Genomic DNA, 140391 nt, shown 5'->3' on the forward strand with positions numbered 1-140391 from the left:
CGCTGTGCCAGTGCGTACTGCTCCTCGTACGCCCTCACCATTTCCGGAACGTCCTCCAGCAAGACGTTCCGCGGCTCCCATGTATCTTGATGGGGAGGAAATCCTCTCCAACGAATACGAAAACGAGCCCCTTGAGGGTTCGTTTTTGGGATACTATGGTCAACAATCCGCTCAACAATCCAGCGGGTTGAGCCGCGGGCGTCACGGATCGGCGGTGGGGGGGTGGGAACACGCCTGGGTATGATCAGCCCCGGGCTGATCAGTATGCGCCTCTCCACGACCGGGTGACCACCGTGGAGCGTCTGTAGGCGCTGAGTTCGCCGCCCTGTAGCAGGAGCTGGCGAACCAGAAGGACTAAGTCGCGGCGGTCTCGCAGACCGCCTCGAATATCCAGGTCGAGCTGGGGACCCAGATGAAGGGGTTGCTCCAGCGCGTCCGCGCACTGGAGGAGAGGCTGCTCGTCGGCGAGGCCAAGGCTTCGCTTCTGCCTCGGCTCCTGCCGAGGCTTCGGGTCAGCCGAGCTAGATGGCTCGCGCTGCAGGTATGGCTTCAGCCGTCCGACGTAAAGGTCGTATGGAGGCGCATGCTAGATGGTATGTCTAGCGTGTATGCGTTGCCGTGCCGTGCCAACACAGTGAACGGCCCGATGAAGCGCGGAGCAAGCTTGCTTGCTCCGAAGTCTGAAACTGCATGTTTAGGCAGGTTTTGCGTAGCTAACAAAAGCAATGAACTAACCTTGAATTCATTTGTGTTGCCTCTGCCCACATTGTCTGCGTTCGCTTCTGTTGGTCAACAGAAGCTGCTATTGCGTTTTGGACAAACCGAATTACGGCTTGTCTTTTGGTGATGAAATTATTGCATCCGAGCTGAAGTCATTCAGCTCGTTCTCCGCTAGAGGCCCGGCCTCTGCGTGGTTTCTTGCGGTGTCTGCGCCCTGCGCAGACCCGTGGTCGTTGTCCTTGTTAGAGGAGTTCGCGCCCTGCGCAGACTCATGTGGTGTGTCCATTGTTGCAGCTGACACTGTGCAAGTGTCAGCGGTTTTCTGCGGCTGCTGTATTGCAGTCGTAGATCCTCCCCCACTTAAAGTGGGAGCCATCACTCCGAGTAAACTCGGTAGACGTGGATGCCGCATGGCATTCACGTAGAACGGTGTATGCCCGGTCGAGGCATGCACTGAGTTATTGATGGCAAACTCTGCCATCGATAAGCACTCGCTCCAGTATTGGAACGGGTGAGCGTAGCTCTTCAACATATCGACGAGCACGCGATTCACGCGCTCGGTTTGACCGTCCGTCTGCGGATGATCCGCAGCCGACATTGAAAGCTGTCTCCCAAGAAGTGTAAACACTTCTTGCCACAGGTGCGCTGTGAAGCGCGGGTCTCGGTCCGACACAATGTCGGTCGGCATACCATGGCGTTTGAACACCATGTCGACGAACAGACGGGCCGTCTGCTTCGCGGTCACCTCTGCCGGCACCGCAGCAAGATGTACCATCTTGCTGAAGCGGTCGACGAAGACCACAACGCCGGTGTTCCCTCCGCTATCCGGGGGAAGACCAAAGATGAAGTCCAAAGACATGGACTTCCAACACTCCGACGGAGTCGGTAGTGATTGTAACGGAGCCTGCGCGAATGGCGCAGGCTTTACGCGTTGGCATACCTCGCAAGCGCGGATGTACTTGCGCACCCACTTATACTGGTGATACCAGTAGAAGTCGCGCGCGAGAAGGACGTATATCTTCTCACGTCCGAGATGTCCCGCACTCGGGGCATCATGGTATTCGTACATGATCCTGAGTCGCAGGTCATGGTCATTCGGTACAACAACGCGATTCGCGTTGTCGTCGACTGCATTGTAAAGAAGCAGTCCGTCGTGCACCCGATATCGGTGTGCACGCGCACGAAGGTGTTTGGGCAACTTCTGACGAGCCTTGTCAGAAGGTGTTGTGCCATAGGCCAACAAGAGTTTCGCGTCCGCGTCGTGCGCGTACGCGGCCTTCACATCATCCATCAGGGACGATGTGGGTTTGCTTGATCGCATGACGTCAATGGCATTGACGTCAGCAGCTTCGGCATAGTCCGGCCGACGTGATAACGCGTCGGCCACTACATTCAATCTCCCGGTTTTGTATTCGACCCGGAAGTTATACTCCGCAAATAATGAGAGCCATCTCGCCATTCTTTGTGATATGTGTGGAGACTTCACTGCAGTGCGCAGTGATGCATGGTCGGTGTAGACCACAAACGGTCTACTTCCAAGCAAGGAAATACACTCGGAACTTTGCGAGTACATATTTCATGGCAAGGAGTTCCTTGCCACGTACCGGATAATTACGCTCAGCTGGCTTCAGCTGGCGCGATTGGTAGTAGACGACACGATCACGGCCCTCGTGATCGTGCTGCATCAATGCGCATCCGATCGCGAAGTCGGATGCGTCACATACGACGTGAAATGGACGATCTTGGTCAGCTACTGCCAACATCGGTGCCTCAGTCAAGCCCCGCTTGACTGCATCGAATGCCTTTTGGCAATCGGTTGTCCAATTCCACAAAGCTTCTTTCTTAAGAAGCTGTGACAGCGGGCGGATCTTGCCCGCATAATCCTCCACGTACTTGTGCAAGGACGTGGCCAAGCCAAGGAACTTCCTCAGTTCCTTGACACTTGATGGCGTTGGCCATTCATTAATCACTCTGACCTTTTCCGGGTCAGGGCTAACACCGTTTTCCCCTACGAGACACCCGAGGACGGGTATCTCGCTCGCCCCGAAGATACACTTCTTCAGGTTCGCGTAGAGCTTATGCTTTCGCACAAGCTCAAGTAGCTTCCGGAGATGCACCCTGTGCATCTCTATGTCGGTCTTCCCGTCCACAGCTCGGTTGTGGATGAAAATATCATCGAAGTAGCTCGGCGCGAAGTCGCGCACCGAGCGCAACAAGTGCGTCACGCACCTGTTGAAAGTCGCAGGGGCGTTCTTAAGCCCCTGTGGCATTACTAGCCATTCCCAGAGCATGCCGCTTGGCGTGCTCACTGCCGTGAGAGGGATATCGCTCTCACGCATTAGGATCTGATAGAATCCGTCTCGCAAGTCGAGAGCACTGTAAACGATGCTCCCGGCCATCGAATCGATGATTACATCCTTTCGCGGTATCGGCGTCTGCGCCGGTACCGTCACATCGTTCAGCTTGTTATACGCATGAACGATGCGCCATCCGCCCGGTGGCTTCTTGACACAGAACGTCGGAGCACTGTGCGGGGACTTTGATTCCCGCACTTGTCCTGCTTTGCGACGACTTTCAAAGAAGTCGTCGATCGCTTTTACTTTGCTCTCGCGGCAGTGGCCACTGCCGCGTGACACAGTACTTCGTGCCCGGCACGAGATCAATCTCGTGCTGAATGCCCTTATCCTGCGGAAGCTCCGCAGGAATCTCTTCCGGGAGTACGTCTTTGTACTCCCTCAACAATTCGTAATAGGGACTCGACCTTAACGAGTCCTAGCCTTGTTCCACGAAGCGCTCTCGCTTCGTCTTCGCACTGAGAGTGTCTTCACTCTCAGTGGTACTTCCCATGAAGAGCTGCCTCAGCTCTTCGCTCTTGCTCTCCGTTCTTTCGCTGTTCGAAAGAACACAGACCTGCTCGATGCGTCCATCGTGCAAGTCGCGCGTGAAGCGCTTCCAGCTCATGGCTGGAAGCGAAGTCAACTCCGACGCCGTCGTCGGAGGACTAGCGAGTTCCATCTTACGATACTGGAGTCCAGTATCGGTGCGCGTCAAGACGCTTAGCGTCTCGACATCCGGCGTCACCGCCTCAGTCTGCCCAGCAGACTGCTCTTGATGCGTCTTGGTCCCGGACCGAGACTTGCGCAGCGTTCTCCGCTTGCGCCGTCTTCTTGTTGTGCGGAGCCCGGCTCCGCACAGTTGTTCTTCTGGTCCAGGCCCGGCCGTGGACAGTTGTTCGCCGGCGGACCCTGTCCGCGGGCGCGCGGTATCAAGCCCGGCTTGACCGCATGTTCCTTCGTGCAGCTCGGCTGCACGGAAATGTGTTCCTTCGCCCGCAGACAGGGTCTGCCGGCGCGCGATATCAAGCCCGGCTTGATCGCATGGCGCTTCGTCGTGCAGCCCGGCTCCACGACAGCATGCAAATTGCGTCAGTGCGGTACGTTTGCAACCGTCCGCACTGTTTGCAGCGTCAACTCCCGGAGTTGACACGCCTTCGTCACCTCGACACCATACATTGGCGGAGCCCCTCATGACCGAGGGTGCGTTGGCTCCCGGAGCCGACGCGTCGTCGACCTGACCTTTTCGGGTCAGGGACTGTCCGTTGTACGCTTGAACGTGGGTATTGGTACACGGAACCAGCATATCTTTTGCTTCCGACGTCGGCAGCATTGCCGACGTGGGTCTCACTTGTGCGCGCCCTCGCGCACTCCTTGGGCACTCCGGGACAGCGGCATTAAGTGCTGTCTCGACTGGTGAGTCGCGCGCACCTGCTGGTACGTGCGCTGCGGTAACAGGGCCATCGCTCTCTGTTCCGCTGTCGCGGCCGAAGCGCACGAGCGTGCGCTTCTTCCAGTCTATCACCGGATCATGATGTGCAAGCCACGGCATGCCCATTACCACGTCGAACTTATCGTCCAGGTCCAGGACGGTAAAGTGTCCGACCAACACTCGTTGTTTGTACGAGAAGCGCATGTTCACGACGCGCTTCTCGGTCTTCACGATGGCACCTGTTGCCAGTCGTACCTCCAGAAGACTTCGAGGTACATCTACCTCCTCGAAGTCAAGTCTCGGCAGGCTTCGTAGTCGAACAAAGTTGTTCGACGCGCCTGAATCTACCAAGGCTCGAAGAGAGTCACTCGCTCTCTTCGAGTAAACTTTCAAGATGACTAGGTTCGGCCTGTCATCTTGTTTCTGCAGCGAGAGCTGGTCTCACTGGGGCTGCAGTCTCAGTGTCGCGTGCCCGATGTCGGCACGCGCGACTGCATTACCAGTAGGGCGCCCCGCGCCTACTGGATGTTCGCGTTTTTTGTTGGTCCGCGGCGATGCCTAGCATCGCCACGACGGCCACCTCCAGGGGGCATGGGAGCTGTGCACTCCCGTGCAAAGTGACCGATCCTTCCGCAACGGAAGCATCGCACGTTACCTCCCTGCTGCTGGTAACCAGCAGTTGTTGCGTTCGAGAGGTCCATTGGTTCTGCACCTCCCGTCCTCGCTACCGGGCGCGGTAGCGGTCTCGGCGCATTTGCATGGAGTTTAGCCTGCCGCAGGCTAAACGCTTCTTGCATGGCAAGGGTGATTGCAGCTTCGAGAGTACTCGGGTACTCTCGGAAGAGATAGGTCTTCACGGGCCCATCTCTAAGTCCCTTCATGAACGTGACGACCTTAGTCGCCTCGTCAATTGGATTGGTCACGATATTTGAGACCAAGTATCGTGCGCGTTGTGCGTAAGCATGGACGTCATGCTTACCCTGCTGAAGGTCGAGGAACTCCGCCCTCGACCGGAACTCGTTTTGCGGGGGCTCAAACGCTTGTCTGAGCTCCTCTTTGAATACTTCGTACGTGCTGAAGCACGTAGAATCGGAGAGTCGGCGTCCATACGCCCAACTCCTTGCGCGTCCGCCAAGGCAGGACATGGCGAACGCGACCTTCGACAGCGGGTCGACGATGCGTCGAGCCGCTATGGCTGTGTCGAGCTCGACAAGCCATCGGAGGAGAGGCTCGCCCTCTCTTCCCACGTAATTGCTTACGCTCAATTTCAATGATTGAGCACGCGGTGTCGTCCCTGACGACGCCGTTACTGAGGAAGCAGCATCACGCTGCTCCTTCATGATGAACCCCAGAGCAACACCATGTTGCTCCGTCGGCGATAGCGTACGCAGCATCGTAGCTATCGCCGCTTCTCCAATGAGTGTTGACAGTCGTTGGAGGGCTTCCCACTCTGGGTCAGGCAGGTGGGGCAGACAGCGCGGAGGATTCCAAGTGACTTAGATTAGGTAAAATGAGAACTGTATTTGTTTGTAAATTGATCTTCCTCCTAAATCTGCTAAAATTGTTTATCATCTATGAAAGGGGTTGACAGCGGCTGGCTGTCAGAGCCCCGCTAATATGCATGTCTCTGATTGGTAGAAAGATGCTGATTTCTACCAATAGGATCTTTGGGTAGGTGTGGACCACTCATTGTGGTGGCCCACTTCAATGTATTCATTGGTGTGTCTTACACCAAGGTGAGGAAGTATCTAAAACTTTTAACAGATATTCTATCTGTTAAATTCACAAGTGACTTGCAGCCACTTGTGCGTGTAACCCCGTTACAGTTCGAGGCCTGTATGTGGTGCACCGAGGTCCTTCCTGCGCGGGCTCTGATTGGCTATATCACTGCTGTATGCCACAGCAAGTAGAAGGTGATAACAAAGGTTAGAGCATTCACACTGGCCGGGTCAAAACACCGACCGAAAGTCATATTTAACCATCAAATAGCTTTTGGATAATATTTCGCACTACTAAAACCAAACCAAATTTCATCAACGGCCATCTTCCAGCGATCCTTCTGTCAAATATTTCAAGAGTATAGCTGGGGGATGGTTTCTTCTCGAGCGACGCTTCAGGTAGCGGGGCAGCTTTGAAATGGCACAGGAAAAAACCCGTCGGGGGGAAAAGCTATCAAGACCTGGAGAACCTGGAGCTGGCTCAAGCGTATGTTCACGTGTCCACGGATGCATCAGTTGGAATTACTCAGTCGGCAGAAACCTTCTGGACGCGCATCAAAGGCACGATGGAGAGCTCAAAGCGCATTGCCAATGCGATCGCAGAGGAAGCCTGAAGCTACGAGCTTGGACGAGCCTTCAAGCGCGGTTCGGCGTGATGCAGCGGTCTATCGGGAAGTACATCAGCTGCGTGACCTTAGTCGAATCTCTGCGAGAGTCAGGGTCAACTGAAAGAGACACGATGAAGAAGACGCTGTCCATGTATCAGGAGCGCCACAACAAAGCTTTCACCTTCTTCGAACCCTACGACGTGCTGGCGAAGTACCCCAAGTTTCAAGCCTCGATTAAACATAGGAAGAAAAGCCCCCCACTCCCCCCCAACAAGAATCGGGCGGTGACAGAGAGTACTCTGGAAACACGTCCATCCGATTCCATCCCGGCAGCACCAGCACAATAGACACAACTGAAGAAAAGCGGCCACCAAAAAGTGCCAAAGCCGCCAAACGTGCTAAGTTGGAGCTATCCATGGAACACCGCGCCGTTGTGGCTCAAGAAACGTTTTCAAGATCAATGACATTGAAAGTTGAGGTCCTGAAGGAGCGGTTTCGCGTCAACCAAGCGCAGCAGCGCTTGACGGAAGAGGAGACGCTTCACCGAATGCTGAACGACCTTTTCAAAGTCGAACCCACCGGCCCAACACATGCCGCCTACATTGAAAAGCGCCAACAGAGTTTATTGCGCCGCCTGGATGCGCTTGTGAACGAATCTTCTCAGGGGAAGGCGGCAACGCCTCAGCGTGTTATGCAGAGTGAACTGAATGAAAAAGCAGCACCAGCCTCGAATCGCTGTGATGCGACTGACTCACAGTCCACGGTGCCAACTCTCGATATGTGGTTTTATCCATCATTGGAACCTTTACCATTTACCAGCTGTCATGTCGGTGGTGCTGGGTCCCATCACGAGCCTTACGCTTGCAGGGACGCAAGACTCATCGGTAACTCCCATCACAAGCCTTTCGCTTTCAGGGACGCAAGACTCATCGATAACACCGAGCTTTCCTCCCCTAGCGCAATCATCACCAGAAAGCGTCTCGATTCCTGATGTGCAAAATGGCGAAGATGCCGTCTACTTGTGATGCAGATACCACACCAAACTATCAAGCGCAAGTAAAGCAATTCCAAGTTGTGGACATTTGTTCGTAGTATGCATACTTTGAGATTAACAGTTTATTCCTCTTCCCTCCAAACTCTCCAAATGTGTTCCATTACGTCGTGCTGCAGCTTGAAGTATTGCTCCTCATTTTCAATTGAATGAATCGTTGTCCCAAACTCACTAATTGATCGTGGACGAAGTCCACTTGGCCGTGAGACGCGTAGCTTGTACAAGTGTTTATTTGTTTTGTCCTTGAACAAATATGTAACGGGGTAACACACACAAGTGACAACAGTCACTTGTACATGACAACGGTCACAAGTGATAACTGTCACTTGTGCATGACAATTGCCACTTATGGTTTAACAGATAAATATCTGTTAAAAGTTTTAGATACTTCTTAACATTGGTGTAAGTTACACCAATGGATACAATGAAGAGGGCCACCACAATGAGTGGTCCACACCTACCCAAAGATCCTATTGGTAGAAAGCAGCATCTTTCTACCAATCAGAGACGTGCATATTAGCGGGGCTCAGACAGCCAGCCGCTGTCAACCCCTTTCATAGATGATAAACAATTTTAGCAGATTTAGGAGGAAGATTAATTTACAAACAAATACAGTTCTCATTTACCTTAACCTAGCTACTTGGTTTCTTTATTTGATTTAAATTATATTTCTGGAGTCAAGTATAATTAATTCAAAGCGTTAATCAACTTAACGCTTCCTCATACACGTTGCGCAACGTGTAAGCTAAAGTAGTGAGCCAAAGTAGACCCACTACACCTGGTAACACTTTGTAGTCCGTCCAACGACCAACTACGTGACGTTCGTACAGGGTGTACGAACGCGGAGCCGAGAACCACATGAGCACGGAGGTGCCCATGGAGAGCCCCAATACGCCAACAACGCACATTCCACGTGCGGACTGCCCCCACCTGTCGGATCCAGAGTGGGAGGCCCTCCAACGACTGTCAACAGTCATTGGAGAAGCGGCGATAGCTACGATGTTGCGTACGCTATCGCCGACGGAGCAACATGGTGTTGCTCTGGGGTTCATCATGAAGGAGCAGCGTGATGCTGCTTCCTCAGTAACGGCGTCGTCAGGGACGACACCGCGTGCTCAATCATTAAAATTGAGCGTAAGCAATTACGTGGGAAGAGAGGGCGAGCCTCTCCTCCGATGGCTTGTCGAACTCGACACAGCCATAGCGGCTCGACGCATCGTCGACCCGCTGTCGAAGGTCGCATTCGCCATGTCCTGCCTTGGCGGACGCGCAAGGAGTTGGGCGTATGGACGCTGACTCTACGATCCTACGTGCTTCAGCACGCACGAAGTATTCAACGAGGAGCTCAGACAAGCGTTTGAGCCCCCGCAAGGTTAGACTCGTTGCATTCAGAAAATTCAGGTCGGAGCCATGCTTGTAGAGAGTCATCCATGCGGACTCGTACGGTGCATCGAGGCACCTAGTAGTCAGGTAGTGGCGCGCGCGCATGGCGATGCGCCATTCCTCCTCCAGCATCAGCTGGTGGACGTCGCGTCGAGCGTCGCACACGCGCTCGTTGTGCGTCCTAAACGCCTCACACAGGAGCAGGAGCATGCTGTCGTCGTCCTCGAACATCGCGCTCGCAGGAAGCTCGCAGGAGGGATCTCGAAGGGAAATGGCGACCTTCAAGCCAAACTTCAAGCAGAACTGGATAGATTTGGCTGTACAAGTGTCCCGTTCGAACTGTCCTATGTAGTGCAAACTGAATCGATATCTTTCTAATATGAGACCGTTTGAATCGACCAGAGATTGGTCATTAAGATATTTGTGGTGGACAGAATTTGGGCTATGTTGACATACTTGGTGATATGTCCTGTCATATCTGCTGCATCTATGTTGGGTGATTTCCCTATTTTTGGTAGGCGTCCACTTGCGCGAAACGAACCAGACGACGATACGACAGGCCTTTGACTTGCCGAATACAGTACTGAAGGCAACTGAGCGCTCGCCGACATCCTCCTCCTCGCAGTGACGAGGGATAACCTGGCCCCAGGCTAGTGTCGTGTGCATTGCCAAACTGATAGGAAGAATAGGAAGAACAGAATCGGACGCAGTTTATCGCTCCGAGCTGGCCGACGGACTGCGCGACAAGCCAAGCTACCCCAAACCGCTCGGTTCAACGCCGGAGCAGGCGTCTAGCATAAAAACAAACAACTGCCTGCACCTGCAAGCTGTATGATCCGCGCAAGCCGATGGCAGCGGCGTGGTCAGGGTATCACCTTCCAGCGGAACCATATGCGCGTCAGAGAGCAGCCCGCTCACGTGGCCGTAAGATGGACACTCGGAGAGTGATCTAAACCAGGTACCATCGCCTCGGGTTTACGCGCCGAGGTCTTCTAGCCAGTGCTTCTGACTCGGAAGTTCCGACGGGACCACAGTCTCCGTCCTCACACGAAGAGCTTCGAACCAGGTGATCACACGCGTGTCGAGGGGATCACCTGTAGCGGTATTGCTCCAGTCTCTATTTCGACTGACCGCAAGCAGACAGCCCCCCCCCCCCCCCCCCCCAAGATAAGACCTCTGCTTCAAGCGCACACATGGACCGCATTTCCAGCATCTTCGCGCGCTTTGAGCCAGGCCGCTCGTCGCGCACCTTGACTTCCGACGTGATCGGCCACGTTCTTCCGCGCGCCTCGGTAGGCGGTGGCGGTGTGTTCAACGAAGGAAGACCCAGCGTCTACAGTCCTTACTCGATGGCCCAGCAACACAATGCGGCCATCACGAAGCCGGCAGGTGCTACATGTACTCCCACATCGACAGAAATCGCAAATCCGGCCTCGGTGGACCTACAGCAGACGCCTCTCAACTACCTGATTGAGGCTTCACTCGCGCGAAGGACGGACAAGATGACTGTGCGTGACAGCGACGACCTTCAAAACCTCGTCAAGCCCCCCCTTCCATGATCTTACGTCTCGGCCTCCAACCCAACAAAAAACAGCTTCAGGCATCAGTCTGTCCGATTGATTCTGCAGCGCCAACTCAGCCGACCCCCAAGCAGACGATCAGGGCGCTGCCTTCGGTCAAAACAATTCAAGCCATGGACCCAGCCAATCCCAAGCCCAAGCGTAAGCGCATTCGCCTCAAAACGGCGCGTCGGCGCGAACAATGCCGCACGAACCAAGCTCGCTACCGGAAGAAGCAGATTGAGCACGCGAAAGACCTCGAGTCCATCGTGATGCAGCTCCGGTAGGAGATCCCAATACTGGAGACGCAGCACAGCCGGTTCGTTTCCAACGCCAAGTCGAGCGCGTGGTACGTGGTGATGGGGTACTTTCACATCTTCCGCAAAGGAGCTCGACCTTCCGACCAAACTGCCTCGGGGCCTGAAGCGTGGCTTCACAAATCTGAGTCCCAGCAACAGCTTGCGTTCCTGCAATCATCAATGTCGGACGACGTCATGCTAGGAGAGCAACGGGGTGTAGACGCACTCCTCGAGCAGTGGAAACGGTACACGACCAACTTTGACGACCTGCAGTTCCAGGTGCAGCACATGGCGCGGGTCTCCAACGACTTCGTCGTGACCACGGCCTCGCTCAACGTGACCATCTCAGAATCGACGCTGCAGCGCGTGTTCCCGCATCTACTATCGCGGGAAGGCTGCAAAACTCAACAGGACAAGACAGCGATCCTGAGATCGAAGTTGCTGGGCCAGCGGCTCTTTCTTCCGTGTCAGCTCTCCTTCGAGTGGGACGAGAAAAACAAGCGCGTGGTGCGGCTGGACACGACTGTGGACTTCTTGCCACCGCTGCTTCAGGTCGCGGGCACAGTAGCAGACACAGCGTTTGTGCTAGAGCACGCTCGGATAAACCAGGACGGCTCCATCGGCAACCTCGAAGTGGAGTAAACGGTGTGCAGCTACCTCGACCGCGCGGAGGGAGCATCTGCATCGGCTGTCGCTGCAACGTCGCTCAAGGTTGTCGCAGTAGGTCACCCGAGTGAAGACTGGGGCGACTTCGTCACGTTCGCTCCGCGGGAGCAGCAGCGCAAGCAACTCGAAGGAAGAAGCACCTCACCAACAAAGCGTGTGCCACCACCGCCACTACGTGTGCCCGATCACGACAACCACCCGGATAGTGACGACGACTCCGACAGCAACAACTGCGAGCCGATGCTTGGAGATGATGTCGATCGTGGACGCTCGGGGCCTGGTTGGGGGTTAAATCGCCGTCTATGGTGATTAGAAACAATACTCCCACGCACGTTGCGTCGAGTGCGCTGGTCCGCCACCCATTCCCAAGCACGAGGAGCGGGAGAGCAAAGGTTTCGCCGCCACACTGCTAGACCGTCTCCTCTCACTCGGGAGTTTCTCGCAACGTCCAAGCATGCCAAATTCAGCTCTTGTTCCAGTGCCAACGCGAAACTACGATTCGTACGACGTCACATTTGATCACGGCTCGATCTTGAGACGGACGAAGAAGAACTTCCTGCTTGTCGGGACCGAGACGACCGAGAACGGCGACGAGGAGGAAATCACGGCGCTGCGCTTCGGCAAAGTGTCCAAGACGCGCTTCACGCTGGTCTACGCGGCACCGCTCGCCCCCATCCAGGCGCTCGCCGTCGCCTGCTCCGCCTTCCCGAACAAGAGAGCTGTCACGTAGACACACAGTCGTTAGGTAGTCAGGCAGCTTTTCCCCGCTCGAAAACACGTCCCCCTTGCATCGATCGATCAGCCCGAGCCTGTTCTGTTGATGAATAGCTGAGTCTCTATCTACTGCACGTCGGCTACCCCAGTCACATGTGTGGCGGCAGGTCCATGCCCGTGAGCAGCAGGTTGCCCGGGTCGTCGATGAAGCTGCGCACTTCCGCCGCCGGAACGAAGGCCACGTGGCCCGCCAGCGCCGTCCGCATCTCCCAGGCCGCGTGGGCCTCTCTGTCGTGCCGCGGGGCTCGTCGTCCCCCTGCTCAATGGTCGGCACGATGCCCTCCACGACGCCCACGCATTGCTCGTCCGCTCCGATCACCGCGCCGCCGCACATGCCCTCCTCCAGCAGCTCGCGGCTCCAGGCGAACTCCTGGCCGCCGGCGCTGCGGCCCACGAAGCGGCCGTCCACGGCCTTGGGCAGCTGCAGCCCCTCGTCCAGCTGCCGGTGGCCCGAGAAGAGCAGCGCGTCTCCGCGCTGCGCCGGCGCCTGCTGCAGCGTCAGCGCCTGCAGCCCCAGCTCCGTCTCCGCGCGCTGCCAGGCGCCCGCGTCCGCCAGCGTGAGCAGCGCCAGGTCGCGGCTCTCGTGCGTGTGCACGCGCGCGGCCAGCGGCAGCTCCAGCAGCAGCTCGGGCCGCGCGCCGCCCACCGCCAGCAGCTGCAGCGAGTGGCGCACGAAGTCCTCGCGCACGAACTGCAGCCAGTCCCACGTAGCCGCGAAGTACCGCGGGAAGAGCCAGGGACACGCCACGTGTTGGCACGTCACCACGGCCGGCGAGGCGCCCTCGGGGCCGCCGCGCAGCACGACGGCCGAGCCGCTGCGTAGAGGGGGGGGTTAGGCAGAGGTTTAGTGGGCTTGTAGGGCGAGTTACGCGGTGGGAACTGGTGCGCGCGCTACGCGAGACGAAGGACTTTAAGGCGGCGTACCTGCTGAGGTAGTCCAGCGTCGCCATGCCCTCGTGTGGCAGGCAGAAGCGCGTCGTCAGCGACAGCACGGCGCGCCGACCGCCGAACGCCATGGCGGATAATAATGGGGATTGTTTGTGAAATGGGAATTTGGACGCAATTGTGTAAGGGAATTAAAATGGGTACATGTTGAAGATGAAGTTGCCTCTAGTCTACATTACGTTATCGTCGGGCGAAATACGCGCGCGACTGAATACGAAGGCCACATCTTCGAGGCTGCCCAGTACCTTCAGCATCGGAGTCAGCATGTCTGCCGAGCGCGTGAGCCTGCAGACTCGAGCGCTCTGTTCGTCCCACCCGAACTGCACCGAGCCGCGCATCACGATGGGTTGGCCCAGCAGCTTCGACACGATGCTGTCGCTGAGCGAGCAGTTGCTGTGGAGGAGGTGTCGGAACGCGTGGAACAACGTGCTTTCTGTGATGATCATGCTCGTCTTTGTGGTGGCAATAACGGAGTTGTCGGGGCCTCGTTGAAGACGTTCGAGCTCGATGTGCAGGTCGGTGTGATAAAGCGTAAGTATACAGCCTCCAGTGCTCCATGATCGCATCGATGCCGTGTACGTTGCCGTCTGTTACGTCTGAAGTCATGGTTGCTCGTAGAAAGTCGAGCTGCATGCCGGGGCCAGAAGGACTACAAGTTCCGTTGTGAGTGGTGGCGTGGCCGTGCTTAAAGCGGCTGAAGTTGTAACGGGGTTACACGTACAAGTGGCTGCAAGCCACTTGTGATTTTAACAGATAGGATATCTGTTAAAAGTTTTAGATACTTCCTCACCATGGTGTAAGTCACACCAATGGATACAATGAAGTGGGCCACAACAATGAGTGGTCCACACCTACCCAAAGATCCTATTGGTAGAAAGCAGCATCTTTCTACCAATCAGAGACATGCATATTAGCGGGGCTCTGACAGCCAGCCGCTGTCAACCCCTTTTATAGATGATAAACAGTTTTTAGCAGATTTAGGAGGAAGATCAATTTAAAAGCAATACAGTTCTCATTTTACCTAATCTAAGTCACTTGGAGTCTTATCTGATTTGAATTATACTTGTGGAGTCAAATATAATTAACCTAAGTAATTACTAAGTACTTACGCTTCCTCATACACGTAGCGCAACGTGTAAGCTAAAGTAGTGAGTCAAGTTAGACCTACTACACCTGGTAGCACTTGTTGGTCCGTCCAACGACCGACTGCTTGCCGTTCGTACGAGCTGTACGAACGCGGAGCCGAGAACCACGTGAGCACGGAGGTGCCCATGGAGAGCTCCAACACGCCTGCAACGCATGTTGCGCGCGCGGACTGCCCCCACCTGTCTGACACAGAGTGGTAAGCCCTCCAACGACTATCAACAGTCATTGGAGAAGCGGCGATAGCTACGATGCTGCGTACGCTAACGCCGACGGAACAACACGGTGTTGCTCTGGGATTCATCATGAAGGAGCAGCGTGACGCTGCTACCTCAGTAACGGCGTCGTCAGGGACGACACCGCGTGCTCAATCATTAAAATTGAGCGTAAGCAATTACGTGGGAAGAGAGGGCGAGCCTCTCCTCCGATGGCTTGTCGAGCTCGACACAGCCATAGCGGCTCGACGCATCGTCGACCCGCTGTCGAAGGTCGCGTTCGCCATGTCCTGCCTTGGCGGACGCGCAAGGAGTTGGGCGTATGGACGCCGACTCTCCGATTCTACGTGCTTCAGCACGTACGAGGTATTCAAAGAGGAGCTCAGACAAGCGTTTGAGCCCCCGCAAAACGAGTTCCGGTCGAGGGCGGAGTTCCTCGACCTTCAGCAGGGTAAGCATGACGTCCATGCTTACGCACAACGCGCACGATACTTGGTCTCAAATATCGTGACCAATCCAATTGACGAGGCGACTAAGGTCGTCACGTTCATGAAGGGACTTAGAGATGGGCCCGTGAAGACCTATCTCTTCCGAGAGTACCCGAGTACTCTCGAAGCTGCAATCACCCTTGCCATGCAAGAAGCGTTTAGCCTGCGGCAGGCTAAACTCCATGCAAATGCGCCGAGACCGCTACCGCGCCCGGTAGCGAGGACGGGAGGTCCGGAACCAAAGGACCTCTCGAATGCAACAACTGCTGGTTACCAGCAGCAGGGAGGTAACGTGCGATGCTTCCGTTGCGGAAGGATCGGTCACTTTGCACGGGAGTGTACAGCTCCCATGCCCCCTGGAGGTGGCCGTCGTGGCGATGCTAGGCATCGCCGCGGACCAACAAAAAACGCGAACATCCAGTAGGCGCGGGGCGCCCTACTGGTAATGCAGTCGCGCGTGCCGACATCGGGCACGCGACACTGAGGACTGCAGCCCCCAGTGAGACCAGCTCTCACTGCAAGAAACAAGATGACAGGCCAAACCTAGTCATCCTGAAGGTTTACTCGAAGAGAGCGAGTGACTCTCTTCGAGCTTTGGTAGACTCAGGCGCGTCGAACAACTTTGTTCGACTACGAAGCCTGTCGAGACTTGACTTCGAGGAAGTAAATGTACCTCGAAGTCTTCTGGAGGTACGACCGGCAACAGGTGCCATCGTGAAGACCGAGAAGCGCGTCGTGAACGTGCGCTTCTCGTACAAACAACGAGTGTTTGTCGAACGCTTTATCGTCCTGGACCTGGACGATAAGTTCGACGTAGTAATGGGCATGCCGTGGCTTGCACGGCATGATCCGGTGATAGACTGGAAGAAGCGCACGCTCGTGCGCTTCGGCCGCGACAGCGGAACAGAGAGCGATGGCCCTGTTACCGCAGCGCACGCACCAGCAGGTGCGCGCGGCTCACCAGTCGAGACAGCGCTTAATGCTGCTGTCCCGGAGTGCCCAAGGAGTGCGCGAGGGCGCGCACAAGTGAGACCCACGTCGGTAATGCTGCCGACGTCGGAAGAAAAAGATGTGTTGGTTCCGGGAACCAACACCCACGTTCAAGCGTACAAGGGACAGTCCCTGACCCGAAGAGGTCAGGTCGACAACGACGCGTCGGCTCCGGGAGCCAACGCACCCTCGGTCATGAGGGGTTCCCCCAATAAATGGCGTCGAGATGACAAAGGCGTGTCAACTCCGGGAGTTGACGCTACAAACAGCGCGGACGGTTGCAAACGTACCGCACTGACGCAATTTGCATGCTGTCGTGCAGCCGGGCTGTACGACGAAGCGCCATGCGATCAAGCCGGGCTTGATATCGCGCGCCCGCAGACAGGGCCCGCCGGCGAACAACTGTCCACGGCCGGGCCTGGACCAGAAGAACAACTGTGCGGAGCCGGGCTCCGCACAACAAGAAGACGGCGCAGGCGGAGAACGCTGCGCAAGTCTCGGTCCGGGACCAAGACGCATCAAGAGCAGTCTGCTGGGCAGACTGAGGCGGTGACGCCGGATGTCGAGACGCTAAGCGTCTTGACGCGCACCGATACTCGACTCCAGTATCGTAAGATGGAACTCGCTAGTCCTCCGACGACGGCGTCGGAGTTGACTTCGCTTCCAGCCATGAGCTGGAAGCGCTTCACGCGCGACTTGCACGATGGACGCATCGAGCAGGTCTGTGTTCTTTCGAACAGCGAAAGAACGGAGAGCAAGAGCGAAGAGCTGAGGCAGCTCTTCATGGGAAGTACCACTGAGAGTGAAGACACTCTCAGTGCGAAGACGAAGCGAGAGCGCTTCGTGGAACAAGGCTAGGACTCGTTAAGGTCGAGTCCCTATTACGAATTGTTGAGGGAGTACAAAGACGTACTCCCGGAAGAGATTCCTGCGGAGCTTCCGCAGGATAAGGACATTCAGCACGAGGTTGATCTCGTGCCGGGCACGAAGTACTGTGTCACGCGGCAGTGGCCACTGCCGCGAGAGCAAGTAAAAGCGATCGACGACTTCTTTGAAAGTCGTCGCAAAGCAGGACAAGTGCGGGAATCAAAGTCCCCGCACAGTGCTCCGACGTTCTGTGTCAAGAAGCCACCGGGCGGATGGCGCATCGTTCATGCGTATAACAAGCTGAACGATGTGACGGTACCGGCGCAGACGCCGATACCGCGAAAGGATGTAATCATCGATTCGATGGCCGGGAGCATCGTTTACAGTGCTCTCGACTTGCGAGACGGATTCTATCAGATCCTAATGCGTGAGAGCGATATCCCTCTCACGGCAGTGAGCACGCCAAGCGGCATGCTCTGGGAATGGCTAGTAATGCCACAGGGGCTTAAGAACGCCCCTGCGACTTTCAACAGGTGCGTGACGCACTTGTTGCGCTCGGTGCGCGACTTCGCGCCGAGCTACTTCGATGATATTTTCATCCACAACCGAGCTGTGGACGGAAGACCGACATAGAGATGCACAGGGTGCATCTCCGGAAGCTACTTGAGCTTGTGCGAAAGCATAAGCTCTACGCGAACCTGAAGAAGTGTATCTTCGGGGCGAGCGAGATACCCGTCCTCGGGTGTCTCGTAGGGGAAAACGGTGTTAGCCCTGACCCGGAAAAGGTCAGAGTGATTAATGAATGGCCAACGCCATCAAGTGTCAAGGAACTGAGGAAGTTCCTTGGCCACGTACTTGCACAAGTACGTGGAGGATTATGCGGGCAAGATCCGCCCGCTGTCACAACTTCTTAAGAAAGAAGCTTTGTGGAATTGGACAACCGATTGCCAAAAGGCATTCGATGCAGTCAAGCGGGGCTTGACTGAGGCACCGATGTTGGCAGTAGCTGACCAAGATCGTCCATTTCACGTCGTATGTGACGCATCCGACTTCGCGATCGGATGCGCATTGATGCAGCACGATCACGAGGGCCGTGATCGTGTCGTCTACTAATCGCGCCAGCTGAAGCCAGCTGAGCGTAATTATCCGGTACGTGGCAAGGAACTCCTTGCCATGAAATATGTACTCGCAAAGTTCCGAGTGTATTTCCTTGCTTGGAAGTAGACCGTTTGTGGTCTACACCGACCATGCATCACTGCGCACTGCAGTGAAGTCTCCACACATATCACAAAGAATGGCGAGATGGCTCTCATTATTTGCGGAGTATAACTTCCGGGTCGAATACAAAACCGGGAGATTGAATGTAGTGGCCGACGCGTTATCACGTCGGCCGGACTATGCCGAAGCTGCTGACGTCAATGCCATTGACGTCATGCGATCAAGCAAACCCACATCGTCCCTGATGGATGATGTGAAGGCCGCGTACGCGCACGACGCGGACGCGAAACTCTTGTTGGCCTATGGCTCAACACCTTCTGACAAGGCTCGTCAGAAGTTGCCCAAACACCTTCGTGCGCGTGCACACCGATATCGGGTGCACGACGGACTGCTTCTTTACAATGCAGTCGACGACAACGCGAATCGCGTTGTTGTACCGAATGACCATGACCTGCGACTCAGGATCATGTGCGAATACCATGATGCCCCGAGTGCGGGACATCTCGGACGTGAGAAGATATACGTCCTTCTCGCGCGCGACTTCTACTGGTATCACCAGTATAAGTGGGTGCGCAAGTACATCCGCGCTTGCGAGGTATGCCAACGCGTAAAGCCTGCGCCATTCGCGCAGGCTCCGTTACAATCACTACCGACTCCGTCGGAGTGTTGGAAGTCCATGTCTTTGGACTTCATCTTTGGTCTTCCCCCGGATAGCGGAGGGAACACCGGTGTTGTGGTCTTCGTCGACCGCTTCAGCAAGATGGTACATCTTGCTGCGGTGCCGGCAGAGGTGACCGCGAAGCAGAAGGCCCGTCTGTTCGTCGACATGGTGTTCAAACGCCATGGCATGCCGACCGACATCGTGTCGGACAGAGACCCGCGCTTCACAGCGCACCTGTGGCAAGAAGTGTTTACACTTCTTGGGAGACAGCTTTCAATGTCGGCTGCGGATCATCCGCAGACGGACGGTCAAACCGAGCGCGTGAATCGCGTGCTCGTCGATATGTTGAAGAGCTACGCTCACTCGTTCCAATACTGGAGCGAGTGCTTATCGATGGCAGAGTTTGCCATCAATAACTCAGTGCATGCCTCGACAGGGCATACACCGTTCTACGTGAATGCCATGCGGCATCCACGTCTACCGAGTTTACTCGGAGTGATGGCCCCCACTTTAAGTGGGGGGGGATCTACGACTGCAATACAGCAGCCGCAGAAAACCGCTGACACTTGCACAGTGTCAGCTGCAACAATGGACACACCATGAGTGCTGCGCAGGGCGCAGACTCCTCCACCAACAAGGACAACGACCACGGGTCTGCGCAGGGCGCAGACACCGCAAAGAACCACGCAGAGGCCGGGCCTCTAGCGGAGAACGAGCTGAATGACTTCAGCTCGGATGCAATTAATTTCATCACCAAAAGACAAGCCGTAATTCGGTTTGTCCAAAACGCAATAGCAGCTTCTGTTGACCAACAGAAGCGAACGCAGACAATGTGGGCAGAGGCAACACAAATGAATTCAAGGTTAGTTCATTGGTTTTGTTAGCTACACAAAACCTGCCTAAACATGCAGTTTCAGACTTCGGAGCAAGCAAGCTTGCTCCGCGCTTCATCGGGCCGTTCACTGTGTTGGCACGGCACGGCAACGCATACACGCTAGACATACCATCTAGCATGCGCCTCCATACGACCTTTTACGTCGGACGGCTGAAGCCATACCTGCAGCGCGAGCCATCTAGCTCGGCTGACCCGAAGCCTCGGCAGGAGCCGAGGCAGAAGCGGAAGCCTTGGCCTCGGCGACGAGCAGCCTCTCCTCCAGCGCGTCCGCGCGCTGGAGCAACCCCTTCATATGGGTCCCCAGCTCGACCTGGATATTCGAGGCGGTCTTCGAGACCGCCGCGACTTGGGCCTTCTGGTTCGCCAGCTCCTGTTTCAGGGCGGCGAACTCAGCGCCCTGCAGACGCTCCACGGCGGTCACCCGGTCGTGGAGAGGCGCATACTGATCAGCCCGGGGCTGATCATACCCGGGGCGTGTTCCCACCCCCTCCACCGCCGATCCGTGACGCCCGCGGCTCAACCCGCTGGATTGTTGAGCGGATTGTTGACCATAGTATCCCAAAACGAACCCTCAAGGGGCTCGTTTTCGTATTCGTTGGAGAGGATTTCCTCCCCATCGAGATACATAGAGCCGCGGAACGTCTTGCTGGAGGACGTTCCGGAAATGGTGAGGGCGTACGAGGAGCAGTACGCACTGGCACAGCGGAAGTAGAGCGAGCGCTGCGATCATCGCCAGCGCCCGAACCCTCACGTGCTAAGAACTTAGCACGGAGCTCTTGAGACTCTCGGGCACACGGAACGACGTGTACCCGTTCAGGTCGCGGTGGCTCAAGCGGACCGCGCCTGCAAATCACTTCGTGCACTGAAAGCCCTCGGGCACAGCGCACGGCACATTCGCCTCCTCCGCAGCAACGTGGAGTTGCTCCAACTTTCCACGCTTCGAGTACGTCTCGAAGCGATCACGCGCTTGCTTAATCCGATCACGGTAAGCACTCGGCCTCTTGTTGAAGTTTTCAACAAAGGCGTTCCAACTTTGACAAAGTGCCTGCCACTCGGGCGCTTTGCTGCGAGAAGATGTCTTCTTGCTTTGAAACCATCGGAGCTCATGAAAGCGTCCGATGTAATAATCGCGCCTTTGATGCGTTTCCGCATCAAAGTGCAGCTCGGCAGCCACGGCGTCATCTTTGATGGCGCTGCATACGTACAGCGGCACCTCATTCGGAGGTACCGAGTTCCCATACCGGTCCGTGATCTCGGACGCGGACGGCATCCACGGATCGCGCGCTGCAGGCGCAGCGCGAGGAGAGCCTTGAGCTTTGAAATCACGCGCTGCAGCAGCAACGCGCGGAGTACTGAGAGCCCCAGCGGAAGCGAGTGGGGTATCGCTCTCGGTTCGCGAACGCTTCGAGCTCGAAGCGTCCGATTCGTCCCCTTCACGCGGGCGAATGTTCTTGGCGTGAGGGTCGAGCGATTCGCTCGACACTGAGTCTTTGCGCTTTGAGGGCGAGTCCTCCTCGCCCTCCATATCTTCATCGTCGTCGTCGAAGTCGACGACGTCGCCGTACTTCGCCCTCTGGCGTTCGAAGCAGTCGTCGATGGAGAGATGACTCCCCACCGACTTCGAGGTCTTCTCTTGAGGCGCGCTCATCGTTGAATGAGCGCGGATTTCTTCTCCAAACGCGGAGAATTGACGAATGGTCAATTCCGAAGATTGACGTGCGGAGACCCCGCACGTCTAACCTTAAGGGGGGGGATGGTGTAACGGGGTTACACGCACAAGTGGCTGCAAGTCACTTGTGAATTTAACAGATAGAATATCTGTTAAAAGTTTTAGATACTTCCTCACCTTGGTGTAAGACACACCAATGGATACATTGAAGTGGGCCACCACAATGAGTGGTCCACACCTACCCAAAGATCCTATTGGTAGAAAGCAGCATCTTTCTACCAATCAGAGACATGCATATTAGCGGGGCTCTGACAGCCAGCCGCTGCCGACTCCTTTTATAGATGATAAACAGTTTTTAGCAGATTTAGGAGGAAGATCAATTTACAAACAATACAGTTCTCATTTTACCTAATCTAAGTCACTTGGAGTCTTATCTGATTTGAATTATATTCGTGTATTCAAATATAACCTAAGTAGTTACTAGGTACTTACGCTTCCTCATACACGTTGCGCAACGTGTAAGCAAAAGTAGTGAGTCAAGTTAGACCCACTACAGAAGTACTCCACTGTCACGCCCCAGACGCTTGATCGTCTTGGGGTACGCCACGCTATTGAGATTCGTCGATGTGTCTGCAGCGTCGTCACTTGAGCGCGCAGGTTGACGATGTCGTCCTGGACTTCCAACTCGTACTCGCTTCCTCTGACGGTATCGCACCTGATTCTTGCGGCATTTCTCTCTGCGTTGCTCAAGCTTGGACATGGCACTATCTTGGGTGACATTCGCCTCAAGAGAAGACCTCGAAGTCGGTGGGGAGTCATCTCTCCATCGACGACTGCTTCGAACGCCAGAGGGCGAAGTACGGCGACGTCGTCGACTTCGACGACGACGATGAAGATATGGAGGGCGAGGAGGACTCGCCCTCAAAGCGCAAAGACTCAGTGTCGAGCGAATCGCTCGACCCTCACGCCAAGAACATTCGCCCGCGTGAAGGGGACGAATCGGACGCTTCGAGCTCGAAGCGTTCGCGAACCGAGAGCGATACCCCACTCGCTTCCGCTGGGGCTCTCAGTACTCCGCGCGTTGCTGCTGCAGCGCGTGATTTCAAAGCTCAAGGCTCTCCTCGCGCTGCGCCTGCAGCGCGCGACCCGTGGATGCCGTCCGCGTCCGAGATCGCGGACCGGTATGGGAACTCGGTACCTCCGAATGAGGTGCCGCTGTACGTATGCAGCGCCATCAAAGATGACGCTGTGGCTGCCGAGCTGCACTTTGATGCGGAAACGCATCAAAGGCGCGATTATTACATCGGACTCTTTCATGAGCTCCGATGGTTTCAAAGCAAGAAGACATCTTCTCGCAGCAAAGCGCCCGAGTGGCAGGCACTTTGTCAAAGTTGGAATGCTTTTGTTGAGAATTTCAACAAGAGGCCGAGTGCTTACCGTGATCGGATTAAGCAAGCGCGTGATCGCTTCGAGACGTACTCGAAGCAATGGCTTCAGAATCTAAAAATCGCTTTTTTGGCCATTTCTAAGGTCTCCGCATTGATAGGTCGTTTTCCTAATAAATAAATCTGCCCCCGAGTTTAATGAGCCCTGGTTCTTAAACCGAAGAGTCGAAATGACCAAAATGTCAAATTCTGGTAATGACCCTATATCAAAATGTTCTTATAAACAGGTTTTTATTCGATTTTTGGCCTCCAGTAAAGAGATTCCTAAATCCTTAACCCATTTCTAAAACTAATGCACCCATCTCGTAAAAACCTAAATAGGAGTGTAAATGAGAGTCCCATGATTGTGGGGGGGGCTTCGCCCCAATAATTCATTTCGGGATTTTGTAATGTTGCAACAGGTATTTATCTAACGAAATGATAAAAATAGATATAAATATAATTGTCCGCTGCGGCCAAGCCAAAGATACAGAGTGGATAGAGAGGCCGCTGTCGTAGCGCTGGACTCGCATGCCTATCGAGATGCTGAGGCGCTGTGGTGCACGAGATGGAGCGCCAGCGGTGAGCACGACAGCGAGCGGCGGAGTGGATGCCCCGTGGCACTCATTTGACGCTTGGCGGCGTCGCAGGGACTAATCCAGCCAGCCTGTCACTACTTCACTGCGCGTGCTGCGGATCGGCCTACCACTTACATGTAGTATATTACTTTTCGCACGCTCATCGCAAAATCCAGAGCTGTTCCGGGCGACGCACGGCTTTAGTATTTAGTATAGTATTGTATTGTATTGTATTGTATTGTATTGTATTGTATTGTATTGTATTGTATTGTATTGTATTGTATAGTGAAACTCAATAATACGCATATGTAGGGTGGTCGTGGAAGCTACTAGAAGAAGCTTCCAACCACTCGAACTGCGGGGACGGCACCTCACTTTTCGTTTAGGCCGTCCTTCCCAAAGCCGCTTCCCAATTTCGATATAGAATGGCAAGTTCCGCCGTGTTGGGGTATCGAAATCCAGACGTGAAGCACAAGTGTTTGATCAATACTCAATTCGGACGCGTGCCAATATATGTATCGATAGTGACGATGAAAGGAGTTGGTTAATGCCTGTGCGCTCGCGTGGTCCGCGTTGGTGCCATGAGAATGAATGTCGTTGCGCGTCACACGGAGTATAATTGCGGTATATATTCTCCAAAGCATCAATAGCATTTGGTGATGCTGCATCGACTCATATATTTGCGGGCTTTAGGAATAGAAGTATTGCAACTTAAATTCACACGAAAAGGTTTACGCTTCGTGAACCACAAAGTTCTCTACATTGCCGTCAACGCTGGGCATGAGAAAAAGCAGTGGTCAGCGGTATCAAATGCCGAACATGTTTCACGAATACAGTGTTGCATAGGTAGATTTAGCGATCGCAAACCGGTCTCGACGATCGAGGATTCGAAAAGCATCATGAAACTTTCACTCAAGTCGTAGAAAATCTATGAACTCTTACGGTTTGTGGACAACTTTCGCGATGAACGAACGACTGGGTGCGTTGGTGGTCACAGCGCGCGTGCCCCTGTTCCCTTCACGTGGAGCCAATAATAGTATCGTTCACGAATTGTCTTCGCCACATCGTCACTCCTACCCGCGTCCGTCATCATTTTTTCAGCTTTAGCAGGGGAGTACTCGCTTTTCCACGTTTTGAACATCTTGAATAGTTCATCGTCGCGCTCTCCTTGCGCAAACGCTTTGTATAGCATATCTTCCTTAACCTTGGCCAAGGCTTCGACAGCTTTTTTCTCGCTAATGGCCTTCGCCTTCGCCGCGGCCGCTGCTTTATTTGCGAGAGTTCCGGGGATAAACTTTTCCAATTTCTTCAACCACGGGAAGTTGAAACCTCGTTCTTCAATAGCGTCATTGTCCTTCGCTTGGAGGACCCTGAGGTATCTTCCGCTGCTGGTCTTGAAAGATGACTCCGTTAGTGGAAGTCGGACTTGTTCGGACTCTGTTTCCGTAGGTTGAGCGTTAACATGAACGAGAACGACAACGGCAAATAGTAGGAAGTTGCAGACTTGCATGCTTATCCACGTGCGCTTTTGCTGAGCCGAAGAATGGACTGGGGGAGAGTGCTCAGGTGGAACTTTCGTCGGAAATTGAGGAATGAGCATGTGGCGGCTCGGTAAAGGGTACGTTACAGTACTGTATTGGCCCTGTCTATTATATGTATAGAGCCGTTCTTGCCTCGATCCACATTCCCATCCCAAAAGTGAGCACACTTGGGATCATAATGCCAGGGGATGAAAGAAAACCGTACGAATGTATGCCGATACTTTCCACCGCTCAGTACATACATTAAAATGTGCTGCGGTTTGCGCCCGCGGTATGGATGCGGCCACGACTCCATAACTTCCGGGACCTGCTTCGCGGGCACCTGAGCGGATTATCTGCGTCGACGCTCCTTACCATAGTATTGTATACAGTTTTTTTTGTCCGGGGTTGTTGGGGCGATTCGAGTGCAGGTGCAAACCACTATATAAACATATATAATGTAGTGACTATTATAATATAGTAATCACCAGGCCTCTCAAAATTAGGCAGAAATACCTACCTACCTAATTTGACCTCGATTAGGCATTTTGGGAAAAGTTTGAATAGGTAGTTCTTAACCCTTTCACTACCAGAGATTTCTTACGGGTCTCCTTGGACCTATGGCTCCAGCAAATCAATTCAACGCACAGGGGAAAAAACGACCAATCAAAAACACCAATTTTTACACGTGGCGACGGTGGTTTACTTCACGGTACTCCCAATCAAAAGTTTGAGAGGTCGAGCTACATGCCGTCGCGCCCTGGTCAGTGTCGCTACAACGGCAATGGTCTATGGAAGTAGGAGCCGTTTGGGGTGGACATCACGGCGAGCCCACTGAGGATGCTGACCTCCGAGCGGTGGCGTCGGAGCCCGCGCGCTCTCGACTCAGCGTCATTCCGTTATAGCATTATCCCAAGTATGCGTGCTTAGCCGAGCACCCCATGTAGTAGCAGTTTCCAATCTACATCCGCCAACCGCTCGCACTCCTGCACATGCAATCCTGCGTAACATTCACACTGGCTTGCTATAACGCTATCACTGTAAGCTTATCTAGTTTGGTTAGGATTCTGTAGCGTTGCCTGATGTATGAATTTGAATATTAGCTCGTATACATTCGAACCTGCTCCGCACCCTTCCAGGCCAGGGTCCATGTCGGTCTCCCAGTCTCACGTGTCGTCGTCGGCTACATTGAACAACGCATCGAAGTTCTTTTGTCCACGAAGGGGAGGCGGGGCTGCTAGCTAGACGAGAAAACAATTATGGCAGGTCACACGAACTGTTTGTGGCTCGTGCGGTAATGCATTTTACAGGTCCATGGAGACCTGTTAGGTTGTACAGTGCTTTGCCGTCGTCTCGTAGCTTTTAGTTTTGGCCAATCGCATCTTGCGATTAGACCTCTTATGGGTCCCTATGGACCTATAAATCACTCCAGCTGGCTGGTAGTCAAAGGGTTAAGTAGTTCGATACAAATGGCTCAAAATCCAAATTAGGCATGCAGGTGGTATACTTTATTCAAGTGAATTATAATTCGATACAAATGGCTCATAATCCGAGTTAGGCATGCAGGTGGTATACTTTATTCAAGTAAATTAGCTACGTGGACTCCTAGCGACGCGTTCAGCTAGATCGACCAAAAAGAAGTACTGCAGCGACTGGGGTTGGCCTTCCATTGCATAGTTGGTTAGAGCTTTGACTTCCTTCAAGACGCTGAACTCACTCTCAACTGAGTGAGTGCCGGCGATATCGCCGCCACTCCAGCGAGGAATGCGAACAGTAACGTGTAATTGCCCTCGCAGTCCACATCTGCAACATGTGTGTGAGAATGTTGTCACGCCTGAAAGATGAGAACGACTTGATATTTGTGGTCTTGGGGGGCGGTTTCTTCTCAGTCAGCCTCTTAGCGCTCTTAAGCAGGTGCAATTTCGCGGCCAAACGCTTGACAGAATGTGCACCATGCCTCGGTAATTTCACCATCAACAACACTTGTACTCAAAGGCTGAAGACCAAGCTCAGTCTCGTATTTGGGGATCCATTTTTGTCGCTGCTGCGGAGGGGTGATTTTAGTTTGCACAAGGGCAGCGTTGACACAGCGGTTTGCACTAGTGACTTTAGGCAGTGGTGCGGTCTGTTGGTCTCCACGAGCACCCTTCTTAGACCCTCGCCTTGACCCTTTTGTCTTCCCCATTCGTGCTAGGAGGTGGAGAGCGCCGAAAGGTGGAATGCACAGGCAGCGACGCAAATAGACTGCGAGCTAGGGTGGTTTCAGGCATGTCCGCACTTAGGTATTTTGAAAAAATAGGATTAGGCATTTTGCACTTTCCCTTCACACACTACCTAATTTTGAGAGGCCTGGTAATCACTACAGTAAGATTAGGTTTGGGATTAGCTGTCTGGCTTTCTTAGCAATGACAGGTAATAATATATTACTCCAAGCTGCTACATCTGTATGATTAACGCACGTTCTGTATTTTGACCCCACCGTCTGTGAAATGGCCATCTTCTTCTGTGATTTAGACCCTCTCTCTACATGTATTGTAACCAGTAAAAGGTTAATTGTGACAGCTGTCGTGTGAGAAACATACTGTTCGGTTTAATCTTCTGTAAAAATGACGCGCTGTCTGCGATTCTCCGTTTTCCGTCTGTGATTTTATCGTTTTCTCGCGAGCAGCGCTCCCGCTTAGCTCGTGGGATCGTTGGATTACTCGTAATTAACAGATGTAGATCGGTATCACCGTAATACGAGACAATCTACTTACCGGTACCGACTATTATTAACCTTTGTTATCACATACGATACTAGTCCACTTTAGTGTACCAACATAGACCAGATATTTGATGTCCTGTCTATCGGAACCGTACGATTGAATTCAGGGAGGAATCAAATACAAAGTCTACAGTATTGGATGTTAGGCGCTGCTACAGCCCGGAACATATCGTCAAAATCATCGTCAGGCTGAAAGCACCTACCGCCTTACCGGTATCTAGACATCCTGCACTGAACACTTCGTCCAATTTAGCCGCTGGCGGCTCAGGACAGAAGGGTTGATAGTCTTCTCATATCACTGTAGGCAACAAAATGGTCGAAGACCTTTGTGACGCGGGGAAGGATGAAAAAGTGTGCGTCTTCGCCTTACGACGGCGTCCATTTGGACGTCGGCGCTTAGCCGCCGCGCAGCGTGTGAGCCATCCGATGGTAAAAATGAGCTCCGAAACATACAGTTCGTGTAGTGGGTCTAACTTGACTCACTACTTTTGCTTACACGTTGCGCAACGTGTATGAGGAAGCGTAAGTACCTAGTAACTACTTAGGTTAATTATATTTGAATACACGAATATAATTCAAATCAGATAAAACTCCAAGTGACTTAGATTAGGTAAAATGAGAACTGTATTGTTTGTAAATTGATCTTCCTCCTAAATCTGCTAAAAAACTGTTTATCATCTATGAAAGGGGTTGACAGCGGCTGGCTGTCAGAGCCCCGCTAATATGCATGTCTCTGATTGGTAGAAAGATGTTGCTTTCTACCAATAGGATCTTTGGGTAGGTGTGGACCACTCATTGTGGTGGCCCACTTCAATGTATCCATTGGTGTGTCTTACACCAAGGTGAGGAAGTATCTAAAACTTTTAACAGATATTCTATCTGTTAAATTCACAAGTGACTTGCAGTCACTTGTGCGTGTAATCCCGTTACACCATCCCCCCCTTAAGGTTAGACGCGCGGGGTCTCCGCACGTCAATCTTCGGAATTGACCATTCGTCAATTCTCCGCGTTTGGAGAAGAAATCCGCGCTCATTCAACGATGAGCGCGCCTCAAGAGAAGAAGACTTCGAAGTCGGTGGGGAGTCATCTCTCCATCGACGACTGCTTCGAACGCCAGAGGGCGAAGTACGGCGACGTCGTCGACTTCGACGACGACGATGAAGATATGGAGGGCGAGGAGGACTCGCCCTCAAAGCGCAAAGACTCAGTGTCGAGCGAATCGCTCGACCCTCACGCCAAGAACATTCGCCCGGGTGAAGGGGACGAATCGGACGCTTCGAGCTCGAAGCGTTCGCGAACCGAGAGCGATACCCCACTCGCTTCCGCTGGGGCTCTCAGTACTCCGCGCGTTGCTGCTGCAGCGCGTGATTTCAAAGCTCAAGGCTCTCCTCGCGCTGCGCCTGCAGCGCGCGATCCGTGGATGCCGTCCGCGTCCGAGACCACGGACCGGTATGGGAACTCGGTACCTCCGAATGAGGTGCCGCTGTACGTATGCAGCGCCATCAAAGATGACGCCGTGGCTGCCGAGCTGCACTTTGATGCGGAAACGCATCAAAGGCGCGATTATTACATCGGACGCTTTCATGAGCTCCGATGGTTTCAAAGCAAGAAGACATCTTCTCGCAGCAAAGCGCCCGAGTGGCAGGCACTTTGTCAAAGTTGGAACGCCTTTGTTGAAAACTTCAACAAGAGGCCGAGTGCTTACCGTGATCGGATTAAGCAAGCGCGTGATCGCTTCGAGACGTACTCGAAGCGTGGAAAGTTGGAGCAACTCCACGTTGCTGCGGAGGAGGCGAATGTGCCGTGCGCTGTGCCCGAGGGCTTTCAGTGCACGAAGTGCTTGCAGGCGCGGTCCGCTTGAGCGACCGCGACCTGAACGGGTACACGTCGTTCCGTGTGCCCGAGAGTCTCAAAGAGCTCCGTGCTAAATTCTTAGCACGTGAGGGTTCGGGCGCTGGCGATGATCGCAGCGCTCGCTCTACTTCCGCTGTGCCAGTGCGTACTGCTCCTCGTACGCCCTCACCATTTCCGGAACGTCCTCCAGCAAGACGTTCCGCGGCTCCCATGTATCTTGATGGGGAGGAAATCCTCTCCAACGAATACGAAAACGAGCCCCTTGAGGGTTCGTTTTTGGGATACTATGGTCAACAATCCGCTCAACAATCCAGCGGGTTGAGCCGCGGGCGTCACGGATCGGCGGTGGAGGGGGTGGGAACACGCCCCGGGTATGATCAGCCCCGGGCTGATCAGTATGCGCCTCTCCACGACCGGGTGACCACCGTGGAGCGTCTGCAGGGCGCTGAGTTCGCCGCCCTGTAGCAGGAGCTGGCGAACCAGAAGGACCAAGTCGCGGCGGTCTCGCAGACCGCCTCGAATATCCAGGTCGAGCTGGGGACCCAGATGAAGGGGTTGCTCCAGCGCGTCCGCGCACTGGAGGAGAGGCTGCTCGTCGGCGAGGCCAAGGCTTCCGCTTCTGCCTCGGCTCCTGCCGAGGCTTCGGGTCAGCCGAGCTAGATGGCTCGCGCTGCAGGTATGGCTTCAGCCGTCCGACGTAAAAGGTCGTATGGAGGCGCATGCTAGATGGTATGTCTAGCGTGTATGCGTTGCCGTGCCGTGCCAACACAGTGAACGGCCCGATGAAGCGCGGAGCAAGCTTGCTTGCTCCGAAGTCTGAAACTGCATGTTTAGGCAGGTTTTGCGTAGCTAACAAAAGCAATGAACTAACCTTGAATTCATTTGTGTTGCCTCTGCCCACATTGTCTGCGTTCGCTTCTGTTGGTCAACAGAAGCTGCTATTGCGTCTTGGACAAACCGAATTACGGCTTGTCTTTTGGTGATGAAATTGATTGCATCCGAGCTGAAGTCATTCAGCTCGTTCTCCGCTAGAGGCCCGGCCTCTGCGTGGTTCTTTGCGGTGTCTGCGCCCTGCGCAGACCCGTGGTCGTTGTCCTTGTTGGTGGAGGAGTCTGCGCCCTGCGCAGACTCATGTGGTGTGTCCATTGTTGCAGCTGACACTGTGCAAGTGTCAGCGGTTTTCTGCGGCTGCTGTATTGCAGTCGTAGATCCTCCCCCACTTAAAGTGGGAGCCATCACTCCGAGTAAACTCGGTAGACGTGGATGCCGCATGGCATTCACGTAGAACGGTGTATGCCCGGTCGAGGCATGCACTGAGTTATTGATGGCAAACTCTGCCATCGATAAGCACTCGCTCCAGTATTGGAACGGGTGAGCGTAGCTCTTCAACATATCGACGAGCACGCGATTCACGCGCTCGGTTTGACCGTCCGTCTGCGGATGATCCGCAGCCGACATTGAAAGCTGTCTCCCAAGAAGTGTAAACACTTCTTGCCACAGGTGCGCTGTGAAGCGCGGGTCTCGGTCCGACACAATGTCGGTCGGCATACCATGGCGTTTGAACACCATGTCGACGAACAGACGGGCCGTCTGCTTCGCGGTCACCTCTGCCGGCACCGCAGCAAGATGTACCATCTTGCTGAAGCGGTCGACGAAGACCACAACGCCGGTGTTCCCTCCGCTATCCGGGGGAAGACCAAAGATGAAGTCCAAAGACATGGACTTCCAACACTCCGACGGAGTCGGTAGTGATTGTAACGGAGCCTGCGCGAATGGCGCAGGCTTTACGCGTTGGCATACCTCGCAAGCGCGGATGTACTTGCGCACCCACTTATACTGGTGATACCAGTAGAAGTCGCGCGCGAGAAGGACGTATATCTTCTCACGTCCGAGATGTCCCGCACTCGGGGCATCATGGTATTCGTACATGATCCTGAGTCGCAGGTCATGGTCATTCGGTACAACAACGCGATTCGCGTTGTCGTCGACTGCATTGTAAAGAAGCAGTCCGTCGTGCACCCGATATCGGTGTGCACGCGCACGAAGGTGTTTGGGCAACTTCTGACGAGCCTTGTCAGAAGGTGTTGTGCCATAGGCCAACAAGAGTTTCGCGTCCGCGTCGTGCGCGTACGCGGCCTTCACATCATCCATCAGGGACGATGTGGGTTTGCTTGATCGCATGACGTCAATGGCATTGACGTCAGCAGCTTCGGCATAGTCCGGCCGACGTGATAACGCGTCGGCCACTACATTCAATCTCCCGGTTTTGTATTCGACCCGGAAGTTATACTCCGCAAATAATGAGAGCCATCTCGCCATTCTTTGTGATATGTGTGGAGACTTCACTGCAGTGCGCAGTGATGCATGGTCGGTGTAGACCACAAACGGTCTACTTCCAAGCAAGGAAATACACTCGGAACTTTGCGAGTACATATTTCATGGCAAGGAGTTCCTTGCCACGTACCGGATAATTACGCTCAGCTGGCTTCAGCTGGCGCGATTGGTAGTAGACGACACGATCACGGCCCTCGTGATCGTGCTGCATCAATGCGCATCCGATCGCGAAGTCGGATGCGTCACATACGACGTGAAATGGACGATCTTGGTCAGCTACTGCCAACATCGGTGCCTCAGTCAAGCCCCGCTTGACTGCATCGAATGCCTTTTGGCAATCGGTTGTCCAATTCCACAAAGCTTCTTTCTTAAGAAGCTGTGACAGCGGGCGGATCTTGCCCGCATAATCCTCCACGTACTTGTGCAAGGACGTGGCCAAGCCAAGGAACTTCCTCAGTTCCTTGACACTTGATGGCGTTGGCCATTCATTAATCACTCTGACCTTTTCCGGGTCAGGGCTAACACCGTTTTCCCCTACGAGACACCCGAGGACGGGTATCTCGCTCGCCCCGAAGATACACTTCTTCAGGTTCGCGTAGAGCTTATGCTTTCGCACAAGCTCAAGTAGCTTCCGGAGATGCACCCTGTGCATCTCTATGTCGGTCTTCCCGTCCACAGCTCGGTTGTGGATGAAAATATCATCGAAGTAGCTCGGCGCGAAGTCGCGCACCGAGCGCAACAAGTGCGTCACGCACCTGTTGAAAGTCGCAGGGGCGTTCTTAAGCCCCTGTGGCATTACTAGCCATTCCCAGAGCATGCCGCTTGGCGTGCTCACTGCCGTGAGAGGGATATCGCTCTCACGCATTAGGATCTGATAGAATCCGTCTCGCAAGTCGAGAGCACTGTAAACGATGCTCCCGGCCATCGAATCGATGATTACATCCTTTCGCGGTATCGGCGTCTGCGCCGGTACCGTCACATCGTTCAGCTTGTTATACGCATGAACGATGCGCCATCCGCCCGGTGGCTTCTTGACACAGAACGTCGGAGCACTGTGCGGGGACTTTGATTCCCGCACTTGTCCTGCTTTGCGACGACTTTCAAAGAAGTCGTCGATCGCTTTTACTTGCTCTCGCGGCAGTGGCCACTGCCGCGTGACACAGTACTTCGTGCCCGGCACGAGATCAATCTCGTGCTGAATGCCCTTATCCTGCGGAAGCTCCGCAGGAATCTCTTCCGGGAGTACGTCTTTGTACTCCCTCAACAATTCGTAATAGGGACTCGACCTTAACGAGTCCTAGCCTTGTTCCACGAAGCGCTCTCGCTTCGTCTTCGCACTGAGAGTGTCTTCACTCTCAGTGGTACTTCCCATGAAGAGCTGCCTCAGCTCTTCGCTCTTGCTCTCCGTTCTTTCGCTGTTCGAAAGAACACAGACCTGCTCGATGCGTCCATCGTGCAAGTCGCGCGTGAAGCGCTTCCAGCTCATGGCTGGAAGCGAAGTCAACTCCGACGCCGTCGTCGGAGGACTAGCGAGTTCCATCTTACGATACTGGAGTCCAGTATCGGTGCGCGTCAAGACGCTTAGCGTCTCGACATCCGGCGTCACCGCCTCAGTCTGCCCAGCAGACTGCTCTTGATGCGTCTTGGTCCCGGACCGAGACTTGCGCAGCGTTCTCCGCTTGCGCCGTCTTCTTGTTGTGCGGAGCCCGGCTCCGCACAGTTGTTCTTCTGGTCCAGGCCCGGCCGTGGACAGTTGTTCGCCGGCGGACCCTGTCCGCGGGCGCGCGGTATCAAGCCCGGCTTGACCGCATGTTCCTTCGTGCAGCTCGGCTGCACGGAAATGTGTGTTCCTTCGCCCGCAGACAGGGTCTGCCGGCGCGCGATATCAAGCCCGGCTTGATCGCATGGCGCTTCGTCGTGCAGCCCGGCTGCACGACAGCATGCAAATTGCGTCAGTGCGGTACGTTTGCAACCGTCCGCACTGTTTGCAGCGTCAACTCCCGGAGTTGACACGCCTTCGTCACCTCGACACCATACATTGGCGGAGCCCCTCATGACCGAGGGTGCGTTGGCTCCCGGAGCCGACGCGTCGTCGACCTGACCTTTTCGGGTCAGGGACTGTCCGTTGTACGCTTGAACGTGGGTATTGGTACACGGAACCAGCATATCTTTTTGCTTCCGACGTCGGCAGCATTGCCGACGTGGGTCTCACTTGTGCGCGCCCTCGCGCACTCCTTGGGCACTCCGGGACAGCGGCATTAAGTGCTGTCTCGACTGGTGAGTCGCGCGCACCTGCTGGTACGTGCGCTGCGGTAACAGGGCCATCGCTCTCTGTTCCGCTGTCGCGGCCGAAGCGCACGAGCGTGCGCTTCTTCCAGTCTATCACCGGATCATGATGTGCAAGCCACGGCATGCCCATTACCACGTCGAACTTATCGTCCAGGTCCAGGACGGTAAAGTGTCCGACCAACACTCGTTGTTTGTACGAGAAGCGCATGTTCACGACGCGCTTCTCGGTCTTCACGATGGCACCTGTTGCCAGTCGTACCTCCAGAAGACTTCGAGGTACATCTACCTCCTCGAAGTCAAGTCTCGGCAGGCTTCGTAGTCGAACAAAGTTGTTCGACGCGCCTGAATCTACCAAGGCTCGAAGAGAGTCACTCGCTCTCTTCGAGTAAACTTTCAAGATGACTAGGTTCGGCCTGTCATCTTGTTTCTTGCAGCGAGAGCTGGTCTCACTGGGGGCTGCAGTCCTCAGTGTCGCGTGCCCGATGTCGGCACGCGCGACTGCATTACCAGTAGGGCGCCCCGCGCCTACTGGATGTTCGCGTTTTTTGTTGGTCCGCGGCGATGCCTAGCATCGCCACGACGGCCACCTCCAGGGGGCATGGGAGCTGTGCACTCCCGTGCAAAGTGACCGATCCTTCCGCAACGGAAGCATCGCACGTTACCTCCCTGCTGCTGGTAACCAGCAGTTGTTGCGTTCGAGAGGTCCATTGGTTCTGCACCTCCCGTCCTCGCTACCGGGCGCGGTAGCGGTCTCGGCGCATTTGCATGGAGTTTAGCCTGCCGCAGGCTAAACGCTTCTTGCATGGCAAGGGTGATTGCAGCTTCGAGAGTACTCGGGTACTCTCGGAAGAGATAGGTCTTCACGGGCCCATCTCTAAGTCCCTTCATGAACGTGACGACCTTAGTCGCCTCGTCAATTGGATTGGTCACGATATTTGAGACCAAGTATCGTGCGCGTTGTGCGTAAGCATGGACGTCATGCTTACCCTGCTGAAGGTCGAGGAACTCCGCCCTCGACCGGAACTCGTTTTGCGGGGGCTCAAACGCTTGTCTGAGCTCCTCTTTGAATACTTCGTACGTGCTGAAGCACGTAGAATCGGAGAGTCGGCGTCCATACGCCCAACTCCTTGCGCGTCCGCCAAGGCAGGACATGGCGAACGCGACCTTCGACAGCGGGTCGACGATGCGTCGAGCCGCTATGGCTGTGTCGAGCTCGACAAGCCATCGGAGGAGAGGCTCGCCCTCTCTTCCCACGTAATTGCTTACGCTCAATTTCAATGATTGAGCACGCGGTGTCGTCCCTGACGACGCCGTTACTGAGGAAGCAGCATCACGCTGCTCCTTCATGATGAACCCCAGAGCAACACCATGTTGCTCCGTCGGCGATAGCGTACGCAGCATCGTAGCTATCGCCGCTTCTCCAATGAGTGTTGACAGTCGTTGGAGGGCTTCCCACTCTGGGTCAGGCAGGTGGGGGCAGACAGCGCGGAGGATTCCAAGTGACTTAGATTAGGTAAAATGAGAACTGTATTTGTTTGTAAATTGATCTTCCTCCTAAATCTGCTAAAATTGTTTATCATCTATGAAAGGGGTTGACAGCGGCTGGCTGTCAGAGCCCCGCTAATATGCATGTCTCTGATTGGTAGAAAGATGCTGATTTCTACCAATAGGATCTTTGGGTAGGTGTGGACCACTCATTGTGGTGGCCCACTTCAATGTATTCATTGGTGTGTCTTACACCAAGGTGAGGAAGTATCTAAAACTTTTAACAGATATTCTATCTGTTAAATTCACAAGTGACTTGCAGCCACTTGTGCGTGTAACCCCGTTACAGTTCGAGGCCTGTATGTGGTGCACCGAGGTCCTTCCTGCGCGGGCTCTGATTGGCTATATCACTGCTGTATGCCACAGCAAGTAGAAGGTGATAACAAAGGTTAGAGCATTCACACTGGCCGGGTCAAAACACCGACCGAAAGTCATATTTAACCATCAAATAGCTTTTGGATAATATTTCGCACTACTAAAACCAAACCAAATTTCATCAACGGCCATCTTCCAGCGATCCTTCTGTCAAATATTTCAAGAGTATAGCTGGGGGATGGTTTCTTCTCGAGCGACGCTTCAGGTAGCGGGGCAGCTTTGAAATGGCACAGGAAAAAAACCCGTCGGGGGGAAAAGCTATCAAGACCTGGAGAACCTGGAGCTGGCTCAAGCGTATGTTCACGTGTCCACGGATGCATCAGTTGGAATTACTCAGTCGGCAGAAACCTTCTGGACGCGCATCAAAGGCACGATGGAGAGCTCAAAGCGCATTGCCAATGCGATCGCAGAGGAAGCCTGAAGCTACGAGCTTGGACGAGCCTTCAAGCGCGGTTCGGCGTGATGCAGCGGTCTATCGGGAAGTACATCAGCTGCGTGACCTTAGTCGAATCTCTGCGAGAGTCAGGGTCAACTGAAAGAGACACGATGAAGAAGACGCTGTCCATGTATCAGGAGCGCCACAACAAAGCTTTCACCTTCTTCGAACCCTACGACGTGCTGGCGAAGTACCCCAAGTTTCAAGCCTCGATTAAACATAGGAAGAAAAGCCCCCCACTCCCCCCCAACAAGAATCGGGCGGTGACAGAGAGTACTCTGGAAACACGTCCATCCGATTCCATCCCGGCAGCACCAGCACAATAGACACAACTGAAGAAAAGCGGCCACCAAAAAGTGCCAAAGCCGCCAAACGTGCTAAGTTGGAGCTATCCATGGAACACCGCGCCGTTGTGGCTCAAGAAACGTTTTCAAGATCAATGACATTGAAAGTTGAGGTCCTGAAGGAGCGGTTTCGCGTCAACCAAGCGCAGCAGCGCTTGACGGAAGAGGAGACGCTTCACCGAATGCTGAACGACCTTTTCAAAGTCGAACCCACCGGCCCAACACATGCCGCCTACATTGAAAAGCGCCAACAGAGTTTATTGCGCCGCCTGGATGCGCTTGTGAACGAATCTTCTCAGGGGAAGGCGGCAACGCCTCAGCGTGTTATGCAGAGTGAACTGAATGAAAAAGCAGCACCAGCCTCGAATCGCTGTGATGCGACTGACTCACAGTCCACGGTGCCAACTCTCGATATGTGGTTTTATCCATCATTGGAACCTTTACCATTTACCAGCTGTCATGTCGGTGGTGCTGGGTCCCATCACGAGCCTTACGCTTGCAGGGACGCAAGACTCATCGGTAACTCCCATCACAAGCCTTTCGCTTTCAGGGACGCAAGACTCATCGATAACACCGAGCTTTCCTCCCCTAGCGCAATCATCACCAGAAAGCGTCTCGATTCCTGATGTGCAAAATGGCGAAGATGCCGTCTACTTGTGATGCAGATACCACACCAAACTATCAAGCGCAAGTAAAGCAATTCCAAGTTGTGGACATTTGTTCGTAGTATGCATACTTTGAGATTAACAGTTTATTCCTCTTCCCTCCAAACTCTCCAAATGTGTTCCATTACGTCGTGCTGCAGCTTGAAGTATTGCTCCTCATTTTCAATTGAATGAATCGTTGTCCCAAACTCACTAATTGATCGTGGACGAAGTCCACTTGGCCGTGAGACGCGTAGCTTGTACAAGTGTTTATTTGTTTTGTCCTTGAACAAATATGTAACGGGGTAACACACACAAGTGACAACAGTCACTTGTACATGACAACGGTCACAAGTGATAACTGTCACTTGTGCATGACAATTGCCACTTATGGTTTAACAGATAAATATCTGTTAAAAGTTTTAGATACTTCTTAACATTGGTGTAAGTTACACCAATGGATACAATGAAGAGGGCCACCACAATGAGTGGTCCACACCTACCCAAAGATCCTATTGGTAGAAAGCAGCATCTTTCTACCAATCAGAGACGTGCATATTAGCGGGGCTCAGACAGCCAGCCGCTGTCAACCCCTTTCATAGATGATAAACAATTTTAGCAGATTTAGGAGGAAGATTAATTTACAAACAAATACAGTTCTCATTTACCTTAACCTAGCTACTTGGTTTCTTTATTTGATTTAAATTATATTTCTGGAGTCAAGTATAATTAATTCAAAGCGTTAATCAACTTAACGCTTCCTCATACACGTTGCGCAACGTGTAAGCTAAAGTAGTGAGCCAAAGTAGACCCACTACACCTGGTAACACTTTGTAGTCCGTCCAACGACCAACTACGTGACGTTCGTACAGGGTGTACGAACGCGGAGCCGAGAACCACATGAGCACGGAGGTGCCCATGGAGAGCCCCAATACGCCAACAACGCACATTCCACGTGCGGACTGCCCCCACCTGTCGGATCCAGAGTGGGAGGCCCTCCAACGACTGTCAACAGTCATTGGAGAAGCGGCGATAGCTACGATGTTGCGTACGCTATCGCCGACGGAGCAACATGGTGTTGCTCTGGGGTTCATCATGAAGGAGCAGCGTGATGCTGCTTCCTCAGTAACGGCGTCGTCAGGGACGACACCGCGTGCTCAATCATTAAAATTGAGCGTAAGCAATTACGTGGGAAGAGAGGGCGAGCCTCTCCTCCGATGGCTTGTCGAGCTCGACACAGCCATAGCGGCTCGACGCATCGTCGACCCGCTGTCGAAGGTCGCGTTCGCCATGTCCTGCCTTGGCGGACGCGCAAGGAGTTGGGCGTATGGACGCCGACTCTCCGATTCTACGTGCTTCAGCACGTACGAAGTATTCAAAGAGGAGCTCAGACAAGCGTTTGAGCCCCCGCAAAACGAGTTCCGGTCGAGGGCGGAGTTCCTCGACCTTCAGCAGGGTAAGCATGACGTCCATGCTTACGCACAACGCGCACGATACTTGGTCTCAAATATCGTGACCAATCCAATTGACGAGGCGACTAAGGTCGTCACGTTCATGAAGGGACTTAGAGATGGGCCCGTGAAGACCTATCTCTTCCGAGAGTACCCGAGTACTCTCGAAGCTGCAATCACCCTTGCCATGCGAGAAGCGTTTAGCCTGCGGCAGGCTAAACTCCATGCAAATGCGCCGAGACCGCTACCGCGCCCGGTAGCGAGGACGGGAGGTCCAGAACCAATGGACCTCTCGAACGCAACAACTGCTGGTTACCAGCAGCAGGGAGGTAACGTGCGATGCTTCCGTTGCGGAAGGATCGGTCACTTTGCACGGGAGTGCACAGCTCCCATGCCCCCTGGAGGTGGCCGTCGTGGCGATGCTAGGCATCGCCGCGGACCAACAAAAAACGCGAACATCCAGTAGGCGCGGGGCGCCCTACTGGTACTGCAGTCGCGCGTGCCGACATCGGGCACGCGACACTGAGGACTGCAGCCCCCAGTGAGACCAGCTCTCGCTGCAAGAGACAAGATGACAGGCCGAACCTAGTCATCTTGAAAGTTTACTCGAAGAGAGCGAGTGACTCTCTTCGAGCCTTGGTAGATTCAGGCGCGTCGAACAACTTTGTTCGACTACGAAGCCTGCCGAGACTTGACTTCGAGGAGGTAGATGTACCTCGAAGTCTTCTCGAGGTACGACTGGCAACAGGTGCCATCGTGAAGACTGAGAAGCGCGTCGTGAACATGCGCTTCTCGTACAAACAGCGAGTGTTGGTCGGACACTTTACCGTCCTGGACCTGGACGATAAGTTCGACGTGGTAATGGGCATGCCGTGGCTTGCACATCATGATCCGGTGATAGACTGGAAGAAGCGCACGCTCGTGCGCTTCGGCCGCGACAGCGGAACAGAGAGCGATGGCCCTGTTACCGCAGCGCACGTACCAGCAGGTGCGCGCGACTCACCAGTCGAGACAGCACTTAATGCCGCTGTCCCGGAGTGCCCAAGGAGTGCGCGAGGGCGCGCACAAGTGAGACCCACGTCGGCAATGCTGCCGACGTCGGAAGCAAAAGATATGCTGGTTCCGTGTACCAATACCCACGTTCAAGCGTACAACGGACAGTCCCTGACCCGAAAGGTCAGGTCGACGACGCGTCGGCTCCGGGAGCCAACGCACCCTCGGTCATGAGGGGCTCCGCCAATGTATGGTGTCGAGGTGACGAAGGCGTGTCAACTCCGGGAGTTGACGCTGCAAACAGTGCGGACGGTTGCAAACGTACCGCACTGACGCAATTTGCATGCTGTCGTGCAGCCGGGCTGCACGACGAAGCGCCATGCGATCAAGCCGGGCTTGATATCGCGCGCCGGCAGACCCTGTCTGCGGGCGAAGGAACACATTTCCGTGCAGCCGAGCTGCACGAAGGAACATGCGGTCAAGCCGGGCTTGATACCGCGCGCCCGCGGACAGGGTCCGCCGGCGAACAACTGTCCACGGCCGGGCCTGGACCAGAAGAACAACTGTGCGGAGCCGGGCTCCGCACAACAAGAAGACGGCGCAAGCGGAGAACGCTGCGCAAGTCTCGGTCCGGGACCAAGACGCATCAAGAGCAGTCTGCTGGGCAGACTGAGGCGGTGACGCCGGATGTCGAGACGCTAAGCGTCTTGACGCGCACCGATACTGGACTCCAGTATCGTAAGATGGAACTCGCTAGTCCTCCGACGACGGCGTCGGAGTTGACTTCGCTTCCAGCCATGAGCTGGAAGCGCTTCACGCGCGACTTGCACGATGGACGCATCGAGCAGGTCTGTGTTCTTTCGAACAGCGAAAGAACGGAGAGCAAGAGCGAAGAGCTGAGGCAGCTCTTCATGGGAAGTACCACTGAGAGTGAAGACACTCTCAGTGCGAAGACGAAGCGAGAGCGCTTCGTGGAACAAGGCTAGGACTCGTTAAGGTCGAGTCCCTATTACGAATTGTTGAGGGAGTACAAAGACGTACTCCCGGAAGAGATTCCTGCGGAGCTTCCGCAGGATAAGGGCATTCAGCACGAGATTGATCTCGTGCCGGGCACGAAGTACTGTGTCACGCGGCAGTGGCCACTGCCGCGAGAGCAAGTAAAAGCGATCGACGACTTCTTTGAAAGTCGTCGCAAAGCAGGACAAGTGCGGGAATCAAAGTCCCCGCACAGTGCTCCGACGTTCTGTGTCAAGAAGCCACCGGGCGGATGGCGCATCGTTCATGCTTACAACAAGCTGAACGATGCGACGGTACCGGCGCAGACGCCGATACCGCGAAAAGATGTAATCATCGATTCGATGGCCGGGAGCATCGTTTACAGTGCTCTCGACTTGCGAGACGGATTCTATCAGATCCTAATGCGTGAGAGCGATATCCCTCTCACGGCAGTGAGCACGCCAAGCGGCATGCTCTGGGAATGGCTAGTAATGCCACAGGGGCTTAAGAACGCCCCTGCGACTTTCAACAGGTGCGTGACGCACTTGTTGCGCTCGGTGCGCGACTTCGCGCCGAGCTACTTCGATGATATTTTCATCCACAACCGAGCTGTGGACGGGAAGACCGACATAGAGATGCACAGGGTGCATCTCCGGAAGCTACTTGAGCTTGTGCGAAAGCATAAGCTCTACGCGAACCTGAAGAAGTGTATCTTCGGGGCGAGCGAGATACCCGTCCTCGGGTGTCTCGTAGGGGGAAAACGGTGTTAGCCCTGACCCGGAAAAGGTCAGAGTGATTAATGAATGGCCAACGTCATCAAGTGTCAAGGAACTGAGGAAGTTCCTTGGCTTGGCTTGGCCACGTCCTTGCACAAGTACATGGAGGATTATGCGGGCAAGATCCGCCCGCTGTCACAGCTTCTTAAGAAAGAAGCTTTGTGGAATTGGACAACCGATTGCCAAAAGGCATTCGATGCAGTCAAGCGGGGCTTGACTGAGGCACCGATGTTGGCAGTAGCTGACCAAGATCGTCCATTTCACGTCGTATGTGACGCATCCGACTTCGCGATCGGATGCGCATTGATGCAGCACGATCACGAGGGCCGTGATCGTGTCGTCTACTACCAATCGCGCCAGCTGAAGCCAGCTGAGCGTAATTATCCGGTACGTGGCAAGGAACTCCTTGCCATGAAATATGTACTCGCAAAGTTCCGAGTGTATTTCCTTGCTTGGAAGTAGACCGTTTGTGGTCTACACCGACCATGCATCACTGCGCACTGCAGTGAAGTCTCCACACATATCACAAAGAATGGCGAGATGGCTCTCATTCTTTGCGGAGTATAACTTCCGGGTCGAATACAAACCCGGAAGATTGAATGTAGTGGCCGACGCGTTATCACGTCGGCCGGACTATGCCGAAGCTGCTGACGTCAATGCCATTGACGCCATGCGATCAAGCAAACCCACATCGTCCCTGTTGGATGATGTGAAGGCCGCGTACGCGCACGACGCGGACGCGAAACGCTTGTTGGCCTATGGCACAGCGCCTTCTGACAAGGCTCGTCAGAAGTTGCCCCAACACCTTCGTGCGCGTGCACACCGTTATCGAGTGCACGACGGACTGCTTCTTTACAATGCAGTCGACGACAACGCGGACCGCGTTGTCGTGCCGAATGACCATGACCTGCGACTCAGGATCATGTACGAATATCATGATGCCCCGTCTGCGGGACATCTCGGATGTGAGAAGACATACGTCCTTCTCGCGCGCGACTTCTACTGGCACCACCAGTATAAGTGGTGCACAAGTACATCCGTGCTTGCGAGGTATGCCAACGCGTAAAGCCTGCGCCATTCGCGCAGGCTCCATTGCAATCACTACCGACTCCGTCGGAGTGTTGGAAGTCCATGTCTTTGGACTTCATCTTTGGTCTTCCCCCGGACAGCGGAGGGAACACCGGTGTTGTGGTCTTTGTAGACCGTTTCAGCAAGATGGTACATCTTGCTGCGGTGCCGGCAGAGGTGACCGCGAAGCAGACGGCCCGTCTGTTCGTCGACATGGTGTTCAAACGCCATGGCATGCCGACCGACATCGTGTCGGACAGAGACCCGCGCTTCACAGCGCACCTGTGGCAAGAAGTGTTTACACTTCTTGGGAGACAGCTTTCAATGTCGGCTGCGGATCATCCGCAGACGGACGGTCAAACCGAGCGCGTGAATCGCGTGCTCGTCGATATGTTGAAGAGCTACGCTCACTCGTTCCAATACTGGAGCGAGTGCTTATCGATGGCAGAGTTTGCCATCAATAACTCAGTGCATGCCTCGACCGGGCATACACCGTTCTACGTGAATGCCATGCGGCATCCACGTCTACCGAGTTTACTCGGAGTGGTGGCTCCCACTTTATGTGGGGGAGGATCTACGACAGCAACACAGCAGCCGCAGAAAACCGCTGACACTTGCACAGTGTCAGCTGCAACAATGGACACACCACATGAGTCTGCGCAGGGCGCAGACTCCTCCACCAACAAGGACAACGACCACGGGTCTGCGCAGGGCGCAGACACCGCAAAGAACCACGCAGAGGCCGGGCCTCTAGCGGAGAGAGAGCTGAATGACTTCAGCTCGGATGCAATTAATTTCATCACCAAAAGACAAGCCGTAATTCGGTTTGTCCAAGACGCAATAGCAGCTTCTGTTGATCAACAGAAGCTGAACGCAGACAATGTGGGCAGAGGCAACACAAATGAATTCAAGGTTAGTTCATTGCTTTTGTTAGCTACGCAAAACCTGCCTAAACATGCAGTTTCAGACTTCGGAGCAAGCAAGCTTGCTCCGCGCTTCATCGGGCCGTTCACTGTGTTGGCACGGCACGGCAACGCATACACGCTAGACATACCATCTAGCATGCGCCTCCATACGATCTTTTACGTCGGACGGCTGAAGCCATACCTGCAGCGCGAGCCATCTAGCTCGGCTGACCCGAAGCCTCGGCAGGAGCCGAGGCAGAAGCGGAAGCCTTGGCCTCGCCGACGAGCAGCCTCTCCTCCAGTGCGCGGACGCGCTGGAGCAACCCCTTCATCTGGGTCCCCAGCTCGACCTGGATGTTCGAGGCGGTCTGCGAGACCGCCGCGACTTGGGCCTTCTGGTTCGCCAGCTCCTGCTACAGGGCGGCGACTCAGCGCCCTGCAGACGCTCCACGGTGGTCACCCGGTCGTGGAGAGGCGCATACTGATCAGCCCGGGGCTGATCATACCCGGGGCGTGTTCCCACCCCCTCCACCGCCGATCCGTGACGCCCGCGGCTCAACCCGCTGGATTGTTGAGCGGATTGTTGACCATAGTATCCCGAAAACGAACCCTCAAGGGGCTCGTTTTCGTATTCGTTGGAGAGGATTTCCTCCCCATCAAGATACATGGGAGCCGCGGAACGTCTTGCTGGAGGACGTTCCGGAAATGGTGATGGCGTACGAGGAGCAGTACGCGCTGGCACAGCGGAAGTAATACGAGCGCTGCGATCATCGCTAGCGCCCGAACCCTCACGTGCTAAGAACTTAGCACGGAGCTCTTTGAGACTCTCGGGCACACGGAACGACGTGTACCCGTTCAGGTCGCGGTCGTTCAAGCGGACCGCGCCTGGGAAGCACTTCGTGCACTGAAAGCCCTCGGGCACAGCGCACGGCACATTCGCCTCCTCCGCAGCAACGTGGAGTTGCTCCAACTTTCCACGCTTCGAGTACGTCTCGAAGCGATCACACGCTTGCTTAATCCGATCACGGTAAGCGCTCGACGTCTTGTTGAAGTTCTCAACAAAAGCATTCCAACTTTGACAAAGTGCCTGCCACTCGGGCACTTTGCTGCGAGAAGATGTCTTCTTGCTTTGAAACCATCGGAGCTCATGGAAGAGTCCGATGTAATAATCGCGCCTTTGATGCGTTTCCGCATCAAAGTGCAGCTCGGCAGCCACGGCGTCATCTTTGATGGCGCTGCATACGTACAGCGGCACCTCATTCGGAGGTACCGAGTTCCCATACCGGTCCGTGATCTCGGACGCGGACGGCATCCACGGATCGCGCGCTGCAGGCGCAGCGCGAGGAGAGCCTTGAGCTTTGAAATCACGCGCTGCAGCAGCAACGCGCGGAGTACTGAGAGCCCCAGCGGAAGCGAGTGGGGTATCGCTCTCGGTTCGCGAACGCTTCGAGCTCGAAGCGTCCGATTCGTCCCCTTCACGCGGGCGAATGTTCTTGGCGTGAGGGTCGAGCGATTCGCTCGACACTGAGTCTTTGCGCTTTGAGGGCGAGTCCTCCTCGCCCTCCATATCTTCATCGTCGTCGTCGAAGTCGACGACGTCGCCGTACTTCGCCTTCTGGCGTTCGAAGCAGTCGTCGATGGAGAGATGACTCCCCACCGACTTCGAAGTCTTCTTCTCTTGAGGCGCGCTCATCGTTGAATGAGCGCGGATTTCTTCTCCAAACGCGGAGAATTGACGAATGGTCAATTCCGAAGATTGACGTGCGGGGACCCCGCGCGTCTAACCTTAAGGGGGGGGATGGTGTAACGGGGTTACACGTACAAGTGGCTACAAGCCACTTGTGATTTTAACAGATAAGATATCTGTTAAAAGTTTTAGATACTTCCTCACACTGGTGTAAGTCACACCAATGGATACATTGAAGTGGGCCACCACAATGAGTGGTCCACACCTACCCAAGGATCCTATTGGTAGAAAGCAGCATCTTTCTACCAATCAGAGACATGCATATTAGCGGGGCTCTGACAACCAGCCGAAGTCAACCCTTTCATAGATGATAAACAGTTTTTGACAGATTTAGGAGGAAGATCAATTTACAAACAATACAGTTCTCATTTTACCTAATCTAAGTCACTTGGAATCCTATCTTACTTAACTTATATTTGTGTATTCAAATATAATTAACCTAAGTAATTACTAAGTACTTACGCTTCCTCATACACGTAGCGCAACGTGTAAGCTAAAGTAGTGAGTCAAGTTATATCCACTACAACCTCGGTCCCGACAAGCAGGAAGTTCTTCTTCGTCCGTCTCAAGATCGAGTCCAACAGGCCGTGATCAAATGTGACGTCGTACGAATCGTAGTTTCGCGTTAGCACTGGAACAAGAGCTGAATTTGGCATGCTTGGACGTTGCGAGGAACTCCCGAGTGAGAGGAGACGGTCTAGCAGTGTGGCGGCGAAACCTTTGCTCTCCCCGCTCCTCGTGCTTGGGAATGGGTGGCGGACCAGCGCACTCGACGCAGCGTGCGTGGGAGTATTGTTTTGACGACCTGGTCATGTACCGTTTCCTCTGTTCGCGGACGCCATGGCGGATAATAATGGGTACTCTGTGAAATGGGAATATGGACGCAATTGTGTAAGGGACTTAAAATGGGTACAACATGTTGAAGATGAAGGTGCCTTTAGTCTACATTACGTTATTGTAGTGGGTCTAACTTGACTCACTACTTTAGCTTACACGTTGCGCAACGTGTATGAGGAAGCGTAAGTACTTAGTAATTACTTAGGTTAATTATATTTGAATACACAAATATAAGTTAACTTTAGACAAGACTCCAAGTAGCTAGTTTAAGGTAAAATGAGAACTGTATTGTTTGTAAATTGATCTTCCTCTAAAATCTGCTAAAAACTGTTTATCATCTATGAAAGGGTTGGCAGCGGCTGGCTGTCAGAGCCCCGCTAATATGCATGTCTCTGATTGGTAGAAAGACGCTGCTTTCTACCAATAGGATCTTTTGGGTGTGTGTGGACCACTCACTGTGGTGGTCCACTTCAATGTATCCATCGGTGTGTCTTACACCAATGTGAGGAAGTATCCAAAACGTTTAACAGATAACCTATCTGTTAAATTCACAAGTGGCTTGCAGCCACTTGTACGTGTAACCCCGTTACACCATCCCCCCCCTTAAGGTTAGACGCGCGGGGTCCCCGCACGTCAATCTTTGGAATTGACCATTCGTCAATTCTCCGCGTTTGGAGAAGAAATCCGCGCTCATTCAACGATGAGCGCGCCTCAGAAGAAGTCCGCAAAGTCGATGGGGAGTCATCTCTCCATCGACGACTACTTCGAACGCCAGAAGGCGAAGTACGGTGACGTCGTCGACTTCGACGACGACGATGAAGACATGGAGGGCGAGGAAGACTCGCCCTCAAAGCGTAAAGACTCAGTGTCGAGCGAATCGCTCGACCCTCACGCCAAGAACATTCGCCCGCGTGAAGGGGACGAATCGGACGCTTCGAGTTCGAAGCGTTCGCGTACTGAGAGTGATACCCCACTCGCTTCAGCTGGGGCTCTCAGTACTCCGCGCGCTGCTGCTGCAGCGCGTGATTTCAAAGCTCAAGGCTCTCCGCGCGCTGCGCCTGCAGCGCGCGATCCATGGATGCCGACCGCGTCCGAGATCGCGGACCGGTTTGGGAACTCGGTACCTCCGAATGAGGTGCCGCTGTACGTATGCAGCGCCATCAAAGATGACGCTGTGGCTGCCGAGCTGCACTTTGATGCGGAAACGCATCAAAGGCGCGATTACTACATCGGACTCTTTCATGAGCTCCGATGGTTTCAAAGCAAGAAGACCTCTTCTCGCAGCAAAGTGCCCGAATGGCAGGCACTTTGTCAAAGCTGGAACGCCTTTGTTGAGAACTTCAACAAGAGGCCGAGTGCTTACCGTGATCGGATTAAGCAAGCGCGTGATCGCTTCGAGACGTACTCGAAGCGTGGAAAACTGGACCAACTTCATGTTGCTGCTGAGGAGGCGAATGTGCCGTGCGCTGTGCCCGAGGGCTTTCAGTGCACGAAGTGCTTCCCAGGCGCGGTCCGCTTGAGCGACCGCGACCTGAACGGGTACACGTCGTTCCGTGTGCCCGAGAGTCTCAAGAGCTCCGTGCTAAGTTCTTAGCACGTGAGGGTTCGGGCGCTGGCGATGATCGCAGCGCTCGCTCTACTCCGCTGTGCCAGTGCGTACTGCTCCTCGTACGCCCTCACCATTTCCGGAACGTCCTCCAGCAAGACGTTCCGCGGCTCCCATGTATCTTGATGGGGAGGAAATCCTCTCCAACGAATACGAAAACGAGCCCCTTGAGGGTTCGTTTTCGGGATACTATGGTCAACAATCCGCTCAACAATCCAGCGGGTTGAGCCGCGGGCGTCACGGATCGGCGGTGGCGGGGTGGGAACACGCCCGGGTATGATCAGCCCCGGGCTGATCAGTATGCGCCTCTCCACGACCGGGTGACCGTCGTGGAGCGTCTTCAGGGCGCTGAGTTCGCCGCCCTAAAACAGGAGCTGGCGAACCAGAAGGCCCAAGTCGCAGCGGTCTCGCAGACCGCCTCGAACATCCAGGTCGAGCTGGGGACCCAGATGAAGGGGTTGCTCCAGCGCGTCCGCGCGCTGGAGGAGAGGTTGCTCGTCGCCGAGGCCAAGTCCTCCGCTTCTGCCTCGGCTCCTGCCGAGGCTTCGGGTCAGCCGAGCTAGATGGCTCGTGCTGCCGGTATGGCTTCAGCCGTCCGACGTAAAAGGTCGGATGGAGGCGCATGCTAGACGGTATGTCTAGCGTGTATGCGTTGCCGTGCCGTGCCAACACAGTGAACGGCCCGATGAAGCGCGGAGCAAGCTTGCTTGCTCCGAAATCCGAAACTGCATGTCTAGGCAGGTTTTGTGTGGCTAACAAAACTAATGAACCAACTTTAAATTCATTTGTGTTGCCTCTGCCCGCATTGTCTGCGTTCAGCTTCTGTTGATCAACAGAAGCTGCTATTGTGTCTTGGACAAACCGAATCACGGCTTGTCTTTTGGTGATGAAACTGATTGCATCCGAGCTGAAGTCATTCAGCTCGCTCTCCGCTAGAGGCCCGGCCTCTGCGTGGTTCTTTGCGGTGTCTGCGCCCTGCGCAGACCCGTGGTCGTTGGCCATGTTGTTGGGGGAGTCTGCGCCCTGCGCAGACCCGCGTAGACTCATGTGGTTTGTCCATTGTTGCAGCTGACACTGTGCAAGTGTCAGCGGTTTCTGCGGCTGCTGTATTGCAGTCGTAGATCCTCCCCACTTAAAGTGGGAGCCATCACTCCGAGTAAACTCGGGAGGCGTGGATGCCGCATGGCATTCACGTAGAACGGTGTATGCCCGGTCGAGGCATGCACTGAGTTATTGATGGCAAACTCTGCCATCGATAAACACTCGCTCCAGTATTGGAACGAGTGAGCGTAGCTCTTTAACATATCGACGAGCACGCGATTCACGCGCTCGGTTTGACCGTCCGTCTGCGGATGATCCGCAGTCGACATGGAAAGCTGGCTCCCAAGAAGTGTAAACACTTCTTGCCACAGATGCGCTGTGAAGCGCGGGTCTCTGTCCGACACGATGTCGGACGGCATGCCATGGTGTTTGAACACCATGTCGACGAGCAGACGGGCCGTCTGCTTCGCGGTCACCTCTGCTGGCACCGCAGCAAGATGTACCATCTTGCTGAAACGGTCTACAAAGACCACAACACCGGTGTTCCCTCCGCTGTCCGGGGGAAGACCAAAGATGAAGTCCAAAGACATGGACTTCCAACACTCCGACGGAGTCGGTAGTGATTGCAATGGAGCCTGCGCGAATGGCGCAGGCTTTACGCGTTGGCATACCTCGCAAGCACGGATGTACTTGCGCACCCACTTATACTGGTGGTGCCAGTAGAAGTCGCGCGTGAGAAGGACGTAAGTCTTCTCACGTCCGAGATGTCCCGCAGTCGGGGCATCATGGTACTCGTACATGATCCTGAGTCGCAGGTCATGGTCATTTGGCACGACAACGCGATCCGCGTTGTCGTCGACTGCGTTGTAGAGTAGCAGTCCGTCGTGCACACGAAAGCGGTGTGCACGCGCTCGAAGGTGCTTGGGCAGCTTCTGACGGGACTTGTCAGAAGGCGCTGTGCCATAGGCCAGCAAGAGCTTCGCGTCCGCGTCGTGCGCGTACGCGGCCTTCACATCATCCAATAGAGATGATGTGGGTTTGCTCGATCGCATGGCGTCAATGGCATTGACGTCAACAGCTTCTGCATAGTCTGGCCGACGTGATAACGCGTCGGCCACCACGTTCAATCTTCCGGGTTTGTATTCGACCCGGAAGTTATACTCCGCAAAGAATGAGAGCCATCTCGCCATTCTTTGTGAAATGTGTGGCGACTTCACTGCGGTGCGCAGTGAAGCATGGTCGGTGTAGACCACAAATGGTCTACTCCCAAGCAAGTACACTCGGAACTTTGCGAGTGCATACTTCATGGCAAGGAGTTCCTTGTCATGCACCGGATAGTTGCGCTCAGCGGGCTTCAGCTGACGCGATTGGTAGTAGACGACACGATCACGGCCCTCGTGATCGTGCTGCATCAACGCGCATCCGATCGCGAAATCGGATGCGTCACACACTACGTGAAATGGGCGATCTTGGTCAGCCACTGCCAAGATCGGCGCCTCAGTCAAGCCCCGCTTGACTGCATCGAATGCCTTTTGGCAATCGGGTGTCCAATTCCACACAGCTTCTTTCTTAAGAAGCTGTGACAGCGGGCGGATCTTGCCCGCATAGTCCTCCACGTACTTGCACAAGTACGTGGCCAAGCCAAGGAACTGCCTCAGTTCCTTGACACTTGAAGGCGTTGGCCATTCATTAATCACTCTGACCTTTTCTGGGTCAGGGCGAACACCATTTTTCCCTACGAGACACCCGAGGACGGGTATCTCGCTCGCCCCGAAGATACACTTCTTCAGGTTCGCGTAGAGCTTATGCTTTCGCATAAGCTCAAGTAGTTTCCGGAGATGCACCCTGTGCATCTCTACGTCGGTCTTCCGTCCACAGCCCGGCTGTGGATGAATACATCATCGAAGTAGCTCGGTGCGAAGTCGCGCACCGAGCGCAACAAGTGCGTCACGCACCTGTTGAAAGTCGCAGGGGCATTCTTAAGCCCCTGTGGCATTACTAGCCATTCCCAGAGCATGCCGCTTGGCGTGCTCACTGCCGTGAGAGGGATATCGCTCTCACGCATTAGGATTTGATAAAATCCATCTCGCAAGTCGAGAGCACTGTAAACGGTGCTCCCGGCCATCGAATCGATGATAACATCTTTTCGTGGTATCGGCGTCTGCGCCGGTACCGTCGCATCGTTCAGCTTGTTGTAGGCATGAACGATGCGCCATCCGCCCTGTGGCTTCTTGACACAGAACGTCGGAGCACTGTGCGGGGACTTTGATTCCCGCACTTGTCCTGCTTTACGACGACTTTCAAAGAAGTCGTCGATCGCTTTTACTTGCTCTCGCGGCAGTGGCCACTGCCGCGTGACACAGTACTTCGTGCCCGGCACGAGATCAATCTCGTGCTGAATGCCCTTATCCTGCGGAAGCTCCGCAGGAATCTCTTCCGGGAGTACGTCTTTGTACTCCCTCAACAATTCGTAATAGGGACTCGACTTCAGCGAGTCCCAACCTTATTCCTCGAAGCGCTCTCGCTTCGTCTTCGCACTGAGAGTGTCTTCACTCTCAGTGGTACTTCCCATGAAGAGCTGCCTCAGCTCTTCGCTCTCATATCCGTTCTTTCGCTGTCCGAAGAACGCAGACTCTGCTCGATGCGTCCATCGTGCAAGTCGCGTGTAGCGCTTCCAGCTCATGGCTGGAAGCGAAGTCAACTCCGACGCCGTCGTCGGAGGACTAGCGAGTTCCATGTCGCGATACTGGAATCCAGTATCGGTGCGCGTCAAGACGCTTAGCGTCTTGACATTCGGCGTCACCGCCGCAGTCTGCCCAGCAGACTGCTCTTGTTGCGTCTCGGTCCCGGACCGAGACTTGCGCAGCGTTTTCCGCTTGCGCCGTCTTCTTGTTGTGCGGAGCCCGGCTCCGCACAGTTGTTCTTCTTGTCCAGGCCCGGCCGTGGACAGTCGTTCGTCGGCGGACCCTGTCCGCGGGCGCGCGGTATCAAGCCCGGCTTGACCGCATTTTCCTTCGTGCAGCCCGGCTGCACGGTAATGTGTCCCTTCGCCGGCAGACCCTGTCTGCGGGCGCGCGATATCAAGCCCGGCTTGATCGCATGGCGCTTCGTCGTGCAGCCCGGCTGCACGACAGCATGCAAATTGCGTCAGTGCGGTACGTTTGCAACCGCCCGCACTGTTTGCAGCGTCAACTCCCGGAGTTGACACACCTTCGTCACCTCGACGCCAATCATTGGCGGAGCCCCTCATGACCGAGGGTGCGTCGGCTCCCGGAGCCGACGCGTCGTTGTCGACCTGACCGCTTCGGGTCAGGGACTGTCCCTTACACGCTTGAACGTGGGTGTTGGTTCCCGGAACCAACACATCTTTTCTTCCGACGTCGGCAGCATTGCCGACGTGGGTCTCACTTGTGCGCGCCCTCGCGCACTTCCTGGGCACTCCGGGACAGCAGCATGAAGCGCTGTCTCGACTGGTGAGCCGCGCGCACCTGCTGGTGCGCGCGCTGCGGTAACAGGGCCATCGCTCTCTGTTCCGCTGTCGCGTCCGAAGCGCACGAGCGTGCGCTTCTTCCAGTCTATCACCGGATCATGCCGTGCAAGCCACGGCATGCCCATTACCACGTCGAACTTATCGTCCAGGTCTAGGACGATAAAGTGTTCGACAAACACTCGTTGTTTGTACGAGAAGCGCACGTTCACGACGCGCTTCTCGGTCTTCACGATGGCACCTGTTGCCAGTCGTACCTCCAGAAGACTTCGAGGTGTATCTACCTCCTCGAAGTCAAGTCTCGACAGGCTTCGTAGTCGAACAAAGTTGTTCGACGCGCCTGAGTCTACCAAAGCTCGAAGAGAGTCACTCGCTCTCTTCGAGTAAACCTCAAGATGACTAGGTTCGGCCTGTCATCTTGTTTCTTACAGTGAGAGCTGGTCTCACTGGGGCTGCAGTCCTTAGTGTCGCGTGCCCGATGTCGGCACGCGCGACTGCATTACCAGTAGGGCGCCCCGCGCCTACTGGATGTTCGCGTTTTTTGTTGGTCCGCGGCGATGCCTAGCATCGCCACGACGGCCACCTCCAGGGGGCATGGGAGCTGTGCACTCCCGTGCAAAGTGACCGATCCTTCCGCAACGGAAGCATCGCACGTTACCTCCCTGCTGCTGGTAACCAGCAGTTGTTGCGCTCGAGAGGTCCATTGGTTCCGGACCTCCCGTCCTCGCTACCGGGCGTGGTTGCGGCCTCGGCACGTTCACATGCAGTTTAGCCTGCCGCAGGCTAAACTCCTCTTGCATGGCAAGAGTGATCGCAGCTTCGAGAGTACTCGGGTACTCTCGGAAGAGATAGGTCTTCACAGGCCCATCTCTAAGTCCTTTCATGAACGTGACGACCTTGGTCGCCTCGTCAATCGGGTTAGTCACGATATTTGATACCAAGTATCGTGCGCGCTGCGCGTAAGCATGGACATCATGCTTACCCTGTTGAAGGTCGAGGAACTCCGCCCTCGACCGGAATTCGTTTTGCGGGGGCTCAAACGCTTGTTTGAGCTCCTCCTTAATACTTCGTACGTGCTGAAGCACGTAGGATCGGAGAGTCGGCGTCCATACGCCCAACTCCTTGCGCGTCCGCCAAGGCAGGACATGGCGAACGCGACCTTCGACAGCGGGTCGACGATGCGTCGAGCCGCTATGGCTGTGTCGAGTTCGACAAGCCACCGGAGGAGAGGCTCGCCCTCTCTTCCCACGTAATTGCTTACGCTCAACTTTAATGGTTGAGCACGCGGTGTCGTCCCTGACGACGCCGTCACTGAGAAGCAGCGTCACGCTGCTCCTTCATGATGAATCCCAGAGCAACACCATGTTGCTCCGTCGGCGATAGCGTACGCAGCATTGTAGCTATCGCCGCTTCTCCAATGACTGTTGACAGTCGTTGGAGGGCCTCCCACTCTGGGTCAGACAGGTGGGGGCAGTCAGCGCGTGCAACATGCGTTGCAGGCGTGTTGGAGCTCTCCATGGGCACCTCCGTGCTCATGTGGTTCTCGGCTCCGCGTTCGTACACCGCGTACGAACGTCAAGCAGTCGGTCGTTGGACGGACTACAAAGTGCTACCAGGTGTAGTGGGTCTAACTTGACTCACTACTTTAGCTTACACGTTGCGCAACGTGTATGAGGAAGCGTAAGTACTTAGTAATTACTTAGGTTAATTATATTTGAATACACAAATATAAGTTAACTTTAGACAAGACTCCAAGTAGCTAGTTTAAGGTAAAATGAGAACTGTATTGTTTGTAAATTGATCTTCCTCTAAAATCTGCTAAAAACTGTTTATCATCTATGAAAGGGTTGGCAGCGGCTGGCTGTCAGAGCCCCGCTAATATGCATGTCTCTGATTGGTAGAAAGACGCTGCTTTCTACCAATAGGATCTTTTGGGTGTGTGTGGACCACTCACTGTGGTGGTCCACTTCAATGTATCCATCGGTGTGTCTTACACCAATGTGAGGAAGTATCCAAAACGTTTAACAGATAACCTATCTGTTAAATTCACAAGTGGCTTGCAGCCACTTGTACGTGTAACCCCGTTACAGTTATCGTCGGGCGAAATACGCGCGCGACTGAACACGAAGGCCACGTCTTCCAGGCTGCCCAGTAGCTTCAGCATCGGAGTCAGCATGTCTGACGAGCACGTGAGCCTGCAGACTCGACCGTTCTGTTCGTCCCACCCGAACTGCACATCACGATGCGTTGGCCCAGCAGCTTCGACACGATGCTGTCGCTGAAGAGGAATTTCCATAATACAGTAGAAAACTATTGTTTTGTTTCCCAGGTGATTATGACTGCCCCAAAATCAGTAGAAGTTCACAAAGTGCGATTCCATGTCCTGATACGTACTTAGCAACGATATATCCGTCTGCAAGCTCTTGCTTTATATTTAAACGCAGTTATAAAATACGCATAGACCGATAGAAAAGGCAACACTTCCCTACGAAAACTCTCGACCACTTCGCTTCATTGCCAAACGAGCAGACTCTAGGACAAAAACTCAATCAACGTTCGGCAACGCTCGCTTCGCCCTGGATGCATTCGATATCGACGCTGCTGTTGTTGAGGTTGCACTTCGCTGTCTGATCGACTGGATCCCTACCGCGAGGCAGACGGCCTGCGCGTGCTGGCACGTGCCACCGGGGTCTGTGGTTGAAGATGGGAAGATCTCGCAACCTGCTTGGCTGGACTATCTCTGATACTGGAATGTGATTGGACGACAACTTCAATTTGGGTGCTGATGATTTGCATGTGTTGAGTCAACCGTTTTGAGCCGCAGCCGTGACTAGGTGGTTTACGACTGGCAACTTCGTTTGGACCGCAGCCGAGATCGTTTGGACCACATCTACAAGCCTCACCTACTAGGGAACATTGCATACAGTAGGGACAGCTAGCTAGCAAAGACACTAACCTAAATCGAGCTCACTTTCGGATTTCCTTCCAACTACTCACTCGACTACCAAGCCTCATTCGCACACTCTCAATTGCTGTAGCGTGGGGGCTTCTACGAAGGGACGTTGCAATTGAAACCTCGGATCCTACCAGCTCCAAGTACGATGTTGCGTACAATCAGCGCCGCAACAGTGCAGACACTGAATTTCCGTCAGAAAAAGCAGCTAGGTCCGTATGCAAGGAGTCTGCACTACAGTGCGGTTTTCAGATTTTTTCAAGCAGACCGGCGTCAAATCCAACAACCCAGGTAATACAAAATGCAAAAAGCTGAATGGAATGCAATTTCTTTATGTCAACACCCCTGCCACCGAGCTGGAATGCCCATTCTTCATCAACGTGTATGGAGAAAAACGGTTGCACCGGCAAAGTAAAATATGGGCCGCTATAGCAATGTAACGGGCCATTCACCAACTGATCATGCTGTACCATTCGTCAGTTTGCCCGATATCTCCATTAAACCCGCTTCAGCTTCACGCGAGGTACTTCAACCGCCGTCTAGACGGCTCGTTTTGGCAGCTCCGTAGAACCGAGAGTTGTCCGTGCGCGAAAATACCGACCAAGGCCGCCAACTCGGTGGAGGCCTCCTCGAACAACGCCATCAAGGCGGTGGACTCTTCGCTAGCGACGGCCGTACTCGCCGTGGTGGTGGTACGGAGCTATTCAACGTCGACAGAGTCTGTGCAAAGCGATGGGTTAACACAAGCGTCTGCTATCTGATTCAGTGGGCGGGCTACCACGAGCTCACATGGGAGCCTTCGCAAAACATCCCATGGCAACTACGAATGAGCTTCGAGCGAGAAGCTGTCGACTTCATCTGGGTGTACCAGTCAACGAGAGGAAGGCGCGGGCGGCGCTGACCGCATACGCTTCTAAGTAGGCGAAGCACTAGGGTGACGACTAAATACATGTGCTTTGATGAATGAACTTACACGGCTAAGTACATTCGCTTTGATGAACGAACTTAGTAACTATTGGGTCAGTACTGCATTTGTCCGCACTCGCTGGAAAACAAAACAGTAGTTTTCCACTGTATTATGGAAATTCCTCTGTCGCTGAACGAGCAGTTACCGCTGAACAGATGTCGGAATGCGTGGAACAGCGTGTTCTCCGTGATGGTCATGCTCGTCTTTGTGGTGGCAATAACGGAATGGTCGGGGCCTCGTTCGAGACGCTCGAGCGCCATGTGCAGGTCGGCGTGATAAAGCGTATACAGCCTCCACTGCTCCACGATCGCATCGATGCCGTGCACGTTGCCGTCTGTTACGTCTGGAGTCATGGTTGCTCGTAGAAAGTCGACCAGCGCTAGCGTGCTTGGCCACGGAAGACTGCAGGTTAGAATGAGTGCCGAGACTTCGAAGTACTCCACTGCTATGTTCCAGACGCGTGCGCGCGTTGGGGCTCCGTACAGTGTGATCTGGTGTTGTCTTTGCAGCGTCGCTATTTGCACTCGCAGCTTGGCCACGTCCTCCTCGGTCTTCAATTCCGATTTGTGCTTCCTCTCCCGGTATCGCGCCTGGATCTCCCGACGCAGTTCTTCCGTCGCGGTTTTTCCGGGTATGATCTCCTCTTGGGCAGCCCCGACGTCAACATAATCGAATCGAAGCATACTGAAGCTCCTGGGCCTGGTGCACAGTCTTAGTCAAAACTCGAAGTGGCGTGGCGTAGCCCCTACAGGCGAGGTCTCCATCCATTTCCGATTGCGGGACATTGCATCGCAGTCACCAACTGTACCGCAAGACAGATTACGGACAGCGTCACATCAGCTAAAGTTGGTCAGCCAAATGTAGCAGCCACGGCGCGGGTAGGGGCTAATAACATGGGATTCATGATACAAAAAGCAGTACGGTATTTTTTGCACAAGTCTGGGCTGATTAATTAAGCAGCAGCCAGTTGCGAAGGTAATAACGATCTGATAACCCAGAACCGAGTACTTTCGCGTACAACAACGGCCAGCTTGAGACTTCGTCCAGCATCGGCAATTGTGGATCGAGCCAGCGGTGTCTGTTCGTTATGACCGAGAGTAACCACGATTGCCCTCCCTAAGTCACACTATAAATTATAGTATAATGGGTTGGCGGTGAGTGATGATGATGGTACCGCATCTCGCAATCCGAAACCACGAGCTCCCTCATAATGTTAGCAGTAGTTCACACAAAATTACGTCCTCACTTCGAACATAATTCAAAGTGCCATCATGCCGCGATTCGCATGCACCAGCTTCAGTGCCACCCAAGATAGTTCCATGTCCAAGCTTGAGCAACGCAGAGAGAAATGCCGCAAGAATCAGGCGCGATACCGCCAGAGGAAGCACGAGTACGAGTTGAAAGACCAGGACGACATCGTCAACCTGCGCGCTCAAGTGGCGACGCTGCAGAAACATCAACACGATGTGTTACAGGGCGGTACCCTTAGACGATGGAGCGTCTGGAGCGTGGCAGTGGAGTACTTCAACCACTTTAAGCACGGCCACGCCACCACTCACAACGGACCCTGTAATCCTTCTGGCCCCAGCATGCAGCTCGACTTTCTACGAGCAACCATGACTCCAGACGTGACAGACGGCAACGTGCACGGCATCGATGCGATCATGGAGCAGTGGAGGCTGTATACGCTTTATCACACCGACCTGCACATGGCGCTCGAGCGTCTCGAACGAGGCCCCGACAACTCCGTTATTGCCACCACAAAGACGAGCATGACCATCACGGAAAGCACCCTGTTCCACGCGTTCCGACACCTTCTCGACGGCAACTGCTCGCACAGCGACAGCATCGTGTCGAAGCTGCTGGGCCAACGCATCGTGATGCGCGGCTCGGTGCAGTTTGGGTGGGACGAACAGAGCGGTCGAGTCTGCAGGCTCACTTGCTCGGCAGACATGCTGACTCCGATGCTGAAGCTTCTGGGCAGCCTCGAAGACGTGGCATTCGTATTCAGTCGCGCGCGCATCACGCCTGACGACAACGTTGTGAGACTTCATCGGACCCAAAAAGCAGCGGTCGGAACACTGTAGTCCAAAGTAGCCTAATTGTTACTGTTGAAGACAATGCTTTGCGTAGACGGCATGCAACAATCAACAGGATACCGTTTTTCGAACTGGTTTGCAGCTTCATTCGTGTTTTTGTCGAATGGAGACATCTCTTCGTGCTCGACGCATGTGGTAGATAGGGTTAACATGATTCGACATCCTACGTTTGCTGGTCACAACCGCGACACCAGATATTTCGCGGTGAGGCCTTCGGGTTCGCTGCGGAAAGCAACCATGTTCATGATTGTATTGCTTTTACTGCCTTTTCGTGCCAAAAGTTTCAGCTCTCACCACAAGCGGTACTCCCGACTCAGGACAAACTATTTTTCGCATGAAGCACTTGCGCGAAACGAACCAGACCCATTAACAAGACGATACGACAGGCCTTTGACTTGCCGAATACAGTACTGAAGGCAACTGAGCGCTCGCCGACTTCCTCCTCCTCGCAGTGACGAGGGATAACCTGGCCCCAGGCAAGTGTCGTGTGCATTGCCAAACTGATAGGAAGAATAGGAAGAACAGAATCGGACGCAGTTCATCGCTCCGAGCTGGCCGACGGACCGCGCGACAAGCCAAGCTACCCCAAACCGCTCGGTTCAACGCCGGAGCAGGCGTCTAGCATAAAAACAAACAACTGCCTGCACCTGCAAGCTGTATGATCCGCGCAAGCCGATGGCAGCGGCGTGGTCAGGGTATCACCTTCCAGCGGAACCATATGCGCGTCAGAGAGCAGCCCGCTCACGTGGCCGTAAGATGGACACTCGGAGAGTGATCTAAACCAGGTACCATCGCCTCGGGTTTACGCGCCGAGGTCTTCTAGCCAGTGCTTCTGACTCGGAAGTTCCGACGGGACCACAGTCTCCGTCCTCACACGAAGAGCTTCGAACCAGGTGATCACACGCGTGTCGAGGGGATCACCTGTAGCGGTATTGCTCCAGTCTCTATTTCGACTGACCGCAAGCAGACAGCCCCCCCCCCCCCCCCAAGATAAGACCTCTGCTTCAAGCGCACACATGGACCGCATTTCCAGCATCTTCGCGCGCTTTGAGCCAGGCCGCTCGTCGCGCACCTTGACTTCCGACGTGATCGGCCACGTTCTGCCGCGCGCCTCGGTAGGCGGTGGCGGTGTGTTCAACGAAGGAAGACCCAGCGTCTACAGTCCTTACTCGATGGCCCAGCAACACAATGCGGCCATCACGAAGCCGGCAGGTGCTGCATGTACTCCCACATCGACAGAAATCGCAAATCCGGCCTCGGTGGACCTACAGCAGACGCCTCTCAACTACCTGATTGAGGCTTCACTCGCGCGAAGGACGGACAAGATGACTGTGCGTGACAGCGACGACCTTCAAAACCTCGTCAAGCCCCCCTTCCATGATCTTACGTCTCGGCCTCCAACCCAACAAAAACAGCTTCAGGCATCAGTCTGTCCGATTGATTCTGCAGCGCCAACTCAGCCGACCCCCAAGCAGACGATCAGGGCGCTGCCTTCGGTCAAAACAATTCAAGCCATGGACCCAGCCAATCCCAAGCCCAAGCGTAAGCGCATTCGCCTCAAAACGGCGCGTCGGCGCGAACAATGCCGCACGAACCAAGCTCGCTACCGGAAGAAGCAGATTGAGCACGCGAAAGACCTCGAGTCCATCGTGATGCAGCTCCGGCAGGAGATCCCAATACTGGAGACGCAGCACAGCCGGTTCGTTTCCAACGCCAAGTCGAGCGCGTGGTACGTGGTGATGGAGTACTTTCACATCTTCCGCAAGGGAGCTCGACCTTCCGACCAAACTGCCTCGGGGCCTGAAGCGTGGCTTCACAAATCTGAGTCCCACCAACAGCTTGCGTTCCTGCAATCATCAATGTCGGACGACGTCATGCTGGGAGAGCAACGGGGTGTAGACGCGCTCCTCGAGCAGTGGAAACGGTACACGACCAACTTTGACGACCTGCAGTTCCAGGTGCAGCACATGGCGCGGGTCTCCAACGACTTCGTCGTGACCACGGCCTCGCTCAACGTGACCATCTCAGAATCGACGCTGCAGCGCGTGTTCCCGCATCTACTATCGCGGGAAGGCTGCAAAACTCAACAGCACAAGACAGCGATCCTGAGATCGAAGTTGCTGGGCCAGCGGCTCTTTCTTCCGTGTCAGCTCTGCTTCGAGTGGGACGAGAAAAACAAGCGCGTGGTGCGGCTGGACACGACTGTGGACTTCTTGCCACCGCTGCTTCAGGTCGTGGGCACAGTAGCAGACACAACGTTTGTGCTGGAGCACGCCCGGATAAAGCAGGACGGCTCCATCAGCAACCTCGAAGGGGAGTAAACGTGAATGCAACGGATGTGACGTTCTTACAGCATTTTGCGATAGTTAACCTTACCTGGTACTTTTCTCCCTTCACAGCTCTCCTTTCAGCTAGAACGTTGAGTCCCAGTCCTCTTCAACCTGAATCCGCGAGGCCATCTATGTTCCAACCTACAAATCCATCCTATCGGAGGGCACCACTCTATTGCAGGAAGACGCCGCATTTCGTTTCTAGAAACCTCGGCCTCATCAGCAGCTACTGCAGCGTCGCCGCCTCCCGCCATGGACAAGTTCTCGTACCCGGAGTACTACGACTTCCCGCCCTTCTTCACGTGCGTGTGCCAGTCTCCCCTAGTATAACGACAATGGCAAAGTATTGATCGTCGTCTCTCTCTGTTCTGCGCAGGCTGCAGCCTGTGCGTGCCACGCGCGAGAAGCAGCTCGTGCTGTGGCAGCAGCTCATCCTGGAGTACCACCGCGCGCACGACCTGCCGCTCTTCCAGCCGCTGGCGTCGTCGCTCTTCGAGAACGTCAAGATCAGCCGCAACATGGCGCAGGACGGGCGCCTGGCCGTGGTGGAGCACCTCATCCGCTGCGGCCACGGCCGCTGGGAGGACGACACGCGCACGCGCTGCCGCATCATGTGGAAGAAGCCCGCCGAGTGGGCCGCCGAGATCTACGACTTTGTACGGCGCAATGGGCGTGTTCAGTTGTGCTGAAATGATTGCAGACTTTTTGATGCGGGGGATGGATGAATATGGTGCTGTCATTACAGGCCAAGGAGCACGGCATGCTGGGCAACGTCTTCACGGTCTACGAGCTGTACGCTGGGGAGGAAACGCTGGGCACGAGTACGTGCAGCTGCAGGCTGAGATGCGGATGGAGGTGGACGACTGAATTTGCTGCTGCTGCTGTGTGTGTTGGTACGGCAGACATCCACGGGATGGAGCCCTGGCTGCTGCGCGAAGCGCTCAAGGTGCTGGAAGGAGAGGGGAAGGTGCGTCGACTGACTGGCTAGCCAGTGCTTTTGCTGCTGCTCATGTTTCGATGAACGACGCAGGCTGCAGTGATTGCTGGCGAAACGTGCGAGGAAGATGGAGTCAAGTTCCTCGCCACCGAGTGAATGGTTAGTGCTGGGGTTATTTCGTTGGACCGATAGAGCAAATGAGAAAGGTACGGTGGGGTGTCGTGTAATGATAATGTGAAGCGACGAAGAGTTTTCATTCCAACTGCCTGGTCTTCCTCGCTGCGGGGGAAATCGTGGAAAAATGAATGGGATGACAACGGGCGTTCTCTGTCCTCTTCGCAGCGGCGAAGAGTTTTCATTTCAACTGTCTGGTCTTCCTCGCTGCGAAGGGAATTGTGGAAAAAAATAGTTGGGATGGCAACGGGTGTTCTCTGTCCTCTTCGCAGCGGCGGGACACGAGCAATGCAGTAAGCAGTTTGGGGGACTGGAGTTTCCAAGCATTTAATGCTGCATTTCTTTTGGTTCTTTTCTCATTGAGCGATGGATGTCAGAGCTTTTCTATGCTTGAAGTTTGCATGCAGTTGAAATCGCTTGTGCCGCATCGCACCAAGTCCAGATCGAGGCCACTCCTGATTTTGCGGCCTGCTGGAAACAATGGCTCCTCCTGGTGTTGAGAAGACGGAAACGAAGACGAAGTACGCGACGAAGGAAGAGCACCCGGAAGGTGCGTCGCACCACCCTGAGCACCATGGCGGAGGCGGCAGCCACGGCCACCAGGAAAGCAAGGCCAAGACTCCGCACAGTCCTGTGCTCATCGAACAGCCCGGCGCTACCAAATCAAGCAAGCTTGATGGCAAGGGACTGCGCGTTACGATCATCGCTTCGCGCTGGTACGAGAAGGTGATCCACTCGCTCACGGAGGCGTGCTGCGAGGAGTTGCTGGACAAGGGCGTGGCAGAAGCTGATCTGCACCTGGTGGAAGTCTCTGGTGCGTTCGAGCTTCCGTATGCTGCTGCGCGTGTGATTCACTGCAAAGACTCAAGTCACCGCACGGACGCCGTGATCTGCATCGGATGCCTCGTGAAGGACGGCACCCACATGTGCGAGACCATGAGCCAAGCTGTGGCGAACGGGATCATGAAGCTGAACGTGGCTTCGGACACGCCTGTGATCTTCGGCGTGCTATGCTGCGAAAACGAAGGCCAGGCTCACTCGTGCGCTGCGAAGAAAACGAGCTGCGGCGGCGGTGAGGGTCACAAGTGCAACCACGGCGTGGCGTGGGCGCAGTCCGCTTTGGAGATGGCTCACTTGAAGCGCTGCGTCGCTGGGAAGAAGTCCGAGCAGTGCCGTTGCACTCGTTGCGAGAGTCGTAGCGGGGCTTCTGGCGCCAAGCACGAGTCGGGCAAGTCGCAGCCGCACCAGTTGCTGAAGACTCAGGGTACTTGCACGAGTTGTGGATCTTCTGCTACGAAGTGTTCCTGCAAGAACTGCAAATGCAAGGTGTGCTGCGATAACGGTGGAGACTGCGCGAGTTGCGGTTTGTCGGCCAGCAATTGTTCGTGCCAAGGGTGCAAGTGCCGTGCTTGCTGCTCGAAGCGCGAGACCTGTCGTGGCTGCGGTTGCCCCCCGGACAAATGCTCGTGCCAAGGCTGCAACTGTGCGGCCTGCAGCAGCAAAGAGAAGACAACTGGGATGAAGATGCCGATGCCATCGCGTGAGCACGCCAGTAGCATGCAGGAAGCGATGAAGTTGGGCGGACAGCCTCCGGTTAAGCAGCAAGGAAGTTCGCCCAGTGGTGGCGACGTCCATGGCTCCAGTGGGTGTGCCAGCTGCGGCAGTCCGGGAGGCAAATGCCGGTGTGGTTTGCTGCATTAAGCTTCGACGGAGGTGCTATGGAGAATGGAGTTTTGGTGCGTCTGTCGTGGAGTGATGGAGAGGCAGATCACGTGCATATCCGAGAGTCTCTCGTGGTGTGGGCTGAGGAGACCCAGAGACCAACGTTTGGGAAATGACTGTGGAGGATGAAGAACATGAAACATGAGGTCGAGATCGCAGCCCGAGGAAGGGTGTAGTTGCTGCTTAAGCAATACGTACGTAGCTCAGCTGCTAGCAATGGCGAGTTTGAAGTTCTTTTGAGTCTTTTTGTTGATAGTTTTCCTCTTGAGAACTGGCGCCGCATATGGAAAGTGTGCGCCGTACGCCGTTGGTGAATGCCCTTGGTTCGATCTAATTTCTCAAGAACGATGGTGATGGGAACAACGACAAGTGTGAAGCAGTCGGTCTAGGACACGGTACTAGTGTACCGCATCGACATCGCTCCGAGCTCTAAGGCCAAGGGGAAGGCCAAGATGAGGAAAGCAAAGCTGAATGCGCCCACACTTCTCCCCCGTCCGAGCAAGTTGGATCCACGAACCCGAGTCGTGAGAACGTGAGCCACGAGTCTTGCGAAAGTTGTGAGTTGTTGGCGGACAAATGCTTTGCAGAAAACACTGAACGTCGAGCATTTGAAAAGGAAGGGATAGTCGATATTGGTGTTGTCTACCTAGTCATGTCCTCTAGGTCCTAACGTCGATGTAAGACCGAACGGCCTTGTTAATTAGGTGCTGGCCATGAACACGCAGCCGTAGACGCCCGTGTCGATAATCATGCACTTCGAGCTCTGCGTCAGGCCGTCCTGGATCTGGGGGCAGTTGCCAAATATGGTGCCCGAGCACACGGGCTCGGACGCGCAGAAGTCCCTGTTCGCACTGACAATGCTGACAGGCGTGTCGCCTGCAGGGTTACTCGAGCAGTCCAAGGGCGCAGCGTACGTGATGTTGGTAGGCACGTTGTCCGCCGTGTACGGCCTGCAGCCGTAGACGCCCGTTTTGAGCAGGTCGCAGAAGGAGCCGAACTGCAGGCCGTCCTGAGGAGCAGGGCAGTTGCCCGTCGACACCTTCTGCACACAGACCGGCTCATTGACGCAATAAGCGCCCTTCAAGCCCTGCACGCTAACCTGGGTGCTCTCGCTCGAGCAGTTCGTGAACGGAGTGACCGGAACAGGAGCGACAGTAGGGGGCTCGGTTGTCGGCGGCTCGGTAGTAGGCGGCTCGGTAGTAGGAGCGTCCGTGGGAGGACTCGTGTAAGTCTTGCAGCCGTACACGCCGGACGCGACGACGCCACAGTACGAGCCGTAGGGAAGGCCCTCTTGAGTGGCCGGGCACGCACCGGTGCTGAAGGTGGCGATGCACGGGTCGCCCGCCACGCAGAAGATGCCTTCGACGCCCTCGACGCTCATCTGATTTTCGCCAGCACCGCAGGTGACAGCCCTGACCGAGGAAGTCGCGGTCGCCGTGAGGATGATCGCGAGCAGGAAAGACTTGAGCATCTTGGGGTGCTTGGCTGGCAGGTAACGCGGAGAAGTTGTGGTCGGGCTTGGGCCGAGTTCGTCGAATTGAGGAATGAACCGAGCCTTGATCAACGCCGGAAACGAGGGTCTCGCTTGCGATTGTTTATAGCGCCGAGTATTTCGATGCGCATGGGAAGCTGTCCGCGTTCGCGTGCGATGGTGTCGTGCTCAGATGAGTTAAGCGCTGCATGTATATGCTCCCTGAGGGTGAGACCATGCTCCTGTTGCTGCGCGCCGCATTATTTTTGCTGTCGGAAGTCACGGGACACTCACTTTCTCCATCCAATAGCACCCCCCCCCCCTGCGCTTGCAGGTATCGACCTTGTTGCTGTTGCCGTCAGCTTCAACGCCGGCATGAGACGAGGCGGCGACGTCATGTAGCCATGTGTCGACCACCTGATCCGTTGGAGAGTGCGTCACGCCTGCATCTCAATCTTACGGAAGAGGCGCAAGCGAGCAGAGCAGAGCGCGCCGTTGCCTCTCCTCGGCACTCGCCGTCCGTGCATCTCTCCGCCGCGTCCCGAGCGTCGGCCTCTATCTGCACCGCCGGACCACCAGGACCAAGATGATGACGCTGCCCGCCGACGAGGTGCCGCCGCCGCCGTCCTCCCGCGGCGGCAGCAGCTCCGCCGCGCTCGTGCTGGCGACCACCGACGACGACGGCGGCGCGCAGAGCTCGACGCTCGTGGCCAGCGCCAGCCAGTCCGACCTGGAGCTGCACCTGCTGCAGACCTTCGCGGCCTTCGCGGGCCAGCAGCTGCTGCACTCGTACCTGAGCGTCAAGCACGCCACGCGCGTGACGCGCTTCCTGGCCGACGTGACGGAGAGCCTGGCCTCGCGCTCGGGGCTGGCGGCGCTCGTGCGCGTGCTGTTCGCCCAGTACATGCGCCTCGGCCACCCGCTCGTGCAGCAGGTGGACGACGCCATGGGCAAGCGCGTGATCGACGCCGTGGTCGCCGTGCTCATGTTGGCGGAGCAGCAGCCAGCGAGCGACAAGCAGCAGCAGCAGACGGGCATCTTGGCGCTGGAGGCCGGCAGCAGCAGCGACAAGAACGACGCTGAGGAGGCCGAGGCCGCCGCCACCAGGCCGTCGAACGTCGAGCGCTTCCAGGCGCTGCTGCTGGGCGAGGTGCCGCGGATGGAGCAGGAGCTGCTGGACGCGCGGCGCCAGGCGCAGGAGGAGGCGCAAGCCGAGGCCGCACGACGAGCGCCGCCGCCCGTCGTGATGGAGCTCAAGGACTTCGTACCCGTGGACGAGGTGGCCAGGCTCAAGGAGCAGAGCAAGGAGCAGCAGCAGGAAGCGGCGCAGGAGGCCGCCCGCCTGCGTGCGCAGATGGCGGAGCTCACGCGCGAGAAGCAGCGTCTGGAGCAGCGCCTGACCGACGTGCACAACTACCAGGAGAGCGAGCGCGGCCGCCGCTTCCAGGACATGGAGGAGGAGCTGGCGCGCACCAAGCTCGAGGCCAACCAGAAGGCGCACGACCTGCGCAAGCTGGAGCTCGTGGTGGAGGCGCTGCAGCGCAAGCACCGCAAGAAGAGCAAGAGCAGCAGCCGCAAGGACGACAACCAGTCCAACGCGTCCGAGAGCGCGCCGCCCTCGCCCGTGCCCGAGCACAGGGCCAAGAAGGGCATGCGCAAGAGCGTCACCGCCTGAGCCAGCAGTCCACTTGCCTCCCATTTTGCGTCCAGCTCTGCAGCTCCCGCCGGCAGTCGAGCCGTAGGACCCCCTTGCGTAGCCCCCCACCCAGCAGCTCTAGACCTCCGAAACAACAAGAAGAAACCTGCAATTCTGCCCCGTCAACAAACCCTCTCGGGGGGCTGCATCGCGCACGTGCCATTACCTATTTAATAACCTGAACACGCCCGCTAGTGGCAGCCGGCCAGGCCGTCTAGCTGGAGATGCCCACGACGCCGTGGGCCTTGATGGCGCCGGCGTTGCCGTTCTGCAGCGACAGCTCGTGGCCGCCCTTGCCCAGGTCGTCCTCGCCCTCGTGCACCACGAGGCTGCGGCCGATGACGGAGTGCGGCCCGATGAGCTTCACCAGCTTGTCCTCCACGTGCACCTTGGCGCTGCCGTCCTCGCCGACCTCCACGTTGCCCAGCGAGCCCACGCGGCGCTCCTCGTCCTCGGGGCCGCCGTGGTTCTTGCCGAACGGGTTGAACACGCCGCCCTGCGCGTCGCCGAACGCGTTCACGTGCAGCGCGTGCTTGCCGGGCGCCAGGCCCGTGAGCTCGCCCGTGATCACGCTCTTGGCGTCCTCGTGCGCCTGTGTGATCACCAGCGTGCCGTACACCGTCGCGTCGTCGCCGTAGAGCGTGCACACCGCCTTGGCCATGATGTCTCCCGCCTCGAAGCTGCGTAGATGGAACTGGGGAGGAGGACGAGCGAGCGCTCTTGGCCAGTAGCTGCTCGCAGATCGTACCTAAGCGAGACTCAACGAAAAAAAAAACACAAGAAGACAAGGCGATAAAACAGTGACAAAAAACACAAAACAGGAGAGACCCCATTTCTAAATGAATGGGACTTTTTGGGCAACTTACGAATAAATTACCGCCAGCATGCGTCCATAAATGACCTCATCGGAGCTGCTCATGGCGGAGCTGCGACGCCTGCACGCGCCTCCATTAGCAGCGCCGTCGCCTCAGAAGCTGCAGCAGCAGCAGCAGCAGTAGCAGTAGCAGTAGCAGATACGGGCGACCCCTAACGCCGTCGGTTGGGCGCGCCAAAGCGGCGCGATCCGTCGCGTAAGAAATCGCACTCGGACTCGCCCATGGAGACGGAGCGGTCGTGGTCGCGGGGCAGCACGTCCGCGGCGCTGGGGGTCGAGCGCGAGTCTGGCGCGGCTTCCCCGCCGGACGACGCGCGCGTCGAGTTCATCCGGCGGCACGTGGCGCGCACGTTCCCGGGCGTGAAGCTGGACGCGCTGCACCGCAAGTTCGCGACGGACGCCGTGGCCGCGCGGCTCTTCGACTTCCTGCACCTGGCGGACGCGCGGCTGCTGCTGTTCACGGACCACGGGGACGAGGCCAGCGGCGTCGTGGACGTCTACGCCGAGCCGCCCGCGCAGCTCTTCGCCAGCAGTAGCAGTAGCAGCAGCAGCAATACCAATAGCAGTAGCAATACCAATAGCAGCAAGGGCAGGCAGCCCGTGACCGTGCTGTACATGATCAAGACGGCCAAGGCGCCCGTGAGCGCCGCCAAGTTCCACGAGGAGATCATGACCGGCACGCTGGAGAGGAACGCGCTCGAGTCGCTGGCGCTCGTGCTGCACGACGTGTTCGTGCCGCTCATCGGCAACCCGCGCAACCAGCAGCTCTGGCCCGAGATGGTCACGTCCTCCATCATCAACAACGTGCACGGCTTCTACTCGAGCCTGCAGATCACGCTGGGCCAGACCAAGGGCGCCACGTGCCTGCCGCTGCCCTGGGACCAGGTCGTCATGGAGAGCGCAGCCAAGGCCTCGTCCTCCTCGCCCCGAGGCGGCGACGGCTCCAACCACACGCACACCGACTTCAACGCCGTCAGTGGACTGGGCAAGGACCAAGTGCACAGCCTCGAGGGCTGCCTCATCACCTGGACCAAGCAGATCAAGAACATCCTCAAGCAAGACCCCGAGGCGCTGCTGAACCAGCGCGACCACGTCCACCAGGGCCCCATGGAAGAGCTGCACTTTTGGGCCGCCAAGGCCAAGAACCTCAACTCGATCTTCGCGCAGCTGCAGTCCGACAGCGTCCGCAAGGTGCTGCAGTACCTGGACGCGTCCAAGAGCACGTACAACGTCCCGTTCGCCAAGCTGTGCAAGGAAGTCTTCCTCGCGAGAGCCGAGGCCAACGACAACAAGCACTACTTGTGGCCCCTTGCCAAGTGGTTCGAGCAGTTGGCGAGCGCGCAAACGCTGCCCGATATCCGCGACCTCTTTCGACCGATCTGCCACTCGATCCTGCTGATCTGGAAGTCCAGTCGGTTTTACAACACCCCAGCGCGACTCGTGGTTTTGGTTCGGCAGATCTGCAACGAGATTATCAGGAAGGCGATGATCCACTTGAATGGCGAGAAGCTGTTCGAGTTGATCGACCAAGGCGAGCTCGAGCAGGCGAACAGCATGCTGCAGGTGTCGCTGCAGATTTGTGCCCACTTCAAGAGTGTTTATTTTGACTACAAAGCGAAATCCGTGACAGAGGTTCCAGGCAACCCGTGGCGTATACAAAACAACGCTTTATTCATCCGGCTGGATGCCTTTCTCGAGAGATGCCACGATGTCCTAGAGCTGACGCAGACCATTTATCAGTTCCAGAAGTTGGCGCAGATGGAGATTGGAGGTACAAAAGGGAAAACGCTGACGACGAGTGTGCACCAAATCTACGCAGACTTTCAGGAAACTCTCGCTCAGATGAAGAATGTGCAGTATGATCTGATGGATCTCGATGCGAAGCACTTTGAAGATGACTTCTATGCCTTCCGCTCTAAGAACAAGGAGCTAGAGCGGCGCCTAGCCTCCGTGATCAACCAGGCATTCGATGATGCCAAGACTATAGTGGGGCGGTTCAAGTGCTTAGACTGCTTTGAGGATTTACTTGACCGCCAGATCATCAAAAACGAGTTGGAGCGGAAGCACACGTCGCTAATTGCATCGTATGCTAGCGACTTGCACGTCGTACAGCAAATTTTTATTGAAAATCGCGAGCACCCGCCGATTTCACCCAATTTGCCGCCGTTTGCTGGTGCTGTAACCTGGTGTCGTGGGCTAGGAGAGCGGATTCGATTTCCCATGGAAAAACTGAAACAGATTTCTCCAAGGATTGTGTTAGAGCGCGAGGACTCAAAGGAAGCGATGAAGTTGTACACGAACGTGATGGCCATGCTGCAAGAGTATGAGGTCCAAAACGTCAAGCAGTGGGGTATTTCAATTGAGACTTCGTCGAAGGCTAAACTCAAGCTCCCTTTGATAAGACGCGAGTCTTCTCCTGGATCCAACAATATTGATCTCTCTACTAGTTCAGGGAGCAAAGGACAGCAGCAGCAGCAATCGGCTGGAGCACCCCAGATTAGCATGGGTCTTTTATTCGTGAACTTTGATGCAGCTTTGGTGCAATTGCTCCGTGAAGTAAAATATTTCCTTTTGCTTGGGTTGGATATTCCTGAGGATGCGCTGGAGATATATAAACGTGCAGAGGTATTCCGGCGGCAGACAGGCAACCTGGAGCTTATCGTGGACATGTACAATACTATTCATTCAACCTTGCTACCTGTCGAGAGACCTCTTGTGAAGGGCTACCTTGAGCGTATGGATCAAGTGCTGAACAAGGGCATAAAGGCTCTAAACTGGAAGTCGCACGGCATCGATGTGTTTTTGAAAGAATCCATGACTGTGGTGAATGAGGCCAACACGCTGTTAAGTCAGTTGAAGACCCACCAAAACCGGGTTGCCGAGCTGCTAGATATTTGGAATGCGCCGCCGCTGCTGTTTGAGCGAAAGAGCAAGGCGTTGTCTGGTGAAGAGTTTGAGGAGCATCAAAAGACCTTGTGCCAGCAAAAGTACCATGTGATTAAGGAAGGAGGCAATGAAATTCACCGGCTGCTAAAGGATACACTGAAACATTTACGTGTGGCTCAGGGCAGTCCCGATTGGAGAGCTTACGTCGACTACGTCAGCGGCATCGTGGAGGATGGTCTCGCTCGAGTGATTATACAGTCGCTTGGCCAGCTACGTGAGCAGTTAGATCCAAAGCGCATTGAGAGTGAGGACATTCCAGCCCTGCTCGAAGTTGAACTGGACCTGTACGGCAAAGATATTGTGTATTTCCCGCCCATCCAGAGCACCGCCGCAAAAAACGGGGTGGAGGACCTCATTATGAGGCGATTGGAAGCGATTTTGCACTGCTCCACAGTCTTCAAGCGGTTGGACAGCTCTGAAGGCTCCTATCTGAAGGAAATGCGGGAAAACGTGCAAATCCAACTGCTTATTGCTGACATTTGGTCATTTCTTGATCAGAACCAAAAGGCTTGCAGTGCATTTCGTCATGCACTCACTAAATACGAGTATCTGTGGACGACAGACTTACCGCAAATGTTTCAGGAGTTTCTTGCAACCGCGTGGTCTCCCTACCCGTACACAGATGATCAAGTCTCTCGTGGGCGCATCGTGTACGCAGATACTATGCCTTCATCGGCTCTGAAGGCAGGCCTAGTGACCGAGAGGAGTGTTGCCAAGTCGGCCACTTCTGCCGGCTCTGCGATGGCCACGCCACCTCCATTGCCTGCGCAACTTCTGAATCTTGAGCGCTTTCAAGAAAAGATCAGCTTCTTCCTCGGCCTTCAGAATGAAATCTCCGAGTCGAAGCATGTGAAAGACGTGGGTTTCGTACGCGTAAATTCACTTCCGATCAAGCAGGCATTGTCAACATGGGTAACGAAGTGGGTCTACTTGTTTACGCAGTATTTGCACGACCGAGTCGTCAACCAACTTGTGTGGGTGGATAATTTCATGCAAAAAGTAAATGCGGGGTTGGACATCGAGATCGACAGTGCGAACGCTGAAAAAGAGAAACCATCCTTGATGCAGTGCATGCTGCACATCCGGGACGTGCGGTGCTTGATGCGCGAAGACTTGTTAGTGAACTTCGCCCCTCTAAAGGATTTTGTGGCGTTGTTAAAGCTGAACGGTATCGCTCTGGACATGTCGTACGTTGGGAAAGAGAATGTGCTGATGTTCTTAGAACAAGCACCGATTCGCTGGGAAAACATGGTCAACAAAACGTTCAAGAAGAAAGAGGTGATTCAACCACTGCAGAATCAGATGGTGGAATCGATTAAGCAGGAAGTGGCTGAATTCAACCGGCGTCTAGCGCTGATGAAAGATGAATTCAAGATTGCCGCTCCGTTGCACGCCCCCAGCGATAGCCGCTCGATAGCAGATGTGTACGATCAGCTGGATGTCTACAACACAAAGCTATCTCAGGTTGAGCAGGAAGCTGCGAGGCTTATGGAACTTGAAGATATATTCGAGCTAGCCTCCAGTAAATACGACGTATTGACAATGCTTCGAGCCCACTTCACAACGTTGAAGCACATCTGGGACTTCGTCGCTCTTTTGGACTCGATTTACGTGAACAAGTGGCAGCCGTTGTTGTGGAGCGATCTTGATGCGGACGTCCTCATGGAAGAAGTTGACGAGATCGAGCGTCACCGACATTCCCTGTTCGCATCTGCTCGCTCCGTGAAGGAATGGCCCATCTACGATTACCTCGAGCAGAAGTTACACCAGATGACGGTGATCTTGCCCCTTGTCAAACATCTCCACTCTCCAGCCATGCGAGACCGGCACTGGAAGAATCTGATGGTGCTCGCCAGGAAACATTTTGATTTGACTGGAAATGGTGGCTTGAGTCCTTCTAGCTATGCTACCATGGGCACCGCTGCCAGCGGAAGTTCTGGGACTGGAGATACCAGTAGCAGTGGGAAAAGCTCGTTGCGGTTTGAAGAAGTTCTCAAATTGGAGCTCTTTCGCTTCGTTAACGAGGTTAATGAGCTCGTGGAGATGGCGTCCAGGGAGTTCAAGATCGAACAACAACTTCAGTCCATCGAAACAACGTGGAATGGCTTCCAGCTCGAATTTGTCCCGTATCAAACTGCAGGGAGCAAATCCTCGTCTGGTAGTGATAAATCGCGTGATCATCGCGGATCTACAGTATCGATAGATGGCAACGATGACCATCCACAAGGGACAGCAAGCTCCAGCACCTTACCAGTAGCATCGGGTGAGGAAATTGAGGGTGATATCTTGATTCTCAAGATGCCGAACGTTATTATTGAGTGTCTTGAAGAGCACCAGCTGCAGCTGCAAACGATGGCAGCCACCGGGAAGTTTGTTGCCTACTTCAAGGACAAGGTCTTCGAATGGCAGTTGCGGCTGGGCAATGTAGACACAATTTTAAAATTGTGGATCACGCTTCAGCGACAGTGGTGCAGCTTGGAGTCCATTTTCCTTAGTTCCGCGGGTGATATTCAGCGACAGTTGCCATCGGAATATCAACGATTTGAGCATGTTGACCAGGAAATGAAAGAATTGTTTGCAGATGCGAGGATAGCACCGTCGGTTCTCGTGGCGTGCTGCCAACGCGAGGGCCGAGAGGTTGTGCTTCGTGACTTGCAGACTGAACTCGAGATTTGCCAAAAGGCTCTTAACCAATACTTAGATGGGAAGAAGGATATTTTCCCACGCTTCTACTTCGTCTCGAACGCGTCGCTGCTTGAGATTTTGTCTAATGGCAACTATCCACCTCGCATCCAGCCTCATTTTGGGAACTGTTTCGACGGCATTCAGGCGTTTGAATTTACCACTATCCAGTCTGCTTCAGATTCTAAAAGTTCTTCGGGAGGAAGTTTATCTGGCAGAAAGATGTCATCGACCACGTCGTCTACGACTCTCGAGGAGCGATTTCTTGCGATGTCAATGATGTCAAAGGAGGGAGAGGTGGTGCAGTTCATGGACTCGCACCTGATTCACGGCACTGTTGAGAACTGGTTCAACGACCTGGTAATGGTTATGCAAGACACGTTGCGTCAAAAGATATTCGACGCCGTGGAAACCAGTGCCCTCTGGGGTGTCGATTGCGCCCGCCACACGTGGGTTTTTGACTATCCTGCGCAAGTGGCGCTACTGGGGAGTCAAATCGTCTGGACGGAAGAGGTGGAAAGTGCGCTAGAAGAGTTTGAAAATGGCACTGAGGATGCCATCAAGAAGTACTACGACGTATCTACAGTGCGCCTTGAAGAGCTGATCAAGCTGGTTCAGGGACAACTTGGAGCGTTGAATCGACAGAAGATTATCACGCTCATTACTGTCGACGTCCATGCACGCGATGTGGTGCAATCTCTGATCACGAAGAAAGTATCGAGTTCGCTGGACTTCCAGTGGCAGTCACAACTTCGCTACTACACTACACCCGTGCTAACGAGTACAGGCCAGAAAAAGGAAGTGCACATCAAGATTTGCGACTTCCGCTCGTTTTACAGCTACGAGTACACTGGTAACTGCGGACGCTTGGTGATCACTCCACTAACTGACCGCTGTTACGTCACTCTAACAACAGCGTTGCGGCTATGTCTTGGTGGAGCCCCAGCAGGGCCTGCGGGTACTGGAAAAACTGAAACAACGAAGGACCTTGCGCGTGGAATGGGACTCCAGTGCTACGTCTTCAACTGCAGTGACCAGATGAACTACTTGACGATGGCAAACATATTCCGCGGACTTGCTCAAACGGGTGCGTGGGGATGTTTCGACGAATTCAACCGAATCTCGGTTGAAGTCCTGTCCGTGGTCGCAACGCAGGTGAAGACTGTGCTAGACGCGACAACTTTGCTGGTAGCATCTACAAATCGTGCCCCAACGGCCGGCGCTAGCAGCGACGTTGGTTCTTCTGGAGGAGAAGGTAGCACACAACAACCTGTAGTAATGCCAAAGACGGGAAATTGCGAATTCTTTGGCAAAACTATCGCTCTGGTGCCGACAGTGGGTTTCTTTATCACGATGAACCCCGGGTATGCTGGTCGTGCGGAGCTACCTGAGAACTTGAAGGCACTGTTCCGTTCGTGTGCGATGATCAAGCCAGACTTGCAGCCAATCTGCGAGAACATGCTGATGGCAGAAGGCTTCCTGAAGGCGCGGGCGCTTTCCGTCAAGTTTGTAACACTCTACGATCTTAGCAGCGAGCTGCTCTCAAAGCAGAAACACTACGACTGGGGACTTCGCTCTGTGAAATCAGTGCTTCTTGTCGCTGGTAGTCTGCGTCGTACGTACTCAACTCTGTCCGAGGAGACCGTGCTTATGCAGGTTCTTCGAGACTTTAACACCCCGCGGCTTCTCCCTCCTGACTATCCGGTGTTCATGGGCTTGCTGCGAGATCTGTTCCCGAATCAAGAGCTCCCTCACTTGAAGAACGACACTTTACAGATCAAGTGTGCTCGCGTCTGTGCGCAGAAGAAACTTCAACCGGAAGATGGATTCCTCAAGAAAATGATGGAGTATGAAGAAGTCCTCAAGGTGCGGCACAGCGTGATGCTGATCGGGCCTGCAGGTTGCGGTAAAAGCACAATCTGGAACACACTTGCCGCTTGTCATAATGCTGATGACGACGGAAAGACATTGGCGAAGCATTTGACTGTGTTTGAGAGTGTGAACCCAAAGGCCATCACAGCTGATGAGCTGTACGGCTACATGACCCTCGATAACGACTGGAAAGATGGCGTTCTATCGTCTATCATGCGCAACATGTCGAAGAATGTGACACCATATAGTGAGTCTCAGACGTACAAATGGGTTGTCCTGGATGGTGATATCGACGCTGTGTGGATTGAAAGCATGAACACTGTGATGGATGACAATAAGGTTCTTACGCTTGTGTCTAACGAGCGCATTCCATTGACGAAATCGATGCGACTGGTATTCGAGATATCTTCCCTTGTTAACGCAACACCAGCCACCGTGTCCCGCGCAGGTATCATTTACGTAGATGAAGGTCATATCGGCTGGTACCCTGCCGTTGAATCCTGGTTACAGCAACGTGAGAGCAGTGCTGAGGCAGGATTCCTCCCCGGGCTCTTTCAGAAATACGTAGATTCGATGTTTTTGGCGCTTGAGGATACGAAGGCTGAGACGATTGTTCCAGTCGTCTCGATCGCGATCGTGGAGATGCAGTGCCGTTTGTTGGACGGATTGCTGAGCTTAATTAGCGAGCACGATAAAACCCCTGAAGTGCTGGAGAATGCATTTATCTACTGTGGGTTGTGGGCGTTCGGAGGCGCATTAGCAAGTGACAAGGGGACGGACGACCGCGCGGTGTTCTCGACACACTTCAAGGCTGTCGCCAAGTACAAGTTTGCCTCGGCTTCAACGAGTGGTGGATCTAGTTCGTTCCCAGCGGCTACGGGCGGCGCGGATGCAAATAACGCGGCAATGCTGGCTAGTGGAACGGCGAATCTCTTTGATTTCTACTACGACGTAACGCGGAACGAACTCGTCTACTGGGGAGAAAAAGTGCCCACACTTATGCCTGTAGGCGACGTTCCATTCCATGTGCTTGTGGTTCCTACCATGGAGTCTACGCGAGTGCACTCGATTATTGACTTGCTCCTACGAAAAAGGAACCCTACGATTCTGGTGGGCTCTAGCGGTTCTGGTAAGTCATCGCTGGTTCACGAGCACATGAAAGGGCTAGAGGATGACATCGCCTTCGCCTACGTGAGCATGCATCATTACATGGATGCTCGAGAGCTGCAGTCTCGTTTGGAGCAATACCTCGAGAAAAGATCAGGACGCGTATATGGCCCGCTCTACAATCGCAAGCTCATTTACTTCCTAGACGATCTCAATATGCCGTTTGTCGAAGAGTTTGGTACCCAGACCGCGCTTGCGCTGCTGCGGCAGTACATGGATTACAACTCGTGGTACGACCGACATGACCTGTCGTCGAAGAAACTTATTCAAGACGTCCAATTCCTTGCGTGCATGAATCAGAAGGCCGGCTCATTCACCGTTAACCCTCGTCTCCACCGTCACTTTTCCACACTCTGCGTTAGTATGCCGTCGAAGCAGGATCTTACCACTATTTATTCAGCTCTACTGAATCAGCATCTGACAAATTTTGCAGACAAGATCAAGAAACTCGCTCCTTCTATTATCACGGCAACCATCGACTTGTATTCAGAGGTGCGAGCGAACTTCCTGCCTACTGCGACGAAATTTCACTACGTTTTCAGTATGCGCGAGCTGAGCTCCTTATTCCAAGGAATGTTCATGGCCCGCCCGGAAGCTTATCTGAACAACTCTCTCCAGTTTAGTCGCCTTTGGATCCACGAGTGCTTCCGCGTCTTTAGTGATCGCATGAGCTCGCCAGGCGAGATTCAGAGATTTGCGGAGATGGCAATTGAGCAAACAAAGAAGAACTTTGAAGAAGATCCAGTGGAAATCTTCGCGTCACCCCTCATTTGTGTCAATTTCTTGGGTGCTTCATCGTCGGGATCGGCGTCTATCGAAGGTGAATATGGAGGCAGCACGCATAGCTACGTCCCGGTAGTTGAAAAGACTCAGCTCACTGCTTGCATGGAGAGGAAGCTTGCTGAGTACAACGAGACGCATCCTGTGATGAGTCTTGTGTTGTTTGACCAAGCACTGGAGCATGTTACTCGAATTGTTCGCATTCTCGCGAACCCTCGAGGAAATGCGCTCCTAATTGGCGTCGGTGGCTCTGGAAAACAGTCTCTTTCGCGCTTAGCAGCATTTATCTGCGGGTACACTTTGGTGTCGCTGACGACCAGTGCTTCTCCCTCGTATGGGATGAGTGAGCTTAAAGAAGACCTGAAGGACATTTACCGCAAAGCTGGTATCCGACCGGCAAAACCGATTGTACTGCTGCTTACGGACTCGCAGATCACTGACAATCGTTTCCTGGTACCGTTAACGGACGCGTTGACGTCGGGATACATTGCGGATCTGTTTTCCAGCGAAGAGATTGAGTCGATGGCTGGATCTTTACGGATGGAGGCGAAAGCCCGTGGAGTCCCAGATACCAAAGAGCAGCTCCAAGAGTTCTTCTACGAGCGAGTGCGTACCAATCTGCATCTCATCTTAGCCTTCTCGCCTGTGGGTGGAGATTTGCGCATTCGTTGCAGGAACTTCCCTTCTCTTATTAGTTGCTGCACCATGGACTGGTTCCATCCATGGCCGAAAGAAGCTCTCGTAGATGTGTCGCTGAACTTCCTCCAAGACGTTGAGCTCTCAACGCGAGCGATCCAGGAAAACGTATGCCATCACATGGCAGAGATGCACATATCCGTCACAAATGCGTGCTCGATGTACGCTAAGAGCTATGGACGACACAACTACGTGACGCCGACATCTTTCTTAGAGCTCATTCGCTTCTATCGGTCGCTTTTAGATGCGAAGCGCTCATCACAAACGCTCAAAATCAAGCGTCTAGAAGTGGGGTTGGCAACGCTCAAGAAAACTTCGCTCGATGTTGCGGGGCTCCAAGACGAGTTGAAGCTGACGATGAAGAAGGTGGAAGAACGGAAGAAAGCCACCGATTTGCTACTGGAACAAATGGGCAAGCAACGTGGAGATGCGGAGGTTAAGCAGCGTCGGGCGGACGAGGAGCGCGCTAAGGCTGCTCAGGCTGCAGAAGTGGCTTCGCAAATCGAGGCGCAGGCTTCCGTTGAGCTTGCAATCGCCAAACCTGCGCTGGATGCAGCGCAGCAAGCCGTCAACTGCCTCAACAAAGCATCACTGACGGAGCTTAAGTCAATGGGCAAGCCTCCGGCTGGTGTTGAGAAAGTAACAGCAGCAGTTCTCATGATGGTCAAGAAGGAGACCAAGAACTTCAGCTGGGATAATGCCAAGAAGATGATGGCAAAGGTGGATGTGTTCAAGCAGTCACTGGAGCAATACGATAAGGAAAACATCCCTCCGGAAGTTGTGGCACGTGTGGAACCGCTCATACAGGAGGACCCGAACTTCAACTACGAAAAGATGAAGAGCAAGTCTGTGGCTGCCGCGAACCTGTGTGTGTGGGTTGTCAACATCATCTCGTTTCACCAGGTTTTCGTTCGGGTGAAGCCGCTGATGGATACACTTGAAAAAGCACACCAAACAAAAGCGGAGGCGGATAGCGAGCTGGCTGCAGTGCAAAAATTAGTGGCAGAAGTCGAAGGCCAGCTTAATGCGCTGCAGGACTCTTTCCGGGATGCGACGAATGAGAAGGCAAAGGTTGAGGCTGAAGCGCAAGCTTGCCAAGAGCGATTATCACTAGCTGAACGATTGGTTAACGGTTTGGCCTCTGAGAATGAACGATGGAGTCATGAGATCGATGTTTTGCGAGCTGGCGAGAGCGCACTCATTGGAGACTCACTGCTTGCTGCTGGATTTGTGAGTTATATTGGCGCGTTCAACGCAAGTTTCCGAGCTCAGCTCTGGAAAAACACGTGGCTACCAGATATCGTGACCCGAGAAATCCCGATCACGATTGCGAGCCCACCCGATATGAGCGACAGCGGGGGTCCCAACGGAGCTGGCACAATTGAGAGTGGAGAACTAGTCGTCGATACTGAGACGTCCCTCGAGCCTTCCTCGCTGTCTGCTCCGTCGCCCTCACACGAAAGTGTGGGTGTTGATCCACTTGATGTGCTCAGCGACAGCAGCGACGTCGCCCAATGGATGAACGAGGGGTTGCCTGCTGATCGCATCTCGATTGAAAACGGATGCATCATCACGGCATGTCAGCGCTGGCCGCTTCTTGTCGATCCGCAACTACAGGGAATCATTTGGCTACGAGCTCGCGATTTCAGACACAAGAAGCCGGAGGGGATTGACGGTCGTGCAGAGCAGGAGTCAGCTGCTCAAGCGCTGGTAATCCTGCAACCAGCGCAAAAGAACTGGACGACTACACTGAAAACTGCTATCACCAGTGGGCAGAGTGTCATTCTTGAAAACCTAGGCGAGTCCATCGACGCGTCTTTGGAACCTGTCATCATGCGGCAGATTTACAAGAAAGGACGCAATTGGTTCCTGCAGTTCGCGGCCGAGGAAATTGAAGTGGACCCGCGCTTCCGTTTGTATCTACACACCAAGTTGCCGAATCCGCACTACCGGCCAGAGATACTAGCGTACTGCACGCTCATCGACTTCAGCGTAACGGAGAAGGGGCTTGAAGATCAATTACTTGCGAACGTTGTGAACTTGGAGCAGCCCGACTTGGAAACGCAAAAGCGTCAGCTTCAGCAGGAGTTCAACGGCTACCAGATCCAACTCCTGCAGCTTGAAAATGACTTGCTTGAGCGCCTCTCGAATGCTCCGGATGACATCTTGTCCGACGTTCCACTGATTGAAGGTCTTGAGAAGACGAAGCTTACCGCCATTGACGTCGGAATTGCGCTGCGGAAGGGCAAAGACGCGGAGCGTGAGATCAATCTTGCGCGTGAGGTTTATCGGCCTGTTGCAAACGAGGCGAGCATGATGTACTTCCTGATGAGTCAGCTGTGCAAGGTCAACCACATGTACCGCTATTCTCTCGAGTCGTACATGACCTTCTTCTTCGTCGCGTTGGATGGGGTTGTGCCTCCAGCTCCGACGGCCGGCGCTGATAGCACCCATGGTGGGGTTGCTACAGCGCATGATCGGGTGGGAATACTGAAGGAGGCCTTGCGCTGGACGATTTTTTCGATGGTAACTAGGGGCCTCTTCGAAGAGCACAAGCTTCTCTTTCTTACTCAGCTGGTGTTCCTCTTGCTTCGCCGTGGTGTTATCGGTGCAAACTGCGGCTACGAGCCTCAGTATGCTCGGTATCTTCTGCAAGGATCCAAAGTCGTGGGACCGGAGAATACGATATCGTGGCTGAATGAGTCCCAGTGGCAGTCACTGCAAGCTCTGATTACTTTGGGCCCATTCGAGCGATTCGTGTCAGATCTGGAGGAGTCCGAGCCACGCTTCCGAGAATGGTACAACTCAACAAGCCCCGAGCTGGAGAAGTTGCCATTGGATTGGCGTGAGCTCGACAAATCAGCGCCATTCCTAAAGATCTTGGCCGTGAAGTGTCTGCGCCCAGATCGCTTAACTCAAGCGGTTAGCAACTTCATTATGCAGACCCTACCCAACGGCAGTAATTTCCTCAACTGCGATAGCCAGCTGAACAGCTATGCTATCCTGAAGAGCGCATTTAAGGAGAGCTCCCCGTGGACTCCGATGTACTTTATATTGTCTCCAGGCTCAGACGTTGTTGCTGACGTTGATAAATTGGCGGTACAAGACCAAGAACGAATCAAAGGCGTGGACTACCACAACATTGCGCTGGGTCAAGGCCAAGAGCAGGTTGCTATGCGAACGCTGCAGATGTCGGTTGAAAATGGCCATTGGGTGATTCTTAACAACGTCCACTTGATGCCGAAGTGGATGCTGGAGCTCGACAAGTGGCTCGAGCAGCTAGCCAAAGCGAGCAAGACTGCTTCCTACGCCACCCTACGTAGCAATCTATCGAGCAGCAAGGACATCGTCCGTATGGGGACAAGTCGGTCATTATCAATGCTTCCACCAGCAGGAGCTGCCAATTCAGGAGGTGGAGGTATCGGGACATTGCATCCGAACTTCCGCTTGTTCATCACCAGCGACCCGTCGACGAACATCCCGATTGGAGTGTTGGAGCGATCTATCAAGCTCACGAACGAGCCACCCACGGGATTGCGAGCAAATGTGAAGCGCGCGTTTTGCTGCTTTCCGAAGAATGTCGTGGATGAACTCGAGCCGCGTACACGCTGCATTTTGTTTGCACTCTGCTATTTCCACTCGCTCATGCTGGAACGCAAGAAGTTCGGGCCACAGGGATTCAACATGCTGTACCCATTCGCAGCGAGTGACTTGCTCGCAAGCAGCACGGTGTTGCGAAACTACATGGATAATGCCCCCGTGCGCGTGCCGTGGCCGGATCTGCGATATTTATTCGGGGAGATCATGTACGGCGGCCATATCGTCAATGAACTCGACCGACTTGTAGCAGCTACATATCTGCAGTACTTCCTGCGTGATGACCTCCTAGAAGAGTTGTCAATGCTTCCGTTCGGTGATGATGCGAGTGGAGGGGGAAGCGGCGGTGGTGGAAGTAGCGGACAAGATGCGGGCAGCGGCGGGGCTGGAGGTGATGGCGCGGATGGCCCAAGTGGGGGAGGCCAGCAACGCCGCGACTTTTTGGCCCCGAAGCTTTCAGCAGGTTTTGATCGCATTCTGGAGCATGTGCATACGTCGCTGCTGAACGAAACCCCTACGGCGTTTGGTCTTCACCCGAATGCCGAGGTCGCATTCCGAACTGAAAGTGGTCACGTGCTGTTGCAGTCGATGCTACTGCTGACTACAAAGGAAGATGATGCTCAAGAGAATGACAACGATGATGAGGAAGAAGGAACAGCGCGTCTTGGCGGCGGATCGGCTGCCAAGGAGACTGCCGATGCGGTTCAGTTAGCAGCCGAGGGAGTGCTACAGGATGTTCTGGAGAACTATCGTGACTTCCGATTCGATATCCAGGAGCTCTTCTTTAAGGGTTCCTCTGATTCTGGTCAGCGTGATGGAGGCTCACGACGGAGCAAAGGCGGATCAGTGTCTTCTTCAGAAGCGGACGACATGGATCCGTTCCAGACGGTGCTGCTTCAAGAGTGCCAACGCATGAACCACTTGCTTCAAACGATGACCGAGTCGCTGTCGGATTTGGAGTTGGCGTTCCGTGGCGATGTACCTCTCACTGAGGTTATGGAGAAACTTCAAACCGTCTTGTACTACGAGTGTGTGCCTGGCAACTGGTTGGCTGCAGCCTGCCCTTCACGTCGATCGCTTGCGCCGTGGCTGGCCAATTTGCAGCAGCGGATTGCGCAGCTCCAGGAGTGGATTGGTTCAGCTCCGGATCTGCCGTTGGTGTTGTGGCTGCCAGGTTTGTTTAACCCGCAGGCGTTCCTCACAGCTGTGCTTCAAACGGCAGCACGCAAACACAACGTGGAGCTCGACTCACTGCGCATTACTGCTGACGTGACGAAGCGAACCATCGACACTGTGGATGCCCCAGCACGAGAGGGGCAGTTCGTTCATGGTCTGTATCTGGAAGGAGCACGCTGGGACTTCGGCAATGGCGTGTTGGAGACAAGTCTTCCTCGAGAAATGTACGTGTCGATGCCAGTTCTCACCTGTCGAGCCATCGTGAACACCGCCGCCAAGGACTCTGCGAGTGGACCAAGCGGCGGTGGGGGAGGAAAGCAAGTCACGGCAGGCAGTGGAAACGTATTCGATTGTCCCGTGTACCGAACGCAGCAGCGTGGCCCGACGTTGATTTTCATGTCGCCTCTCCGGACCAAGGTGCCGCCTGCCAAGTGGGTGCTCGCAGGCGTGGCAATGCTGATGGAGGTGGTTTGAGGGCAGTAGGGAGCTGCTACAGTGTACGAGCTCGGAAAGTTTGCATGTGGTGGTAGTTGCTGTCTCTTGATGAATTTACTTGAATTGAACTATTACTTTAAAGATGTAGGCGTCGTAGCTGCTTCATCTTCGCATCGTCATTAATGGATTCGTAACCAATGGGTTGCTAGCTGAGCTAGCGTTGGAGGTGTCGCACCCTCCGCCTTGCATTGCTTGTGCTCCTGGGTAAGAGCAAGATTGCCGCCCTGAGGTGCTTGGCGTGGACCAATTGCCGGTAACAGGTGCATGCTTAGCTGAAACAAATTCGAACGACACTTCCCGAGGCCTGGACGCTAGCGCTCGCTGAATGTGGACGGTCTTTCGACGCCCTGTTACTTGTTTCACAGGTGAGTCCCTGAGCCTGTGGCGTTGACCGACAGGGGCATCTAATTTTCGTCTGGATTGTTGGTGTTCTTTCACGGAGGGGAGCTTGCCATGGCACACGGACTGGTGCTTCGAGATCCGATCCTGCGAGAAGCCTCGCTCGCATTGTTTACATCGCACACGTCCATCTGCCTCGGGGAGGTTCAAACCCATCGGAGCCTGTTGAAACAGGTTACTTTGTTGCTGCTTAACTCCATCGCTTGGTGAGCTGTTGTCGGATAGCACAGGCTTACCCGAGCACGTGGCGTCATGAGCATGAAAACTGTTCGCTCTAGGCAGAAGAGAAAAAAACAAGAGCACGCTTAGTTTCGAGGCAAAAAGTAGAACAGGCAGCTAGGAGTAAGCAGCGAGGAGTACATACTGAACGAAACTTCTGCACTTGTCGCAAGGCACCAATACGCCAGCGTTGCGCTGGAAGCAAGTCTTCTGGTGAATAGGCAGCGAAGCGGCGAAGAACTGACCATGACAAGCAAGACACCCGATTGACACCGGCGGGGCTGCTATCTTTCTAGTGTCACCCGACGCCAGGAGCTTCATGAAACCAGCGGGTACCAACCACAGAGAAACGTGAAATGAAGAGTGGACAAACAACGCAGGACTCAGCCAGAATGCTCAGCACCAGTTCGCAGTATTTTTAGGAGCCATCGCTGGAGGTGATAGGCTGCAAAAAGAACTCGTTTCAAACGGGTATGTTAGATCTGTCTTGATTGCACTAGCAACTCTGGGGTCTTTGCATTCTCACCTGGCAGCGCAGTTACCTCAGTTAGTCGGAATCGGACGAGTCGCTGCTGCTGTCACTGGAATCGGAATCCGAGTCTGAAGAGCTACCACTGCTGCTGCTGCTGTCGCTTGAGTCAGAATCGGAGTCGGAATCGGAGTCACTGCTGCCGTCACTACTGTTCGCTGCGGCCCTTGCCTGTTCCATAATCATCTTTGGTGCATTCTTCAGGTACTCACGCAAGTCCGTCGTCAGGCCACCAAGACCGATAGATGTGAAGAAATTGATAGCGAAGCGCGTGTTCCGCGGATTGTCCTTCGGGAACAGGCCGGCGAACGTTGTCTGCATGATTTCATCCAGGAACCGCTCCTTCAGCGTCTTCATGCCGAGGTGCTCCGAAAGCTCCTGGCACAGGATCTTGATAAAAATACGGCTCGACGATGTGGTCTCCTCCTCATTCAAATGAATGTACTCGAACACAGTCCACGGCAGCGCGTCTGTGAACAGCAGGTGCGCGAAGAGTTTCGCCACGTTCCGAAGCTTGTTGGTCTCAAGACGGTGGATCAATGAGTACTGCTCGGCGAAGCACTCGTCGAAGGCGTCCTGGTACTCGCGCTTGATGAGACAGAACCGCTCGCTGAGCAGTCCATAGTACCGCAAGTAGGTTCGCTCCTGGCTGCAACACTCGATAAGCATCGAGCAGATCTCCTTCTCCTGGCCGGGGCGAATGTTGAGCTTCATGAGTTTGTGGGCGCACTCCTCGTGTGTGATACTGGACATGATAGTCAGGTAGATCGTACGACGCAAGTTCACGAGGTCCTGCTCCGTGTAGTCCTGGATGGCCACGTTATTGTCCGCAGGCACGGGCTGCTCCGCTTCCTCTTCGTCGTCGTCCTCTCCATCGTCGTCGCTGCCGCCGGACGAGTCCGAGTCCGAGTCGGACTCGCCGAGGATCTCCTTCTTGATGGCGGTCCACATCTGCTCGTTCTTCTCGTAGTCCGGGTCGAAGCGGAAGACGTCGAGCTTGTCCTCGCAGTCGATCTTGTCCTCGAGCGTCGTCTCGTGCGTGATCTGGTCTCCGGACTCGACCAAGTCCAGCTGCTCGTGCACGGCCGGGTAGTCCGCGAAGCCGCCCTTGCGGATGGCGAACAGGCCCTCGATCGTGTACTGCACGCGCTTGTCGATCTCGCCCTCGTGCAGGATGCCGCGGAAGCGCTCGAAGATGGCGCGCAGGCCCTCGGGGCAGAGCTCGGCCAGGATCTGGCCGCACTCCTTGGTGAAGTTCACGGCCACCTCGACCGAGTCGTCCGTCGGGTTGGCCAGCAGCAGCGTCAGCAGCTCGAGCGCCAGCAGCTCGTGCACCACCTGCTGGTTCACCAGGTGCGCCACGAAGCGCGCGAGCGCGACGGCCACGACCTTGTCGCCGCGCTTGAAGGCGCGGCGGAAGCGGAAGACCACGCGCTTGACCAGCAGCTCGCCGTTCTCGGGCATCTTGGTGTTCAGCACGGCCACGAGCGCCGCGTAGATGTGCGTGAAGCCGGGCGACGCCAGCTGCGCCTTCATCACGGCGCGCGCCAGCAGCCCGCGCGCGCGCACGAGGTTCTCCTGGAAGAGCTCGGGCAGGATGTGGCCCAGGTTGCCCACGTTCACCTTGTTGATGAGCCCGTTGAGGCTCTTGCGCAGCGCGTCCCACGTGCGGCGCTGCAGCGCCTCGGACGAGGACGTGGCCGGGTCCGCCGCCTGCTGCGCGCGCAGCTGCGCCAGCTTGAACGGGGGCATGTACACGCCGCCCGTGCGGCCCGAGGCCAGCGCGTCCGGCAGCAGCGTCCGCCGGCCCTGCGGCTTGGGCCTGCGTGGTGGCGTGGCGGCGGCGTCATTGCGGGGATGTGGGGGCGTGGCGGCGTCGGACACGTCCGCGCGCGGGCGGCGGGGCGGCGTGGCGGCGTCGGCGTCGGCTTCGTCTTGTCGGCGGCGAGGCTTCTTGCGCGGCGGCGACGACCTGCGGGGGCTGCGGCGCGCGCGCGCGCGGGAGCGGGAGGATGCGGAGGACGACGAGGAGGACGAGGACGAGGAGCGCGCGCGGCGGCGTCTCGAGCGCGAGCGCGAGCGCGACGGGCTGCGAGCCATGGCTGCTGGACTGGGCGAGGCTTGGCGAGGTGGGGTTCGTGGTCGGTGGCGTGAGTGAGACGTTCGGTGGCGTTAGGAGGATGGCTGCTATCACCGAATTGGAGCTAGTCACGTTTTGACCAATCGGTGCATTCAGGAAGCTGGATTGGCTGAAAAAGAAGCGTGACCAAATACATGGGTTTTGAGTTGCCGACAGCGGCACCTGCCTGGAATGGAGTAGTGGTTTGACTCGTGCAGAGCAGAGTTTACCCTCGCCAGCAAGACGCCTCCCAATTGTGCTAGCAGTAGATTTCCTCCTCCTACGGCAATCGTCGGTGCAGACGCTCCTTTATCTCCACAATCGCAGTACATGTAGGGGTAGTACCGTACTGTTACAGTCTGTACATGTAGGTCGACGTCGATCTACGCCCACTCGGAACTGTATGCTGTCAGATTGTAGTCGATAACCTTTTTCGTGTCGTGACAGGGAGAGTAAGCCACTATACGTGTTGATGATGCGGTCTCGACTTGATCTTCATCCAGTCGCGGAGTTTGGCACATACACGCTATGCTTCAACCAAGATAAATCTGATGGGAAACTTCCGACAGAAGGGAAAGCTATGTCCCACCTGTGGTTACAGCTGCGGAAAGTCGTGGAACCACATCGGTGCTCGATTTATCCAGTCGCAAGGACAGGGAGCTGGTGTCTTTATCACTCTGGGTAAGCGGGATGACTCAATCGGTGCGGTTAAGTTACACCAGGAATGCACCGGCACAGGTATGGTGAGCCAAGCAGTAAGCCGCCAATTACACGCGTTTCAGGGCATCTACGTCTCGTTCCTCATTTCCCCCCGCTGAACGAGCCCCCACCAACGCACCGCAGCAGTTCTGGCGTCTGGGGATCTGCTTCGGTCACTATTGCATTGCTGACAATCGTCAGCACCACCTACGGCCGACTCCAAGGTGTCGAAGACACAAATGTTGCAGGTGTCACCGTGCTCAAGGGTATTTCGTTCGGCTCTTCTACTGTTGGCGAGGCTCGCTGCACTGCACTGCAACCACCTGAGTCATGGGACACCTTCGGTTAGTGTGCCCACAGTCTGGCGAGAGCAGTGATCCCATGAGCGAAGACTGCATCAACCTAGACGTCTGGACTCCCGTGGACACGGTGGAGGACGCACTGACAGTCAACGTGTGGATTTGCGGCGGTCGGTTCATCGGCGGTGCTGGATGGCTGCCACTCTACGATGGTGCAGGCTTGGCGACGAAGGGGCTAGTGGTTATCACGCTCACCTACGGAATGTGTACTCTGAGTGTCCTTGCTCCGTCGGAACTACAGAACGAGTCGCCCAACAACTCGACTAGCAACTACGACCAGATTCAGGCGCTGAAGTGGGTGCAGGAGAACATTGCTGCCTTCGGAGGCGATCCAACCAAGGTGACGATCGGCGGGCAGCCAGCCGGCGCTTCGTCGGTTTATCACCAGGTTGACTCGCCGTTGGCGACCGGGTTGTTCCACGGTGCGATCGTGGTGAGCGGCACCCGATTCCCGTACCGTTGATCTGGGCCCTCGGGACTTCCTAACGCACGTTGCACTACGCGTTCGATAGCGGTGCCGCTTACATGGCTAGCCACAACGTCTCCATAGTCTCGCAACCTCAGCGTTGAGCCCATTTTGCAGGGTAACGACGGTAACGACGAGTACGGCGCCGCTGTTGATGCTGACGCGAGCAGCGAGCCACCTCTATTCCGCCCTGCCTTGGATGACTACGCGATGGGGGAGGCGCTGCAGACTGGGCCTGTGAATGACGTTGCGCTGCTGACTTTCAACAACGCTGATGGGTGGAGCTGCCACCACGAACGCCACAGTTGCTGAATACATCGCTGCCGCCACAACGGAGTACGGAGGTCTGGTGAACGAGTACTTGGGACTCTGCTCTGCAAGTACCGACGAAGAGGCCGATAGCATGACCAACAATGCTGCACCTGATATCTCGCGTGTCGGCAGCTGGCTGTTTGGGGACTACTGAGCCCAGACGGCTTCGAATCCGCTCGACTCGTACTGTACTGGAGGCAGACTGCGGGCGCGTATCGCATGTCCGAGATCAACTACTGCTTCAACAGCTTGTACGGCACGGACTCACCCTGGGAAGCGGACGACAACGCGATCGCTGAGGTGATGTCAACGTACTGGGCCAACTTCGTCGAGAATCTCTATCCGAACGGAGGCAACCTAGCGTACTAGCAACACAACCAGGCACCTGGACGTCACGAGAAGCTAGCCTACGTTTGGCAGAAGAGATCTTGATTGGCCTACTTGGTAGCCACTAATCACTAAAGAAGATTTGATCATCGCTCGATTCTGTATTATATTGTAGATTGTTGCCGATTGCGTACCCTGATGTGCATCTTGCATCCATAGGAAGCTATCAATACAGTCCTCCTTCATCTTGCCTCATCCTTTCCCCCCTGCTTATATACATGTTGCTACCGCGTCACTGACTGTCCTGTCAGTCACTACAAGAAGTATTACAGTACAGTACATACAACGGCTACGGACAACGCAGCCAGTCAGTCCATGTCCAGTCAGCCAGCCCCCAAATGTTTACGGTGCGAGAGCGGTCGGACGTCACCGTGAGCAATATCCCATCCAGCCAATTGATTGTGCAGTGTAGGGCCAGCGCCTCGCCTGCGTCAACCGATCCGGTCCACGCAATCCTGACAAAGTTCGTCGTCCGGTCGAAAGCCAGCGAAACCTACCGTGAAGACTGCCGGGCATCCGCACACTCGTCGGCCTACAGCTCTCGACAGCACGCGCACTGGCCGTGCAGGTACTCGTCTTGCATTAGGACGAATGGGAATGACACCCGAAGTAGAGGTGGTGGTACTTTTAGGGTTGCGCTTCAGGGGGAGTAACCACACTACGTTTTATGCACGCACTGTTGATCACCCTGTAGATTCAGATATCTCCTTAAAGAGGTGCACGGACCGGATGGATAACCTGTTGTGCTGTTGGCCCCTTCACTCCTCGATTTCCTCGTCGGACCACGCAGCCTCGATCGAAAAGCTGCCACAGAGATACCCATGGCCGCATTCGAAGCCAACCGCATGCTCAGCAGTCGCGACTTCGTCCGCGGTAACCCACGTCTCGAGGACACTCGCCTCCCTTCGCTGCTCCCACCGCGACCGCCCGAACAGCAAGAAACCACTTCACCTAGAGACCTCGCCTCCGCCTTCACGCGCAAGCGCGAGCCGGCCGACACCAAGTCCGAGCTCATGTCGGCCCTGGTGCCGCTCACCCAGCTCATCACAGCCGCCAAGTCCTCCACGTCTCCCTCCGAAGCGGACTCGGCGACTGTGGAGCCGACGCCCAAACCGAAGCGCAAACGCATCCGACTGAAGACGGAGAGACGGCGCCAGCAGTGCAGGAACAACCAGGCGCGCTACCGTGACAGACAACGAGGCTTTGTTCGCGAGCTCGAAGAGGGCGTCCAGCAGCTGCAAGTCGAGATCCAGCGACTCACTGTGCGACGCCACACTTTATGTTACGGAGCACAGACTAAAAGCAACGTCTGGAATGTCGTGGTCGAGTACTTCCGCCTTCTACGTTACGGCTTCCTCATGCCGTTTCGTGGTATGGAGACAAGTGTTGATTCATCATCAGAGAGCGAACTCCGCGATCAGGAGTACTTCTTGAGAGCCACAATGGCGGACAACGTAGCGATTGGAGAGCTTACGGGGGTCGAGGCGTTGATTGAGCAGTGGAAGCGCTACTCGTCGTACTTCGGTAGTCTCCACTTGCAGTTGAAGCGGATGGAGGAGCAGCCTCTCGGAGCCATGGTCGCAACTGCCACACTCAGTCTGACCATCACGGAGGCGACGCTACGATGTGTGTTCCCACATCTGCTCGCTACAGGAGTTCCTCATGCCTACAACGAGGGAATCGACCGCAACTCTTCATTGTACTATCGCCTTCTCACCCAGCGGCTCGAGTGTCCATGCACCGTGCGCTTCATGTGGGACGACACCACTGGGCGAGTAACCCGCTTGGATTCGACGATGGACTTATTGTCACCACTACTTCGAGTCCTCAGCAGTCTTGAAGATGTTAGCTATGTGCTTGGAGAGGCTCTCATCACACCTTCACATTTGATCGGCGAGGTCCAAACATGAAAGCCCAACGAAGAATCCAACGTATGGCAGTTGAGCTTTTTACTCTGTGTAGTTCGCAGGTTTTCAACACAACTCTAGTTACTAGTATTATCTATAAGTACACCTATCTTGAAATGGCCCAGGTTGTATTTTCATTTGCGTATATACATTACTCGCTACCTACAGCACAACCTGACCAACTTAGGCTCAATTTCCGCAAGCTTTCCGTCCGGCGTGACTCGTGCAGCTTCGAAGATGCGAGCGACGTCCCAGAGGTTGCCCAGCAGGCGCAGCATTGGCGTCAGCATGTCCGCCTTCGTCTCCAAGCTCGCGACGCGGCCATTCTCGTGGTCCCAACCGAACCGGATCGAGCCGTTCACAACAAGCCGCTGGTTGAGTAGGCGAGATGCAAGCCGAGTGCTCCCATCCTCGTCCACCATCAAGTGCGGGTACGCGTGGCGCAGCGTGTTTTCCGTCATGGTGATATCCATCTTCATCGTGGCGACCACCGAGTCTCCCGACCACACCTCCAGGCGCTGGAGGCGCAGGTGCATGTCGTCATGGCACCGGGAGAACTGCTTCCAGTTCTCCAGGATCGCCTCCACGCCCCGCACAGCGCCGTCCGTCACGTCGATGGACATGGTTGAGCGCAAGAACTCGAGCTGCACGTGCGACTGACGAGGACATGTCGCTGCTGTGGTTGCTTTGATATTCGAGTGCGGCTCCGATTCCGTCATGGGGGCGATGTAGCCGTGACGGAAGAGGCGAAAGTACTCGGCCGCAATGTTCCAGACGGTCTCTCTGGTCGGCACGCCAAAGGAGATGACGTGGCGCTGCTTCTCGAGCTTCTCGACTCTTCTCGCAGCTTCCCGATGGTAGCTTCGAGGTCGATCAGGTAGTTTTGCTACTTCTTGCGGTAGCGCGCCTGGTTCATGCGGCAGCGCTCTCGCCGGAGGTCTTGACTCGATAGAAGCTGCTTGATCAGGTCTTCGTGCTTCTGGAAGTCGCTCAGAGAGACTGTTGTGCGCATCCTCTTCGTTGTTTCCCCCGTCTCGGCGGCGGAATGGGGAGAGATTTAAGCCACCAGAACCCACACACCAGGCTTGAGGCTTGCTCTGGTGGGGATGCCTGTGGCTATCCGACCCATTTTGGGACCGGGTTCTGATACCCCTCATTACACTATGGGGCATTTTTCGGCACTTGGGGGGCTGCCTATTATGGCATGATCATTTCAGTAATTTTATATGAGACGATGAAATTATTTATGTTGGTATTTCCCTGGATTTTATTGATAATTTATTAGCTTCGACAATCATCTCTCATAATTTATGCCTAAACCTCTTTATCATAATGAGCACATCCATACCAACCGACAAATTCTTGAGCGCCAAGCTCCTCTGGTCCAACCGTTCTCACAGCCATCTATCTAGAACAGATCGCTCAAGTTCTCACTGTTCATTTTAAGATTTTCCCAGCACCGCACGACGATCACCATGGCTCTCGCCTCCCGCGCCCGTCACGCCACCTTCACCCCAGCCCAAGTTTCCGGCTTCTACTTCCGACCGTGCTGGGATGACCATGACGAGGTCATCAACGAGTACTTTCGTTTCGAGATGATTCTCTTCTTGAGAGAGAATTCGAGCTACTGGGACGCTCGTACTGTCGATGATGCTACTCGCTAATACATCACCTCCATTACTGCATTATTTGTTGTGATTATGGGGCTAATGACATTATTTATGTTTTGTTGTGCAGACATCGATGACATAATTTATTGCTAGGTAAACGTCAGGATAAATATCAATGCCATAATCGGCAGCCCTGGCCTCCAGCCCATCCAACTATCCTACACCGGGGTGCGGGTTGGCAGGGCGGACCACTCCACGGAGTGGCTGCTCGTCCAAGATATTGCCTATCTCCGGCCTCCGTGGAAAGTCCCGCACTCGGCGGGGATCGATCCCGGTACCTCCCGGTCTCCGCGTCAGGGTTTGACCACTGGCCCACGGGGATCGGTCGGCGGAATGGGGAGAGCGAACGCGCTTCGGCTCGACGGCGGGTGTGGCGGATACGGTGGCTCGCCTGTAGAGCGGTGAGTGGGCTGCACGAAATCCTCGCTGGGATCAAATATGCCTGAATCGCTGGCGCAGCGGCGAGGCGTGTACGTTGGCAATGCGTGCGTGCTGCTGGCAATGGCGTCGAGTAGGTCGTTGCGGTGCGCACGCTTCCGGCGCGTTGAACCACGGCAGTGATAACGCCGTCGCTGAGCGCCTGACTGTTGGGCGGGTACAGGGAGCTCGTGGTCATTGTGTGTGTGTGGAGGGGGGGGGGAATAGATTCGAAAGCCGGTGGCTTGAGCTGGACAACGCGCGTTGGCGAATGATGTCAAGCAACTCGATCTGGGACTGATCACACACACCACATCGATAGCGAAATTTGCGCGATAGTGGTTGCGTTGAGGTTATTGCTCAGTGGTCATTCAACCACGGGTGTATTACGTGCCAGTGAAAACCAAGCGATTACGACGGTCCTTTATCTACGTTGTCTGACAGATACTGCTGCACTCGCTATTGTATGTATTACATGTCCTGAAAGCCAGGTGATTATCTATCACCTCGGCGGTCAATTGTTCTCGCGAAAGCCAAATGATTATTGTTTCGTCTGGCACTTCATCAAAAGATTTGACTCAATGCAGTCCCGCCCGCCAAATGCTCATGTCCAATTTGGAGTTTGATGAGTTTTCTACTGTAGTGGCCGCTGCTCTATTCAGAGCCCCCGTGTGGGTGCCACAAACGAATGTCTCGACGTTCCGTTGCATCGCAATGATCGTCAGTTCGTTCGATTGCATGTACATTGACCTAGTTTCTATCCGATGAACACTCTGCTCTATTGTCAATCTAAACGGCTTGGTACACTTCTGCCTACGGAGTGTCAGAGCCACCTACTACAACGTCGCTCGTGATGGGTGCGCGCTCCAGCACTGACGCAGTATCCGTGAGATTGCCCAGCAGTTGTCGAGCGGGCTAATGAAATCCACTATCGTCTCGAGACGAGACACGCAGTTGTTCACCGTGTCCCATTCGAAGCGCAGGGTACACGGAAGGTGAAGGCGCGGGTCCAGTAGATTCGACTTGATAGACTCGGACTGTAGGCGTGGGAAGACACCATGCAACGTTGCGTCCGGCATTGTTACGTTCAGAGAGGCCGACATACTCGCGAACTTTTCGCTCGCGCGTTCAATACGCTGCTGCTCGAAGTGAACGCCCTCGAAGTGGGGGACTACCGCTTTCCACTACCTCAAGAGAGCATCGACCCCGCTGTGTTCGCCCAGGATGGTTTCGTTTGCAATGGAAGTACGTAGGAAGGCGAGCTGGCTGGTCTTGAATTGGTAAGGTCCTTCTTCTGGGAGGGCATGCGCTTCAAGCCTCCCTCAAGATCGATAGGGGGACGCACTAAAACCCCGAAGCGGAACGTCTTGAAGTATTCCACCACGGAGCTCCAGATGTCCTGCTGTCCACCATACTGGAGACGGTTGCGCTGCAGCTCCAGCGCGGGGATGTCTTGTCGCAGGTCGCGTACTGCCTTCTCTAGGGCTTGCTCGTGGTTCACCTGCCTCATTCGGTACCGGATTTGGTTGAATTGTCTTCACGACTACGTGTCGAATAACGCCTCTTCTTCAGCGGGGGATACACGACCTTGGTGTTGTCGGACGAAATTCTGGATTGTGCTGTGAGTCTAGTGAGTGTGCACCCGTCCTTGGCCCGAACGTATCAAATATGTCTGCATCGCGCTGAGGGGTGTGCTCGGGAGAGTACGCGCGCGAACTCTGTAAGTATCCCCAGAACTACAACGCTTTCCGCTTGTCCACACCGTCGATCGTGTTGGCCCTGGACAATACTCGCCGGAAAACTGGTCTAACCATTTCAGAGCTCAGAATTGCTCGACCATAGACGCATTGTCAGGGAGTGAAGTCGTCAAACATAGAAGATGTAGCCGTCGTGTACATGGCGCTGCGAGGTCTTGAGGCCCGGTAGGTGAATGTGGGAAGAATACAAACTGAGCAGCCACAGCGGCGATACAAGATTTGTCCCCTTGATCAGTTTACTTGCTTCGAGTCTGGCTTACTTTCTGGGCCCCCAACCACTCATACAGACGTCCCCGCCTAATAGAAAATGCAATAGATGCAAATCTACTGAATTACTGAAGGCACGGAAAGAACACTGAACCAATTATTCGCGGGCAGCATTGACACTTTTATCTACAAGATTCATCCACTTCAGTTTGAGAGTGGTTGCTGCACCAGGCGGGAGATAAGAACAGTGTTTAAACGGGGCGGTAGCCAGCAAGCACACCGGAAAAGCGGGCGCCGGAAATGGAGCTGCGTTGCACGGGTAACGGCGCAGCATTCTCGTACTGCGGCGACATTGTTGGGAATTGTAGATGCACGTGAACCAGGTAAGGACCTCTCCAGCTTCCATGACGAAGTGATGACAATGGCTCGCACTGAGGTCCCCCTCCGCCAAATTTTATTCTCGGGATTTAGATTTGAAATAAATGCTGCGAGGATCGCTCCACAAGTAAATTACATACTGATCTCGGGGGGGGGGATTAGGCGGGGACGTCTGTATTTGACTTATCGAATTCACGTCATCCATGATGATTCTCCTCGTTATCTGGATGGATTGTGTGGTATCCTGCTATTTTGTACCCAGACCAACTACATGTAACAGCATAGCGGGGATATTTTAATAGAGTCCCTGAGCATTACTAGAGCAGAGCTGCATGGCGTGCGATAGCCGCAGGCTACGCCTGGTGCGATACCACCGCAAGCAGTACTAAATTCCTGTTTTGTTTGGATCGCGGTGCGTTCCAGAACCAACATCCAGACCAAAACTAGGGTTTAAGTACGTCCAGCAGCTCAAATAGGGGGATAAGTGGATAACCTACTCAAAATCTGAGGGGGGGGAGAGAGAGAGAGAGAGGGGGGGGGGGGGCGGTGTCCCCCTCTCAGCTGCATGAAGATCCGCCGCAGGTATCAACTTACTTCAATCGACGGCGAGAAATTTCATCCACCACCCGGTCGCGACAACACCAGTTGAGTCCAAGGCTTAATTTCATGTAATGTACGGCAAGCGCAGCTCCACAAATTTCTGCAAATCGGCATGGAGTTTTGCGAGCATCATATCGTGGCGCAGATGAGCATTATGTCCATACAGATCACTCAAGGCCACAAGTCCCATTACAGTATATGAGTGGTGCTGACCTGCACAGCAAATCTCTGACCAGCACTATAACGCATGCACAGCACAGTATTCATACAATTTCCTAGTGTAAAAATTGTCGCATGAGGGTGGATGCCATGGTAAGCGCCCCTGCGGTTCGCTTCGCTTGCGTTATAAAGATAACATGTTCTGGCGAGTACAATGCGCGGCTCGCTGGAATGTTCGTCGCTGGACCCTCCCCCGCAAATACCGCGCGGCCCTGCTGCGCGGGCACCCCGCGCAGGTTTGCTGCGGCGGCAACCGCTTGCCTTAGTCACCATTCCTGGTTGTGCTTGAATCGCATATTTTGTGCTTGTTAGGGATCATATGCTGTTTATGATTACTGGTACTTATTTACTCCGTCAGGACATCAACACGAACAGGCGACTCGACTCTCCCTCGTGCTTTCTGTAAACAACGAGGTCCCTGCAGACGCGTAAGCTGAGGTTAGTTCGATCACGTGCCGAACTCCCTCGTGTCTCACCCCCACGACGTGCCTCTCATTCTTCAAAGTATCGCCGCGCCACAAAGCGTAAGAAGCTAAAGCTACTATGCAGACAATGTCGAGAGCTTCGGACCTTCCGTTACGACGATCGCAGCCTGAACTGAGCTCTGAAATCGTCCGTTCTGTCTTTCAGTGCCGAGTCAGCACTATGAACAGAGATAACGGTGCAGACAGGAGGCCGACGCGTAGAGCCAAGCGTGCGCCTTCATCGCCTTCATCCGAGTCAGACCCCGTCGACGTAGCAGTGTTCCCATCAACGGCAACGGCTTTCCAGGCGACGTCTCCTAGTTCCCTTTACACCCAACCAGCAGGATTATACGTGCCTTCAAGCTTCAGAGAAGAGAGCTCGAGCCTTAAAGACGCACCTACCGCCAGATACTTGTCCGCTAAAACCAGTGACGAGTTCGAGATGGTCGCAAACAGCGTTACGTACATTGGTCAAACACCGAAGAAGCCGCAAAAGCGCATCCGCCTCAAGACGGCACGTCGACGGGAACAGTGCCGCGCTAACCAAGCCAGATACCGACAGAAACAGCTCAACCACGCCGAGACGCTCGAAATCACTGTGCAGAAGCTGCGCGTCGACATCCCCGTCCTCGACCTGCAGCGCAACCGTCTGTTCTACGGCGGCCAACCGAACGTCTGGAAACTCGTAGTCGAGTACTTCCACGTCTTCCGCTTCGGCGTCCCTGTGACGCTTTCGGTCGAGTCTATTGACAGCACAGATATGACAGTAGACTGCCTCGAGAACGCGGAGGCGAAGCATCAGCTCGCGTTCCTGCGGTCTTCGATGGCGGAGGATGTGATTTTGGGCGAGCGCAGTGGAGTAGACGCCCTCATGGATCAGTGGCGCTGGTACTCGTCCAGTTTCCAGAGCTTGTACTTCCAGCTGGAGCGGATTGAGCGCGTGAGTGACCACTTCGTGTGTGCGACTGCCGTGATGAATGTGACGGTGACCGAGGCCACGTTGACGAACGTTTTCCCGAACGTTGTTGCGGATGATTCAATGGCGTCGCGGCTATTGGGGCAGCGCCTTCGAATTCCCTTCTCACTGGTTTTTGAGTGGGACTCGTCGATCTCCCGTGTCTCTCTTCTGGAGATGACTATCAACCTCGTGTCTCCTTTAGTGAAGGCACTAGGCAATGTCGCGGACGTGGGGTTGGTATTGGAGCGGGCACGGATGACCCGCGATGGTGCAGTAGGTATTTGTGACCCCTAGATAGCGTAGGTAGGAAGCATACTCCTTTGGCACATTGTAAACAGATAAGCTTGCACCTACACAACAAGCACATCGCAGACGCTTCGTGTCCAGCGCAACGTTGCAAACACAAGAGCTGATCCTCTTTTTTAAAACAAATTTAAACTCGGTAGAATTTTGTGCGACGCCGACAAGACTAGCGTCACGATGACCTCGCGCTCACTTTGCTTGACAGCAGCACAGCAAGCTGAGATTACCTCGTGTGTGAACCTTGCTCCAATCTATGTATTAATACAGTACAGCGTAGTTTGTGTCGCCGGAAAGTCTCGGCACTTGCGTGGACAAGCTTAGATAATCCCCATGGACAACCGCCACCCACCTGCAAAGGACGAACCGTCTGGTATGGTATATGGTTGGGCTTCTCCAACCTCGCTTCGAGCCTTGGAGGCGAAGCGCACGGACTCTGGAGTGAATCTTCGTGGCAGTCCTCGCATGCGGTGCAAATCTTGCCAGCACCACAACAGCTGCGAGGGGCATCAACACTGTTGATTCAACAACCCGAGTGATCATCTGCGCAGAGTCGATGCTATTGTTGATGCAGTGGCGACTGTGAGTGACGGACCTGCGTACAGTGACAGCGACATGGGACCGAGTGAAGGAATGGCCGAGTCAAGAGCAGACAAACGACGACAGAAACCGTCGATTGTCTAGTGGCTTAAGACTTTTCAGGGAGCTAGAGTTAAATAGACACCTGTGATCATCGTCACCACAGCGGCAGCGATATCCTGTACGCTAATTCGTGACAGTTCGTCCTGGAAGTGCAGTGATTCTAGTGGTGTGCGCTTCTCGAATATCACGTGGATCCTAAGGGTAGACCTGTCTTGGGGCTTGCCCTCCTATCGGGCTGTGCCAAATCGACAAGGATCTGCGTACCATCAACTACCTCCCCTGCAACGTAAACTCCACCACGAATCCTACCTGTTGATATCAGCGTACGCGGGGTTCGTGAGTGGATCACGCGGTTGTCGTTTCATTCCCAAAAATTCGTCCCGACGCACTCACAAACCGAGTCTAGCCAGCATCTATCATCCGCCTTCATTACCCTCGTTATTCCATGCAGCGCAGTACAACATCTCCAGGCCATCGCGACTTTGAACCGCGGCGATCGACGCCGAGCCGAGCAACATTGAGCTCCGAAATTGTCCGACCGGTCTTCCAGAGAGCAATGGGCCGTCAGAACACGCTTGACAGCCATCGCCAGAGCCTTCCTCTTCGAGGCACTGCGCGAGTCTTCGCCTCGGAACGCTCGTCCTCGGTGAAGCCCGCTCTTTCACCCATCGACACTAAATCGTTCGCGGCGGCGTCGCGCACCTCAAGGTCTGGCTATCAGCCACCACAGTCTGAATTTGCTTCTTGGTACACAGCCCAGACCCCAGCTAAGACTTCACGGTACCTCGCAACGAGCTCTGCCCATGCCCTCTCGATGGTTGCAACCTATGCCAGCGAACAAGCGCAAGGTGACGACGACGATGACCAACCAAAACAGAAGCGCAAGCGCCTCAAGACGGAACGTCGACGGGAACAGTGCCGCGCTAACCAAGCCAGATACCGACAGAAACAGCTCTACCAAGCCAAGATGCTCGAAATCACTGTGCAGAAGCTGCGCGTCGACATCCCCGTCCTCGACCTGCAGCGCAACCGTCTGCTTTACGGCGGCCAACCGAACGTCTGGAAACTCGTAGTCGAGTACTTCCTCGTCTTCCGCTTCGGCGTCCCTGTGACGCTTTCGGTCGAGTCTATTGACAGCACAGATATGACAGTAGACTGCCTCGAGAACGCGGAGGCGAAGCATCAGCTCGCGTTCCTGCGGTCTTCGATGGCGGAGGATGTGATTTTGGGCGAGCGCAGTGGAGTAGACGCCCTCATGGATCAGTGGCGCTGGTACTCGTCCAGTTTCCAGAGCTTGTACTTCCAGCTGGAGCGGATTGAGCGCGTGAGTGACCACTTCGTGTGTGCGACTGCCGTGATGAATGTGACGGTGACCGAGGCCACGTTGACGAACGTTTTCCCGAACGTTGTTGCGGATGATTCAATGGCGTCGCGGCTATTGGGGCAGCGCCTTCGAATTCCCTTCTCACTGGTTTTTGAGTGGGACTCGTCGATCTCCCGTGTCTCTCTTCTGGAGACGACTATCAACCTCGTGTCTCCTTTAGTGAAGGCACTAGGCAATGTCGCGGACGTGGGGTTGGTATTGGAGCGGGCACGGATGACCCGCGATGGTGCAGTAGGTATTTGTGACCCCTAGATAGCGTAGGTAGGAAGCATACTCCTTTGGCACATTGTAAACAGATAAAGCTTGCACCTACACAACAAGCACATCGCAGACGCTTCGTGTCCAGCGCAACGTTGCAAACACAAGAGCTGATCCTCTTTTTTAAAACAAATTTAAACTCGGTAGAATTTTGTGCGACGCCGACAAGACTAGCGTCACGATGACCTCGCGCTCACTTTGCTTGACAGCAGCACAGCAAGCTGAGATTACCTCGTGTGTGAACCTTGCTCCAATCTATGTATTAATACAGTACAGCGTAGTTTGTGTCGCCGGAAAGTCTCGGCACTTGCGTGGACAAGCTTAGATAATCCCCATGGACAACCGCCACCCACCTGCAAAGGACGAACCGTCTGGTATGGTATATGGTTGGGCTTCTCCAACCTCGCTTCGAGCCTTGGAGGCGAAGCGCACGGACTCTGGAGTGAATCTTCGTGGCAGTCCTCGCATGCGGTGCAAATCTTGCCAGCACCACAACAGCTGCGAGGGGCATCAACACTGTTGATTCAACAACCCGAGTGATCATCTGCGCAGAGTCGATGCTATTGTTGATGCAGTGGCGACTGTGAGTGACGGACCTGCGTACAGTGACAGCGACATGGGACCGAGTGAAGGAATGGCCGAGTCAAGAGCAGACAAACGACGACAGAAACCGTCGATTGTCTAGTGGCTTAAAACTTTTCAGGAAGCTAGAGTTAAATAGACACCTGTGATCATCGTCACCACAGCGGCAGCGATATCCTGTACGCTAATTCGTGACAGTTCGTCCTGGAAGTGCAGTGATTCTAGTGGTGTGCGCTTCTCGAATATTACGTGGATCCTAAGGGTAGATCTGTCTTGGGGCTTGCCCTCCTATCGGGCTGTGCCAAATCGACAAGGATCTGCGTACCATCAACTACCTCCCCTGCAACGTAAACTCCACCACGAATCCTACCTGTTGATATCAGCGTACGCGGGGTTCGTGAGTGGATCACGCGGTTGTCGTTTCATTCCCAAAAATTCGTCCCGACGCACTCACAAACCGAGTCTAGCCAGCATCTATCATCCGCCTTCATTACCCTCGTTATTCCATGCAGCGCAGTACAACATCTCCAGGCCATCGCGACTTTGAACCGCGGCGATCGACGCCGAGCCGAGCAACATTGAGCTCCGAAATTGTCCGACCGGTCTTCCAGAGAGCAATGGGCCGTCAGAACACGCTTGACAGCCATCGCCAGAGCCCTCCTCTTCGAGGCACTGCGCGAGTCTTCGCCTCGGAACGCTCGTCCTCGGCGAAGCCCGCTCTTTCACCCATCGACACTAAATCGTTCGCGGCGGCGTCGCGCACCTCAAGGTCTGGCTATCAGCCACCGCAGTCTGAATTTGCTTCTTGGTACACAGCCCAGACCCCAGCTAAGACTTCACGGTACCTCGCAACGAGCTCTGCCCATGCCCTCTCGATGGTTGCAACCTATGCCAGCGAACAAGCGCAAGGTGACGACGACGATGACCAACCAAAACAGAAGCGCAAGCGCCTCAAGACGGAACGTCGACGGGAACAGTGCCGCGCTAACCAAGCCAGATACCGACAGAAACAGCTCTACCAAGCCAAGATGCTCGAAATCACTGTGCAGAAGCTGCGCGTCGACATCCCCGTCCTCGACCTGCAGCGCAACCGTCTGCTTTACGGCGGCCAACCGAACGTCTGGAAACTCGTAGTCGAGTACTTCCTCGTCTTCCGCTTCGGCGTCCCTGTGACGCTTTCGGTCGAGTCTATTGACAGCACAGATATGACAGTAGACTGCCTCGAGAACGCGGAGGCGAAGCATCAGCTCGCGTTCCTGCGGTCTTCGATGGCGGAGGATGTGATTTTGGGCGAGCGCAGTGGAGTAGACGCCCTCATGGATCAGTGGCGCTGGTACTCGTCCAGTTTCCAGAGCTTGTACTTCCAGCTGGAGCGGATTGAGCGCGTGAGTGACCACTTCGTGTGTGCGACTGCCGTGATGAATGTGACGGTGACCGAGGCCACGTTGACGAACGTTTTCCCGAACGTTGTTGCGGATGATTCAATGGCGTCGCGGCTATTGGGGCAGCGCCTTCGAATTCCCTTCTCACTGGTTTTGAGTGGGACTCGTCGATCTCCCGTGTCTCTTCTGGAGACGACTATCAACCTCGTGTCTCCTTTAGTGAAGGCACTAGGCAATGTCGCGGACGTGGGGTTGGTATTGGAGCGGGCACGGATGACCCGCGATGGTGCAGTAGGTATTTGTGACCCCTAGATAGCGTAGGTAGGAAGCATACTCCTTTGGCACATTGTAAACAGATAAAGCTTGCACCTACACAACAAGCACATCGCAGACGCTTCGTGTCCAGCGCAACGTTGCAAACACAAGAGCTGATCCTCTTTTTAAAACAAATTTAAACTCGGTAGAATTTTGTGCGACGCCGACAAGACTAGCGTCACGATGACCTCGCGCTCACTTTGCTTGACAGCAGCACAGCAAGCTGAGATTACCTCGTGTGTGAACCTTGCTCCAATCTATGTATTAATACAGTACAGCGTAGTTTGTGTCGCCGGAAAGTCTCGGCACTTGCGTGGACAAGCTTAGATAATCCCCATGGACAACCGCCACCCACCTGCAAAGGACGAACCGTCTGGTATGGTATATGGTTGGGCTTCTCCAACCTCGCTTCGAGCCTTGGAGGCGAAGCGCACGGACTCTGGAGTGAATCTTCGTGGCAGTCCTCGCATGCGGTGCAAATCTTGCCAGCACCACAACAGCTGCGAGGGGCATCAACACTGTTGATTCAACAACCCGAGTGATCATCTGCGCAGAGTCGATGCTATTGTTGATGCAGTGGCGACTGTGAGTGACGGACCTGCGTACAGTGACAGCGACATGGGACCGAGTGAAGGAATGGCCGAGTCAAGAGCAGACAAACGACGACAGAAACCGTCGATTGTCTAGTGGCTTAAGACTTTTCAGGGAGCTAGAGTTAAATAGACACCTGTGATCATCGTCACCACAGCGGCAGCGATATCCTGTACGCTAATTCGTGACAGTTCGTCCTGGAAGTGCAGTGATTCTAGTGGTGTGCGCTTCTCGAATATCACGTGGATCCTAAGGGTAGACCTGTCTTGGGGCTTGCCCTCCTATCGGGCTGTGCCAAATCGACAAGGATCTGCGTACCATCAACTACCTCCCCTGCAACGTAAACTCCACCACGAATCCTACCTGTTGATATCAGCGTACGCGGGGTTCGTGAGTGGATCACGCGGTTGTCGTTTCATTCCCAAAAATTCGTCCCGACGCACTCACAAACCGAGTCTAGCCAGCATCTATCATCCGCCTTCATTACCCTCGTTATTCCATGCAGCGCAGTACAACATCTCCAGGCCATCGCGACTTTGAACCGCGGCGATCGACGCCGAGCCGAGCAACATTGAGCTCCGAAATTGTCCGACCGGTCTTCCAGAGAGCAATGGGCCGTCAGAACACGCTTGACAGCCATCGCCAGAGCCCTCCTCTTCGAGGCACTGCGCGAGTCTTCGCCTCGGAACGCTCGTCCTCGGTGAAGCCCGCTCTTTCACCCATCGACACTAAATCGTTCGCGGCGGCGTCGCGCACCTCAAGGTCTGGCTATCAGCCACCGCAGTCTGAATTTGCTTCTTGGTACACAGCCCAGACCCCAGCTAAGACTTCACGGTACCTCGCAACGAGCTCTGCCCATGCCCTCTCGATGGTTGCAACCTATGCCAGCGAACAAGCGCAAGGTGACGACGACGATGACCAACCAAAACAGAAGCGCAAGCGCCTCAAGACGGAACGTCGACGGGAACAGTGCCGCGCTAACCAAGCCAGATACCGACAGAAACAGCTCTACCAATCCAAGAAGCTCGAAATCACGGTCTGACCAACTTAGACTCAATTTCCGCAAGCTTTCCGTCCAGCGTGACTCGTGCAGCTGCGAACGACGTTCACAAGATTGTCCAGCAGACGCAGCAATAGTGTCAGCATGGCCTCCTTCGTATCCAGGCTCGCGACCCTGCTTCTCGAGCTTCTCGACCTCTTCTCGCAGCTTCCCGATGGTAGCTTCGAGGTCGATCAGGTAGTTTTGCTGCTTCTTGCGGTAGCGCGCCTGGTTCATGCGGCAGCGCTCTCGCCGGAGGTCTTGACTCGATAGAAGCTGCTTGATCAGGTCTTCGTGCTTCTGGAAGTCGCTCAGAGAGACTGTTGGGCGCGTCCTCTTCGTTGTTTCCCCCGTCTCGGGCGGCGGAATGGGGAGAGCCAACGCGCTTCGGCCCGACGGCGGGTGTGGCGGATACGGTGGCTCGCCTGCAGAGCGGTGAGTGGGCTGCACGAAATCCTCGCTCGAATCGAATATACCTGAATCGCTGGCGCAGCGGCGAGGCGTGTATGTTGGCAATGCGTGCGTGCTGCTGGCAATGGCGTCGAGTAGGTCGTTGCGGTGCGCACGCTCCGGCGCGTTGAACCACGGCAGTGATAACGCCGTCGCTGAGCGCCTGACTGTTGGGCGGGTACAGGGAGCTCGTGGTCATTGTGTGTGTGTGTGGAGGGGAATAGATTCGAAAGCCGGTGGCAGGCTGGACAACGCGCGTTGGCGAATGATGTCAACAACTCGATCTGGGACTGATCACACACCACATCGATAGCGAAATTTGCGCGATAGTGGTTGCGTTGAGGTTATTGCTCAGTGGTCATTCAACCACGGGTGTATTACGTGTCAGTGAAAACCAAGCGATTACGACGGTCCATTATCTACGTTGTCTGACAGATTGTGCTCACTCGCTATTGTATGTATTACAGGTGAGAGAGAGATTGTGCGTCTATTCACTTAGTTACTCTAGAGGATAGACTGTTGGTAAGCTCTCATGCGCTGCACTAAACCTAGATCGGGCAGCGTGAGTTCCTGCAGCGCTAATACGTTCTGCTGATGAGACGTTATCTGTGTCTCGTCCGCAAAGCGTTCGGTGCACACTTGGAGATATAGCCCGCTTAGCCTGGTGTTTCGGCGTGATTTATCTCGTCTCGATATGGCGCGAAGTTGTCGAAGTACGCCGCTCCAGATAGCGGCTTCTTGGACGTACTCATTCACGATGGCATTCTCATGCACTGCTCGGACCCTGTGGATCTAGAGTTGAGTCGGGATGACGCTGCATGCGACCCACCAAATTTTGCGATAGTATCCGGCCAATTCCTCGTTCCACCTCCCGAAGACTTGTTGGAGATCGTCCTGTATGCGTTGGGAGGTTGGTGGGCTCTTTGGGTGCTGATGTTGCCCAGAAATTTCCGTAGATCTGTCTTCGTGATGCTGTATCCTGTCCAGTGGCTGACCATCTTTAACCAAATGCTGCTTGCCCGTGGACACTCCCAAAATATGTGTCTGTTGGACTCTCACTTCTCTTCATAGCCAGCTATTCTTTCCGAGCCGTGTCGTAGATTCAGCTGGTTAACCGTGATGCGGTACCATACCCACGTTTGAAAACTCGTGACCATATTTTTCTTGTCCCAGACTTGCCGTGGAGTTTGGGTCAGTTGACCTCCTTCCCACGCATCGACTGTGTCTCTCGAGGTGATCTTCGTGATTGCTTGTGTCAGTCCTTTTCTAACGCTTTCTCGCTTGCGATAGTTTGCTTTTTAATGCCTGCAATGCATGTTTGTTTTTATCCTATTCGCTACTTCCAGAACTTTGTGTAGAGGGTGATAGTCAAATACTAGCCCTTCAAGGCGGCTAATGCCTTGAGCTGAGCTGCGTCATTAATAACTCATCATCTGGGTGATATTCCACTCGACTTGGTTGGCGACTTGCATTAGCCGAATCCGGTGGATCTTTGGTGCCCATCCGATGTTGGGGTTGCTTGGATGAGAGTAAAGACCAGCTATATCGTAATTCTCTCTGCATGCCGAGTGTAATTTCAGCCGCTGGTATATGACGACTTTCCGTGAACTGCTTGGAGGACAGATCAAGATGGCTAATATCCAGCGTGCTAGCAATTTTGCCCCATGCATTGTCTGTCCAACTTCACGTTTTGGGATGCGGATCGTGTACACCCTTGGAGTATCTTTGGTTATCTGCATGGAGGTTACTGCGGTCTTCATGTAGAGTTTTGCGGTCAGACAATCTTTGCCACTTCTGGGATCCATGGATTGTCCGCCCGGGTCATGTGGGACCAGTATTTCCCGATATGGTTTGGCTGTTGGTTGTGTAGTCTGGTAGTTCTAGTGGAAAAATCGCCACTCGAACCGTCCAGATGTCTTCGTGCTCTTTCCAAAGCAAGATCTGATCTGGCCTTTGTACTCTAGCCACGCTTCCTGAATTCGTTGCTGTCTCTGTAGTCTTTGTTCTCGTGTGGGTGCTAGCCAAAGACTTATGTCTTCTTGGTAGAGGACCCGGTGGGCGTTCCAGTTTTCTGGTGTCCCCCGTTTAGAGAATACTCTAGGTGTTACCCAAGGTTCTTGCCATAGGTTCCTTGTAATCGTTGTGCCTAGCCATTTTTGCCACGCGTTTCGGTATATATCAACCGGACTAAGGAGCCAGAGTAGCGTGTGCTTGACTCGCTGGCTTTTTAGTGCTACAGGAATGGAAGCCAGCCCAATACCGCCTGCTTTCTTTGGTAGATAAACAAGACTTGGTGTGATCTTGTGTCTGCAGGATTCCGTTCGCGCGAGGCCTCTCCATAAAAAGGTTTCTGAAGCTTTTCCAAGACCCAAACGATGTCTTTTGTTGGCGGAAATGCACTAGCCGTGAACTGAAGAGACAGTAGGAACCCCACATTGAGCAACTCCACTCTGTCGGCTACACTCGTTGCTACTCGTTCAGCTGTGGCTAATCGGCGTTTCAGCTTAGCTTACGATCTGCCCAGTTGATCTCCACCAGGTTACCAAGCCCGACTTGATGACAAAGGTATCTCACAGTTTCACCTGGTGCTAGAACGGGAATCCCATGGAAGACAGGCCCCTGCTCCTGCGTATTGAGGAAGATAAATTTGCTTTTCGTGGGCTGAACTTGCAACCCGGACAAGCGTCCAAATTGGTGCACAGTTTGGAGGACTTGTGGCAGCTGATTACAATCATCCAGGTACACCGTGGAGTCGTCCACAAACGCTGAGAATTTGTGCCTTATGTTCAGCTCCGACTGAATTACTGTGATCCTTTGTATGGTCTGGCATCGTGTTATCGCTAATCCCAGCAGTTCTGCGCCGAGTATGAACAGTAGTGGTGCTAGGGGACACCCTTGTCTGATGCCTGAAGCGACTTGAATCGGTTCTGAAGTTTCTCCATTGACCGCGAAGCGAATTGTGGTACCCTCATGAAGCTTCTCCACAAGCTCGATGAAATCTTCTGCGAATCCGAATTTTCTAAGCATTGTAACCAGGTATTTTTCTATCCAGTGTCGTAAGCCTTTTTGAAGTCGAGCAGTAAAATTCCTGCCACCTTCTCGGTCTCTTTCCCCGAGATTTTTCCGTATGCTGCAGGATATTCAGCATCATTAGTACTGATCTTCGCATTTGCCTGCTGCGCACGAAGCCATGTTGCGTGTCCCAAGAAACTCTGGAGGCAGCGGGTTGCCAGTACTTTCACGAACAACTTGTAACTAGTTTGTAACAGCATGATAGGTCGATAGTCCATGGCATTGTCCGAGTCTCCTTTCTTCCGAAGCGGGACTACAGTGCCTTGTAAGAACGATGCTGGTGGGGCCTTACCTTCAAGCATTGCGTTGCATACTTCCACTAGTTCTGAAATAACCACTCCTGCTAAGTCAATGTAGAAGTCATTATTAAGAACACCGGGCCCACCAGACTTATGCCGTTGTAAGGACCGAACCGCCTGCATCATTTCCTCTTCGTCTATCGGTGCCATGAGCATCATACGGTTGGCTTCTGAGACTTTTCGGTCCTGTGGAATTTTGGCGAAGTCATCAAGAGCCTGTCTAGGTCTGCGTCTGGCACACTTTTTTGACTCTCGCTGAACATGGGTGACCAGGATTCTGCGAATCTCTGAGCTATCGACATATTGTCCGGGAAAATTTGTCCTGCCGGTGCCTTGATGCTGGTAGCATGCTGGTCACGTTCCCATATTGCGGTTCTTTTGAATCGCCACCTTATTTGTTCCGCCGTTTCTTCTAGTGCTCTCTGAGTTCCTCGGTGTTTACAGCCACTGATTGTTTTTTTCGTACACAGTCGAATCCTAGCTCGGTGGCGTATCCTGCCGATCGCTGCTGTTTTTCGTTTCCGTATTCGCTTCTTGAGCCGGGTCAGCGCCGCCTGCCAACTTGCTATTTGTCTGTCCCAATCCCCGAAACCGTTCGCCGTTGCCAATAGTTCCTCTATAGCCTCCTGAATCAGTTCAGCTTGGTTGCTTCCTTGTAGTGGATAGAGATTGAGTTTTGATCCAGTGGGCCGTTGAAGCTTCGTCGTAGGCTCTCTTCAATGTTGATTCGGATTGTCTTGCCTCGTAATTTTGCTGACTACGCTGCCCGTAGAAAGAAATTTGAGAAGTAAGCGTTTATTGTCACTGAGTGTGTACCGCATCATCAGCTTCGGATCGTGGATAAGATGGTATTTTCCAGGGTAATATCGGTTTTGCAGATGACAAGACGAGATAAAGTCCAGGTAAGACAGCCATAAGTAAGTTTGTGAACAGATTGCAGTCAAATGTTCGTCGCAATTGGCATAACTTCCACCAAAGAGCGAGCCTGAGCTTCACAGTATCCGATCATCAGCGACCCCATCCACGACCATTAAAACATACGACCCACTTACACAGACGACCTTCACGACGACCCGACCGGTATACGTACGACCTGGGAAATAGTCTACCGGTTTACTGTCTGACCCCCCAACCACTCATACAGACGTCCTTGCTTAATTCGCCAATAGAAAGTGCAAGGTTGCGCAGACTGCACATAGATGCGGTTTACTCATGACACGGAATTCATGGGCGCAATGTATAGATAAATGGATTTCGTCGTGCAAAGTGCACGCAGTCTATTTTAGAAAATATTTTGAGACTTCAAATCTAGTGAACAGTCGCACAACAGCATCATGGAGGCCCTGACGCTCGAGTTGATGAAGTACTCAGCAACACCACCGCAGCGTCCACCAAATACGTGTATTGTCGTGCATTGATACAGCTTGTGGGGTGGTTATATCAATACAGATCGTGATCACCGTGAAGTCCTGTTTACAAGGCAATTTCTCGCACTGGAGTCGTCAATGATGACAGCATATCTCAATGGTTCACAGTGACCTTTGGAAACCCATGGACCTGCAGGTGCTAACGACTAAGTTGCATGCGCTATTTAACCTCGATGCAGCGCGGTATGGAGGGAAGTCCACGTTTGGCAATGTTCGTTCGGCTTTAGTGTATCTGTACGCTACGACTGAGACTCACGTCCTCAGATTTTGACCTCAAATGAAAAGATTTTCAAGGACTTCATCACACTGTTGCCCGCACTGCACAGCGAAACAAGACGACTTACTGAGGGTAAGGAGCCGTTCTCATTTCGATTACAAAGTTCCAAAGCTATGCTGCGCTCAAGCAAGAAGAAAGATGTTTTTGGTCACTCTTTTTTACTTATTTGTTGGAATTTAATGTGCCGCGCTAAGAATCGCAACCATTCGACATGCACATGTTTCGTGGCAAGAAGATGCCGTTACCATAAAATTTGCACACTGAAGAATGACCAAGACGGTAGTCGTCCTCGGGATCCGCCATATTTACGCCAACCGACGATGCCAGAGATTTGTCCGATTTTGGGCTTGAGGGATTTATTTTGCTGTTCTGGCTTCGCCAGCGATGGAAAATGATTCAGGTGGAAATCAATATGTCGATTTCTCAAGTTACTGAAACGGTGCTAAGTGAGACGTATTGCAAAATGTGTTATCAAAGTTAGGGATGACAGTGAAGGATTTTGGCACTCATTCGGCGAGGAAAGGAGCTTCACATACTGCAGTTGCTCAACATCAGGTCCGTCCGCTGCGTCAATATGCCTTCGCGCTGGCTGGACTCTTCCGGGGCAGAACTGGTTTGAGGCTGCTGGTGATATGTTGTTGGGCGCTATTGTCTGGTCTGCCCTTTGATTCACCAAACTTTGCTACATTACCCCATTTTTAGCCCAGTAACCAGCTCTGAAGAAGATCGTTGGAGCTAGAAAAGCGTTTAAAGTTTGCCATGGATACCGTCTATTCTGGAGCACCACCAAGCTTGCGAATGGTGTGTCAGTTCGTCTTGCTTCAATTCTGTATCACTTTGTGTTCTTACGCGAACACTTGCCCCATAATCACCTGCTGTTCACTACCTCTTTATTTACACCATGCAATCGATCGCATTTTGAGTGGCTTCGCCAGAGGTTGTTTGTCGTAATTTTCAAGTCGATGATCCCATCACTCCAAGTGGAATTCCTCACATGTGGGAATAATGGTCAACGGCACGTACAAAGCGGAAATTGATTCGTTAAAACAAGGTCTGACTAATTCCTTCGAGAATACTCTTAAACGGCACGTCCATGGTTCAATAATGACGATCGAGGCGTTGGAATCAGCTTTGCTGCGGTTCTTGCTCGTTCACACAGTTGTACCATTTAGCTGGCGAACAACCGGATAGAAGGACTGTTGATGTCGTTTCACGACGGAATCACCTCTCGAGCTACAGCAATGGGTGTGGCTTTCACCGAGTTGCAGAAGATTTTGTACTTCCTAACGGGACCCTCCGGCTAATATGGCAGCATTGGTGTGTTGGATCACCTGCACTACGGATGCTGTCAAGCATGACATGGCTACCCGAGTTGAAAGGTTCGGCTGGCTGCTCAGCGACTGATGCATGTTATAACTCACTATCAAACACCGAGCTGCGCCGAGCTAAAAGCTCTACCGACTCTTGGCCTTCTGTATGAGCAGATCAAATCGTCTTCCGTTTTCGTCTGTGTCTAGTAGGGCGGAGCGAAGATTAGATCACTTGTCGTGGAAAACACTAGCTAGAGATGAGCACCCAAAACTTACGCTGAAAAATGTATATTTTCTTTCTTTCGAGCTGACGCATCGAGTCCATCGTGCAAATTGCACGATGAATTCTGAATGAATGATTGCATTCTCGTGAAACCACTAGCTTTTTGTATGCCTGAAATAACTGCATTCGGTGAAATCTTCGTGCACAGTGCACGAAGAAATGCATAGAAACCACAAGTTTTACACGACGTTTTCCTGACAAGTGGCACTTTTATCTTCCAATTCAGTTTGAGAATGGCTGCTGCTCCAGACTGGGAACCCTTGGTTTGGTGACAGATATTTCACTAGCTAGCGTCTTGCATCCGCCAAGGTACATCGTTACGAGGCGGGAGATAAGAACAGTTTTAAAACGGAGCGGTAGCCAGCAAGCACACTGGAAACCCGAGCGCAGGAAAAGGAGCTGCGCTGGACGGGTAACGGCGCTGCATTCTTGGACTGCGGCGACATGGATGGGAATTGTAGCTGCGCGTGAGCCAGGTAAGGACCGCGCTGACGAAGTGATGATAATGTCTCGCGCTGATGTCCCATTTTTGGCTAGGTCTACGCGGGCGCTTTCGGCAGACGTTCCGGGGGTGCTGGTCAGTCTTACCGACGAGGAGCTCAAGACTTCTGCGAGCTGCCCCAAGGCACGGCCTGACTTGGAGGCAAGGCGGGGGAGGAAGATCCCCTCCTCCGAGGTAAGGGCTGCATTCTGGACGGGGAAGTACGCGTGGCCGAACCGCCATAACATCTCATTAGCTGGACCGCGATTTTGACGGCGCGTCGCGTTCGTGAGGCCGCGGAGCTCTGCGTGGAAGCGCAGTCTCCTTTTAGGGAGACGTGCTCGAGATGTTAGGAGAAGCACTTCTGCATGCTACTCACAACGTACCGCCCCGACCCACAGAACTTGGACGGCATGCACGAGTGGCAGTCCACCATGATGGCGATGAGAGCGACCAGAAGGATAACTACAGAGAGGACGGTAAATGGGATGCAACGTGGAGGGTGTACTCCCAACCACTCGTTGTCTTCGCGCATTCATGTTCATCAGGCAGAAGCCGTGGCTTGACAAATACAGTACAAGGGCTAGAAAGGATGAAGGATCAATGCATGCACATGTACTCTTAGCTTTATCTTGTCGCAAATTTCAATTCATCCTTTGGGTGGTAGAGTTATTATCTGTTAATTGTCTGCATGAGATGTATGAAAAAGGAATCCGTCACGTGTCATGTTTCATGCCGTCCTAATTTTGTTCAAGCCAGTTCAACCAAAACTACTGTTATTAACCGGTACGTATACCCTAGCGAACACCATGGCCTGACCCGTTAGTAGCTCCATAGCTCCAGACTAATAGAGCAGATCAGGCCATGGTGTGCGCTTAGCTACAATCTGGAGCAGTCTGGAGCTCTAGTCTCGTACGTGCCATCTTATTACAGCTGGAGGCACGGGTGTACTATCTGTGCGAGGTAAATTACTGATCGCGGGGGCGAATTAGGCAGGAACCCTGTACAGTATTGTGCGTCAATAAGGAACGGGTATACAATTAATAGCTTGTGATACTTTATAGATTCGGTTCGCGGTTAAGGTGTAAAATCAGGAACTGGGGATGAACAAAAAAATCAGGCCACGCGCCATACTGGTGGTCTACCAGTGGTAGATGACGCTTCACCTCACGATGAAACGGGTATAATCCTCCACAATGTGCGAGTGGAGAAGTTGCCGCCAAATACCACGGCCAACGTGCAACCGATGGATCAAGGCATTATCCATTGGATCAAGAGGCAAGTACGATCGCAGAAAATGCTCCTTGCTTTGGATCGCATAGGAGAAGGAGTAGATAATCCATGCAAAGTCCACCTCCTCACTTCCCTAATTAGTGGTGCGAGACGGCCTGGAGTCCGGTTAGTCGACGATACAGCACTGTTGGACTCATTCGGGACATGTCAGCAAAACTAACGATGTATATACTTCACTAATTCATTAAAAAACTACATACTTTTGGAACGTATATAAATCAGGCGTACCTTATTGACGCACTGTACTGTTTTTTGACTTTCGAATTCACTTCATCCATGATGATTTTCCTCATGTTGATGGATTGTGTAGCTGTTTTATACCCAGACCGACTACATCTAACAGCATAGCAGCGATAGAGTCCCTGGAGCGGTACGCTGAGCAGAAATGCATGGAGTGCGCTACGCCTGGTGCGTTACCCTGCAAGCAGTTCTAAATCCCTGCTTCGTTGGATCGCATGTGTCACGCGGCTTCACAGCTCGGCGTTTCTGAAATATTCCAAGTGTGACCTCTATCATTTCTTGCTATGTATTGGTGCTATACAGCATCTCGATATGGGAATGGTCCACGACACCAACTCTAATGGCTTCAGGTTCATGGAGGATGATCAAATTCAACGTGCGGAAGAAGGTAAAACCACTAGGGTGGGTTTATCAAATCTCAGTCGTTGAAGTATTAATTAGGGCCACACGCAGCATGAAACACAATGGCAGTGTGAATCCTCCAAAGCAGGATCACTTAAGGTTCATGGAGATACACGTATAGAATAGGATGCCTTCTGCTCTGCGCGTGTGGTCAGTGTAAGTGCGGTGTTGTGGTTCTGCCGTTTGCAGGCCGCAGTCGATACTGTGTCAAGCAGGGGCGGAGACAGAACCAAAGGTCATGCCTCCCCCCCCCAGCTGTATGAAGATCCGTCGCAGGTACATGTATCAACTTACATCAAGCGACAGCGAGAAATTTCATCCACCATCCGGTCGCGTCAACACCAGTTGAGTCCAAGACTGAATTACGGTCCACACAAATTTCTGAGGAGTTTCGCCAGCTGTAACGAGCATCATATCGTGGTGCAGATGAGCATTACATGTACAGACAGTACTCTCACTTCCAACACATGGGTACATGCATAATTTGCAACAGTTAAATGTATTAAGGCAGGTAATCAATTTTGAGGGTACTACAGATGGCGGTTGCAAGTCGACGATTGACCTCGCCTGCGTTGACGCTGTGTCCGTCGCTCCAGCTCGCCTCGTTGTCTGGCTTGTCCATGGGCCCAGATAGCAGATTCCGGCATACCTGAAACAGTTTTGATAGTATCCTTGCGTTGAGCGCTGTCGGATTCTGGAGCTTCATGTCATCGCTCCAGCGCATAGCTTGGAGCTGGTCGATCGCGTACGGGTGTTGATTAATGGTACAGGCTCGCGCAGCTTGTCGTAGACCCAGCGGAGTTGCTTCTTCTTGCATGACGCCTTGGATGACGCTATAACACCCGCGTCCATCGGTTGGAAGGACGTTGTCGTGTTGGGCGGGTACGGTCACAATTGTCTGTGCTTGAACTTCTGTGCCACTCGCGCTGCCAAGTCAGCATGCGCTAATGACGGACAGGACCCAGACATCCGTGTGACGGCTCTCTTGTGGTCAATTTTGAGGCAGCGCCTCATGGGTGCTTCTCTGGTGTGGCGCGTTGTAAAGTGAGCGCCAGAACTTGCAAGCACTGGATGAACAAGCCTACCATTTTCCCGCGCAAAAATACCTCTATAAAACCATTTTTGTTTAGTATAAAACAGGGACAGTTTATAGGCAGACCCCCGTGTCGGAAGTGACCGTGGTGACTGTACGTCCATACAGATCACTCAAGCCCACAAGTCCCATTACAGTATATGAGTGGTGCTGACCAGCACAGCAAATCTCTGACCAGCACTATAACGCATGCACAGCACAGTATTCATACAATTTCCTAGTATAAAAATTGGTGGATGCCATCCCGCGGTTCGCGTCATAAAGATAACATATTCTGGCGAGTACAATGCGCTGCTCACTGGAATGTTCGTCGCTGGACCCTCCCCCGCAAATACAGCGCGGGTTTGCTGCGGCAGCAACCGCTCGCCTTAGCCACCCATTCCTGGTTGTGCCGAATCGTATACGGTATTTATTATTGTGCTTGTTAGGGATCATAAGGTGTTTACGACTATTTACTCCGTCAAATCTTTGAGGAGGAAACAGGGCATCAACACGAACAAGCGACTTGACTCTCCCTCGTGCTTTCTGTAAACAACGAGGTCCCTGCAGGCGCGTAAGCTGAGGTTAGTTCGATCACGTGCCGAACTCCTCGTATCTCACCCCCGACGTGCCTCTCATTCTTCAAAGTATCGCCGCGCCACAAAGCGTAAGAAGCTAAAGCTGCCATGCAGACGTAATGTGTTGGACCTTCCGTTACGACGATCGCAGCCTGAACTGAGCTCTGAAATCGTCTTCTGTCTTTCAGTGCGGAGTCAGCACTATGAACAGAGATAACGGTGCAGACAGGAGGCCGACGCGTAGAGTCAAGCGTGCGCCTTCATCGCCTTCATCCGAGTCAGACCCCGTCGACGTAGCAGTGTTGCCATCAACGACAACGGCTTTCCAGATGACGTCTCCTGGATTCCTTTACGCCAGCCAAGGATTCAGTGGAGGCGTCAAAGCTTATCGGATACCATCGAGCGTCGGAAGTCACTTAGACAGATCCGCACAGCAAGCCAGATACCGACAGAAACAACTCAACGAAGCCAAGAAGCTCGAAATCACTGTGCAGAAGCTGCGCGCCGACATCCCCGTCCTCGACCTGCAGCGCAACCGTCTGCTTTACGGCGGGCAACAGACCGTCTGGAACGTCGTGGTCGAGTACTTCCACGTCTTTCGCTTCGGCATCCCTGTGACGCTTTCGGTCGAGTCTATTGACAGCACAGATATGACAGTAGACTGTCTCGAGAACGCGGAGGCGAAGCACCAGCTCGCGTTCCTGCGTTTCGATGGCGGAGGATGTGATTTTGGGCGAGCGCAGTGGGTAGATGCCCTCATGGATCAGTGGCGCTGGTACTCGTCCAGTTTCCAGAGCTTGTACTTCCAGCTGAAGCGGATTGAGCGCGTGAGTGACCACTTCGTTGTGCGACTGCCGTGATATGTGACGGTGACCGAGGCCACGTTGACGAACGTTTTCCGAACGTTGTTGCGGATGATTCATTGGCGTCGCGGCTATTGGGGCAGCGCCTTCGAATTCCCTTCTCACTGGTTTTTAGGGGACTCGTCGATCTCCTTCTCTCTTCTGGGGACGACTATCCTCGTGTCTCCTTTAGTGAAGGCACTAGGCAATGTCGCCTGGCGTTGGTATTGGAGCGGGCACGGATGACCCGCGATGGTGCAGTGGTATTTGTGACCCTAGATACGTAGGTAGGAAGCATACTCCTTTGACACATTGTCGACAGATAAAGCTTGCACCTACACAACAAGCACATCGCAGACGCTTCGTGTCCAGCGCAACATTGCAAACACAAGAGCTGATCCTCTTTTTTTTTTAAAACAAATTTAAACTCGGTAGAATTTTGTGCGACGTCGCCAAGACTAGCGTCACGATGACCTCGCGCTCACTTTGCTTGACAGCACAGCAAGCTGAGATTACCTCGTGTGTGTGAACCTTGCTCTAATATTTGTATTGTAATATGACTTTCCGGCGACTCAAACTACGCTGTACTGTCTTAAAATACAGTACAGCGTAGTTTGAGTCGCCGGAAAGTCTCGGCACTTGAGTGGAACGCTACCGTAAAATTCGGATTGAGTGGACACTGGTAAAAAGTTCATGTTCTACTGGAAAATGCAAATCCAAAAATACTTTTTTACACCGTAAAAAGTATTATTGGTGTGGCACGGCGTTCGATCCTCACACTGGTGGGCTGTGTATACCAAACTTTCAAGCTGAGGTGATTGCTATGAGCGCGGCGGTGGTGGGCGAGTGGGCTGTCACGGACAAGCGGCTTAGACCACTGGTCGAGATCATATTGGAGAGCAGGGATGGAGGAAATGATGCTCATGTTGTTCCAAGCAGACCTGTGCCTGCCGTGTAGTGGGCCTACTTTGGCTCACTACTTTAGCTTACACGTCGCGCTACGTGTATGAGGAAGCGTAGGAGTTTATTAATAATTTGAATTAATTATACTTGAGTCCACAAGTATAATATAAATCAAATAAAACACCAAGTAGGTAGTTTAAGGTAAAATGAGAACGGTATTGTTTGGAAATTGATCTTCCTCTAAAATCTGCTAAAACTGTTTATCATATATGAAAGGGTTGGCGGCGGCTGCTCAGGCGCTAATATGCATGTCTCTGATTGGTAGAAAGATGCTGCTTTCTACCAATAGGATCTTTGGTATATTGTGGACCCTCATTGTGGTGGCCCACTTCAATGTATCCATTGTGTGTCTTACACCAAGGTGAGGAATTATCAAAACCTTTAACAGATATTTATCTGTTAAACCATAAGCGGCAATTGCCATGCAAAGTGAGTTGTCACTTGCAGACCGTTGTCATGCACAAGTGACTGTTGTCACTTGTGGTAATCCCGTTACACCATCCCCGTTAGCAGACGTGCGGTATCGACACGTCGATTAATATTGACTGCTTGTCAATTGTTTGGCTGAGTTCCGTGCTCATCCGCAATGAGCAGTACCAACTGAAGACCACCATTGCAACAGAGTGTAAACTCTCTGTTGCTGAGTACAATGCGCGGTAGCGCAGGTGCGCCGCTACCACGGGGACAGACAACAGTGTCTGTGTATGATTCTTCGATGTCGACCACGTCTAGCTCGATATCTCTAAGCGAATTTAATTTGCTTACCGCGATCGGGTAAGCAGAGCGCCAAGCACTTCGAGTCCTTCTCGAAGTGAGGCGAAATATAACAACTCACGCTGTTGCCGGGAGGCTGGTGTCCAGGTGGCGGTGCGTATTAGCACCGCGACCACAACAGGTATACTATATGTATACCTGAGGCTTCAATGATCTCCGTGCTAATTATCTGCACGCGAGTCGTCAGGCGTTGTAGATTACTACGCGCTCCCCTATCTTGCTGGTAGTGCGTGTTGGTATCCTCTTCACCATGTCCGGAACGTCTTCCATCAGGACGTTCCGTGGTTCCCGATGTCGCGTTGGGAGGGAAACCTCTCCAGCGAATGCGAAAAATCCGGACCTCGGATTGTTTTCCCTATGATCACAATTCGCTGGACGATCAGCGAATTTCTCCGCGTGCGTCTCGCAGCGGTGGCGGTGGTGGTGGAAACACGCCCCGATGGTCAACGCCGTGTTGACCTTCATCTGTGTTGCTCCGACCAGTGACGGTCGTAGGTACTTGAGCGGCGGTTGCCGCTCTGTTCCGTCGTGTCCCGGCTATGGCGGTCTCCTAGACCGCCTTAGACGTCCGGTCGGGCTGTAGGCCCGGCTGTATTAACTGCTCCAGCGCGTAGTCGCGAGAGAGAGGATTTCCCTGCCGAGTCTGTCTCTTCGGTCAGACGGCCACTTAACTCGTGCTGGAGGTATGGCTTTAACCGCCCGACATAAAATGTCGGGTGGAGCGCATGCTAGACTGTATGGCTAGCGTGTATGCGTTACCGTGGCGTGCCATCACCTTGAATGGCCCGATGAAGCACGGAGCAAGCTTGCTTGCTCCGAAGTCCGAATCTGCATGTTTAGGCAGGTTTTGAGTAGATAACAAAACCAACGAACTAACTTTGAATTCGTTTGTGTTGCCTCTGCCCACAATGTCTGCGTTCAGATTCTGTTGATCAACGGAAGCTGCTATTGCATCTTGGACAAACCGAATTCGGCTTGTCTTTTGTTAATGAAGTCGATGGTGTCCGGGCTAAAGTCATTCAGTCGCTCTCCACTAGAGGCCCGGCCTCTGCGTGGTTCTTCGCGGTGTCTGCGCCCTGCGCGACACCGTGGATCCTGTTCTTTGTGGAGTCTGTGCTCTGCAGACTCGTTTTCGTGTTCAGGCGCGGCGCCCTGCGCCACTTGGTTTTCTGCCAAGGTCTGCGCGGCGACCTGGTTGTCTTGTTCCTTGTTTTCGCGGATGACACTGTGCAGGTGTCAGCGGCTTTCTTCGGCTGCTGTGTTGCACTCGTAGATCCTCCCCCACTTAAAGTGGGAGCCATCACTCCGGGTAAACTCGGTAAACGTGGATGGCGCATGGCATTCACACAAAACGGTTATGACCGGTCGAGGCATGCACTGAGTTGTGATGGCAAACTCTGCCATCGATAAGCACTCGCTCCAGTATTGGAACAGTGAGCGTAGCTCTTCAACATATCGACGAGCACGCGATTCACGCGCTCGTTTGACCGTCCGTCTGCGGATGGTCCGCAATCGCATGGAAAGTTGGCTCCCAAAGTGTAAACACTTCTGCCACAGGTGCACTGTGAAGCGCGGGTCTCTGTCCGACACGATGTCGGTCATGCCATGGTGTTTGAACACCATGTCGACGAACAGACGGGCTGTCTGCTTGGCGGTCACTTCTGCCGGCACCGCAGCAAGATGTACCATCTTGATGAAGCGGTCGACGAAGACCACAACACCGGTATTCCTCCGCTGTCCGGCGGAAGACCAAAGATGAAGTCCAAAGACATGGACTTCCAACACTCCGATAGGTTGGTAGTGATTGCAGTGGAGCCTGCGCAAACGGCGCAGGCTTTGCGCGTTGGCATACCTCGCAAGCGCGGATATCTTGCGCACCCACTTATCCGGTGGTGCCAGTAGAAGTCGCGCGTGAGGAGGACGTAAGTCTTCTCACGTCCGAGATGTCCCGCAGTCGGGGCGTCATGATCTCGTACATGATCCTGAGTCGCGGGTCATGGTCATTCGGCACGACAACGCGATCCGCGTTGTCGTCGACTCAGTTAAAGTAGCAGTCCTTCGTGCACACAAGCGGTGTGCACGCGCTCGAATGCTGGGCAGCTTCTGACGGGACTTGTCAGAAGGCGCTGTGCCATAGGCCAGCGAGCTTCGCGTCCGCGTCGTGCGCGTACGCGGCCTTCACATCATCCAACAGAGATGATGTGGGTTTGCTCGATCGTATGGCGTCAATGGCATTGACGTCAGCAGCTTCTATAGTCCGACCGACGTGATAACGCGTCGGCTACCGTTCAATCTTCCGGGTTTGTATTCGACCCGGAAGTTATACTCCGAGAATGAGAGCCATCTCGCCATTCTTTGTGATATGTATGGCGACTTCACTGCGGTACGCAGTGAAGCGTAGTCAATGTAAGACCACAAATGGTCTACTCAAGCAAATAGACTCGGAACTTTGCGAGTGCGTATTTCATGGCAAGGAGTTCCTTGTCATGCACCGGATAATTACGCTCAGCTGGCTTCAGCTGACGCGATTGGTAGTAGACGACGATCACGGCCCTCGTGATCGTGCTGCATCAACGCGCATCCGATCGCGAAATCGGATGCGTCACACGACGTGGAATGGACGATCTTGGTCAGCCACTGCCAAGGTCAGTGCCTCGATCAAGCCCGCTTGACTGCATCGAATCTGCTGGCAATCGGGTTTCCAATTCCACAGCTTCTTTCTTAGAAGCTGTGACAGCGAGCGGATCTTGCCCGTAATCCTCCACGTACTTGCGCAAGTACGTGGCCAAAGAGAACTGCCTCAGTTCCTTGACATGAAGGCGTTGGCCATTCGTTAACCACTCTGACCTTTTCCGGGTCAGGGCGAACACCATTCTTCCCTACGAGACACCCGAGGACGGGTATCTCGCTCGCCCCGAAGATACACTTCTTCAGGTTCGCGTAGAGCTTATGTTTTCGCATAAGCTCAAGTAGCTTCCGGAGATGCACCCTGTGCATCTCTACGTCGGTCTTCCTGTAACGGGGTTACACGCACAGAGTGGCAGCTTGACCACTTGTGAATTGCTGAATGGGTTATCTGTTAAAAGTTTGAGATACTTCCTCACCTTGGTGTAAGACACACCAATGGATACATTGAAGTGGGCCACCACAATGAGTGGTCCACACATACCCAAAGATCCTATTGGTAGAAAGCAACATCTTTCTACCAATCAGAGTCATGCATATTAGCGGGGCTCTGCCAGCCAGCCGCTGCCAACTCTTTCATAGATGATAAACAGTTTTTAGCAGATTTTAGAGGAAGATCAATTTACACACAATACAGTTCTCATTTTACCTAATCTAAGTCACTTGGAATCCTTTCTTACTAAACTTATATTTGTATATTCAAATATAATTAACCTAAGTAATTACTAAGTACTTACGCTTCCTCATCCACGTTGCGCAACGTGTAAGCTAAAGTAGTGAGTCAAGTTAGACCTACTACACCTGGTAGCACTTTGTAGTCCGTCCAACGACCGACTGCTTGACGTTCGTACGCGGTGTACGAACGCGGAGCCGAGAACCACATGAGCACGGAGGTGCCCATGGAGAGCTCCAACACGCCTGCAACGCATGTTGCACGCGCTGACTGCCCCCACCTGTGTGACCCAGAGTGGGAGGCCCTCCAACGACTGTCAACAGTCATTGGAGAAGCGGCGATAGCTACAATGCTGCGTACGCTATCGCCGACGGAGCAACATGGTGTTGCTCTGGGGTTCATCATGAAGGAGCAGCGTGATGCTGCTTCCGCAGCGACGGCGTCGTCGGGGACGACACCGCGTGCTCAGTCGTTGAAACTGAGCGTAAGCAACTACGTGGGAAGAGAGGGTGAGCCTCTCCTCCGGTGGCTTGTCGATCTCGACACAGCCATTGCGGCTCGACGCATCGTCGACCCGCTGTCGAAGGTCGCATTCGCCATGTCCTGCCTTGGCGGACGCGCAAGGAGTTGGGCGTATGGGCGTCGACTCTCTGATCCTACGTGCTTTAGCACGTACGAGATATTCAAAGAGGAGCTCAGACAGGCGTTTGAGCCCCCGCAAAACGAGTTCCGGTCGAGGGCGGAGTTCCTCGACCTGCAGCAGGGTAAGCGTGACGTCCATGCTTACGCGCAGCGCGCACGATATTTGGTATCAAATATCGTGACTAACCGATTGACGAGGCGACCAAGGTCGTCACGTTCATGAAGGGGCTTAGAGATGGGCCTGTGAAGACCTATCTCTTCCGAGAGTACCCGAGTACTCTCGAAGATGCAATCACCCTTGTCATGCAAGAAGAGTTTAGCCTGCGGCAGGTTAAACTCCATGCAAATGCGCCGAGGCCGCAACCGCGCTCGGTAGTGAGGACGGGAGGTCCAGAACCAATGGACCTCTCGAATGCAACAACTGCTAGTTACCAGCAGCAGGGAGGTAACGTGCGATGCTTCCGTTGCGGAAGGATTGGTCACTTTGCACGGGAGTGCACAGCTCCCATGCCCCCTGGAGATGGCCGTCGTGGCGATGCTAGGCATCGCCGCGGACCAACAAAAAACGCGAACATCCAGTAGGCGCGGGGCGCCCTACTGGTAATGCAGTCGCGCGTGCCGACATCGGGCACGGGACACTGAGGACTGCAGCCTCCAGTGAGACCAGCTCTCACCGCAAGAAACAAGATGACAGGCCGAACCTAGTCATCTTGAAGGTTTACTCGAAGAGAGCGAGTGATTCTCTTCGAGCTTTGGTAGATTCAGGCGCGTCGAACAACTTTGTTCGACTACGAAGCCTGTCGAGACTTGACTTCGAGGAAGTAGATATACCTCGAAGTCTTCTGGAGGTACGATTGGCAACAGGTGCCATCGTGAAGACCGAGAAGCGCGTCGTGAACGTGCGCTTCTCGTACAAACAACGAGTGTTTGTCGAACACTTTATCGTCCTGGATCTGGACGATAAGTTCGACGTAGTAATGGGTATGCCGTGGCTTGCACGGCATGGTCCGGTAATAGACTGGAAGAAGCGCACGCTCGTGCGCTTCGGCCGCGACAGCGGAACAGAGCGCGATGGCCCTGTTACCGCAGCGCACGCACCAACAGGTGCGCGCGGCTCACCAGTCGAGACAGCGCTTTCTGCTGCTGTCCCGGAGTGCTCAAGAAGTGCGCGAGGGCGCGCACAAGTGAGACCCACGTCGGCAATGCTGCCGACGTCGGAAGAAAAAGATGTGTTGGTTCCGGGAACCAACACCCACGTTCAAGTACGCATGGGACAGTCCCTGACCCGAAGAGGTCAGGTCGACGACGACGCGTCGACTCCGGGAGTCGACGCACCCTCGGTGATGAGGGGCTCCGTCAATAACTGGGGTCGAGGTGACAAAGGCGTGTCAACTCCGGGAGTTGACGCTGCAAACAGTGCGGGCGGTTGCAAACGTACCGCACTGACGCAATTTGCATGCTGTCGTGCAGCCGGGCTGCACGACGAAGCGCCATGCGATCAAGCCGGGCTTGATATCGCGCGCCCGCAGAAGGGTCTGCCGGCGAAGGGACACATTACCGTGCAGCCGGGCTGCACGAAGGAAAATGCGGTCAAGCCCGGCTTGATACCGCGCGCCCGCGGACAGGGTCCGCCGGCGAACAACTGTCCACGGCCGGGCCTGGACCAGAAGAACAACTGTGCGGAGCCCGGCTCCGCACAACAAGAAGACGGTGCAAGCAGAGAACGCTGCGAAAGTCTCGGTCCGGGACCGAGACGCAACAAGAACAGTCTGCTGGGCAGACTGCGGAGGTGACGCCGGACGTCGAGACGCTAAGCATCTTGACGCGCACCGATACTGGATTCCAGTATCGTGAGATGGAACTCGCTAGTCCTCCGACGACGGCGTCGGAGTTGACTCCGCTTCCAGCCATGAGCTGGAAGCGCTTCACGCGCGACTTGCACGATGGACGCATCGACCAAGTCTGCGTTCTTTTGGACAGCGAAAGAACGGCGAGCGAGAGCTGAGGCAGCTCTTCATGGGAAGTACCACTGAGAGTGAAGACACTCTCAGTGCGAAGACGAAGCGAGAGCGCTTCGAGGAACAAGGTTGGGACTCGCTGAAGTCGAGTCCCTATTACAAATTGTTGAGGGAGTACAAAGACGTACTCCCGGAAGAGATTCCTGCGGAGCTTCCGCAGGATAAGGGCATTCAGCACGAGATTGATCTCGTGCCGGGCACGAAGTACTGTGTCGCGCGGCAGTGGCCACTGCCGCGTGAGCAAGTGAAAGCGATCGACGACTTCTTTGAAAGTCGTCGTAAAGCAGGACATGTGCGGGAATCAAAGTCCCCGCACAGTGCTCCGACGTTCTGTGTCAAAAAGCCACAGGGCGGATGGCTCATCGTTCATGCGTATAACAAGCTGAACGATGCGACGGTACCGGCGCAAACACCGATACCGCGAAAAGATGTTATCATCGATTCGATGGCCGGGAGCACCGTTTACAGTGCTCTCGACTTGCGAGATGGATTTTATCAAATCCTAATGCGTGAGAGCGATATCCCTCTCACGGCAGTGACCACGCCAAGCGGCATGCTCTGGGAATGGCTGGTAATGCCACAGGGGCTCAAGAACGCCCCTGCGACTTTCAACAGGTGCGTGACGCACTTGTTGCGCTCGGTGCGCGACTTCGCACCGAGCTACTTCGATGATGTGTTCATCCACAGCCGGGCTGTGGACGGGAAGACCGACGTAGAGATGCACAGGGTGCATCTCCGGAAGCTACTTGAGCTTATGCGAAAACACAAGCTCTACGCGAACCTGAAGAAGTGTATCTTCGGGGCGAGCGAGGTACCCGTCCTCGGGTGTCTCGTAGGGAAGAATGGTGTTCGCCCTGACCCGGAAAAGGTCAGAGTGGTTAACGAATGGCCAACGCCTTCAAGTGTCAAGGAACTGAGGCAGTTCCTTGGCTTGGCCACGTACTTGCGCAAGTACGTGGAGGATTATGCGGGCAAGATCCGCCCGCTATCACAGCTTCTTAAGAAAGAAGCTGTGTGGAATTGGAAACCCGATTGCCAAAAGGCATTCGATGCAGTCAAGCGGGGCTTGACTGAGGCACCGACCTTGGCAGTGGCTGACCAAGATCGTCCATTCCACGTCGTGTGTGACGCATCCGATTTCGCGATCGGATGCGCGTTGATGCAGCACGATCACGAGGGCCGTGATCGTGTCGTCTACTACCAATCGCGTCAGCTGAAGCCAGCTGAGCGTAATTATCCGGTGCATGACAAGGAACTCCTTGCCATGAAATACGCACTCGCAAAGTTCCGAGTCTATTTGCTTGGGAGTAGACCATTTGTGGTCTACATTGACCATGCTTCACTGCGTACCGCAGTGAAGTCGCCACACATATCACAAAGAATGGCGAGATGGCTCTCATTCTTTGCGGAGTATAACTTCCGGGTCGAATACAAACCCGGAAGATTGAACGTGGTAGCCGACGCGTTATCACGTCGGTCGGACTATGCAGAAGCTGTTGACGTCAATGCCATTGACGCCATACGATCGAGCAAACCCACATCATCTCTGTTGGATGATGTGAAGGCCGCGTACGCGCACGACGCGGACGCGAAGCTCTTGCTGGCCTATGGCACAGCGCCTTCTGACAAGTCCCGTCAGAAGCTGCCCAAGCACCTTCGAGCGCGTGCACACCGCTTTCGTGTGCACGAAGGACTGCTACTTTACAACGCAGTCGACGACAACGCGGATCGCGTTGTTGTGCCAAATGACCATGACCTGCGACTCAGGATCATGTACGAGTATCATGACGCCCCGACTGCGGGACATCTCGGACGTGAGAAGACTTACGTCCTCCTCACGCGCGACTTCTACTGGCACCACCGGTATAAGTGGGTGCGCAAGTATATCCGCGCTTGCGAGGTATGCCAACGCGCAAAGCCTGCGCCGTTTGCGCAGGCTCCACTGCAATCACTACCAACTCCATCGGAGTGTTGGAAGTCCATGTCTTTGGACTTCATCTTTGGTCTTCCGCCGGACAGCGGAGGGAATACCGGTGTTGTGGTCTTCGTCGACCGCTTCATCAAGATGGTACATCTTGCTGCGGTGCCGGCAGAAGTGACCGCCAAGCAGACAGCCCGTCTGTTCGTCGACATGGTGTTCAAACACCATGGCATGCCGACCGACATCGTGTCGGACAGAGACCCGCGCTTCACAGTGCACCTGTGGCAAGAAGTGTTTACACTTCTTGGGAGCCAACTTTCCATGTCGATTGCGGACCATCCGCAGACGGACGGTCAAACCGAGCGCGTGAATCGCGTGCTCGTCGATATGTTGAAGAGCTACGCTCACTCGTTCCAATACTGGAGCGAGTGCTTATCGATGGCAGAGTTTGCCATCAACAACTCAGTGCATGCCTCGACCGGTCATACACCGTTTTGTGTGAATGCCATGCGCCATCCACGTTTACCGAGTTTACCCGGAGTGATGGCTCCCACTTTAAGTGGGGGAGGATCTACGAGTGCAATACAGCAGCCGCAGAAAACCGCTGACACTTGCACAGTGTCAGCTGCAACAATGGACAAACCACATGAGTCTGCGCAGGGCGCAGACTCCCCCAACAACAAGGCCAACGACCAAGGGTCTGCGCAGGGCGCAGACACCGCAAAGAACCACGCAGAGGCCGGGCCTCTAGTGGAGAGCGAGCTGAATGACTTTAGCCCGGACACCATCGACTTCATCACCAAAAGACAAGCCGTAATTCGGTTTGTCCAAGACACAATAGCAGCTTCTGTTGATCAACAGAAGCTGAACGCAGATAATGCGGGCAGAAGCAACATAAATGAATTCAAAGTTGGTTCATTAGTTTTGTTAGCTACACAAAACCTGCCTATACATGCAGTTTCGGATTTCGGAGCAAGCAAGCTTGCTCCGCGCTTCATCGGGCCGTTCACTGTGTTGGCACGGCACGGCAACGCATACACGCTAGACATACCGTCTAGCATGCGCCTCCATCCGACCTTTTACGTCGGACGGCTGAAGCTATACCTGCAGCACGAGCCATCTAGCTCGGCTGACCCGAAGCCTCGGCAGGAGCCGAGGCAGAAGCGGAGGACTTGGCCTCGGCAACGAGCAGCCTCTCCTCCAGCGCGTCCGCGCGCTGGAGCAACCCCTTCATATGGGTCCCCAGCTCGACCTGGATATTCGAGGCGGTCTTCGAGACCGCCGCGACTTGGGCCTTCTGGTTCGCCAGCTCCTGTTTCAGGGCGGCGAACTCAGCGCCCTGCAGACGCTCCACGGCGGTCACCCGGTCGTGGAGAGGCGCATACTGATCAGCCCGGGGCTGATCATACCCGGGGCGTGTTCCCACCCCCGCCACCGCCGATCCGTGACGCCCGCGGCTCAACCCGCTGGATTGTTGAGCGGATTGTTGACCATAGTATCCCGAAAACGAACCCTCAAGGGGCTCGTTTTCGTATTCGTTGGAGAAGATTTCCTCCCCATCGAGATACATGGGAGCCGCGGAACGTCTTGCTGGAGGACGTTCCGGAAATGGTGAGGGCGTACGAAGAGCAGTACGCGCTGGTGCAGCAGAAGTAATACGAGCGCTGCGATCATCGCTAGCGCCCGAACCCTCACGTGCTAAGAACTTAGCACGGAGCTCTTTGAGACTCTCGGGCACACGGAACGACGTGTACCCGTTCAGGTCGCGGTCGCTCAAGCGAACCGCGCCTGGGAAGTACTTCGTGCACTGAAAGCCCTCGGGCACAGCGCACGGCACATTCGCCTCCTCAGCAGCAACATGAAGTTGCTCCAGTTTTCCACGCTTCGAGTACGTCTCGAAGCGATCACGCGCTTGCTTAATCCGATCACGGTAAGCACTCGGCCTCTTGTTGAAGTTTTCAACAAAGGCGTTCCAGCTTTGACAAAGTGCCTGCCATTCGGGCACTTTGCTGCGAGAAGAGGTCTTCTTGCTTTGAAACCATCGGAGCTCATGAAAGAGTCCGATGTAGTAATCACGCCTGTGATGCGTCTCCGCATCAAAGTGCAGCTCGACAGCCACGGCGTCATCTTTGATGGCGCTGCATACGTACAGCGGCACCTCATTCGGAGGTACCGAGTTCCCATACCGGTCCGCGATCTCGGACGCGGACGGCATCCATGGATCGCGCGCTGCAGGTGCAGCGCGCGGAGAGCCTTGAGCTTTAACATCACGCGCTGCAGCAACAGCGCGCGGAGTACTGAGAGCCCCAGCGGAAGCGAGTGGGGTATCGCTCTCAGTACGCGAACGCTTCGAACTCGAAGCGTCCGATTCGTCCCCTTCACGCGGGCGAACGTTCTTGGCGTGAGGGTCGAGCGATTCGCTCGACACTGAGTCTTTACGCTTTGAGGGCGAGTCCTCCTCGCCCTCCATGTCTTCATCGTCGTCGTCGAAGTCGACGACGTCGCCGTACTTCGCCTTCTGGCGTTCGAAGTAGTCGTCGATGGAGAGATGACTCCCCACCGACTTTGCGGACTTCTTCTGAGGCGCGCTCATCTTTGAATGAGCGCGTATTTCTTCGCCAAACGCGGAGAATTGACGAGTGGTCAATTCCGAAGATTGACGTGCGGAGACCCCGCGCGTCTAACCTTAAGGGGGGGATGGTGTAACGGGGTTACACGCACAAGTGGCTGCAAGCCACTTGTGAATTTAACAGATAGGTTATCTGTTAAAAGTTTTGGATACTTCCTCACCTTGGTGTAAGACACACCAATGGATACATTGAAGTGGGCCACCACAATGAGTGGTCCACACCTACCCAAAGATCCTATTGGTAGAAAGCAGCATCTTTCTACCAATCAGAGTCATGCATATTAGCGGGGCTCTGACAGCCAGCCGCTGCCAACCCTTTCATAGATGATAAACATTTTTAGCAGATTTTAGAGGAAGATCAATTTACACACAATACAGTTCTCATTTTACCTAATCTAAGTCACTTGGAATCCTTTTTTACTTAACTTGTATTTGTGTATTCAAATATAATTAACCTAAGTAATTACTAAGTACTTATGCTTCCTCATCCACGTTGCGCAACGTGTAAGCTAAAGTAGTGAGTCACGTTAGACCTACTACACTTCCCGTCCACAGCCCGGCTGTGGATGAACACATCATCGAAGTAGCTCGGTGCGAAGTCGCGCACCGAGCGCAACAAGTGCGTCACGCACCTGTTGAAGGTCGCAGGGGCGTTCTTGAGCCCCTGCGGCATTACCAGCCATTCCCAGAGCATGCCGCTTGGCGTGGTCACTGCCGTGAGAGGGATATCGCTCTCACGCATTAGGATTTGATAAAATCCATCTCGCAAGTCGAGAGCACTGTAAACGGTGCTCCCGGCCATCGAATCGATGATAACATCTTTTCGCGGTATCGGCGTCTGCGCCGGTATCGTCGCATCGTTCAGCTTGTTGTAGGCATGAACGATGAGCCATCCGCCCTGTGGCTTTTTGACACAGAACGTCGGAGCACTGTGCGGGGACTTTGATTCCCGCACTTGTCCTGCTTTACGACGACTTTCAAAGAAGTCGTCGATCGCTTTCACTTGCTCTCGCGGCAGTGGCCACTGCCGCGTGACACAGTACTTCGTGCCCGGCACGAGATCAATCTCGTGCTGAATGCCCTTATCCTGCGGAAGCTCCGCAGGAATCTCTTCCGGGAGTACGTCTTTGTACTCCCTCAACAATTGTAATAGGGACTCGACTTTAGCGAGTCCCAACCTTATTCCTCGAAGCGCTCTCGCTTCGTCTTCGCACTGAGAGTGTCTTCACTCTCAGTGGTACTTCCCATGAAGAGCTGTCTCAGCTCTTCGCTCTCGCTCGCCGTTCTTTCGCTGTCCGAAAGAACGCAGACTTGGTCGATGCGTCCATCGTGCAAGTCGCGCGTGAAGCGCTTCCAGCTCATGGCTGGAAGCGGAGTTAACTCCGACGCCGTCGTCGGAGGACTAGCGAGTTCCATGTCGCGATACTGGAATCCAGTATCGGTGCGCGTCAAGACGCTTAGCGTCTTGACATTCGGCGTCACCGCCGCAGTCTGCCCAGCAGATTGCTCTTGTTGCGTCTCGGTCCCGGACCGAGACTTGCGCAGCGTTTTCCGCTTGCGCCGTCTTCTTGTTGTGCGGAGCCCGGCTCCGCACAGTTGTTCTTCTTGTCCAGGCCCGGCCGTGGACAGTCGTTCGCCGGCGGACCCTGTCCGCGGGCGCGCGGTATCAAGCCGGGCTTGACCGCATTTTCCTTCGTGCAGCCCGGCTGCACGGTAATGTGTCCCTTCGCCGGCAGACCCTTCTGCGGGCGCGCGATATCAAGCCCGGCTTGACCGCATTTTCCTTCGTGCAGCCCGGCTGCACGGTAATGTGCCCCTTCGCCGGCAGACCCTGTCTGCGGGCGCGCGATATCAAGCCCGGCTTGATCGCATGGCGCTTCGTCGTGCAGCTCGGCTGCACGACAGCATGTAATTGCGTCAGTGCGGTACGTTTGCAACCGTCCGCACTGTTTGCAGCGTCAACTCCCGGAGTTGACACGCCTTCGTCACCTCGACGCCATTCATTGGCGGAGCCCCTCATGACCGAGGGTGCGTCGGCTCCCGGAGCCGACGCGTCGTCGTCGACCTGACCGCTTCGGGTCAGGGACTGTCCCTTGCACGCTTGAACGTGGGTGTTGGTTCCCGGAACCAACACAACTTTTTCTTCCGACGTCGGCAGCATTGCCGACGTTGGTCTACTTGTGCGCGCCCTCGCGCACTTCTTGGCACTCCGGGACAGCAGCAGAAAGCGCTGTCTCGACTGGTGAGCCGCGGTAACAGGGTCATCGCTCTCTGTTCCGCTGTCGCGACCGAAGCGCACGAGCGTGCGCTTCTTCCAGTCTATTACCGGACCATGCCGTGCAAGCCACGGCATACCCATTACTACGTCGAACTTATCGTCCAGATCCAGGACGATAAAGTGTTCGACAAACACTCGTTGTTTGTACGAGAAGCGCACGTTCACGACGCGCTTCTCGGTCTTCACGATGGCACCTGTTGCCAGGCGTACCTCCAGAAGACTTCGAGGCGTATCTACCTCCTCGAAGTCAAGTCTCGACAGGCTTCGTAGTCGAACAAAGTTGTTCGACGCGCCTGAATCTACCAAAGCTCGAAGAGAGTCACTCGCTCTCTTCGAGTAAACCTTCAAGATGACTAGGTTCGGCCTGTCATCTTGTTTCTTGCGGTGAGAGCTGGTCTCACTGGAGGCTGCAGTCCTCAGTGTCCCGTGCCCGATGTCGGCACGCGCGACTGCATTACCAGTAGGGCGCCCCGCGCCTACTGGATGTTCATGTTTTTTGTTTGTTCGCGGCAATGCTTAGCGTCGCCACGACGGCCACCATTGTGTTCACGTGAGCCGTGCACTCCCTGGCAAAGTGACCGATCCTTTCGCAACGGAAGCATCGCACATTACTTCCGTGGTGACCAGCGGCCGTTGCGTTCGAGAGGTCCATTGGTTCTGGACCTCCCATCCTCACTACTGAGCGCGGTTGCGGCCTTGGCGCATTTGCATGGAGTTTAGCCTGCCGCAGGCTAAACTCTTCTTGCATGACAAGGGTGATTGCATCTTCGAGAGTACTCGGGTACTCTCGGAAGAGATAGGTCTTCACGGGCCCATCTCTAAGTCCCTTCATAAACGTGACGACCTTAGTCGCCTCGTCAATTGGATCAGTCACGATATTTGAGACCAAGTATCGTGCGCGCTGCGCGTAAGCATGGACGTCGTGCTTACCCTGCTGCAGGTCGAGGAATTCCGCCCTCGACCGGAACTCATTTTGCGGGGCCTCAAACGCCTGTCTGAGCTCCTCTTTGAATATCTCGTACGTGCTAAAGCACGTAGGATCAGAGAGTCGACGCCCATACGCCCAACTCCTTGCGCGTCCGCCAAGGCAGGACATGGCGAACGCGACCTTCGACAGCGGGTCGACGATACGTCGAGCCGCAATGGCTGTGTCGAGTTCGACAAGCCATCGGAGGAGAGGCTCGCCCTCTCTTCCCACGTAATTGCTCACGCTCAATTTTAATGATTGAGCACGCGGTGTCGTCCCCGACGACGCCGTCGCTGCGGAAGCAGCATCACGCTGCTCCTTCATGATGAACCCCAGAGCAACACCATGTTGCTCCGTCGGCGATAGCGTACGCAGCATCGTAGCTATCGCCGCTTCTCCAATGACTGTTGACAGTCGTTGGAGGGCCTCCCACTCTGGGTCAGACAGGTGGGGGCAGGCCGCGCGTGCAACATGCGTTGCAGGCGTATTGGAGCTCTCCATGAGCACCTCCGTGCTCATGGGGTTCTCGGCTCCGCGTTCGTACACCGCGTACGAACGTCACGTAGTCGGTCGTTGGACGGACTACAAAGTGCTACCAGGTGTAGTGGGTCTAACTTGACTCATTACTTTAGCTTAAACGTTGCGCTACGTGTATGAGGAAGCGTAGGTACTTAGTACCACTCCGGTTTAGAATAATTGTCCTCTCTTGCTTAAGTGCTTCGGGATTCGTCAATATTTGCCTAAAACGACTACGATTGATCTTAATAGAACGCAGGCGCGCTGACGGTTTGGATGGTGGGAAGACCTTCACAGAGCTTTCAAAATGGACACCGTGATGTCCTCAAAGGAGCTTTTGCACCCGAATCGTTCACAGATGTCGCTCAGCCTTCCCCTCGTACCTCAAATCTCAGCTATGAATGCCAAACAAATCAGGTGAGAGCTTACAGTGATGGAGCGTCGACAGCCAATCAGCTGTGTCCTCGTGCGTTTAAACGGAGGCAAACCGCGTCGAAAAGCGGTTCATGAAGTGGTCTGCAAGTACAAGGACATGATGGACGTCATCCACATAGTCGAGAAGTACTTTTATCTTACCGTTGTGAAACGACGCTTTATTTTGCTGCCGGACGAGCTGGAGCCTGTCCGAAAAATCAAGAGCAGGCGCCACATCACTAAGGTCATGATGCTGGCGGCGGTGGCTCGGCCACGCTACAACGCCGCTGGTGAATGCATTTTTGACGGGAAGTTAGGGACGTGGCCCTTCGTGGAGTAAAGAGGACCAGCAGAAACAGAGTTGCTGGATCACCTGTGACCAAATCTGTAACTGCAACCCAAGAAAACTACCGAGAGATGCTCATCGAAATGTTGCTACCGGCGATAGCGGAGAAGTGGCCGGGAGGTGGAAAAGGTTGCCACATCACAGTGCAGCAGGACAACGCGTCCCCCCACATAGGCTCTAACGACCCTGAATTCTGTGCTGCTGTTGAAGAACTTGGCCTCAGCGTGCGGCTACGGTTTCAGCCTCCAAATAGTCCAGACATGAATTGTTGTGATCTTGGCGTGTTTAATGCCATCCAAGCTCGACAACAATAGCGTTTTGCTACCAACGTTGCAGAGCTAGCGAAGGCAGCAACGGATGCATACTGGGAGTTGCCGGGTAAGATGCTTAACAGTATTTTCCTGAGTTTGCAGTGCGCAATGGAGTCATGCATTCGCGAAGGAGGGGAGAACACATACAAGGTCGCTCACATGGCAAAAGCGAGGCTTCGCCGGGAGGGAAGACTTCCTTTATGCATCCCCTGCTCTGACCATACAGTCTCGGTTATACGAACAGTAGCTAGCGTAAACACAACTGGACATAGTTAAACCTTTAACTATAGTATATTTGGCGACAAGTTGAGGGGTGACAAGTATTCTGAAACGGAGTGGTAATAACTTGAGTTAGTTATACTTGAGTACACAAGTATAATTTAAATCAAATAAAAACTCCAAGTAGCTTAGTTAAGGTGAAATGAGAACTGTATTGCTTGTAAATTGATCTTCCTCTTAAATCTGTTAAAACTGTTTATTATCTATGAAAGGGGGTTGACAACGGCTGGCTGTCAGAGCCCCGCCAATATTCACGTCTCTAATTGGTAGAAACATGCTGCTTTCTACCAATAGCGTGTTTGGGTAGGTGTGGACCACTCATCGTGGTGACCCACTTCAATGTATCCATTGGTGTGACTTACACCAATGTGAGGAAGTATCTAAAACTTTTAACAGATATTTTATCTGCTAAAATCACAAGTGGCTTGTAGCCACTTGTGCGTGTAACCCCGTTACACCCATGCTATTTTTGCAGAGGCTGTATTTCGGTCCACTTCAACGATCACGGTACCACTGCCAGCCAGGCCCGGATTGCCTCGAAGAAGCAGATCCGTTTGGCGGTCTGATGTTTCTGTTGGTGCCTTCTCCACTGGTCGCATTCGCCAGCGATGTATAACGTAGCCCTCCACCTCCAACTTGATTACGGCTTCTGCCGTTTCAGGATATAACCCAAGGAGGTACCGATCATAAGCCTCCAGAACTTCAGTGTGATATCGCATCAGTGCCCCTCCCAAGGGGAGGTCGATCCCCATATTTTTGTGTTTTCGATCAACATTCCTCCTCCATATAGCCGCAGCGTCACCGCGCACCCTAGCGCCCACATTTCCCTGATCACGTTATTCAATACTTCTCAATGCAGCTTGCAGGTATCATCTCCCCTACCCTCCCACCATTGTGGCAGACGCTTCAGCAAGAATGCGAAGACGACTGTGTGTGTATCCGACCAATTTGTAATGTCTGTGTCCTCATTCTCTCCCATCTTCCCCCATCGCGCAGTGAAGAATTCCCAGTAGGCCCTTGCTTCTGGACATCCCGAGACGAGGTGCGCTGTTCCCATGTCTTGCCTTCCTTGGCACGTCTGCGCCATGCACCGGTGATTCATCGTTTCCTTGTTCCAAATGCGCAGTCTATTATGCTTCAGACTTACAATATTCTGGGTCTGATAAGCCGTAACCGCTTCCATTGAATAGATGTGCTGCCACGACAGGGTTTTCAATGCCTGTGCTAACTGGACGTCGCTGTCCCACCATTTCCGCTCAATATCTGCCACCACCTGCCTGGCCTGCTACGCCCGTTTCGCCGTTATCAACTCGTGATATCCTCTTCTGGACTGGCGCCCCCGCGCCGTACGCTATCGCCGACGGAGCAACATGGTGTTGCTCTGGGGTTCATCATGAAGGAGCAGCGTGATGCTGCTTCCGCAGCGACGGCGTCGTCGGGGACGACACCGCGTGCTCAGTCGTTGAAACTGAGCGTAAGCAACTACGTGGGAAGAGAGGGTGAGCCTCTCCTCCGGTGGCTTGTCGATCTCGACACAGCCATTGCGGCTCGACGCATCGTCGACCCGCTGTCGAAGGTCGCATTCGCCATGTCCTGCCTTGGCGGACGCGCAAGGAGTTGGGCGTATGGGCGTCGACTCTCTGATCCTACGTGCTTTAGCACGTACGAGATATTCAAAGAGGAGCTCAGACAGGCGTTTGAGCCCCCGCAAAACGAGTTCCGGTCGAGGGCGGAGTTCCTCGACCTGCAGCAGGGTAAGCGTGACGTCCATGCTTACGCGCAGCGCGCACGATATTTGGTATCAAATATCGTGACTAACCCGATTGACGAGGCGACCAAGGTCGTCACGTTCATGAAGGGGCTTAGAGATGGGCCTGTGAAGACCTATCTCTTCCGAGAGTACCCGAGTACTCTCGAAGATGCAATCACCCTTGTCATGCAAGAAGAGTTTAGCCTGCGGCAGGTTAAACTCCATGCAAATGCGCCGAGGCCGCAACCGCGCTCGGTAGTGAGGACGGGAGGTCCAGAACCAATGGACCTCTCGAATGCAACAACTGCTAGTTACCAGCAGCAGGGAGGTAACGTGCGATGCTTCCGTTGCGGAAGGATTGGTCACTTTGCACGGGAGTGCACAGCTCCCATGCCCCCTGGAGGTGGCCGTCGTGGCGATGCTAGGCATCGCCGCGGACCAACAAAAACGCGAACATCCAGTAGGCGCGGGGCGCCCTACTGGTAATGCAGTCGCGCGTGCCGACATCGGGCACGGGACACTGAGGACTGCAGCCTCCAGTGAGACCAGCTCTCACCGCAAGAAACAAGATGACAGGCCGAACCTAGTCATCTTGAAGGTTTACTCGAAGAGAGCGAGTGACTCTCTTCGAGCTTTGGTAGATTCAGGCGCGTCGAACAACTTTGTTCGACTACGAAGCCTGCCGAGACTTGACTTCGAGGAGGTAGATACGCCTCGAAGTCTTCTGGAGGTACGCCTGGCAACAGGTGCCATCGTGAAGACCGAGAAGCGCGTCGTGAACGTGCGCTTCTCGTACAAACAACGAGTGTTTGTCGAACACTTTATCGTCCTGGATCTGGACGATAAGTTCGACGTAGTAATGGGTATGCCGTGGCTTGCACGGCATGGTCCGGTAATAGACTGGAAGAAGCGCACGCTCGTGCGCTTCGGTCGCGACAGCGGAACAGAGAGCGATGACCCTGTTACCGCAGCGCACGCACCAACAGGTGCGCGCGGCTCACCAGTCGAGACAGCGCTTTCTGCTGCTGTCCCGGAGTGCCCAAGAAGTGCGCGAGGGCGCGCACAAGTGAGACCCACGTCGGCAATGCTGCCGACGTCGGAAGAAAAAGATGTGTTGGTTCCGGGAACCAACACCCACGTTCAAGTACGCATGGGACAGTCCCTGACCCGAAGAGGTCAGGTCGACGACGACGCGTCGGCTCCGGGAGTCGACGCACCCTCGGTGATGAGGGGCTCCGTCAATAACTGGGGTCGAGGTGACAAAGGCGTGTCAACTCCGGGAGTTGACGCTGCAAACAGTGCGGACGGTTGCAAACGTACCGCACTGACGCAATTTGCATGCTGTCGTGCAGCCGGGCTGCACGACGAAGCGCCATGGGATCAAGCCGGGCTCGATATCGCGCGCCCGCAGACAGGGTCTGCCGGCGAAGGGACACATTACCGTGCAGCCGGGCTGCACGAAGGAAAATGCGGTCAAGCCCGGCTTGATACCGCGCGCCCGCGGACAGGGTCCGCCGGCGAACGACTGTCCACGGCCGGGCCTGGACAAGAAGAACAACTGTGCGGAGCCCGGCTCCGCACAACAAGAAGACGGTGCAAGCAGAGAACGCTGCGAAAGTCTCGGTCCGGGACCGAGACGCAACAAGAACAGTCTGCTGGGCAGACTGCGGAGGTGACGCCGGACGTCGAGACGCTAAGCATCTTGACGCGCACCGATACTGGATTCCAGTATCGCGACATGGAACTCGCTAGTCCTCCGACGACGGCGTCGGAGTTGACTTCGCTTCCAGGCATGAGCTGGAAGCGCTTCACGCGCGACTTGCACGATGGACGCATCGACCAAGTCTGCGTTCTTTCGGACAGCGAAAGAACGGCGAGCGAGAGCTGAGGCAGCTCTTCATGGGAAGTACCACTGAGAGTGAAGACACTCTCAGTGCGAAGACGAAGCGAGAGCGCTTCGAGGAACAAGGTTGGGACTCGCTGAAGTCGAGTCCCTATTACGAATTGTTGAGGGAGTACAAAGACGTACTCCCGGAAGAGATTCCTGCGGAGCTTCCGCAGGATAAGGGTATTCAGCACGAGATTGATCTCGTGCCGGGCACGAAGTACTGTGTTACGCGGCAGTGGCCACTGCCACGAGATCAAGTGAAAGCGATCGACGACTTCTTTGAAAGTCGTCGTAAAGCAGGACATGTGCGGGAATCAAAGTCCCCGCACAGTGCTCCGACGTTCTGTGTCAAAAAGCCACAGGGCGGATGGCTCATCGTTCATGCCTACAACAAGCTGAACGATGCGACGATACCGGCGCAGACGCCGATACCGCGAAAAGATGTTATCATCGATTCGATGGCCGGGAGCACCGTTTACAGTGCTCTCGACTTGCGAGACGGATTTTATCGGATCCTAATGCGTGAGAGCGATATCCCTCTCACGGCAGTGAGCACGCCAAGCGGCATGCTCTGGGAATGGCTGGTAATGCCGCAGGGGCTCAAGAACGCCCCTGCGACCTTCAACAGGTGCGTGACGCACTTGTTGCGCTCGGTGCGCGACTTCGCACCGAGCTACTTCGATGATGTGTTCATCCACAGCCGGGCTGTGGACGGGAAGTCCGACGTAGAGATGCACAGGGTGCATCTCCGAAAGCTACTTGAGCTTATGCGAAAACACAAGCTCTACGCGAACCTGAAGAAGTGTATCTTCGGGGCGAGCGAGGTACCCGTCCTCGGGTGTCTCGTAGGGAAGAATGGTGTTCGCCCTGACCCGGAAAAGGTCAGAGTGATCAATGAATGGCCAACGCCTTCAAGTGTCAAGGAACTGAGGCAGTTCCTTGGCTTGGCCACGTACTTGCGCAAGTGCGTGGAGGATTATGCGGGCAAGATCCGCCCGCTGTCACAACTTCTTAAGAAAGAAGCTGTGTGGAATTGGACAACCGATTGCCAAAAGGCATTCGATACAGTCAAGCGGGGCTTGACTGAGGCACCGATCTTGGCAGTGGCTGACCAAGATCGTCCATTCCACGTCGTGTGTGACGCATCCGATTTCGCGATCGGATGTGCGTTGATGTAACACGATCACGAGGGCCGTGATCGAGTCGTCTAATATCAATCGCGTCAGCTGAAGCCGGCTGTGCGCAACTATCCAGTGCATGACAAGGAACTCCTTGCCATGAAATACGCACTCGCAAAGTTCCGAGTGTATTTGAGACCCCGCCAAACAAATTGACGCTTATCTACATTTTGACGTTTTCGGATATCGGCGTTTAAAGATGTGCCATTCATTTTCGCACTTAAATGAATACCCGAGAAATGGGCTTTTTGTTTTTATGACCGATAAAATACTTGACTGGAGCTCACGCAGTCCAAGATTAGCAAAGATGGATGGAAGGTAGGAGAAGCCAGCTTCCAGCGTGGGCGCCCGTGCACCGTCAGTCGAAGATGCGGACTCTGCAGTCGCCTCCTCTAGCTCGGGCGACGTGTTGAGCGCGGATGAAGGCAGTGACTGGTCGGGGAGTTCGCCTATTGCTTCTGTGGTTGACGATGGTGACTACGAGACACTAAGTGTCATATTGATTCACTGAATTTTATGTATGACACACTTATGTCACACATAAAAATTCAGTGAATCAAAATGACACTTAGTGCAAAAATCAAATTTTGCGGGGCTTATAAAATGTGTTGGAGGCCAAAAGTTCATCCATTGAAGCAGCATAGTCGTCCAAGTATAAAAAACCAAAAAAAATATTTTGCACTTTTAATTTTCTCTGGAGATACGTTTTTCGACTGGCCATCACAAATACTTCCACTACGTATTTTTGGGCGACCGATAGCTCAAAATGACCACAAAACATCGGGCTCTAACGTGCTATGGCTGGTTACAAAATGAACCAAATGTAGATAAGCGTCATTTTGTTTGGCGGGGTCTCATTTGCTTGGAAGTAGACCGTTTGTGGTCTACACCGACCATGCATCACTGCGCACTGCGGTGAAGTCACCACACATATTACAAAGAATGGCGAGATGTCTCTCATTCTTTGCAGAGTATAACTTCCGGGTCGAATACAAACCCGGAAGATTGAATGTGGTGGCCGACGCGTTATCACGTCGGTCGGACTACGCAGAAGCTGCTGATGTCAATGCCATTGACGCCATGCGAACGAGCACACCCACATCGTCTCTATTGGACGATGTGAAGACCGCGTACGCGCACGACGCGGACACGACACTCTTGCTGGTCTATGGCACAGCGCCTTCTGACAAGTCTCGTCAGAAGCTGCCCAAACGTGGTACTCGTACATGATCGTGACCACGATGCCCCGTCTGCGGGACATCTCGGACGTGAGAAGACATACGTCCTTCTCACGCGTGACTTCTACTGGCACCACCAGTACAAGTGGGTGCGCAAGTACGCCCGTGCTTGCGAGGTGTGCCAACGCGCAAAGCCTGCGCCGTTTGCGCAGGCTCCTTTGTAATAACTACCGACTCCGTCGGAGTGTTGGAAGTCCATGTCATTGGACTTCATCTTTGATCTTCCGCCGGACAGCGGAGGGAATACCGGTGTTGTGGTCTTCGTCGACCGCTTCATCAAGATGGTACATCTTGCTGCGGTGCCGGCAGAAGTGACCGCCAAGCAGACAGCCCGTCTGTTCGTCGACATGGTGTTCAAACACCATGGCATGCCGACCGACATCGTGTCGGACAGAGACCCGCGCTTCACAGTGCACCTGTGGCAAGAAGTGTTTACACTTCTTGGGAGCCAACTTTCCATGTCGACTGCGGACCATCCGCAGACGGACGGTCAAACCGAGCGCGTGAATCGCGTGCTCGTCGATATGTTGAAGAGCTACGCTCACTCGTTCCAATACTGGAGCGAGTGTTTGTCGATGGCGGAGTTCGCCATCAACAACTCGGTGCATGCCTCGACCGGGCATACACCGAAAACAATCCGAGGTCTGGATTGTTTTCGCATTCGCTGGAGAGGTTTCCCTCCCCAGCACGACACATGGGAACCACGGAACGTCCTGATGGAAGCCGTTCCGGACATGGTGAAGGAATACGAAGCCCAACACGCACTACCAGCAAGAAAGTAGTGCGAGCGCTGTAGTCATCTACAACGCCTGACAACTCGCGTGCTAGATAATTAGCACGGAGATCATTGAAGCTTTCAGGTATTCATATAGTATACCTGTTGTGGTCGCGGTTGCTAATACGCACCGCCACCTGGACGGACAGTGCGTACGGCGCACGGACACCAGTCTCCACCGCACCAACGTGGAGTTGCTAATACTTGCCTCGCTTCGAGAACGACTCGAAGGGCTTTGGTGCTTGCTTACCCGATCACGGTAAGCAACATAAATTCGCT

At 54.3% G+C, this 140391-nt stretch overlaps 15 protein-coding genes across 16 annotated transcripts; 9 read left to right on the forward strand and 6 right to left on the reverse strand.

Annotated features, from left to right (window-relative positions):
* Positions 1 to 12632: 12632 nt before the first annotated feature.
* IUM83_02643 (Trypsin-like cysteine/serine peptidase domain) lies at positions 12633 to 13559 on the reverse strand (the record flags this gene model as incomplete). The annotated part of the gene is made up of 3 exons (XM_067926582.1): positions 12633 to 12771; positions 12876 to 13358; positions 13468 to 13559. The coding sequence occupies 3 exons, from the start codon at positions 13557 to 13559 to the stop codon at positions 12633 to 12635; spliced, it is 714 nt and encodes a 237-aa protein (XP_067796768.1).
* Positions 13560 to 57887: 44328 nt separating this feature from the next.
* Positions 57888 to 58655, forward strand: IUM83_02644 (bZIP transcription factor 1; the record flags this gene model as incomplete). Its single annotated transcript, XM_067926583.1, has 1 exon — positions 57888 to 58655. One exon carries the CDS (start codon positions 57888 to 57890, stop codon positions 58653 to 58655), a length of 768 nt encoding a protein of 255 aa, XP_067796752.1.
* Positions 58656 to 61249: 2594 nt separating this feature from the next.
* IUM83_02645 (uncharacterized protein) lies at positions 61250 to 62090 on the forward strand (the record flags this gene model as incomplete). Its single annotated transcript, XM_067926584.1, has 5 exons — positions 61250 to 61299; positions 61374 to 61653; positions 61743 to 61818; positions 61900 to 61964; positions 62028 to 62090. The coding sequence occupies 5 exons, from the start codon at positions 61250 to 61252 to the stop codon at positions 62088 to 62090; spliced, it is 534 nt and encodes a 177-aa protein (XP_067796774.1).
* Positions 62091 to 62588: 498 nt separating this feature from the next.
* IUM83_02646 (6,7-dimethyl-8-ribityllumazine synthase) lies at positions 62589 to 63652 on the forward strand (the record flags this gene model as incomplete). Its single annotated transcript, XM_067926585.1, has 2 exons — positions 62589 to 63372; positions 63531 to 63652. 2 exons carry the CDS (start codon positions 62589 to 62591, stop codon positions 63650 to 63652), a joined length of 906 nt encoding a protein of 301 aa, XP_067796771.1.
* Positions 63653 to 64530: 878 nt separating this feature from the next.
* IUM83_02647 (Cysteine-rich protein) lies at positions 64531 to 65301 on the reverse strand (the record flags this gene model as incomplete). The annotated part of the gene is made up of 1 exon (XM_067926586.1): positions 64531 to 65301. The coding sequence occupies one exon, from the start codon at positions 65299 to 65301 to the stop codon at positions 64531 to 64533; it is 771 nt and encodes a 256-aa protein (XP_067796772.1).
* A 586-nt stretch (positions 65302 to 65887) lies between these two features.
* On the forward strand, positions 65888 to 66976 carry IUM83_02648 (Vesicle-fusing ATPase; the record flags this gene model as incomplete). The annotated part of the gene is made up of 1 exon (XM_067926587.1): positions 65888 to 66976. The coding sequence occupies one exon, from the start codon at positions 65888 to 65890 to the stop codon at positions 66974 to 66976; it is 1089 nt and encodes a 362-aa protein (XP_067796776.1).
* A 235-nt stretch (positions 66977 to 67211) lies between these two features.
* IUM83_02649 (copper/zinc superoxide dismutase) lies at positions 67212 to 67658 on the reverse strand (the record flags this gene model as incomplete). The annotated part of the gene is made up of 1 exon (XM_067926588.1): positions 67212 to 67658. One exon carries the CDS (start codon positions 67656 to 67658, stop codon positions 67212 to 67214), a length of 447 nt encoding a protein of 148 aa, XP_067796777.1.
* A 435-nt stretch (positions 67659 to 68093) lies between these two features.
* Positions 68094 to 83261, forward strand: IUM83_02650 (dynein heavy chain; the record flags this gene model as incomplete). 2 transcript variants are annotated; one of them, XM_067926590.1, is made up of 3 exons in its annotated part: positions 68094 to 69642; positions 69691 to 82680; positions 82786 to 83261. In XM_067926590.1, the coding sequence occupies 3 exons, from the start codon at positions 68094 to 68096 to the stop codon at positions 83259 to 83261; spliced, it is 15015 nt and encodes a 5004-aa protein (XP_067796525.1). The 2 variants fall into 2 exon arrangements, with proteins under 2 accessions (XP_067796525.1, XP_067796526.1); XM_067926589.1 differs by lacking the exon at positions 82786 to 83261 and having other exon boundaries at positions 68094 to 74352; positions 74416 to 74586; positions 74655 to 74725.
* Positions 83262 to 83793: 532 nt separating this feature from the next.
* IUM83_02651 (uncharacterized protein) lies at positions 83794 to 84433 on the reverse strand (the record flags this gene model as incomplete). Its single annotated transcript, XM_067926591.1, has 6 exons — positions 83794 to 83843; positions 83918 to 83955; positions 84046 to 84140; positions 84208 to 84215; positions 84304 to 84345; positions 84427 to 84433. The coding sequence occupies 6 exons, from the start codon at positions 84431 to 84433 to the stop codon at positions 83794 to 83796; spliced, it is 240 nt and encodes a 79-aa protein (XP_067796524.1).
* A 14-nt stretch (positions 84434 to 84447) lies between these two features.
* IUM83_02652 (pre-mRNA-splicing factor CWC22) lies at positions 84448 to 86529 on the reverse strand (the record flags this gene model as incomplete). Its single annotated transcript, XM_067926592.1, has 1 exon — positions 84448 to 86529. One exon carries the CDS (start codon positions 86527 to 86529, stop codon positions 84448 to 84450), a length of 2082 nt encoding a protein of 693 aa, XP_067796527.1.
* On the forward strand, positions 85928 to 86587 carry IUM83_02653 (uncharacterized protein; the record flags this gene model as incomplete). The annotated part of the gene is made up of 1 exon (XM_067926593.1): positions 85928 to 86587. One exon carries the CDS (start codon positions 85928 to 85930, stop codon positions 86585 to 86587), a length of 660 nt encoding a protein of 219 aa, XP_067796536.1.
* Positions 86588 to 87628: 1041 nt separating this feature from the next.
* IUM83_02654 (carboxylesterase family protein) lies at positions 87629 to 88069 on the forward strand (the record flags this gene model as incomplete). The annotated part of the gene is made up of 1 exon (XM_067926594.1): positions 87629 to 88069. The coding sequence occupies one exon, from the start codon at positions 87629 to 87631 to the stop codon at positions 88067 to 88069; it is 441 nt and encodes a 146-aa protein (XP_067796521.1).
* A 277-nt stretch (positions 88070 to 88346) lies between these two features.
* IUM83_02655 (Prolyl oligopeptidase) lies at positions 88347 to 88753 on the forward strand (the record flags this gene model as incomplete). The annotated part of the gene is made up of 2 exons (XM_067926595.1): positions 88347 to 88452; positions 88545 to 88753. The coding sequence occupies 2 exons, from the start codon at positions 88347 to 88349 to the stop codon at positions 88751 to 88753; spliced, it is 315 nt and encodes a 104-aa protein (XP_067796520.1).
* Positions 88754 to 90585: 1832 nt separating this feature from the next.
* Positions 90586 to 91301, reverse strand: IUM83_02656 (bZIP transcription factor 1; the record flags this gene model as incomplete). Its single annotated transcript, XM_067926596.1, has 2 exons — positions 90586 to 90649; positions 91024 to 91301. 2 exons carry the CDS (start codon positions 91299 to 91301, stop codon positions 90586 to 90588), a joined length of 342 nt encoding a protein of 113 aa, XP_067796531.1.
* Positions 91302 to 115354: 24053 nt separating this feature from the next.
* IUM83_02657 (bZIP transcription factor 1) lies at positions 115355 to 115885 on the forward strand (the record flags this gene model as incomplete). The annotated part of the gene is made up of 1 exon (XM_067926597.1): positions 115355 to 115885. One exon carries the CDS (start codon positions 115355 to 115357, stop codon positions 115883 to 115885), a length of 531 nt encoding a protein of 176 aa, XP_067796529.1.
* Positions 115886 to 140391: the final 24506 nt, after the last annotated feature.

This window comes from Phytophthora cinnamomi (assembly GCF_018691715.1).
Source record: "Phytophthora cinnamomi strain GKB4 chromosome Unknown Contig16, whole genome shotgun sequence".
Lineage (NCBI taxonomy): Eukaryota > Oomycota > Peronosporomycetes > Peronosporales > Peronosporaceae > Phytophthora > Phytophthora cinnamomi.